At 43.3% G+C, this 142,254-nt stretch overlaps 8 protein-coding genes and 1 non-coding gene across 24 annotated transcripts; 4 read left to right on the top strand and 5 right to left on the bottom strand.

The window, feature by feature from the left end:
* Positions 1-21,975: 21,975 nt before the first annotated feature.
* Positions 21,976-29,268, top strand: LOC103700102 (putative 2-oxoglutarate-dependent dioxygenase AOP1). The gene is made up of 3 exons (XM_039119055.2): positions 21,976-22,434; positions 22,552-22,876; positions 28,805-29,268. Exons 1-3 carry the CDS (start codon positions 21,977-21,979, stop codon positions 29,075-29,077), a joined length of 1,056 nt encoding a protein of 351 aa, XP_038974983.2. The 5' UTR covers position 21,976; the 3' UTR covers positions 29,078-29,268.
* A 228-nt stretch (positions 29,269-29,496) lies between these two features.
* On the bottom strand, positions 29,497-29,568 carry TRNAD-GUC (transfer RNA aspartic acid (anticodon GUC)). Its single transcript has one exon. It is a non-coding gene; the product is annotated as a tRNA-Asp (tRNA).
* A 664-nt stretch (positions 29,569-30,232) lies between these two features.
* LOC103722720 (pentatricopeptide repeat-containing protein At2g13420, mitochondrial-like) lies at positions 30,233-34,832 on the top strand. Its single transcript, XM_008813382.5, has 2 exons — positions 30,233-31,096; positions 32,035-34,832. Exons 1-2 carry the CDS (start codon positions 30,479-30,481, stop codon positions 32,998-33,000), a joined length of 1,584 nt encoding a protein of 527 aa, XP_008811604.3. The 5' UTR covers positions 30,233-30,478; the 3' UTR covers positions 33,001-34,832.
* Positions 34,833-44,966: 10,134 nt separating this feature from the next.
* On the bottom strand, positions 44,967-46,427 carry LOC103722719 (gibberellin 3-beta-dioxygenase 1). Its single transcript, XM_008813381.5, has 2 exons — positions 45,782-46,427; positions 44,967-45,696 (listed from the first exon to the last, which is right to left on the bottom strand). Exons 1-2 carry the CDS (start codon positions 46,225-46,227, stop codon positions 45,093-45,095), a joined length of 1,050 nt encoding a protein of 349 aa, XP_008811603.4. The 5' UTR covers positions 46,228-46,427; the 3' UTR covers positions 44,967-45,092.
* A 7,890-nt stretch (positions 46,428-54,317) lies between these two features.
* On the bottom strand, positions 54,318-84,511 carry TIFY8 (TIFY domain protein 8). Of its 3 annotated transcripts, none has more exons than XR_005508379.3 (7): positions 83,893-84,511; positions 81,111-81,322; positions 80,568-81,013; positions 80,344-80,431; positions 57,674-57,899; positions 57,435-57,589; positions 54,318-54,820 (listed from the first exon to the last, which is right to left on the bottom strand). XR_005508379.3 is itself a non-coding variant. In XM_039119052.3 (7 exons), exons 1-6 carry the CDS (start codon positions 84,098-84,100, stop codon positions 57,501-57,503), a joined length of 1,269 nt encoding a protein of 422 aa, XP_038974980.2. In that variant the 5' UTR covers positions 84,101-84,511; the 3' UTR covers positions 54,318-54,820; positions 57,496-57,500. The 3 variants fall into 3 exon arrangements, 2 of the variants coding, with proteins under 2 accessions (XP_038974980.2, XP_038974979.2); XM_039119052.3 differs by having other exon boundaries at positions 57,496-57,589; XM_039119051.3 differs by lacking the exon at positions 54,318-54,820 and having other exon boundaries at positions 56,884-57,589.
* Positions 84,512-87,315: 2,804 nt separating this feature from the next.
* On the bottom strand, positions 87,316-98,015 carry LOC103722717 (Pentatricopeptide repeat (PPR) superfamily protein). Of its 3 annotated transcripts, XR_016398312.1 has the most exons (4): positions 95,838-98,015; positions 88,315-88,427; positions 87,961-88,223; positions 87,317-87,804 (listed from the first exon to the last, which is right to left on the bottom strand). XR_016398312.1 is itself a non-coding variant. In XM_008813376.6 (1 exon), exon 1 carries the CDS (start codon positions 97,832-97,834, stop codon positions 96,056-96,058), a length of 1,779 nt encoding a protein of 592 aa, XP_008811598.3. In that variant the 5' UTR covers positions 97,835-98,015; the 3' UTR covers positions 95,554-96,055. The 3 variants fall into 3 exon arrangements, 1 of the variants encoding a protein (XP_008811598.3); XR_015973708.2 differs by having other exon boundaries at positions 87,316-87,804; positions 87,961-88,427; XM_008813376.6 differs by lacking the exons at positions 87,317-87,804; positions 87,961-88,223; positions 88,315-88,427 and having other exon boundaries at positions 95,554-98,015.
* A 136-nt stretch (positions 98,016-98,151) lies between these two features.
* Positions 98,152-103,387, bottom strand: LOC103722716 (katanin p60 ATPase-containing subunit A1). Of its 3 annotated transcripts, XM_008813375.6 has the most exons (8): positions 103,044-103,343; positions 102,053-102,180; positions 101,369-101,837; positions 100,249-100,446; positions 99,663-99,907; positions 99,044-99,199; positions 98,789-98,876; positions 98,152-98,637 (listed from the first exon to the last, which is right to left on the bottom strand). In XM_008813375.6, exons 3-8 carry the CDS (start codon positions 101,792-101,794, stop codon positions 98,356-98,358), a joined length of 1,395 nt encoding a protein of 464 aa, XP_008811597.1. In that variant the 5' UTR covers positions 101,795-101,837; positions 102,053-102,180; positions 103,044-103,343; the 3' UTR covers positions 98,152-98,355. The 3 variants fall into 3 exon arrangements, with proteins under 3 accessions (XP_008811597.1, XP_008811595.2, XP_088567966.1); XM_008813373.6 differs by lacking the exon at positions 102,053-102,180 and having other exon boundaries at positions 103,044-103,387; XM_088711840.2 differs by lacking the exon at positions 103,044-103,343 and having other exon boundaries at positions 102,053-102,596.
* Positions 103,388-105,258: 1,871 nt separating this feature from the next.
* On the top strand, positions 105,259-123,231 carry LOC103722715 (2Fe-2S ferredoxin-like superfamily protein). Of its 10 annotated transcripts, none has more exons than XR_015973720.2 (8): positions 105,261-105,557; positions 105,659-105,772; positions 119,512-119,565; positions 120,436-120,498; positions 120,642-120,704; positions 122,049-122,111; positions 122,345-122,454; positions 122,770-123,231. XR_015973720.2 is itself a non-coding variant. In XM_008813369.6 (7 exons), the coding sequence occupies exons 1-6, from the start codon at positions 105,297-105,299 to the stop codon at positions 122,082-122,084; spliced, it is 591 nt and encodes a 196-aa protein (XP_008811591.3). In that variant the 5' UTR covers positions 105,261-105,296; the 3' UTR covers positions 122,085-122,111; positions 122,770-123,231. The 10 variants fall into 10 exon arrangements, 6 of the variants coding, with proteins under 6 accessions (XP_008811593.3, XP_089783309.1, XP_008811594.3 ...); XR_003388641.4 differs by having other exon boundaries at positions 122,342-122,454; XR_003388642.4 differs by lacking the exon at positions 122,345-122,454 and having other exon boundaries at positions 105,260-105,557; positions 120,436-120,485.
* Positions 123,232-137,928: 14,697 nt separating this feature from the next.
* On the top strand, positions 137,929-142,224 carry LOC120106158 (P-loop containing nucleoside triphosphate hydrolases superfamily protein). The gene is made up of 12 exons (XM_039119048.3): positions 137,929-138,242; positions 138,938-139,311; positions 139,592-139,671; positions 139,903-139,954; positions 140,037-140,078; positions 140,233-140,311; positions 140,507-140,538; positions 140,619-140,687; positions 140,866-140,940; positions 141,033-141,149; positions 141,281-141,331; positions 141,839-142,224. Exons 1-12 carry the CDS (start codon positions 138,071-138,073, stop codon positions 141,980-141,982), a joined length of 1,287 nt encoding a protein of 428 aa, XP_038974976.2. The 5' UTR covers positions 137,929-138,070; the 3' UTR covers positions 141,983-142,224.
* Positions 142,225-142,254: the final 30 nt, after the last annotated feature.

The following is a 142,254-nucleotide window of genomic DNA, read 5'->3' as shown; positions in this document are numbered from 1 at the left end:
ATGCTCTTCCAAAAATTATCATGTGATGATGTAATCCATCGAGATCATATAAGCAGAGATCTATAGCACGATTATATTAGATTATTATATAAATCTAAACAACTTAATTGAAAATTTTTAAACAAGAGAAGATCAAAAGTTAATTATCAAAAGATATTTTTTAAATAAAGTAGGTTAGGCGAATTCCATATGGGTTCTTGTGCGAAAGAATGATTGTTCTTCTTTCACGACGTCGCCCGCTAGATTGCGGTCCACACAGGTCTCAAAGCACTCCGAATCTTTTCGCTCATCCATCTGCATAGATCTCGAAGCAACCATTGTGCGATCTAACGGTGGATTCATATGAAGGAAGGGGAATCCTTTGTTTGTTATCTTGTTTTCTATGTTCGTTCTAGGTATTGTTGTCCAGAAAATTCTTTGTTAAGGGGATCTGCACACTGTGGACATCCTGTGGAAGGGTTGGACTGTGTTGACATCCTTCAGTAGGGTTAGGACGTGTGGGCGTACCATCAACATCGAACAGCTAGAAGAAAGATAAAGTGAAGAGTTAGTAGTACAGATCTGTTGGAAACCCGTCCATGCCGCAGAAATTTTTAAAAAATTCAGATTGCAGCGGAAGTTGCATGCGCGGGATCGACGTTCATCTTATGAACGTTATTCAAAAATCGTTCGTAGATAGATTAGGATTAAAAACCTTTTAAAATATTAGGAAGATCATATCTTCACCTTATGCGGGTAGATGATCACCGCAAACTGAAGTTCGTGGTTTAAGATGAAGGTTCGCTTGAAGCCGCACACGTGTCCGACCTCTACGGGTATCCACATGAAGCAGAGGACCAATCCAAACGCTCCAATCTCCCCGGGGTGCTAGCTCCCTTGCAGAGATTTGTTTTGATGGCTGATTACCTCCCTTTCAATCAACTCTTGAATGCCCGAGGGAGGAGGAAGAGAAAGAAGGGATCAAGAGAGAAGATCCAAAGGCTAGATGCAGCCTTTTCTTTCCCTTGCGTTGGAAGAATGAAGGGAGGAAGGGAGGACCGCCAAGAACTCTTTCTTTTTTCCCTTGCTTGTGGCTGAAGACCAAGAGGAGGAAGGGGGCCACGGCTTGGAGAGGGAGAGGGCTTGAATGCCCTAGATGCCGCCCACACCTCCTCTTAAATAGCATGCGGAGCTCCTACAAAGTAGGGGCTCCTTGATAAATTTCCAAGAGGGGCGCCGGCCCCTCTTGTTTGCCGCACCAAGGAAGATGAGGGGAGGGCCCCTCCCTCTTGGTTAGCCCTAGTCCTCCTCTAAGGAGGATTAGAAAGCCTTCTTGTGGAAGCCCCTCCCTCTTGGTTAGCCCTAGTCCTCCTCTAAGGAGGATTAGAAAGCCTTCTTGTGGCTAAGTCCTAATCTAATTAGGCTTAGTCTAAGGGTGAATCAATTTTGGATTTAATTAATGCTAGTCCTATTCCAATTAGAACTCGAATGAACCATGACTCAATTGAACTCTTGATGTAGCACCAGTGCGGGGGAAGAGGAGAAGAAGGAAGAACAAGAGAAGGAGAAGGAAGAAGAGGTTGTAGAGACGCAGGAAGAATAGAGAAGGAGAGGAGAAGAAGAGAAGAAAAAACGTAGGGAAAAGAAATTCTTAATCATTCATTAAACCCTAATCATGAAAATAGTTTCCTATATATAGGGCCCAAATACACAACTTGCATAAACCCCCCTTACACAGAAATAAATCCTAATGAACCCACAAATAACACAAATAAGCCCTAAAATGCAAATAAGCCCAGAAATAAAATAAACCACAAATAAACCCTAGAATGCAAATAAGCCCAAAAATAAAATAATAAAATAAATATGCAAATAAACGAGTCTGGCTCAATCCGGGGGCTCAGGATCATCTGGATGAAGGGCTCTGATGTCCCCATCAACTCCTCCCGGGTGAGAAAAACTCGACCCCGTCGAGTATAGGTCTGGCCGGCTGTCGTACTGCTCCAGAAGATCGGGGTCAATGCGCTGCAACTGTGCTTTGGAAATCCACGTCACATCAGACTTTGGTCGACCTTTCCACCGAACAAGGTAACGTTGGTAACCACCGTTCCTGCTTGAAATAACCTGCTCATCCAATATATGTTCTATTTGTTCTCTGCGTGCATGAAATTTGGGAGGTGGTAGCTCAACAGCAGGTAATAGGGCAGGGTGTCCAACATGGGCAGGTATAGCAATAAAGGGGTCAGAAGGCAGGAATATTATCTTTTTGTATGGGACTAAATCTTCAATATTAAATGTCGCACTAATCCCATAGTCATCAGGAAGATCCACAACATATGCATTCGAACTGGTTTTCTTTAAGATTTTGAACTGTTCTGCACTACAAATTTGCAATTTCTTAAACGTTTCCGAAGAAAGTCGTTCAAACCTAATTCTTATCATGATGTAATCTCTTTCACTTAACTCATTATAACGTCTGTGTAAATCAGCAAAGGATTTATATTTTAAGTTATTAAAGTGACTACAATTGCTGATTTCTCGATGCAATGAATGTGGATGTGATACAATTGATTGTGCAGACTCAAAGACTCTATACTGATGAGACATGAAAAACAGGTCTATGGGTTGCCTAGGTTTGTAATCATGCACTACTTCGAATGGACTCATACCTATGGACTTGTTAACCGAACTATTACATGCAAACTCAACTGTCGGTAACATTAAATTCCAGGTCCTAGCATATGCATTCGGTCTGAGCCTATGATGTAGAAGGTTGGGCAGAGATGCTCCGGGAACTAGATCGATTGCGCGTTGGATATCATGCATTGGAGAAAGTGCATCCGGAAGATCATCAGGGAGTGCATCATGAAACTCCTCTAGAAGGGAAACTACTACCGGGGAATGTTCAAGGTTGGACTCCGCATGGGTAACTTTAGCTACAAGTGCCAATTCAGATGATTTGCTCTCAATATCTGTCACTACCTCTTCCACAGTTGTGATGTGAAGTGGCTTGGTTGTACTTAGATCACTAGTCTCCCTTTGGGAATCATTTTGGACAAAGTCTAATTCTGTAAGTTCGTCTTCAAAGTCTTCTTCATAGTCTTCTATATTTGGTTCATAGACTTCTTCGACATATTCGGCCTCTTGGTTCCTAACTTCTGGTTCAGTAATCGAGTAGGTTTTAGTGGAACATTGGGGCGCTATGTGGCCGAATTGTTGACACCTAGAGTATTGGGTTTGGTGCCTAGGAGAGTGGGGAAGGACTACAGGTGGTGCGACCAAACTGATTTTAGGTTGGGCTGTAACAGGGGTTGGCGATTTAGGGGTCCTAGAATTTTGCACGAGCTCACGGATCTCTTGTCTGAATTCCTTGTATCCAGCCCGTATGGCAACGATCTGTTCCTTGATAGACCTCAAAATGTCGGAATTCATGGTAGCTACAGGGGTTTTAGGTTGACTGAGATAGTACTCCATATCACTACAGGTTGGCATGCAATGATGACACTGGGTGATGATGTGAAATGCAGTGTCACTAATGAAACCTTAATAACTATAATGTAGGACCAAAGTTGATGCTGGACAACCTACTAATGCAATCTGTTATGACTTCAGAAATCAGCAAGTCTTCACAATAATAACTTAAAATTTAAATGTTGCTGATTTTTACTTCGGTTATTCAGAATTAAGGATTAAGATTATTCAATTTAAGAAATTAGATTGCAATCAAGTAGTACAGTTGTTCTGATCCTAAATCAATCTGATCGAAGAATGTTGAGAAGCATCCAGTTGTTAGGGTGTGCTAATTTAATATTTAGATTTTAAAAGGGCAATAGGATAGGTTTGAAAGTAGGGGTTCTATGTTCTGAATTTTGACAGCAAAAGTAAGTTTTCAAAATGTGGCTATCATGCAAGAGAACTAGAACATAATTAAATGAACAAGTCAGAAAAAGTAGAAACCTATCACCTGTGGCAGATGCAGTCAACCGGAAGCGTCCGTTGTGAAGTCTCGAACACGAAGTTGGCGCCGGGCAGAGCTAGCTGGAGTTGTAGACCTGGATCTACAGCACAAAGATTCCTGGGCTGTCGAAATGGGCTGAAGAACACTCTGGATCGGGCCTGAAACAGGGCCTGCAGCCAAGGGCCTTGGGCCGCGCTTCAGCAAACGGCACACGGGCCTGGACCAAGCCCGTTCTGAAACTGCCTGAACCTGGGCCGCGCTCAAGGAAGGTTGGCGCGCGGGCCAGGTGGGGGAGCTGGGCTTGCGGCCTGCTGACCTCGGGCTAGGGTCAGGCTGGTGGAGCTCGGGTGGGGCGTGATGGCACCGCTAGGATGTCTCCTAGTCTCGGGTGAGAAGAGAAGGCCGGATGGAGCTCGGCGAAGGGACGCTGCAGGTGACCCGCTCGGAGGAGACGGCGCTTGGAGGAGGCTCGGACGAGGGCTCGGGCGGCGGGAGGCACTCAGGCGGTGTTCCAGATCCTAAGATCAGGATTTAGGATGTTGGGATGAAGAAGAAGGGCTCGGGCGGCGAGAGGCGAGGGCTTGACGGCGGGGAGGCACTCAGGCGGTGGAACTCGGACGGCGGAGACGACGACAGCTTGGTCACCGGAGGTCGAGCGGCGACGGCTCGGGGTGCTCGGACGAGGTGGCGGAGCCGGAGGGGCGATCGGCGGCGGCGCTCGGCGACGGGGCGGCGACGGGCAACGGCGGTTGGACTCAGACGGTGGGGAGGCACCGTGGACGAACGGCGGCTCGGCGAAGACGGCGTCGGTGGCGATGGCGGCGGAAACCCCTAGGGTTTCCCCTTCGTCAGGAATAGAGGTAAGCAGGTTTTTTTTTTTTTTTTTTTTTACGCACATGCGGTCACGTGCGGGCCTTTTTGGACCCGGGTTTCGGGTTATCGGGTTTGACCCGACCCGATACTCGTTACGGAGTTTTCACGTGTAAATCACGTGCTGAACCTTTTTTTTATTTTTTTTGTGGAACCGGGCTAATAGGTTGCGGGTTAACGGGTTTGGATCTTACCCGCTACGCTGGCCGTCTTCAATCTCCGATGGATTCGTTGGGGATGCGCCGGATTTCGTGGCGGTGGCTGCGAAGCGGGGCGGAGATCGTGGCAGCGGCTGCGGGCTTGCGGCGACCGACGGCGACCAACCGCGGGACTCCACGGCGGCGGTCCCCTCTGCGGACACGACGCAGGCGGCCGGTCTCAGGCTTCCGCGGGCGGCAACAGGGTGCCCGATGGTGGTGGAGTGCTCGGGGCGCGCGGCGACACTTCGGAGGGGGCGGCGCTCGGCCTGGCGGTGGCGTGATGCTACGGTGGTGGAGCGTGGGAGTGGTGGCCGCGGGCTTGGCGGCCGGCGGGACGGGGCCGACGAACAGGGGTCTTCCCCTCTTTTTTTCTTTTTTCTTTTTTTTTTTCTCTGATGAGAACCGAGAGGGAGGGAGGGACCTTCTCTCTTTTCCTTTTTTTTTTTTTTTTTTTTTAAGTGTGTGTGTGTTCTTCTGGTGAGCACCGAGGGGAAGAGACAGATGAAGTCTCGGGTGGGATTTTGGTGGAGTGGATGACTAGGGCGGTGGGCGGTGGAGAGGGGTTTCCTGTTTCCTCTGGTTTGAACCGAGAGAGAGAGAGAATTTTTTTTTTTTTTTTTCGGTTTGGAAGATGTAGCCGGGAGATGGATCGGGGCTTTGGCAGCAGGGGCAAAACCAGCCTTGCTCTGATACCAAGTTGATGTAGCACCAGTGCGGGGGAAGAGGAGAAGAAGGAAGAACAAGAGAAGGAGAAGGAAGAAGAGGTTGTAGAGACGCAGGAAGAATAGAGAAGGAGAGGAGAAGAAGAGAAGAAAGAACGTAGGGAAAAGAAATTCTTAATCATTCATTAAACCCTAATCATGAAAATAGTTCCCTATATATAGGGCCCAAATACACAACTTGCATAAACCCCCCTTACACAGAAATAAATCCTAATGAACCCACAAATAACACAAATAAGCCCTAAAATGCAAATAAGCCCAGAAATAAAATAAACCACAAATAAACCCTAGAATGCAAATAAGCCCAAAAATAAAATAATAAAATAAATATGCAAATGTTGCTGGTGGTCCAAACCGAGAACGATTGACACGACGGTGTGGACGGGGTTCCGCCTGAGTTGTCTTGGTTGGTGCTGGTTGCGCTCCACCTTCCGCCAAGGAACCTGCAAACAAGCCTTGCACCACCACCAGGGTGGTGATGGCCCTCCGACGGTCAAGTCAGAGGAGATTGGAGGAGGAGAGATGATAATCCCAAGTGGGAGAGAGTGCTCTGGGAGGTATTACTTACCCCCCCCCCCTTCTCCCCCCAGCCGCATATATACCTGGCTGGGAGGTCTCTCAGGGGGGTTTGTCGTCGTGGGGCACGATAGAATGGCCACTGACATGGCCGTTACGGGGCGTCGTGGAGCAGCGCTGGGTACGGTCATGGCAGGGCGTAGTGGAGCTCCGCTTTGTACGGTTGATACAGGAGATCGTGGGCAGCATCGGGTACAGCCGTTGCAGGGAGTAGTGGAGCAGGAGGCCGCGGCGTGCCTCTGGAGAATAGCCTGTCGTTATCAAAAGATCTCCGACTCGGGGTCGGAATGCTGGATCATAGGGCAGCCGACCCGGGGTCGGGCTGCGAAGCCGAGGAGGTCCGACTCGGGGTCGGAGTGCTGGATCATAGGGCAGCCGACCCGGGGTCGGGCTGCGGAGCCGAGGAGGTCCGACTCGGAGTCGGAGTGCTGGATCATAGGGCAGCCGACCCGGGGTCGGGCTGCGGAGCCGAGGAGGTCCGACTCGGGGTCGGAGTGCTGGATCATAGGGCAGCTGTAGCTTTCCTGGATACGCGTGCCGATCACGTGGGGCATGGCGGCTCAATTCCCCCATAACAGTAGCCCCCCACTTCCGAGCCTGGAACCAGAAGGGGAACAGGTGAAGGGAGTGATGTTTCGAGATTGCCGCCATCCTTCGGAGAGGCGCGCGCGCTTCAAGCTTCCCGCCTTCTTTATGGCGTATGGCGGTTGCTGCTGACCTGGCAACCTGAGGATTTCGGCGGACATCCTTCCTTAATGGTGTCGATTCGCCTTTGGGGTGCGAGCGACCCTTCGGCGGCCAGGCGTCTTCTGGCGTCATCGAGGTGTCACTTGCCCTCTCGCCTATTTAATCGGGGGCCCTCCCCCGTCCGTCTTCTTCTTTACGGACATTTTCGAGTTTCTCCTTTGCGCTACCATTGTTGCCGCCGAAACGTTCGCTTGCTTTTCCTTTGACGCTCTCGGAGCCGTTCTTCCTCCTCTTCAAGTGAGTTTCCCACTCTTCCACTTTGAGCTCTTCATACTTTTTCTTTTTGTACTAGTGCACCCCAGTCGTTCCGGCCTTTCCCTCCTTCTTGACCCCGTCCTGACCGTAGATTGGCCATTAGGGATGGGCGAAGTGGGAGCAGATAGCATCAAGTCAAAACTGGTCGCCGAGGACTTAGACGGATTTGTGGCTCGGTACCACCTTCCCGAGGCCTGCAATGTCACGCTCCCAGAGCCTGAGGAGAGGATGTCTCATCCTCCTCGAGGGAAGATCGCCATCAATGAGGGCATCCTCCAGGCCGGGTTCCGCTTTCCCCCTTCAGACCTAGTCTTACAGGTGCTCCGGGGTTTAGGAATGGCACCGACGCAACTGGTGCCGAACTCGTGGCGTGCTCTGACGGTCTTCCAGGTTCTCTGTCGCTTGCATGCGATTCCCGCCACCTTGAACGTTTTCTGGGAGCTCTACGGCCTGAGCGGCCACCCCCAGGACAAAGGGTGGTGGTGCTTCGCAGCGCGGCGAGGGTGCGGCCTTGTCAAGGAGGGTCCTACCTCCATTCACCACTGGAAGGAGCGCTTCTTTTTCGTTGATGCAGACCCCTCCTGGGAAATCAGGGCAATCTGGGGGACGCCGGTGAAGTCCCCAATTGGCCTGTCGAAGTTGTCGAGGGAGGAATCCGAGGGCGTCGCCGCCTTGAAGGGGTTGGTCGCCGAGGGCCAGCTTCCCCCGGTGGGCCGCCTTATTTCTGAGGATACCTTGGTGAACGTCGGTTTGAGCTCGGTCCCCACCGACCGTGAGTCCGCCATCGTTTCTTTAGCTCTTTTCTTCTCTTTCGTTCCTTCTTCCTTTCGGTTTCTCAGTCCCTGACCATCCCGTCCTTCTTGCAGAGGTCGACGACGTCATGCGGTCGGTGAAGTCGAAGGCTGTTGGTAGGGCGTCCCTGCTGGAAGCAGTCCGGAGGAGGAAACGAGCTCTTCCGAGCGGGGCCCCACCGGCGAAGAAGTCCCGTAAGGAGATACCTCCGATGCCGACCGACGAGTCCGGGCCCACCGGTCAGGGAGATGTTGTGGGCACCGACCGGCAGCTGACGCTGTATCAGCCCTCCGGTGGTAAGGTTGCCGCTACTCCGGAGGTGCCACCTGAGCCTGCTCAAGACGGACGGGTCGGACGTGATCGGTCCCCGACCCGGCCTTCGACTCGGTCGGCTCCTGATGACTCGAGGAGGGACGCGCCGAGGCCCCGGCCGAGCGGGACCCTATCAATTCCTGGGGCGACCCCCGCCCCGAGCGCGATCAGCCGGACTCTTCCCCAGGCGATGGATAAGGGTAAGGCTGCAGAACCACCATCCGGCTCCGGGGAGAAATCGGGGTCTGCCTTCACTACCGATGGCGCCCGAAATCTCATCGAAACAGTGTTGCTGGAGAAGGACCGTCGGCGGGTCCGGGAGTTGGATGTCTCTGACGTTGGGGCCGCCAGCTGCGTCTGTCTCATGTCGGTGAGTGTTCTTCTGGCCGTCTTTCACCATTTATTGGCTCTGTTGTTCTCCGCCTGACTCCCTTATTTTTCCTATTTCTTAGCTCGCCCAGTACATGATCCGTCTGGAGGAGTGCTACAAGGAACAGGCGGGGCTTTTGGCGAAGGCCGAGGACCGGCTGAAAGCAATGGAAGAGGGAGGCCGGGCTGCGGCAGGCAGGACGACCGGGGACCTCGAGGCGAGGCTCCGGGAGGCCGAAGAGCGGGCACTCGGCTTCGCCGCCCTGGAGGAGCAACTGTCAGAGGCTCGGGAGCAACTCAAAGCCGCCTCGGGCCTCGAAAGCAGGGTCAAGAAGGCGGAGGAACGGGCTGAAAAGCAGTCCCGGAAGATCGCGGACTATCGAGAGCGGTGGGAGAAGGCCCAGCGGTCTGCCGACAACGCCTGCGACCGAATCCGCTCTTTTGAAGCCAAACTAGGCGAACTGGAGTCGGCCCTGGAGAAGTCATGCACGGACGTCCAAGAGCTTCGTTCGCGCCTGAAGGAAGCCGAGGCCGCTCGGGTTGCTACCGAGGCGAAGCATAAAGAGGCTCAGGCTGATCTGCTGAGGGTCTCCTCTGAGGCCGAAGGCCGAATTGTGGCGAAGGTCTTGGAGGCCAAGGCTCAGATTATGGAGCGAGCTGAGGCGGAGCTGGCCGAGAAGAGGGCGGAAATCGGGCGTCAGGCGGTAGAGGCTTATCGCCAGTCCGCCGAGTTCGCCCATGATATGTCGGAGGCAGTGCGGACCTATCGCCAGTCTGACGAGTTTGTCCATGACGCGTCGGACGCGGGGGCCGAAGCCTTCACCTTGGGCTTCGAGGAGGGCCTGGCAAGGGTGTCGGCTAAGTATCCCGAAGTTGACCTGAGCGAGATCTCCCTCCTGGACTCCTCTCCGGCGCCATCGCCTGCTGGTTCTCCTGCTGCTTCCCTACCTCCCGCGGACGAGCCCGGCGTTCCCGACCCGGGAGTTCCTCCAAGCTGACCTCTTGTACCTTTCATTGTCTTTTTTATTTTTGTATGTCGGCGTTTTGCCCAATTGTATGGGCCTCGGCCCTGAAAATTAATGCACGTTGAATATTTCTTCATCTCGCCCTCGTCCTCTTTTTTTTTTTTTTTTTTAGCTCTTGGTTGCTTCTTGCTGACTTTTGATTCCCGAAGTTCTTCCGGCGCTAGGCCAGGCATCCGAGGGTTAGGCCTCAGGAAACTCTTCCGGCGCTAAGCCAGGCATCCGAGGGTTAGGCCTCAGGAAACTCTTCCGGCGCTGAGCCAGGCATCCGAGGGTTAGGCCTCAGGAAACTCTTCCGGCGCTAGGCCAGGCATCCGAGGGTTAGGCCTCAGGAAACTCTTCCGGCGCTAAGCCAGGCATCCGAGGGTTAGGCCTCAGGAAATTCTTCCGGCGCTAAGCCAGGCATCCGAGGGTTAGGCCTCAGGAAACTCTTCCGGCGCTGAGCCAGGCATCCGAGGGTTAGGCCTCAGGCAACTCTTCCGGCGCTAGGCCAGGCATCCGAGGGTTAGTCCTCAGGAAATTCTTCCGGCGCTAAGCCAGGCATCCGAGGGTTAGGCCTCAGGAAATTCTTCCGCTCGCTGGTCGGCCAAGGCTGGCGCAAGCCGAAGCGACCGGTCGGGGCTTCCGGCTAGTCTGCTCCCGGGATGATCATCGGGTTAGCCAGGCATCTGAGGGTTGTCAAGCCTCAAGGAAATTCCGCTCGTTGGTCGGCCAAGGCTGGCGCAAGCCGAGGCGACCGGTCGGGGCTTCCGGCTAGTCTGCTCCCGGGATGATCATCGGGTTAGCCAGGCATCCGAGGGCCGAGCCTCGGGAGATTCCACTCGTTGGTCGGCCTAGGCTGGCGCAAGCCGAGGCGACCGGTCGGGGCTTCCGGCTAGTCTGCTCCCGGGATGATCATCGGGTTAGCCAGGCATCCGAGGGCCGAGCCTCGGGAGATTCCACTCGTTGGTCGGCCTAGGCTGGCGCAAGCCGAGGCGACCGGTCGGGGCTTCCGGCTAGTCTGCTCCCGGGATGATCATCGGGTTAGCCAGGCATCCGAGGGCCGAGCCTCGGGAGATTCCACTCGTTGGTCGGCCTAGGCTGGCGCAAGCCGAGGCGACCGGTCGGGGCTTCCGGCTAGTCTGCTCCCGGGATGATCATCGGGTTAGCCAGGCATCCGAGGGCCGAGCCTCGGGAGATTCCACTCGTTGGTCGGCCTAGGCTGGCGCAAGCCGAGGCGACCGGTCGGGGCTTCCGGCTAGTCTGCTCCCGGGATGATCATCGGGTTAGCCAGGCATCTGAGGGTTGTCAAGCCTCAGGGAAATTCCGCTCGTTGGTCGGCCAAGGCTGGCGCAAGCCGAGGCGACCGGTCGGGGCTTCCGGCTAGTCTGCTCCCGGGATGATCATCGGGTTAGCCAGGCATCTGAGGGTTGTCAAGCCTCAGGGAAATTCCGCTCGTTGGTCGGCCAAGGCTGGCGCAAGCCGAGGCGACCGGTCGGGGCTTCCGGCTAGTCTGCTCCCGGGATGATCATCGGGTTAGCCAGGCATCTGAGGGTTGTCAAGCCTCAGGGAAATTCCGCTCGTTGGTCGGCCAAGGCTGGCGCAAGCCGAGGCGACCGGTCGGGGCTTCCGGCTAGTCTGCTCCCGGGATGATCATCGGGTTAGCCAGGCATCCGAGGGCCGAGCCTCGGGAGATTCCACTCGTTGGTCGGCCTAGGCTGGCGCAAGCCGAGGCGACCGGTCGGGGCTTCCGGCTAGTCTGCTCCCGGGATGATCATCGGGTTAGCCAGGCATCCGAGGGCCGAGCCTCGGGACATTCCACTCGTTGGTCGGCCACTTGTCGCTCGCCGCCCATCGGGGTTTCTCTGTGCCCAGCCGCGACCGTGTTTCTCCTCTCCTCCAAGCGTTGCCTGGGGGGAACACGAGAAGGGTATTAAACGCTAATTAATGCGTTACCTGGGAAATCGGATCGCCAGTTGCTGCTGGTGAGGAGTGTTAGCTGAGCGGCCGCGATACGCGGGTTCTTCGAGGAGGATGCGGCCTGGGCGCGAGCGGAGACACGTGGACCTAGGGGTATACGTCACCCGGATCGTCCTGCACAAAGAATGCGATTTAAGGAGAATGACGCTTAGGAAATCGCGGGGAGATACGCCTCGGGAGCCGGAACGGCTCCGGATTCAGTGCGCCTGCATTTATTGGATCCACCCGTATCGGAACTACCAGGGGGCCGCAGCTTGGCTATAAATACAGGTGCAGGTACGATGGAATTTGCCAAGCCGGAGCTGCAGGTTGCCATGGATCGCGGACCTCCTCCTTGGCATATGACTGAGAGACTCCTGTCGAAGGAAAGGGGAGGCGCTCCCCTTACAACTTCAGCCAACTAGCCGTTTCATCTGGGATCAACAAGGAGGGTCTCCCCGGCGGAACTCCGCTCTAGGCGTTTCATCCGGGATCACATCTCCCCTCCTTGAAGTTCAGCCTCCCGGTTGAGCTCTGCGCCGGACGCTCAATCCGGGACCGCGCCTCCATATACTCTTCCCCCTCGAATCCCTTCTCTTCCCTACCACTGGGGAAGATGGGAATATCCTTTGGAGGCGGCGTTCCCCTGGGGGCAGCGGGAGCTTCTTCTGCGGCGGCTCCTCCTCTTTTTGGTGAGGTGCTGGATGGCGCCTCCGGTTAGAAGCACCCACTTCTGGTGGGACTGCAGCCGCCCTGGGTTGAGGGTTTGGGTCCCCACCTCTTCTTTACTTTCTTTACTCCCTAATTCCCCTCTGGGAATTCCTTGTAATCACACGAGCACGCCACTGTAACCAGAAATTATTGAAATGAAAAGTATTGCACCTTTTTAAATTGTCTTTCTGGCCTTGTTGTTCTACTGGTAATACATCCGCAGGTTAGCGGAATTCCAGCCCCTTGGAATTTCTCGGCCATCTAGGGCTTCCAACTGGTAGGAGCCAGGTCGGTTTACCCAACGAACTTTATACGGGCCTTCCCAATTTGGCGCTAGCTTCCCACCTTCCGTAGGTTGAGATGCCTTAGCTCGCCTCAGCACCAGATCTCCAATTCTGAAAAGCTTCGGTCGGACTTTGGAGTTGTAATATCGGGCCACCCTCTGCTGATACATTGCCATCCGTACCTGAGCCATTTCCCTTGCCTCTTCCAAGAGATCCAAGTTCCCTCGGAGTTGCTCTGAATTGGCCTCGGGTCGGTGCGCGGCCACCCGAGGCGAGGGGAGTCCGAGCTCCACGGGGGCAACGGCTTCCGTGCCATAGGTTAGGCTGAAAGGCGTCTCTCCAGTAGGAGTCCGTTGTCTGGTCCGATACGCCCAAAGGACATTCTCGAGTTCCTCGACCCAAGCTTGCCCCGTCCGGCCGATCCGCGCTTTGATACCTTGGAGGATTGTCCGATTTGTGACCTCGGCCTCGTCGTTGGTTTGGGGATGCGACACGGATGTGAACCGATGCTCGATCCCGAATTCCTCGCAGAAGTCCCGGAAGTGCTTGTTATCAAACTGTCGACCGTTATCCGAGATGAGGACCCGAGGTACTCCAAATCGGACAATGATGTTCTTCTTCACGAACTTCCGGACTTGTGCCTCCGTGATGGTGGCCAGTGGCTCTGCCTCCACCCACTTGGTGAAGTAGTCGATGGCGACAATCAAAAATTTCCGCTGGGCCGAAGCGACGGGGAATGGTCCGAGGATATCCATTCCCCACTGTGCGAAGGGCCAGGGCGCGGTGATTGGCGCCAAGGGGACAGAGGGGACTCTCTGGACGTTGGCGTGGCGCTGGCAGGCGTCGCATTTCCGCACGTGGTCCTTCGAGTCCTCCAACAAGGTCGGCCAATAGTAGCCTTGCCTCATGATCTTATGCGCCAAGGACCTAGCCCCCAAGTGCGATCCGCAGATGCCTTCGTGGACTTCGCCGAGGGCGTAGGCCGCTTCCGCGGGGCGGAGGCACCTTAAGAGGGGGGCGGTAAACGAGGTCCGATACAGCCTCCCTTCATAAAGTACGTAGTGGGCGGACTTCTTTACAAGCCGCCGGGCCTGATCTTCGTCTTCAGGGAGGATTCCTTCGGCGAGGTAGGCGACGAGCGGGTCCATCCAAGACGGCTCCGGATCAATTGCCATCACCGCTCCAGCCCCGTCAATGCTCGGGGCATCCAGGGTCTCCAGGTAGATTGCCCTCGACAAGTTGTGCGCGTCTGCGTCCACTAGGCGGGACAACCTGTCGGCCCTGGCATTTTCGCTCCTCGGGACCTGCTGAATGTCAACACTGCCGAGGTCGGGAATGAGTGTTTGCACCTTCCGGACGTAGCTCTGCATGGTCGGGCTCCGCGCCTCGAACTCCCCTCGAACCTGCCCGACCACCAGCTGGGAGTCGGTGAAGACTTTCAGACGCCGGATGCCGAGCTCCCTGGCGAGTTTGAGTCCCGCGACTAGGGCCTCGTACTCCGCCTCATTGTTGGTCACTGGAAATCCGAACCTCAAGGCATACTCGGCTATCACTCCATCGGGATTGGTGAGGACCAGCCCAGCCCCTCCACCTTCAGGGTTCGACGACCTGTCAATGTGGAGCGTCCAGATCGGGAGATCGAGGCTGGGTGTCTCCGGCGGCTTAGGTTCCGCCTCCTGCACAGTGCACTCAGCGAGAAAGTCCGCGAGCACCTGGGCCTTGATGGCTGGTCGGGGCTGGTAGCGGATGTCGAACTCACCAAGTTCTACTGCCCACTTCACCAGCCGTCCCGCATTCTCTGGATTGCTGAGAATCTGCCGCAGTGGTTGATCGGTCAAAAGGGTGACAGAATGAGCCTGGAAATAGGGGCGAAGCCTCCTGGTCGCAGTCAGCAGCGCGAAGGCGATCTTCTCAGCCTTCGTGTACCGCGTCTCGGCATCCCGGAGGACTCGGCTGATGTAGTATACAGGCTTCTGAAGTCTTGCCTCTTTCCGAACCAGTACTGCGCTGACTGCGGTTGGGGAGACCGCCAGGTAAAGGTAGAGCATCTCCCCCTCTTGCGGCTTGGACAGCAGGGGAGGAGACGCCATGTACTCCTTGAGCTGGTCGAACGCCGCATGACATTCGGCCGTCCAGAGGAAGTCTTTTGGGCGCTTCAACACCTTGAAGAATGGTTGGCAGCGTTCGGCCGACTTTGCCACAAATCGTCCGAGCGCGGCGACCCTTCCAGCGAGCTCCTGAACCTCCTTCACTTTGGTCGGAGGGGACATATCTTGGATGGCTTTGATCTTGTCCGGGTTGGCCTCGATCCCGCGCTGGTTGACAATGAAACCGAGGAACCTCCCGGCCGAAGCACCAAAAGCGCACTTCGCTGGGTTTAGCTTCATGCGAAACTTTCGCAAGGTGGTGAAAGTCTCCTCCAGATCTGCAATGTGCTGGTCTGCATGGCGGCTTTTTACCAGCATATCGTCCACGTACACCTCCATATTCCGGCCGATCTGCTCCTTGAAGATTTTATTGACGAGGCGCTGGTAAGTGGCGCCAGCGTTCTTCAGACCGAAGGGCATTACCTTGTAACAGTACAGACCCCGGTCTGTTATGAAGGCAGTTTTCTCCTCGTCCTGTGGAGCCATCATTATTTGGTTGTAGCCGGAGAAGGCGTCCATAAAAGACAGTAGCTGATATCCGGAAGTCGCGTCGACCAGTTGGTCTATCCGTGGAAGCGGAAAGCTATCCTTGGGGCACGCCTTGTTCAGGTCGGTGTAGTCGACGCACATCCTCCACTTCCCGCTCGCCTTCCGGACAAGTACGACGTTTGCCAGCCACTCGGGGTAGCTCACCTCTCTTATGAAACCTGCCTCCAAGAGTTTGTCTACCTCCTGGTCGACCACCCGGATCCGATCCGGGGCACAGTGTCTCTTCTTTTGCTTTACTGGTCGGTGGGTCGGGTCGACGTTGAGGGCGTGAGAAACGACCTCCGGGTCGATCCCAGGTACATCGGCCGCCGACCAGGCAAACACATCTGCATTGGCTCGGAGGAATTCCACTAACCGGAGCCGAGCTTCCAAGTCGAGGTTGGCACCGACCCGGACCGTGCGGTCCGGGCGGCCTTCTTCGAGGGGAACTTCGATTACGCCCTCGGCCGGCTCCCCGTGCCGCAAGGCCACTTCGTCTCTGGCGTCAAGTGACTCGACGCTTAGGGCCTCCATGGGCTTCTTCCCTTTGAGAGTTGCTAGGAAACACTGCCGTGCGGTCGGCTGGTCACCTCGGACCTCTCCAATCCCGGCCGCTGTGGGGAACCGCATGAGCAAATGGTAGGTAGAAACCACCGCGCGAAGGGCGTTCAGTCCGGGTCGTCCGAGGATAGCGTTGTAGGCCGAGGGGACACGGACGACCAAGAACCCGAGCCGCACCGTGGCTTCTGCGGGTGCAATGCCCGCAGTCACAGGCAGCTCGATGACACCTTCGGCCGAGATAGCGTCTCCAGTGAATCCTATGAGGGGGGTGGATGTTTTGTGCAACAATTGTCGGGAAAAGCCCATCTTTTGGAAGGCCTCGTAATACAAAATATCAGCTGAGCTTCCACTATCCACAAGAACACGCCTTACATCATAGTCCGCCATAGTGAGAGAGATCACCATGGCGTCATCGTGGGGAGTCTGAACCCCCTTTACATCTTCATCACAAAAAGTGATTACATTTCCGACCCGCTGCCTCTTCGCGACGGCCACTCCTGATACTTCCGCCGAGCCCCCTGCGTTCCTCACGGGCCGAGAGCAGCCCCCAGTGATGGTGTGGATCACTCCCGCAACGGGTCGATTCTGCTCCCGAGGCTCCTGAGGGGCCGGGTCGGCTGGACGCGGGTCTGCGGGGGGACGTCGGTCGTTTACATATCGACCGAGACGCCCTCGGCGAATGAGAGCCTCGATCTCGTCCCGAAGCTGGAAGCAGTCTTCGGTATCGTGGCCGTGGTCTCGGTGGTACTCACAGTACGCCCGAGAAGGCTTCCTCCCAGGGATCTTCTTCATCTGCCTCGGGACCGGGAGGTCCTCCCGCCCCTTGACCTCCATGAGGATCTGGGCCCGGGGGGCCAGGAGTGGGGTGTACCGGTTGAAGCGTCGGTGCGGAGAACGAGGGCGTATGGCGCCGTGGTTCCTTGCTGGTGACGGGCTTCTGCGCCGGCGTTGAGGCGTCGGGCTCCTCCTCTGGGGTGCCTCTTTTCGCCTTTTCTTCCCGGGCTCTAGAGGGGCCTCGGCGGCCTCCTTGTTCCGGTGGGAGGCTGCCTCCTCGGCGTCTGCATACTGGTTTGCCCGAGACAACAGCTCCGGGAAGCTCCGCGGCAGGCGTTTGTCCAGGGAGAAGGTGAGTCTGCCCTTCCGGAAGCCTCGCTTCAGGGCTGAGAGAGCCACCTCCTGGCTCAAATTCCGGACCTCCAGTGTTGCCTTGTTGAAGCGGGTGAGATAATCCCGCAGGCTCTCTCCCTCGTTCTGCCGGACATCGAAGAGGGAGTCGGAGACCAGTCTTCGCCGGCTACTGACGGCGAAATGGCTGATGAAGAGACGGGTGAACTGGTGGAAGGACTGGATGGAATTAGCCTCCAGGCCGGCGAACCACGCCCTTGCCGGGCCGCGGAGGGTCGCCGGGAAGGCCTTGCAGAGGAGAGGATCCGATGCTCCATGGAGGAGCATAAGAGTCCTGAAACTCTCCACGTGGTCCCGTGGGTCCGCCGCCCCGTCGTAGGGTTCGATCGCCGGCATTTTGAACCCCGGCGGGTTTAGGGTTCGCAGGATCCTTGAGGCAAGCGCCGGCTGGGAGGAGATTTCCAAGTCGGCGAAGGGATCTTTGGAGTGGCCCTTCAGGACCTGGAGCTGTCTGTGGAGATCGTCCACCCGCCGGTCCAGGGAGCGCGACCGGTGGGTGGGAGACAAGGAGCGGCGCGAGGGGGACCGACTGGAGTGCGGGCCCCTCGAGGACTGGGGTGTCTGAGAACGCGCCCGGGTCCGCCTCTCGTACCCCGCGCAGCTCCGATGAGAAGGTCCTGGCAGAATGGACCGCACTCGAGAATCCTCCCCGCGCCGGCGCTCCTCTCCATGGGAGAGGAAGGAGCGCGGGTTGTGAGGAAGAGGCGAGTGCTCGGGGAGCAGCGCCTCCTGAGCCCGCTGCGGCACCCGAGAGATCATACCCTGCAGATTCTGCACTGCCTCCGCGAGGGTGCGAACCTGCTGGGCTAGCTGGTCGAACTGAGCAGGTTCGACCGTCTGAATGGGAGGAGAAGCGGTGGAATGCTGCTGAGAGTGTGTTGGGGACGCAGCAGCCTCCCGGCCAGAGGCGCGAGAGGCTCCGCGACCGGAAGCATTGGAAGCTCCGCGACCACCTCGCCGTGCCATTACGATCGTTCTGAGATTCGGCCCTTCCTCTAGCGCCAACTGTTGCTGGTGGTCCAAACCGAGAACGATTGACACGACGGTGTGGACGGGGTTCCGCCTGAGTTGTCTTGGTTGGTGCTGGTTGCGCTCCACCTTCTGCCAAGGAACCTGCAAACAAGCCTTGCACCACCACCAGGGTGGTGATGGCCCTCCGACGGTCAAGTCAGAGGAGATTGGAGGAGGAGAGATGATAATCCCAAGTGGGAGAGAGTGCTCTGGGAGGTATTGCTTACCCCCCCCCCCTTCTCCCCCCAGCCGCATATATACCTGGCTGGGAGGTCTCTCAGGGGGGTTTGTCGTCGTGGGGCACGATAGAATGGCCACTGACATGGCCGTTACGGGGCGTCGTGGAGCAGCGCTGGGTACGGTCATGGCAGGGCGTAGTGGAGCTCCGCTTTGTACGGTTGATACAGGAGATCGTGGGCAGCATCGGGTACAGCCGTTGCAGGGAGTAGTGGAGCAGGAGGCCGCGGCGTGCCTCTGGAGAATAGCCTGTCGTTATCAAAAGATCTCCGACTCGGGGTCGGAATGCTGGATCATAGGGCAGCCGACCCGGGGTCGGGCTGCGAAGCCGAGGAGGTCCGACTCGGGGTCGGAGTGCTGGATCATAGGGCAGCCGACCCGGGGTCGGGCTGCGGAGCCGAGGAGGTCCGACTCGGAGTCGGAGTGCTGGATCATAGGGCAGCCGACCCGGGGTCGGGCTGCGGAGCCGAGGAGGTCCGACTCGGGGTCGGAGTGCTGGATCATAGGGCAGCTGTAGCTTTCCTGGATACGCGTGCCGATCACGTGGGGCATGGCGGCTCAATTCCCCCATAACAGCAAATAAACGAGTCTGGCTCAATCCGGGGGCTCAGGATCATCTGGATGGATGAAGGGCTCTGATGTCCCCATCAACTCTTCAATCCTAACCCAATTAGGAGTCATCTTGATTCATTAGATTAATAATTAATTAGGACTTAAGAAATCCTAATCCAATTAGGACTTATTTAAATTTTAGTCCTAATCCAATTAGGACTCTAATTTGAATCCGAAGTCCTAATCCAATTAGGACTTTGGAAATCCCACTCTAAGTAGGACTCTAATTCAAATTCGAAATCCTAATCCAATTAGGATTGTAGGAATCCTACTCAGAGTAGGACTCCCAGTCCTAATCCAATTAGGACTCCATGAATTCTACTCCAAGTAGGATTCATATTTAAGTCCAATTAATCAATTCCCATTGTTCCTTCTTCAACTGATTATCAATCGAATTGATTACTCGTGATTCATAATCACATTTCAACCGTCGGATCGGTTCCAATACCTCTAGTGTGTGTGACCCCATAGGTTCTATTCTGTCTGGTAGTGAGATATATTGCGATCTCTATCACAATATCATTGAAAACTCATTTCAATGGGTTGGAACAGTTCCAACTCAATTCATCAAGGTTTATCGATCATCAAGATATTCCCTGTGAGTCTCACCATCCACCAGTGACACCTAACAGCATGTAGTGGCTACCCAACAGAATGAAATGATGAACCTCTAGGTGCTGTTATTGTATGATACAGTCCTACTATCGTGGATCCCTACAGGATGGAGGTCATGGACAACTCGTCAAACCCCATCGTCTGTCATATGTCAAAATTTATTCGACTTAAATTCGAGAGTGAAAAACTCTTTCTCTACTATGTATACTGCCCCGGCCGAGGTCTTACGAACTCAGTCTTATAAATCACATAGGATCTCTTGTTATCTATCAAGGTCGATAGATTCCATATAGGTGCATACCCTACTCCTACAGTGAACCTACTGCAGCCAATCTACACTGCATGGACCCATATGTCTAGAGACCATGTATACGTGCAGTCAAACTACAATAACCTCACTGTGAGTGGCCGAAGCACTGCAGGTCAAAGGACCAGTCACACTACTGCAACATCAAGCAAGTCACTGATGAGTGGATAGACATCCAAGTGACTTCTTGTCTTGATCACGCTCAGTACCCTTGTTCTCTAACAAGCACCTGCACTATTACTTCAGTGTCGCCACACCGTGGACTCGAGTCTCGTTCATCCACAAGGAAAGCAATATGTGCACTGATCTCATCGAATCGATCCCCGTCCTCGTGATGATCCATCGATCAGGAGCATTTATAAATTAATCACTAATGATATATGGCTCAAAATTCTCAACTCTTGAGAATATGCATTATCATCTTATTAATTCCTTGGACGATTCATAGACACATAAACAATATGAATGAAAAAGATGCCTTTTATTATTTAATAATAATCAAGTCAAGTACAAAATTATATCCCAGAATTAATAATGTGTCAGTCAGATTGGCTTCTAGAACATACATCTAACAAGATCCTAGTGCCATGATCTTTAAGAATTGTTGCTGCTGTAATATTGCATGCCTGGAAGAGGAGATAGAGTATTACTAGGTAACTAAAAGCAGAGAATTTTAAGATAAATGCAATGATAAATTTGAGGTAATGATAAAGATGACAATGGATTGTTTGATAGATGGATATGCTACTTTCTTGATATTACAATTTGATATTTGTTTGTAGTTCCCATTACCTACTAGAATACGTGTCACTACATAACTTTTACATTTGCTCTTTCTAGTTTGGGAGACATGGACTATTATTGCCATGCATGATAGTTATCTTCTCTCTATTATTTTTATATTTTGAATAATGCTCATATATTTTGAGTAATGGTAAGATAGTAGTAAAATAGTTATAACTGACTTTGGACATTTGTTTTTGTTGGTTTACATCACGTGGACGTCACCTTCCTTCCACTGCTCATATATTTTGTATCACATTATCATTTCTCTATGTACTAAGCAGTGGTAATTATTGGCTAGCCATCCCTCAGCTTTCGCTCTATAAAAAGTCTTGCTCTAGGTTGATATATCTCGCCTCCCTCAATCTGTGCCACAATTGTTCGGCCTGCATCGTTGCTACATCGGTCTATACATCCCTTGGTGTATTGGCATTAATTTGGATTGTAGTCGTCAGTTGGGATATGATGTAAATAGGTATATCATCAAATTTACAATATCCAAATTACTAGGTTAAGGATCTTTTATAAAGTGCTTTTGCTATGGTTTATCTTTGTTTATAAGTAATTTATTCCCGAATATTCCAAACCCCACTTCAGTACAGATAAGCCAACCCGCATGCTGCCGCCATCTCTCCTCCCCTCTATGTATTGCATGAGACCGGCTCAGAGCTTGCTGACCCTAGTGTTCATTTTAGCCGAGTTAACGGGTCGGCACTGTGGTTGTATATTTGGCGCCAAAGAAAATTTCACCTTCCGTTGCACAATCCACCGTTGGATCACCCACTGCACGGCTCTCAAAGCTTCGCAAGCTCCATCATTCATCTGTTTGCACGTAATTTGAAGTGATCAGTGGATGATCCATGGTGGATTCGTACAAAGGAAGGTGAATCGTTCTTTCGCGCTAATGAATTAATGATGGAATCCGGACCCAGGTGGCCATGGTGATAAGCTTCAATGGAATCAGAGCCACTCGGCATCATTCAATTCAGATGGAATATTACATGGTTTTCAGGACGACAAAGGCTGTTTTCGTGGGACGGGGGTTGTATCTTCCGCGCGAAAGAAGGATCCAACTTCGTTCCTTCACTTGGCCTAAAACGGGCTATTACTTGCTACGCTGGCAAACAGTCGACCTGAGAAACTGACAAGATGACATGACGTGGCATCGCAATTTTCCATCCTACTGATGTTGATTGACAGCTGGCGGTGACGATCCACTAGTGGCTCGGCTCGGCCGTCTCCTCTACTTGGAATAATGCGTCAAGTTGCGGTCTCCTCCGTTTTTTTTGGTCTCGCAGGTCCTGAGAAAGAGGAGAGAGAGAGAGAGAGGATGGGGTCGGAGACCGCGCGAGAGCTCCCCAAGATCGACTTCTCCGGCGTGGAGCCGGCCAGCCCAGGCACCGAGAGCTGGAACTCGGTCCGAGCACAGGTGATGCAGGCCATGGAGTCCCACGGTTGCTTCGAGGCCATCTACCCCCAGGTCGCCCCGGAGCTCCGGGAGTCCCTCTTCCGGACTGCCGTGAAAGAGCTCTTCGCCCTCCCCCTCGAGACCAAGCAACGCAACATCCATCACAAGCCCTTCCACGGCTACCTCGGCGATATTCCGGCGCTCGACTACTACGAGAGCCTCGCCATCGTAGACGCGCCACTCCCCCATGCCACCCAAAGCTTCGCCAATCTCATGTGGCCTGAGACCGGAAACCCCACCTTCTGGTACTCCACTTGATGATCTCTCTCTCACACCCTTTTAATCTGCTAAAATTTCTCTGGCTAGCTAGCTAGATAGCTTTCGTATGTATTGAGATTCTGTTCTTGGTTTGGTGCCGGCAGCGAGACGGTGCTCTCCTTCTCGAAGAAGGTGGCGGAGTTGGAGGGTATGGCGCGGAGGATGCTGATGGAGGGGTTGGGGGTGGACAAGTACTACGAGGATCTAATAAATTCCACCTGGTATTTGCTCCGGTTTGCCGAGTACCAGGCTCCGGCTCAGGGGGAGGAGAAGAAGCTCGGTTATGTGCCTCACCGTGACACGAATATGATGAGCGTTGTGTGCCAGCTCCAGAAGGATGGCCTGGAGGTTCAGGGCAACGATGGGGAATGGCTTCTGGCCTCGCCCTCGCCCATCTCCTTCATCGTCCTCGCCGGCAACGGTTTCCGGGTAAGCTTCACTCCCCCACCCCACCCCACCCAGCGCCTTAATTTCTTCCTCTAAGTAAACATGCTATGAGACGCCGGTTATGGCAACTCAACTCGCAGCCATCTCCCGTTTACCCCAACGATCTCTTTGTGACCATTTTATATTCACAGATCCGGCGGTACAGAACATTATTCTATCTCCGAACATAAATTTATTCGGTGCTCGATCGCCTCGGAAAGCTTTTAGATCACATGACCGCCTTAATGATGCGGTGCTTGCATATTACCTTTGAAATCTACCATCTTTGACTATTCCAACCAACGATGTCGATAGCGGAGGGACCACGCTGATGTTGCACAAAATGACAACATCTACGTCTCACAGCAGGCCGACTGTTAAGAGAAAGAAGACGGAAGACTGATAGAATATGCAATGGTGGTGGAAACACAAGAACATGGAAAGAAAATACTTTATATAAGATAATGGAGTAGTACAACTTTTCTTCAAAGAGGAATACAATTTTTCTCTCTCAAGCCCTCTCTATCTACCACTCCTTTTTTTTTTCCCATGCATTCTTCTTCATGATAGCCACATATTTATAGGCACTAGAAGTGACCTTTTAACTCCCCTAATAAGTACATCATAATGAGACCTTTTAGATTATCCATATGACCCTTTGGATACTTCATATGACCCTTTGAATTCCTCAGCATAATTAAGTTTATCAACTTCCAACACCCCCCCCCTTAAACTTAATTGTTCTTTCTTTATCATACCAAGAGAACTTTTAAACTTGATGAAGAGGTCTACTTTCAAGGGTTTAGTGAATATATCAGCCACTTGATCTTGAGTCTTCACATATTGTAGCACTACCTCTTTATTCTTCACATGTTTCCGGATTGAATGAAAACGAATATCAATATGTTTGCTTCTTTGATGATACACCGGATTCTTTCCTAGTGCAATGGCTGATTTGCTATCAATGTTTATCTTAGTGGGCTTCTTTTGCTCAGAACCAACTTCCTTTAGCAAGTTTCTTAGCCATATTGCATGTGATACACATGCAGATGCAGCAACATATTCAGCTTCACATGTAGAAAGAGTAACAATAGATTGCTTCTTTGACATCCATGAAAATACTGCATTTCCCATAAAAAATATGAATCCAGAAGTACTCTTACGGTCATCCATATCTCCAGCCCAATCACTATCTGAGTAGCCAACAAGTTCAAAATTATCAAGATGAGAATAAAATAGTCCATCAGTAATAGTACCTCGGATGTACCGAAGAATCCTCTTTGCTGCCTTCCAATGCATTGATTTGGGCTCTTCCATAAATCTGCTGACTAAGCCGACTGTATATAATATGTCCGGCCTTGTACAGGTCATATACCTCAAACTTCCCACTAAGCTTCTGTAGAGAGTAGGGTCAACAACCTTTCCTTCATCTTCTTTTGATATTTTTGCTCCACAATCAACGGGGGTGTTTATAGGATTACAATCTTTCATTTTGAATCTCTTCAAGATTTCTTTAGCATAACCTTCTTGGGATATGAAAATTCCTTCTTCATGTTGTTGGACTTCCAAACCAAGAAAGTATGTCATGAGTCCCATGTCTGTCATCTCAAATTCCTTCATCATAGCATGCTTGAATTCTTCAATCATTTGTGGATCGTTACCTGTAAAGATGAGATCATCCACATACAAACAAACAAGTAATATGTTAGAATTTTTTTCTTTTTCATACACAGCATACTCAGAGGGACATTGCTTGAAGCCGTTTGCTTTGAAGTAGCTGTCAATCCTTGAGTTCCAAGCTCTTGGAGCTTGTTTTAAGCCATAAAGTGCCTTCTTTAGCTTTAAAACCTTCTCTTTGCATTCATTCTTCACATACCCTTTAGGTTGCTCAACATATACTTCTTCTTCTAATAAGCCATTCAAAAAGGCCGACTTTACATCTAGTTGGTAGATTCTCCAATTGTTTTGTGCTGCCAAGGAAATTACCAGGCGAATTGTCTCCATACGAGCTACGGGAGCAAATACCTCCTCGTAGTCAATCCCGGCTTGCTGTTTGTAGCCTTTAGCTACTAAGCGAGCCTTGTATTTTTCTATCTTTCCTTCTGCGTTCTTCTTTACCTTGTAAACCCATTTCACTCCGATGGGTTCATGGCCTTCTGGAAGAGTGGTAAGCTCCCATGTGTCATTCTTTTGGATTGCTTTCATTTCTTCATCCATGGCCGTCTTCCAGTTTTCATTTTTCACTGCTTCTTCAAAAGAGATTACATCCTCATCAGCATATAAACAAATGAGATTAAGAGGTCTTGTTACCTCATAGAGATCTTGAATGCTTCTTGTCTTTCTGAAATCCTCACTTAAAGATGGAGATCTCGTGCTAGGTGAAGAGAGAGGTGAGGAATCTTCAGCTTGAGACTTTTCATCTTCTTCTTCTTCTTGTACTTCCACCAAGTTGGTGCTCCAATTCCAACTTCCTTCTTCGTTGAACTTCACATCTCGGCTTACAATAGTCTTCTTTGTCTTTGGATCATAGAGTCTATATGCCTTGGACCTCTGGTCATATCCTATAAAGATGTAAGGATAACTCTTATCATCAAGCTTGCTTCTTCTTTGATCTGGGATGTGTGCATAGGCAATACAACCAAATACTCTTAGATGAGATACATTTGGCTTATAGCCATTCCATGCTTCTTGAGGGGTTCTTCCATCAAGATTCTTTCTTGGGCAGCGGTTGAGGATGTACACCGCACAATTTACGGCTTCTGCCCAAAACTCTTTTGGCATTTTCTTTGTGTTCAGCGTGCTTCTCACCATGTCAAGAATGGTTCGATTCTTCCTTTCTGCTACGCCGTTCTGCTAGGGTGAGTATGCGGCAGTTAAGGTCCTCCAAATGCCTTGAGCTTTGCAGAATTCTTCGAACTCCTTCGAGGTATACTCTCCTCCTCGATCTGATCTCAAAGCTTTGATTTTGCACCCAGTTTGGTTATCCACAAGAGCTTTGAATTTTTTGAATATCTCTAGGTTCTCTCGTTTCTCCTTCAAGAGATACACCCAAGTTTTCCTGCTAAAGTCATCAATAAATGTTAGAAAATAACGACGACCTCCAAATGAGGCCGGTGTGATGGGACCACAAATATCCGTATGGATGAGTTGCAAAGATTTTTTGGTTCGATGAAGTGACTCCTTTGGAAAACTTGTTCTTGACTGTTTTCCAATAATACATGCTTCACATATTTCTTCACAAGTATTCTCCATGAGAGGTAACCCCTTCACCATCGCCTTTGAGGAGAGGAGCTTCAAAGAGCTAAAGTTCAAATGCCTGAACCTCAAGTGCCAGAGCCACATGTTATTCTTCATGCATGCACTTAAGCACTTTGTATTGATATACTTAATGTTCAACATGAACATTCGGTTCTTGGTCATAGGTACTTTTGCAATCAACTGATCATGTTTATTCAAGTACAAGCATCCTCCTTTCATGCAAACATTAAAGCCTTTTTCTAATAATTGACCAAGACTTAAGATATTTGTTTTCATATTAGACACATAGTAAACATTAGAAATGAACTGTGGAGAACCATCCTTGAGTTGGATTAGGATCTTACCTATCCCCTTCACTTGAATTTTTGAGGCATCTCCAAAAGAAACGTTGCCTTCCACTGTCTCATCTAACTCTTTAAAGATATGTTTGTGCCCACACATATAATTGCTTGCACCAGTATCCAAGTACCATTTATTCTCATTGGAGGCTTCTTCTCCCTTCTCTGCTAGTAGTAGCACACCATTTTCTCCTTCCTCCTTCCTTGCATAGTTGGTCTTCTCATACACTTGATTATTCTTATTATAGTAACATTCTGAGAAAAAATGACCATATTTGCCACAAATAAAACATTTAACATTTCTTTTATCATACCTTCGTCCTCCTTTTGAGAAACCTCCTTGCCTTTTTCCATCTTGAGTGCTTTCTTCATTTGATGGAAATCCTAGGCCTCCTCTTCCTCTGCCACGTCCAAAGGAACCTTGTCCTTGCCCACGGCCTCGTCCATGATGATATCTACGGCTGTAACCATGACCATGGTTTTTATGTTTGTCCTCGTCAGTTGGGCCTTCCTTCTTCTCACTGATGGTGAGCTTGCTTTTCAGGGCTTGCTCCAAAGGTTCTTCTTTTCGCAACAAGATCCTCTGCTCATGGACTTGTAGAGAACCCATGAGCTCATCAATTGTCATAGTATCCACATCTTTGGACTCTTCAATTGCTGTCACAACATAGTCAAACTTTTGATCCAAGGATCTTAGGATCTTCTCCACCACACGCTTGTCCTCTATATTCTCACCATTTCTCCTCATTTGGTTTACAATAGATAGAGCCTTTGTGAAGTAATCCGAGATGGATTCTCCTTCCTTCATCTTCAAAGTCTCGAACTCGCCTCTCAATATTTGGAGGCGCACCTTCTTCACTTTCTCAACACCCTTATGGGCTTTCTCGAGGATCTCCCATGCTTGCTTTGAGTTGGTAGCACCAGCAATCTTCTCAAAAGCGGCTTCATCTAAGCCTTGATAAATGAAGTAGAGAGCCTTCTTATCTTTCTTCAAAGTCTCTCGTTGTTGCGCTCTATCTCCGTCTTCTTCATAGCCCTTTTCGACTATATCCCAAATATCTTGAGATCCAAGTAATGCCTTCATTTGGATACTCCAATTCTCATAGTTGGTATTGGTGAGACGAGGAATAGGAAGTATCCCGATAGCCATGACCAAGCTCTGATACCACTTTGATAGAATATGCAATGGTGGTAGAAACACAAGAACATGGAAAGAAAATACTTTATATAAGATAATGGAGTAGTACAACTTTTCTTCAAAGAGAAATACAATTTTTCTCTCTCAAGCCCTCTCTATCTACCACTCCTTTTTTTTTTCTTCCATGCATTCTTCTTCATGATAGCCACATATTTATAGGCACTAGAAGTGACCTTTTAACTCCCCTAATAAGTACATCATAATGAGACCTTTTAGATTATCCATATGACCCTTTGGATACTTCATATGACCCTTTGAATTCCTCAGCATAATTAAGTTTATCAACTTCCAACAAAGACTGCCCCATTGTTTGCTCCGATATTGAATCGTCTTAACAGGGCCTGTTTGGGCATTGAAAGATCTTGTTGGTCCGACAAGATCTTTCAACAAGGATCTTCTTAGAAAAAAAAAGACGATGGAGATAATATATATCTAGTTTTTTGAGAAGAAAAATTAGTGATTGGTCAAACAACCCGACTCTCTTTCCTGCTTTGCTACGATTTCCAAAGAGATACCCGGTGAGAAGATCTTATTGGGCTGCTGAGATCTTCCAGCGTCTAAACAGGGCCTTAGGGTTTTGTCTGGATGCCTGGGTAATGAATATCCCTGGAATTAATCACTTTGCAGATGTTTAAGTAGATTTATGAAACTTCAATCTTATTAAAAGGATATGACTTCCATGAACATGTTTCAAGCGGAATGCATATTTTTTTGGGGATTTGAGATTTTGAAGCTCTTGCATTTTGTCGAACTATTATTTTTCACAATCATACTTTCTCTCTAGTTTCTGCCGTGCACTGGAAGGTCAAACTTGAAGCTAGCAATGACATGGTAACTCGGAAACATCATGAGACTATTATGAGAATACACTAGGAGCAATTTTTTTTTTTTTTTTTAATAAAAAAACTCACTAGGAGCAATAATACTTTTGTAGAAATTCAGCTAGTAGCAGACCATATCTTTTGTCTTTCATGATCGTTAAAGGCATGTGGTTTTGATCCAGAGACATAAATCCAAATAACGAGGTGAATGGCTAAGAAATTGCATGATCACTTGTGCACAACTAATGTTGTCAGTCCTAGCCTCCCAGGATGATATATATATATATACTTGCTGAGAAGTGCTTGTTTGAGTTAGGCATGGACCAACGGTCGAGTGGGTGCGGCCTTGCATCGCATACTGGTGGGAGGCGATGTGACGAGATACTCCGTCGTTCTTTTCTCGGTTCCAAAGAAGGATTTCTTGGTCGAGGCCCCGCCGGAGCTGGTGGATGAGGACCACCCTCGTCTCTTTGAGCCCTACTACGACGATGAATTCGTGCGCTTCTGTGTCTCAGAGGAGGGTACCAAAACGATGGATACACTGGGTGCTTACAACGAGCTTATCAAGGCAAGAAAGGCCGAGGCCTAAGAGTTCTTCTCTGATGTAATGAAGCACTGGGTAGAGATGCTCCTGCTGCTGTCACCTTGGACAACCAATATTAATATGGTTTATATGTGCTGCTGCTCTATTATTATAACGCCCTGCTGGTGTATTATGATGCATTTGTGTGATATCGGGAATGGCTTAGCCCCTATTATATAAGATTGGGTGAACTGGAACTGACTGTGGAATCTCCTGGTGATTACATATGTGAAATATACCCCTGTTCCTTTGCTTTATAAAAAAAAAAAAGGAAAAGAAAAGAAGAAAAGGTGTTTTTATTGTTTTTTCTAAAGGGGTGGAAAACAAGAATATACACAAAAAAAGGAAGGTGAAAAGTCTTTTTTCTGTTTTACAGAAGGGGGAAAAGAAAAAAAAAAGTTTCTTCTGAACTGGAAAAAAATTAACGCCGTTGCCGGGGATCGAACCCGGGTCACCCGCGTGACAGGCGGGAATACTCACCACTATACTACAACGACTTTGGTAATCCCGTGGTTACGGAATAATATTTGTGCCCTACTACTTTTATCTGTAATTGCGCATACATACACTCACATTGCTCATTTCATATATGCTCTATCCAACCTTGGCACTCTAAACTATATAGACAAGTGCTGTAGCGGTACCTTTTCGTGTTGTTACGACTATCATTGCTTATAATTTACCATAGAATCCATCAAATTTGATGCATGCTTATTTTATTAGTATAAAATCAGTAAATACTACGGGCATTGCGGAGATTAAGATGTACTTTTATATTAAAATATATTAAATTAAAAAAATAAATGCTATGTAAAGGACTCGAACCTCGACATTGTTTTTAAAAGCTATTTATAGTTTTTAGGTGATGCGAGAAACATGAGGCAGAAAATACGGTAGAGGTAAAAACATGTGAGGAAACTTGGATGGCTACATTTACCTCATGGATGAACGCATTATGGATTTGCGTAATTTAACGTTATATGATAAAATAGATAAAGTAGTAGTTGACATCAATATATGTAACTATTTTGGAACCATGTTTGTATTATTATTTTTTCCCAGTTGATACAACTACATGTGATTTGGAGTAGTTTTCTAGGACTTTGGCCCACCCTCATGCTAAGTTTGTTCTCTCATGAAGATGAGAATGGTGGAATATGAGAAGTTACTTAAGTGGTTGCATCAAGATGCAAATTGGTGCCACAATAGCATCCATGGATCCAAATAGATTGAAACATCAAATGGACCAGATCTCCTGATAGACCCCCAACTGCAAGGGGAAGAGAAGCCTACTTACCGATAAGAGAGAGAGGAGAAGCGTCGTGTGTACATTGAGATGCGCACCGTATCAGCGAGCGCAATCGTCCGGTTTTGGAAATCCATTCCCGGCCGAGACGCGCGTCGGCAATGTCCCGGGCGGCTCTCGCGTCGGCCGGCCGCCGCTATCTCCTTTCACCTCCCAAACCTCTCCTCCTCTCCCACTCCCCGGAGCCCGAATTAGGACTAGGGCTTTCAGGAAGCAGCCCGAAGCCGAGCGCTCCCCCGCTCCGGCCCTCCGCCGATGCCGACGCCCTCGCCCGCCTCCTCATCCACCACCACAACCCCTTCCACCCTCTGGAGTCCCCCCTCCAGCTCGCCGGCATCCGCCTCTCTGGAGACCTCGTCCTCCAGACCCTCCTCCGCCTCCGCCACGCCTCCAAGGTCGCCCTCAGCTTCTTCGTCTGGGCCCGCGACCACGCCCACCACGCCCATGGTCCCGACGCCTACGACCTCATGATCGATATCCTGGGGAAGGTTCGCCAGTTCGACGTCGCGTGGCAGCTCATCATCGAGATGGACCAGCGCGGCGGCGCGGGGTCCAGCCCCCGGACCTTCGCCATCCTCGTCCGCCGCTACATCGCTGCTGGCATGACGCGCCAGGCTGTCCGGGCCTTCGACGACATGGAGGCCTTCATCGGCCGGGAGCCCGACGGCAACGACTTCAAGATGCTCCTCGACACCCTCTGCAAGTACGGCTATCCCAAGGTCTCGCTTTCTTTCTGAACTTTTCCCCCTTCTCTTTTGATTTTTTGCTATCAAATATCGATTGAGAGATAAATGGGTGCTTGGTCCATTTTGGTGCTGCTTCTTCTTTACATTGGAGAATTATGATTTGTATTTAGGCCTAAGATGAAGCTGTGGTATTTGAAATTTTCTGATTTAGACATGGGGTGTCCTGGATTTTTTATTTTTTATTTTTTGAATCTTTTTACTTTCTTTTACGAATTTTCTCATACACCAATTGTTATATTGGTTTCGGTTGGAAAAAAATCTTTTAAGCATTGATGTTTCGTTAAATTATCATGATTTTGTTAATGCGTTTGATTCCTGCCTAGAGATTACGAGATCCCTGGCAAGATTTGATTAACTGACAAACCTTACACGGATTATGAGGAGTTGGCCTCACAAATCCTTCCGTCTGCGTTATCTATTATCTTTTCTTTTTCCTTCTTTATATAAATTTGCTTACTTTTTACCATATTTTTTCCTGTCGAGTCAACTTTGTTAAGATATACCACATTGAGTGCAGTGCTAAGCCATTTGGGTAGCACGATCCAGCCTCAACAAGTACTGAAATGTTTTGCCATTGCTGTTTCTAATGCTTTCATTGTCATAAATGTATTTAACAATTTAAATAGCTATTCACTACATCTCTTAATGCTCACCAATTTATCTCCTGTAGTACTTTATCATATGCTTTCACCAAGCCAATGCCACCCAAGCGAACAGTCTTTCATATAGTGAATTCTTTCACTTCTATCTTGACATCTTTATTTTAAATTGTTGGAGCCATAAGATAACCTTTATCATTGGTCGTCATAACAACAGATGGTAGTATCAATGCCATCTCCTGGATTTGGAAATATGTACAACTATCTTTACCCAATGAACTCCAGTTACTGACGTCGTGTCAATGGTTGCAGGTTGCAACAGAGATATTTAATAAAAGAAAATTCAAATATGAACCAGACGAGAAGACATACACAATTTTGATTTACGGATGGTGTAAGGTAAACCGACATGAAATGGCACAGAAGTTCTTAAAGGAGATGGTGCATCGTGGGTTAGAACCCAATGTGGTTACATATAATGTTCTGTTGAATGGGATCTGTAGGAGGGCAAGCTTGCATCCAGACAATCGGTTTGATAGAACAGTCCATGCAGCTGATGACCTTTTAGATGAGATGCAAAGCAAAGGCATTGAACCTGATGTCACGAGCTACTCGATCATCCTTCATGTTTACAGTCGAGCCCATAAACCAGAATTATCACTTTGTATGTTGCGGTCGATGAAAGAGAAAGGCATTTGTCCCACAGCGGCAACATACACTTCGGTAATCAAGTGTCTGGCTTCCTGTGGGAGACTGGAGGATGCCGAAGATTTGCTTAATGAAATGGCAAGCGATGGCATTTGCCCATGCCCAGCTACATATAATTGCTTCTTCAAGGAGTATCGTGGGAGGAAAGATGTGGATGGTGCGATAAAGTTGTACAAGAAGATGAAGGAAATGGGTTCCCTGAGCACACCTGATATTCACACGTTCAACATCTTAATTGGAATGTTTTCAAAGCTAAACCGGATGGAGATAGTCAGGGAATTATGGAATGATATGGTTGAGGGCAGTGTCGGGCCGGATTTGGATTCGTATACTTTGTTGATTCATGGGTTATGTGAGAAGCAAAAGTGGAGGGAGGCATGCCAGTTCTTCATGGAGATGATAGAGAAAGGGTTCCTTCCACAGAAGGCGACATTCGAGACATTGTACCGGGGATTGATACAATCAGATATGCTGAGAACTTGGAGAAGACTGAAGAACAAGGTGGAGGAGGAGTCACTGAAATTTGGTTCTGAATTCCAACTTTATCATTTTAAACCTTATAAGAGGTGATACTCTTTTTTGAGTTCAATCAAGTGCTTAGGAGCTGGTGGGGGTTGCCTTTGAAGAATACCAAGCCTGCCCGTAGCCTGTGCAGAATCTACTTGAAGAATCAACTGATGATTAAGTGTTGTCGAACATGTAGAGAATTTTTCCTGGAATGCAGGTCATATGTGCATATTATCCAAGAGTAGCCTTAGTCTCAATGCAGGTGAAACCTAGCAAAGAAATGGAGAAATTTTACAATAATAGTTGTGGTCATGATATCTGATGCCACAAAACTAACTACTCCAGAATTATTTGCTGGAGCAGAGGACAGGTGAGGCTTGCATTGGTACGAGTTGGTACAGCAAAAGGATACCTATCTGCGATCCTGCTTAATTAAGTGTCGCAACAATAAACTTAACTTTGTTGTTGTATTCTTGTCACTCTTGGTGTCATCCACACAATTTTGACAACTTCCTTATGGAGATCTCTGATTAGTTGCACATGACCATACCATTTTAATTGGTTCGCCATCTCTTTGACCTTCATGCATACAACTCTTCTGCCTCCTGCAATATACATGAGTCTCACCTAAGTTTTCCTATTTTCACGGTACATGCATGCAAAATTCTCATCTCTGCCATATTCAACTTGTTTGCTTGGACCCACTTATATCCTAAAAATTTGAGCCAGAAAAAAATACAGGGATAAAATTATTGCACAAGCCTATTACATAGTTCCTGATAGCACCTTTCCAAGTAATCTCCAGTATCCGATTCTAGTAGAAACCTGTTCTTGGTTATTAGTGGTGTGCCTGTGTGCTTTAGGCTAAAAATTGGTGTAGACTCGATGCAAACAAAAACTTGTTGATGATAAATTTAACACTTCAATGGATCTTCTATGCTAGTTTTTTCATTATATTCTTCAGTTTGTATTCTTTCTTAACTATTTAATGAATTATCATTCGTTATACTCAGCATAAACTACTTAATTTTTCATTTAATAAAGTACATACTACTACTTTCTCTCAAGTGACAATTCAATATAAATTCAAATATACTAGTTGCATAAATGAATGCATTTTCTTACGTTTGATCTCGAGTTTGATGTTACAAGCTGACACCAGAACTCTAGATATTGATTTGATTATGAGGAAGCCAAGAAAGAATATCTAAAATTTTAGACAATGTCAGTGAGTTCTTGAAGCTCAACAAATTCAAGTAAAAGTGGATATAGAAAAATTAGTTGTGTATAAAGAAGATATGGTTTTTTGTATCATATGCAATTGCCTTTTGCAGCCTTGTTACAGCTAGATACATAAGTATAATCCATGGGTTTATACAATGCAACTTTTCTTTGTGGTAAAGAATCTACTTCATGCTTTTGGATTGTGAAAGCATGAATGATCCAGCTAATCTAAAATTGCATCTCTCTTTAGGTTTGGGATGTATTCCTGGTGCAGAAAGTGCTGTGTTTGTGGTCTGTCATTCTAAATTTGCTGTTTTTTTTCTTATTATTGTGATGCACTGGTGCATACACAACCATTAGAATTTAGCACATGAAATGCACACGAAACTATGATTTGCTGCTTCTAGAGATGGTTCTTGTTAACAAGTTTGCTCTGAAATAAAAGTTCGATTTCATATTCACCACATTTTTGCTTTACAGAATTGCTTGATTTGATTTGGAAGAGAAGAATTGTCTTATGATATGCCTTGAATTGGATTCTTGCCAAAAAGTCATCAAACCTCGTGGCCTTAGTTTGACTCTGTGGCTCAGGTTGCACTTTGGGTCATTTGCTTGGGTCAAGGCTCTTGTGTGGACTTGGTTGTGAAACATGGATTCAATTTGGCTGTTTGGGTTTAAGTTGGATTTGATTTTAATCTGTGCTGGATTTGTTTAGTTTTGTATTCAGTCCGAACTGGTTTTGATTTGGCTTGATTTTAGCATAATAGTTCATTCATGTAATGATATTTTCTGATTCTTCCCCTTGCCTTTTCTATTTTTTGGCCACCATAAATAGCACAACTGGTTTTACACTGGAGTTAATTGAGGCTATTCCAAAGGGAGTCCACTGCTAACCATTTCTTTTCTCATGTAATCCTTCTTTTTCTGGCAGCATAAACAATTAAACTACTTAAGAAAGAAAAAGGAATGCCAAACAGTGGACAGCAGCCAATATCAGGCCTACTAAGCAGGGGGAGATCCTTTGTATGAGGGACATACCTCAAACTAGCTTTGCTTTGCAGTTCTAGCTTGATTACTGGGATGCAACTGAAATGAAAAGGGCAAGGTAGCTGATACAACCATGTAGGAAAAGATCTTCACTCAATCTTGATCATGATCTCTCGATAGCATGTATCTTACTTTCTTCTGCAATTGCCGAAACAAATTCTCTTGACAGACATGGGTTTGTCAGTGCAAGTAAAAGTTTGACATTGTTTTCTCATGAAAGTACAACAAGAGGCTGCAATCTGGGTGGATACAAACATAATTTGAAAACAAGAAATGACACAAAAACACCCTGGGCTACAAAGTTGCCTAAAACAAATTATAGGGAGGGAAGCCGCTCTTTGACAATCAATTTGATGGTGCAGCAGATGATGCAAGCAGAGTTGTGAAGCTGATTCGAAATGAAACATTCATACCATGATGTTTGTGGTTGTGGTATGGTGTGTCCGCACAACTAAAATGAAGATTGTTGATGGTTCTTTCTCTCAAATGCTTTCTACTTTATAGTAAGAAATAGGCAAATAGAAATATCTCGTGGTCTATATATTACTTTAACCAGAGTAAAGCTGCTTACATGTTGAGCACAATACTGAGCATATATCAATAATAGTACTGTTCTCCTTTCTAAATGTACTGAAATTTCTTGTTATAAAAACTGAGACACTCACAAGTCATGAAAGATGGTCTTTTGCTGTTCAATTGTCTCAGTTTTAGAGATCAAAACTTGTTGCTTTTTGTGTTTGCACAAATTGATGTTTTGTTTCATTCTGGCATGTTTAATTATTATTTAAACTTTTAGTTTCAAAAGTTTTTGAATGTGCACTCACATGTGACACCTACTCGTTTTCATTGAGCTGTAGGTTCATGTTTGTCTCTATTACATATCATGCTTTGCACATCTTGCGACATCCATATGGCGGGTCATAGTCATCATTACCTATTATTTCACTCTCGTACACCCGTGCGTCCTGACTGAAGTTATTAATGGGACCGAGGCAGAAACTGTTGGCACAATGTCATTGACTTATCCCTGTTCACTTTTTTCTTTGTTTTCATATACATATTCTGGTGATCTATTTCTACATAGCCATGCTAAATTTATCTTTTCTGTTAAATGACTGGTCATCTTCCAGGATGTTTAAACACAGGTATGTTCATGGGTGCTTCATTAGATAGTGCCACTGGACCTACACAATCAGCATGTTTGCATTGTGGTTTTCAAAGACAGCATTTTGGTGGCAGTGTGCTGGAGCCCCTCAGTTTTGGCCTTCCTCTCTGACTCTTAAGTTACCAATGTTGCAGAATAGCTATTGATAGGGGATCTAACATTCTTAAATGCAATGGGTTTCTGAAAAAATATATTGCACTTGAAGTATAGTGAATTACATCTATGTTTGCTGTTTTCTTTTGCTTTTTTTGATAAAATTTTGATTATTTCAGTCTTTAGGTGTTTAGTCTTTATGCTGTCCTGCTTGTTAAAATTCTTACGTTATCAAAGGCATTTGAATATTTGATTCTTCACAGTGTCTTTCGAGAAATTACTCGCTGCTATTTTCATGTGATGGAAGATTGAGGAGCACAGAGCACCACTTTAGTCTCTTTGTTGAGTAGCAGTGAGTTTGTAATCTCAAGGAATTATGCGGCAGCAGTGGCATGCATGCCTTTTCTCTTAGCTAATATCTTTCCAGGTCAATAGTCAGCTTCTTATCCCAGCTCTGAAAATCAGAAGAGGGTATAATTTTATCCAAAATCAGAAGTGAGGTGTCCAAATTAAAAAGTCACACCATTGATTGTGATTTATACAACTAAAATATTTAGAAAATAAAAATTATATTTTTTAATAGCTCAAATGAATGCATCATGTGGACATAAAAATGGACCATTTTTATTGTATGACCAAGCAAAAATACATAATAATTTAAATTAAGAATCTATTTTATAGATCATGATCTACACGTGATAAAATATATATAAATTAAAAATTAATAGATTTTAATACTTAGATTTCTAAGCACTTTTAATGATATAGATCTTGGTTAATGGCATAGATATTTAATTTGATTGGCTCATTGTTGATTTTGAACTCGAGAGTAGATATCTCTCCTCTTAAGAGGAGCAAAAACAATCTCATAAATCTGATAAATACTTTCGACACTTCAAGTTGGTCTTCTATAATATCCATTAAATGTTGTACACTCTCTTTTGGAGTGCCCAATTTATCCATTCCACAACGCCATTCTACTTTGGTGTGGCTTAAGTAGTAGGGTGACAGAAATGTGCCCAATTCATCCATTCCATGACCCTACAATGCTTTGGTGTGGCCAGAGTACTGCAGTGACGGAAATATGTGCGTGCATGCGCGCACACATATAACATATAGAGAGAAATTTTAGTGGCACTTTCTCCTCTTTCCGCCGTTGTTTAATATTAATATGATTGTTTGCAATATTGTTATATAATGATATATCAATACTGGGACATTTTTTCTGATCTCAAACATCTACTTAAAACAGTGTCCATCCTTTTCAGCTTGTGATATAGAGCTACTGGCTATATTTGGTTTCAGTTCATCTTATCACTAAAGCATCATCCTTGTTAGTTTTTAATGTCGTTTATAACTGAAATACATCAGATTATTGGGATGATGCTACTTGATTGTTGGTTCTCTTTTAGTAACCAGATATATCATTTTTCTGCCTGGATCTTTGTCATTCTTTACAACCAGAGTACATCATATTATTAAGACATCACTGCTGGCATATTACTATTTTTCTTTAACTTACAAATAACATTAAATGCTTTATGTGAATACTTGCACTTTAAAAGATTAAGAATGCTCCCCATTGCTGTTTGGATCACTTCCATGTTGTTTCAGTCATATTTTCTTTACGGTAGCTGATTATTTTCATTCAATCAGTTAAAACTCTGCTTCATTCCTCTTACCTCAGATGGTATAGATCTATTCTTGTATTAGCTTCATCATTTCCTGGATTGCTGAAAGGACAGTCCATATGGGTTTGGGCCGTATCTTTCGTGCAAAGGAACGATGGGTCTTTTTTTACAATATTAATTATTGGTTCATATCTTACACATATCTCAAAGCATTGAAGACTTTCTCATTCATTCGTTTGCATAGATCTCGAAGCGACTATTGCATAATCTAATTGTGGATTTATGAAAAGGAGGAAGATTTTTTTTCTTTACACGAAAGATATAACCTCTGCCATGCACAAGCTGCTTCTTTTTTTTTTTTCTTTTTTTTTTTCTTTTTGTGTGATTCTGCTGGTTGGTAATCAGCACATCTGCACTTTTTTGGTGTAAAAAAAAAATGCATTTGCATTCCACCAAGCTCTAGCCACTTATATATATATATATATATATATATATATATATATATGGACAAACCTATTATATTGGCTTATACAGGATTTGATGCAACATTTTGGCTGCCGCCTGTATGACCACAGAGGCTTCCTAATGTTCTAAATGTTGTTAACCGTTTAAACTTCTCAGCCTTGTTGATTGATCTAATTCATGAAGTTTTTAAACTCAGACTCATCAAGCAAATACATTGGATTATTTGATCAGCGCACCAGCTTTCAGCGTCGGCATTCCCAAGCCTTGAAGGAAATGTTACCGTTAGGAAGTTGGCCCCTCGGTCGTTGGTGGATCACGTTATGTTTGAAAAAAAAGAAAAGAAAAGGTAGCAAAAGCAGGGACAACACATCAGGTGTATCCATTATGGATCACGAACATCTAAGTAATAACAATAAGACTAGACCATGTTTTTTCTTTATTTTTATTTTCCTGAGAAAAAGGGGGCGAGATGCGCCGCCAAGTTCGACGCTTAAGTGTGTGACGTAGATTCCGCGTGATTTTTTTTTTTTTTTTGATGCAACGGAATATATTATATTATATTATCTTTGAGTAAATACATCCACGAAAATCCGTACGTAAAACGTTCTGAGGCTGAGTAAATTGCTAGATTACAAAACTTTAAGAGCCCGGTTTGGCTTCTTTTTTAACCATGCTTGTATGCATCTTTTGCATGCTTCTACTTATACAAAGATTCATACATACATGTATTTAGTCTCACATCGGCTATACATTAGATACATCTCAGATATTTATACAGGACTGACGAACCGAAATAATATCTTCCAGCTAATCTTTTTGGGTGATATTCTGTGTTGTTATAAATGATATCAAAGCGGATCTGGCCCATAGTTTATATAGACTAGGAGATAATGCAACACAAATTTTTTTATGAGAGTTGATCACATGCTAATCGTGGTGTTTGTAATTAGATTTGAATAGATTTGAACTTCTAACATGACAAGGATGTCAGGATATAAACGGGATGAGTATGTGAGGATCCTTGCGGCCATATATTTAGTCCCACATCGAATATGTATTGGATAAATCTTGGGTACTTATACATGACTGAGTAACTCAAATAATATCTTTTGGTTAGTTTTTTTTTTTAAATGAGATCCTGAATTGCGACAATTTATATATATAAGGATATAATCATCTAAATATTAGTGCATTCTATATCATTATGAATCCTAACATGGTGACTCCTGCTGCCGACAACAGTGGTGCAACTATAAACTTCTAACGCTACAGTAGGTAGTTAATTTGACATTCCATCTAAATGATGATGATACTTAGATCTAGAATCCCGACACACTTTACGAGTTTGACAATCCCAGGCAATATATATCTCGGACATGATAGATCTTGATCACATCACCTTTCACCTTTGTTATTGCTTCATAATTCAACCTGTCCTCCACGTAAAGACATCTGTGTCGGCAATCACTGATTAGTTAATGGTGAATCCCCACAATTTGAATCAAAGGCTTCACACGAAAGATAGCTGATGATTCGTTCTGATGGACTCGTAATCTTTGCCGACTGCACTTTTTTAAAAGGGCAAGAATTTCATACCCAAAAAACGGGGGGCAGGAAGTGAAAGTTTGTGACAGGTGAAGGAACATGATGATTAAGAGGTGGGTATGCAAGTGGGCTCCTAAATCAACTTGGACCTGATCTGTATCCGAAGTTAGAGACTTGTATACTGGGAATGATGATGACCTAATCCTCAATTGGGTCAGGCTTGGACATTGCAGAATTGGTTTGAGTTGATCAAGATCCAATTCAATTTGGCAAGAATATGTAAATAAATTTGAGACCGACTTCGAAGCTTTGGATCCAACCTAACCGCGAGCAATCCGGTGCCTGCAAGACACGAAGTGTGCTGGATTAGATTTGAGTTTTCGATACAAGAACTCATAAACTCAATTCTGATTGAGTCCAAGGATTTTAAAACTAGAGATCTCAGCTATCTTGATGGGCAACTGAAAACTAGATACAAGGAGATATTGGTTTATCTTGCTTGGGGTCAAAATTTTTGAATTAAAATCATCGAGATGATGACAAGATCTCGTCTTGATAGATCAAGAGCTGAGATATCGAAATCTTGACAAATATAACAATTTCAAGATTACTTACTATTTTTATATTTAGTAGCTACAATATTGAATTAAAATGATTAGGTGCTATTAGACATTCTATTTCTTTTTTTCATTTTTTTAAATATAAATATATTAGGTATAATTAATTATTATTTTTAAAAATCAACATGATGATGGATGAAAATAATGATAGTTGTAGTGAAGATGTAGAGACAATAGTAGTTTGATGGTATGTTTGCCTGCGGTATAGCAAAAGTGACAACGATGGTAATGATGACATGGTGGAGGTGATGATGATATTGATGGTAGTGGCATCAACAATGTGATGGACACAATGACGATAATAGCAATGTGTAATGGAGGAAGTACAACAATAATAGTGCATGTGATAATAGATGTAATGGAGATGCTGGCAATATGGTGGAAACGATGATGATTGTGGCGATGGTGGCATTAAGGGTGGTAGAGGTGGTGACAATGGTGGAGGCAGCACCGGTGATGGCGAAGATGATGATGGTGCTGGTGGAGACGATGTTTGTAGTGGTGTTAAAAATATATATATTTTTAAAAATTAAAAGTAAATTTTTTTATTTTTTTAGAAATAATGAAAGTAATTTTTAAAAATTATAAAACAAAAATAATAGCACCAAATATGCTTTTTGTCTTAATTTTTATAATTTTATTTTTAAAAATAAAAAATAAGAAATAAATGCAATGCCAAACATGCTCTTAATATTTGTTTAAATATTGATTTTTTTTGTCAAAAATGGGAGGGGAGGGGGAGAGGCGAACCTCACCCGCGTAGCAGCCTCCACTGGCCCCCCTTCTACCAGAAAATGTTCGGTGCAGGCCGTAAGTTTTCGCGTACCCTCTCTCACCCATGGGCTCCCCCTACTAGCCTTATTATCCATATGTGAGTATATCACCTCAACGCCACCTCGGTAGTCGGTACTAGCGGATCAGTAGCGCTTTCACCGGCAACGTCCAAGCGTGGGGCATCCAGTTCCTAAATTTAATCGACACCCGTGCGTTTCGAATCTGAACCATCCCAGTGGCAGCTAACGCCCCGTTCTACCTATGCTACCATCTTGATTGCTGTGTAAATATTGATTGGTATTTTGGTCTTGCAGCTGCTGATATCTTAAAATAAATTGGTTTATATCGGCCAAGATAGTGTCAGCTGATATGGTATAATGGTTATATCGTATCCTTGAGCGATCATCAGTTCAATGTAAAAGGCTTGATTGGATCTAAACCGGGACGGATTTGGATCCGGATCCAAACCTGACCCACTTGCAGCCAAATCGATGCAAGATTGAGACAAATTCTCACCAATCTGTGCCGCCCACTGTCGACGCCAAGTGAGCGGCAGCCTCCGGCGGCATCCTTTTCGGTCGCTGCCACCATCCGCAGCAAGGGAACATAAAAAACCCCTCCCGTATACGATCCCGTCGCATCATATCTAAAGCGCAGCGCACGAAGGCTACCCTTACGACAAGACCCTCACCTTTGGACCAACACCTGGTCCCACTCCTTTTTTTTTTTTTTTTAATAACTTCCACTGTTTTTTTTTTCAAAATAAGAAAGATCGTACACGTTAGGATCAATACACCCAACTTCCACTGTATTGAGCTTGACAAATTCTCTCTGTCTTATATAAACCCAAGAACCTCAAAGCTCTGAATACAGGCAAACCTACAAAAAAGTTAGATACTACTAAAAATCACCTATCACCTCTGCTTTATTGCTTAGGACTTATTTGGTTTGCTAAAGAAGAAAGAGAAATAAGAAAATAGCTTTTCTATGAAAATATTTTTTTTTTTCATAAAAAAGAATTTTTTTTTCTAAAAATACCTCTAAGCTGTCATAATCTTTGTTATAGCTATTTTTATTATTTAATCTAAAACTATTAGCAATATGCTATTAAAAATTAACATAATATGAAGAATTATGATAATTTTAGTATAAAAATATATTAATAACTATTAAAGATTATCACAATATAAAAAATTGTCTAACTATTAAAAATGGTTAGAAGCCTAAAAACTCAATCCAATAAAGATTTTTAATGCCTATTTTAAAATATTTTTTATATTTTAAAATATTTGAAAAATAAATATTAAAAATTATGCATGTGATACTTTATGGGTATTTTATAAAACTGTTTTTTGGAAAGTCGATGATCAACTAAGTGTAGGTTAATTTGCAAAAGTCGTGATCAACTGAATATGCAAAAACCATTTAGCTCGGCAGGTGGCCATTAGGGGGACTTACACTGCTTATCAGATCTAGCTAGCCAGAAATGCCAGAACCTTTGGCGAAAGCAGCCCTTTTTCAAGATTCGTTTGTGGAGCGTGTCAGGGCACAGGCGGCTGAGATTATTCATGCGGACCTGTCGGATAGACCTTTAATAATTTAGGGCATCTAAGGCTCTTCCTTTGCTCGTATAGTGCTTCGAATGGTGTTTTTCACCTGGAAGCCTCCATCATCGAGTTTTTTTAAGGTCAACTTCGATGGATGCGTGCTCGATGGTGGCAGAGGTGACGTGCTGGCTTCGTCATCAGAAGCTCGGACTCTAAGATGGTAGTTGCTGGAGGCTGTTAGATTTTCGACACCTCACTTTCCGGAGCAAAGTTGAGGGCGGATGGGCAGGTCTAGGCCATGCTTAGTGAGTGTTGCGGGCTAGCTTAATCATACTTGAGGGTAATTCGGCTAATATGATTGAATTGATTCAAAGTGGCATCAGTGGCGGTGAGAGAGACACTCCTTGCTTCGAGACATTCGGACTATGATGAGTGGTGATGTGGTCTTCCAAACCAAACATGTTTGGAGGACAAATGGGGCCGCAAACTGAGGGGCTTCGTATGTGGCCAATCACTTCGAAGTCATCCTGTGGGTTGGAGGAAGGGGAGTTGTCTAGAGCGCTCCGAGACTTATTGTTTTCTGATCTTATTGGATGTATCCAAACTAAAACTATATGAATCAGCTGTTTCAGCAAAACCATATTGCTCGATATCATGTATCCATGCATCAAATTTTTTTTAAAATATTTTAGTGAGATTGTTGTGGGATGGGGTTCCCAGTTTAGTCCCACATCGGCTAATCAACGGAAAGGTCTGTGCCTTAAATGGGGGGCTCAATAACCTCTCCTTACCGAGGGCCCTTTTGTAGGACAAAACCGTGAGGGTAGGGGTAGTACCTCCGCGGACCCCCGCGCCGTTAGGGCTCGGGACTGTCATTGGGCAAAGACCCTGGGCGACCTCCCGGAGACCCGAAGCGGCAATCCCAGAGCGGACAATACCTCGGGAGGGACGCAGATGCTTTCCCTGCTCGGCTGGTGTGTGGGCTGCTGCCGGGGTGAAACCCCGCAACAGTTGGCGCTAGAGGAAGGGCCCCGGCCACGCACAGACCTTCCCGCTGGGGGGGCTGTGTTGTGGGATGGGGTTCCCAGTTTAGTCCCACATCGGCTAATCAGCGGAAAGGTCTGTGCCTTAAATGGGGGGCTCAATAACCTCTCCTTACCGAGGGCCCTTTTGTAGGACAAAACCGTGAGGGTAGGGGTAGTACCTCCGCGGACCCCCGCGCCGTTAGGGCTCGGGACTGTCATTGGGCAAAGACTCTGGGCGACCTCCCGGAGACCCGAAGCGGCAATCCCAGAGCGGACAATACCTCGGGAGGGACGCAGATGCTTTCCCTGCTCGGCTGGTGTGTGGGCTGCTGCCGGGGTGAAACCCCGCAACAGAGATATTTTTTCCATGAACTAAATAAATTTTTATTATTATCTAATTATGCTATCTATTTATGAGGATTTTTTAATATATATATATATATATATATATATATATATATATATATATATATATATATATATATATATATGTTGCTTCCATTTTACTTACATGCTTGCCTCCGGTTCTGTATTTAAAAAAAAGAAGGGGGCGCATGTTAATTTTCTACTATTGTCTTTATATCGTAAGAAGAGAAGAGAATCGTTGCACGAGAGGGACCACAATGAGATGTCGCATCCCTCGTCTCTTGGCCCATCGACGAAGTTGCGAAAATCGACAACGAAAGAACAAGGCTCTTCTGGGCTTTTTCTTTTTTCTTTTGCTCCACCCCCACCCCCACCCCCTTCGTTTTTTCCCCCGCCCCCGCGCGCGCGCGTTGCACGCATTGACTGCACTCATTCAATTTTATGAAAATCATTTTTGAGTTCCGCTACTGGCGTTCATCTCGGATCCCGGAGTGACGGCAAACAAAGATCCAGGAGATTTTCCAAAAAAAATATAAAAAAAAGTCATTACGGTAAGAGAGCTTTTATTTATTCTTCATAGTCAATCACACATACGGTTGTTCCTTAAAAGAGCCACAACCATTGCAGAATAAAACTTTATTGCTACGACCCTCCTATGATTCCTGTGGCACTTCTATGGTCGCCAGCGCCTTGTCGAAGAGCTCCCTCTTGAGGCCCAAGTACTCGGCCCACGTAACAGCCCGGTAGGCAGGGGCCCGCCCAGGGCCCACCAGCTTTTCAATCGGTGACACCGTGACACCGGCCGGTGGGCCGCAGAAGTACGCCGCAGAGACACGTTGCTGGCTCCGGTTCACGACGACCCGGTGGACGACACTCTTAAACCGCCCATTGGATAGTATGTGAAATAAATCTCCGACGATCACGACCAGAGCCCCCGGCAGTGGCGGCACCGTCACCCACCGGGCCGGGCTGTTCTGGTCCTCGGCCCGCAGCACCTGGAGCCCGCTCGTGCTGCTCTGGTACAGAATCGTAACCAGGCTCGAGTCGGCGTGGGCAGCCATGCCCATGGCTCGGTCGGGGTCCGGGCACGCCGGATACGAGTTCAACCGGAGGACGCCGGCCAAGTCCGGCGGCAGTTCCCCACCTTGGCCGGCCCACTCGACCTCCTCATCGCTGAGGCCCAGCGACAGAAGCATCAGCCTTATCAACCTCCCGGCGAGAGCCTTCATCTCCCGATCGTATCGTTCTATCGCATCACTGCACGTACGGCAATAAAAGCGCAGCACAAGTTAGCAGGCAGGGTTGCCACGACACGGCACGAGGGGGGCATGCAGGCACGTACCAGAATTGGTCCGGGTCATGGGGCCAGAGCTTGCGAGCGTGGTCCAGCGGGGAGCCCGCGATGGTGAAGCCCTCCGACCACATGAGCTTGGCGAAGAAGGAGGAGATGGGGACGAGGCCATAGCCGGAGACGCCGTCGGCGGGGCGGGCTGCCTTGAGCTTCTGCTGGGTCGGGAGCGCGAAGAGGCGGCGCATCTCGGAATCGATAGACTCCAGAAGGCGCGGGGCGACGCCATGGCCTGTGACCTGGAACGCGCCCCACGACACGCATGCGCGGGCCATGAATTCGGCAGCCTTGGGGTCGGCCATGTCGATGACCGGCACGGGCTCGGACACGCAAGGGTGGTCATGGAGGGTGGGCCACGCGTGCGACTCGGGGAGCTCGTGGACGGACTCGAACTCCAAGTGGTGAGCCTGGTCGAGGAGTACGTCGGAAAGCGAAGGCATGCTTCGAGTCGTTGGAGAGCTGGGGGAGAGGGGAGGGAACGCAAGAGATCTTGGAGGAGTTTCTGCGAGGGCCGACCGTGTGCTGGCTGTGGGAGATTCAACGAGCAAATACAATACCGGCGTACTAGTTATATAGGAGGAGGAGAGATGGCTTCTGGAAGGCGTCAAGGATATTGGCTGTATATGGGTGGTATCATCCACCGCGATCCATTTTGATTCGGACAGGATTTGCTGGATTACATGGATTTGAGGTCCACGCCAGACATGACTCAGGGACTGCATGTTAATTTTCCTTTTATTTCCTCCTTTTCTTTTGAGGTAATTAATCACCGGTACATTTATTGACCGGTCTCTAAATAATATTTATTCCATGTTGACCGATTGTTTGACAATCAGTCATATTTCAATACTTTATTATGAGACGAAAACGCCCCCTAAGGATATTTTAATTCCTATTGCTTTATCTTCCATCCCAACGGACAAGAGAAAGAAAAAAAGGTCGGGCCCGCCATGGCCGGTGCCGGCCACGGCTCGACCCCTCCCGAGCCTCCTACCGCGGCCGCGCTGTTGGAAATTTCTCTTCCGGCGTGACCCCTCCTGCGTCCGCCACGGCCCAACCCCCTTCCGACACTGGCGACATTGCAGAAGGAGAAGAAAGAAGAAGAAGAGAAGAAAAAAAAAGAAAAAATAAATAAATAAATACATATATACATACATACATACATATATATGAATGAACAAAAAGAAGAAAAAAAAGAAAAAAAAAGGAAAGAAAAAGAAGAAAAAGGAAAAAAAAAGGAAGAAAAGGAAAGAAAAAGAAGAAAAAGGAAAGAAAACGAAAAAAAAGAAAAGAAAGAAAAGAAGAAAAAGGAAAGAAAAAAAGAGAAAAAAAGAAAAAGAAAAAAAAGTAAAAGAAAAGAAAAAAGAAGAGAAGGAAAGAAAAAGAAGAAAAAGAAAAAAAGAAGAAAAAGGAAAGAAAAAGAAGAAAAAGGAAAGAAAAAGGCAGAAAAAAGGAAAGAAAAAAAAGGAAAGAAACAGAAAAAAAGGAAAGAAAAAGAAAAAAATGGAAGAAAAAGGAAAGAAAAAGGAAGAAAAGGAAAGAAAAAGAAGAAAAAGGAAAGAAAAAGAAAAAAGGAGAAGAAAAAGGAAAGAAAAGAATAAAAAGAAAAGAAAAGGAAGAAAAAGGAAAGAAAATGGAAGAAAATGAAAAAAAAGGAAAGAAAAAGAAGAGAAGGAAAGAAAAAGAGAAAAAAAGAAAAAGGAAAGAAAAAGAAGAGAAGGAAAGAAAAAGAAGAAAAAGAAAAAAAAAGAAGAAAAAAGAAAGAAAAAGAAGAAAAAGGAAAGAAAAAGGAAGAAAAGGAAAGAAAAAGAAGAAAACGGAAGAAAATGAAAGAAAAAGAAAAAAAAGGAAAGAAAAAGAAAAGAAAAAAAGGAGAAGAAAAAGGAAAGAAAAAGAAGAGAAGGAAAAAAAAGAAGAAAAAAGGAAAGAAAAAGAAAAAAAAAAGAAAAAAAAAAGAAGAAAAAGGAAGAAAAGGAAAGAAAAAGAAGAAAAAGGAAAGAAAAAGAAAAAAAGAAAAGAAAAAAAAGGAGAAGAAAAAGGAAAGAAAAAGAAGAGAAGGAAAGGAAAAAGAAGAAAAAGAAAAAAAGGAAAGAAAAAAGAAAAAAAAAAGAAAAAAAAGAAAAACAATGAGTGAGTGGCAGTTAGGTTAATAAGCTTGGTACACATGTAATATAGTATGGCACACATTTAAATAAGCTTGGTACACAATTAATCAATATTTTAACACTTAATCAGCCTAGCACAGTTTTCTGTTCTGTGCATACAGTTTACCGTTCCCTGCACATAGATATAGTTTTTGTGTATGCAGTTAAATTAAGCTATCTGATTTTAGTAGAATGTTTCGAATCAGTTACAATGGCATGGTAGACACTTAATATAGGTTGTTCTTGAGCCAATACTTATCCTAGCATGGCGCATAGTCGATTAAGCTTGAAACACATTAAATTAACCAATGCACACACTTAATTAACCCCGAAATACAGTTTTCTGTTCTGTGCATACAGTTTACCGTTTTATGCATACATGTATGGTTTCTCTGCACGCAGTTAAGTTAAGAAATCTGATTTTTGTAGAATATTTCGAATCAATTACAATGACGTGGTAGACACTTAATATAGGTTGTTCTTGTGAGCCAAGTCTTACCTTAGCATGGCACATAGTCGATTAAACTTGAAACATACTTAACTAACGATGACACATACTTAATTAACCCCAAAACACAGTTTTCTGTTCTGTGCACATAGTTTACTATTTCCTGCACACAAGTATGGTTTCTCTGCACACAGTTAAGCTAACCATGCTATATTACCTGTATACCAAGCTTACTAACCTAACTGCCACTCACTCATTATTTTTCTTTTTTTCTTTTCTTTCTTTTTCTTTTTTTCTCTTCTTTTTCTTTCCTTCTCTTCCTTTTCTTTTCTTTTTATTCTTTTTCTTTCCTTTTCTTCTTTTTTCTTTTCTTTTCTTAATATTGATAGATACAGTGGAAGAAAAGACAAAAAAAAAAAAGAAGAAAAAGAAAAGAAAAGAAGAAAAGAAAAAAAAAAGAAGAAAAAGGAAAGAAAAATAAGAGAAGGAAAGAAAAGGAAGAGAAGGAAGAAAAGAAAAAAAAAAGAAGAAAAAGGAAAGAAAAAGAAGAAAAAGGAAATAAAAAAAAAAGAAAAAGGAAGAAAAAGAAAAAAAAAAGAAGAGAAGGAAAAAAAAAAGAAAATAAGAAGAAGAAAAAGAAGACAGTTAAGTATTCTCTGCACACAATTAAGTCTTCCCTGCATACAGACTTAATTGTGTCCAGAGAATACTTAACTGCGCACAGATAGCACTTAACTGTGTGCATCACACAGTTAAGTATTCTGTACACAATTAAATTTTCTCTGCACACAGTTGAGTGTTTTCTGTATCATACAGTTAAGTGCGTGCATGGAAGACTTAATTATGTACAGAGAATATTTAACTGTATGCATCACATAGTTAGGTGTTCTATATACACAATTAAATCTTATCTGCACACACTTAAATTTTCTTTGCACACAGTTAAGTGTTCTCTGCATCACACAATTAAGTGTGTGCAGAGAAAATTTAATTATATACAGAGAACATTTAACTGTGTGCATCACACAGTTAGGTGTTCAAGGTGTTCTCTATATACAATTAAATCTTCTCTACACATACTTAAATTTTCTTTGCACACAGTTAAGTGTTCTATACATCACACAATTAAGTTAAATATTCTCTGTACACAATTAAGTTTTCTCTACATACACACTTAAATTTTCTCTGTACACAATTAACTATTCTATGCATCACACAGTTAAGTATTCTTTTTCTTTTCTTTTTCTTCTTCTTTTTTTCTTTTCTTTTCTTCTTTTTTTTCCTTTTCTTCTTTTTCTTTCCTTCTCTTCTTTTCCTTTCTTTTTCTTTTTCTTTCCTTTTTCTTCTTTTTTTTCTTTTTTTTCCTTTTCTTCTTTTTCGTTCCTTTTTTTTTTCTTTTCCTTTCCTTCTCTTCTTTTTCTTTTCCTTTCCTTCTCTGCACACAGTTAAGTATTCTCTGCATCACACAGTTAAATGTGTGCAGAGAAGACTTAATTGTATATAGGGAATACTTAACTATGTGCATTATACAGTTAAGTATTTTCTGCACATAATTAAATCTTCTCTACACATACTTAAATTTTTTTTCTTTCTTTTTCTTTTATTTTTTCCTCTCTTTTTTCTATTTTCTTCTCTCGTGAGGCCGGCGACGCCAAAAGGGGGCCGTGCCATAGTGGCAGGGGGAGGAAGCCCAGCCGCGGCCACTTTATTTATTTATTTATTATTTTATTACAATATATTATATATATATATATTTATTTATTTATTTATTTATTCGTTCAGTCACATATATATATGTATTTATTTATTATGGATTTATTTATTTATTTATTTATTTTTCTTTTATTTTCTTTTTTTTATTTTCTTCTTTTTCTTTCCTTTTCTTTCTTTTTTTTTCTTTTTTTTCTTTTTTTTCTACTTTCTGCTCCCGTGAGGCCGGTGGTGCTAGAAGGGGGCCAGGCCGTGGCGGCCGCGGAAGGGGGTCCAGCCCCAGCAGCTTTATTTATTTATAATTATTTTATTTCATTAAAATATATTATTTATTTATTTATTTATTCGTTCATTCATATATATATATATATATATTGATGCATTAATTTATTTCTTTATTTTTCTTTTCTTTTTTTTCTTTTTTTCTTTTTTTCTTTTTTCTTTTCTTTTCTTCTTTTTTCTTTCCTTTTCTTCCTTTTTTTTTCTTTTCTTTTTCTTTTTTTCTTCTCTTCTTCCTTTCTTCTTCTTTCTTCTCCTCACGCGAGCTGGCGGCGCCGGAAGGGGGCCGGGTTGTGGCGGCCGCAAGAGGGGGCCGCGGGAGGGGGCGGGGCCGCCGGCGGCTGGCCAGCGAAGAACACCTCTCATCCGGCGAGGCCGGCGGCTCCAAAAAGGGGCTGGGCCGTGACGGACACGAGAGGAGTGCAAGCTGCGGCCAGCAACGGCCGCAGGAAAGGGCTCGTGAGGGGGCAGGGGCGGGGGCAATCCTAGCGGTGCGGCCGCGGGAGAGGGCTCAGGAGGGGGCGGGGCCGCAGGAGGAGGCTCGAGAGGAGGCGAACCGGGGCCGGTGGCGGCCGCAGGAGGGAGCTCGGGCGGGGGCGGGCCGTGGTCGGTGGCGACGCCTTTTTTTTCTCTTTCTAGGAATGGGAGATGAGGAGGATATGGGCATTTTTGGCCTTTTTAAAAGAAATAAAAGAGGCTCAAGGACCGGAAATTAAACTTGGTAAAGATATTGGATAGAAGATTTTAAGACCGGTCAAAGGAAACTTTTTGTTATAGCACGGTCTTTTGGAAAGTGGGGAATTAATTATCCTTCTTCTTTTCCCCCTATCTTTTTCTTTCCCTCCCTCTTTAATAACGTTTTCGGCTTTTTGTTTTGCTGGCATTTTTTATTTCTCCCTCGCATGAATCCAATCATTTCCTGCCCCATTGGCACACGTCCGTAACAAAAGGAATTGGGGAGTGAGTTGGCGTCCGGAAGCCCAAAATACCTCATGGGGATGGACGTTGGTTTGTCCGCGAATGGATGCATCCCTTGCCTTTTGAGCAAACCATGGACTGCTTCTCATGGCTATCATAACCACCGTCGCCCGAACAGGCTTAAATTCTGGCCGCCTGAATCGCATCCTTAGCCATCTGTTACTCGATCGAGTTCCCATGCTCATGACCAGAGCCAGCCACGTAATTAATATTGGGAAAGCTAATTGGAAGCACGACCATGTTTTAGAATGGACGTACGTGAATGCATGGGTTTCATATATTTTAGACAGCTAATATGCTCTTGAGAGGCTAGCTGAGAGATGGCCCTCTCTTCTTTAGAATCAACGATATATACCATTGCATCCAGACGCTCTTGAGAGGTGAAAGCATGCATTTCGAACCAAATTATTATCCTGCATGCCTTTTGTCTCATGCAGCTAGCTAGCATATATTTCACCTACCAACTATAGGTGTTACGAAAATCGCCTACTTCTAGGGTGGCTCGGTCTGACCTCAAATCACAAATGAGGCCCATAAAGCAGTAGGATGACTGAAATCTATTGCACGCGTATCTGACTTTCCATCACCGCAATTATTAGACTCTGTCATATATCGAAGAACAAATAGCCTTACTGTCTTTACATGCTTCATTTGAGCTCGTGTGGCAAACATTATAAACGCAGCATTTGCATGGTGCTAATTACTTAGTAATGGTTTCTCTTTGAACCTCTTTGTCCCCATCTAAGAGTAGTTATATGGAACTTTAATGTTGCTAGTAGCAATAGAACTTGTTCTTGTAACAAATAATGACATAGAAAATGGATTAGGAAACTTCTGTGATGATTTTTCAAAAAAAAAAAAATACTTCTGAAAACTGCTTAAAACCACGTCCAACATATCATTGTGGTCGTACCCCTCTAAATTAATAACAATAGGTTCTGCCTTTGATTGGTGGATAGGATAATTATGGTGTGCATGCATGGATCTCCCCATCACCTTTACTCCCCAAAAGTGAACTTTTACATCGTTAGTACTCCCAAGAACCAATCGCCATTCATATACCGATTGCTTATCTTTTCTAAACTACTTCCATGGAAAGCAAATTTTTGATAGAAACGTCAGCTAATACACCATGCACACTTTCACAATCGAATTAAAATACTTGGCCCCACCACAGGTGGTCGCCATGCATCCGTTAGAGGATGATAAAATCCCTTACGTTCGTAGCTGCAGAAACTTCTTAATTAGTCGGCGGATGTAACAATTTTTACTGTCAATTTTGCATATAACAGCAGAAGCAAGCAGGTTATTATCTGTGGCATGCCGGCATTTGAGTTTTTGATGGCCACAAAAACCTTTTACTTTTCCTCGAGATGAATGCTCACCGATATGTTTAAGATTCATGCTGCTTGCGTCAAAATTACAACAAGCCAGCATCCTGGGATTGAAAGAAACATGAAACCTCATATTCTTTGATCCTGGACATGCAGCACAACTGATCCGAATTTGACAAAATTCCTTTCACTTTGTTGTTGATGTATTTGCTCACCAAAAATTCATCAAAAAGTTCTCATTACATCTATGCAGATGAACTTCTATTCTATACAGTAAATTTTGACTTAAATATTGAAAGAAATGCGAGCTCTGCAAGAGACACTAGAAATAACTCAAAATGTGATTTAAATATCAAAGAATAAATAATAATGCTCGTAATGAATTTGCAGTTGAAGGAAAATGAATGGCAGAGAGAGAGAGAGAGAGAGATGGTGCCAAAAGGGCTCGGGGCAGGTGCTGGAGGAAGTGATGTCCTTGAGTGGCTGGGAGTGGTGGGGATAGTGGACAAGGAAATTAAGAAGTGGGAGAGAAGGAAAAGCGGAGGGACGAAGGAGGGGTGAAAAATGAAAGAACCTCCTTGTCCTCAACTATCTCCAATGGGGAGAGAGGGCGAGATACAACCCCCCCAACCATGTGCTTTTGTTTTGTCCTCAAGCAGAAAAACATCCATGTCATATTGTCATGAGACTTTTTGGATAAGTGGCTCTCTCATCCCCCCTCCTCCTCAGTCCTCACTCCTCACCACCTTCCAAGATACCAACCCACTTAAACTCTTTCCACTATGGTCAAATGACCAACCTGGCCTCTTTGGAAATGGTGAAACTTCTCTAGGATCCTTGGTGCTCGGGCTCCAAAGCAAGAAGGCGGCCTTGATTGGAGCCCATGCAAAAAAGATGCGAAATTTTGTCACCTACCCTGATTGGAAGAGGACACGTCCTTCTCGTCCTTTTTGCTTCTCTCTCTCTCTCTCTCTCTCTCTCGTTAACCCTGTGAAAGGTGGCGAGCTCGATCATTCCGTTTCGAATCCACTCCGTCTCCACCAAGTTATCCTCATGCTCCCTCCCATCGGATAATCGGAAATCTAGCATCATGTCACTGGAAACAAAGTGGGGAACAGATAGATGAAATCGTCAGCGTGCGGAAAGAAAGAAGCGGCGACATTAGCTACTAGTCTTGCGCATATAATAAGCTCGCGCATGCACAAGGTTTGTGCTCCTCCATTTGGCAACTAGGTCATTGTGACTGCATAATTCTTCAATGGGCACCACGGATGGATTGGTTTTCGAGATATGATCGGCGCTCGTCAGGCTCGTTCAAGTCGCGGAGAGGATAAAATGATAAAAGGTAGTGCTGACCTCAGACCTTAGTCCTCACCGAACTAGAACAGAAAAAAAGACTGCGTTCTCACAAAAAATATTGTCCGCTTTGGGGAAGTGCGTATGTTTCGCGCAACGCGTGTCATGGGCAGCTTACTCCTCTCATAGTTTTGTCCTTTAAAAGGCACCTCTTGAGGGAAGGGTAATCGAGCCCTCCATTTAAGGCACAGACCTTTTTGTTATTCAATCGATATGGGACTAAGTTCGAAACCCTTGATTCCTACAAAAGGTAGAAATCAACCATGATTCGCAAGATGGGATTTGCTGATAGTATAGTTATTAAATTTTCTGCAAAATATCATGACACAGAATGCCATCCTTGTGGTCGTCTACGCCGTACATATCAAATCCGTTCAGATCTCAGCACACTTGCCATTGGATTCCTCATGCCATCCTTACAGTAAATAATTTTCACCATGCTTAACCAAGCCTTTTGAGATCTCGTCATACTTGCCTTTGGATTCCTTTTCTGAACAATTTCTGCGCAAATACGCTCCACGATCAGCAGCACGTCCGTCAGAAAACTGATTGGGCTCCATCTAATGATCCCGTCCATCATTTACTCAGGCGTCGGTAGGTAGATCTTCTACATCGTTTCTTAGGCTTCTTCCCCTGTTCATCACTACACTCCGTTTGTTTTAGAGCTTGTCCTTGCAAGTTTATCCATCTGTTAGCGTCTTTCCAAGTGGACCGAAAGATGGAAAAGCGGATCGACATGTCCCCCGGGTGAGCCCAACTACAAGCATTCCCATTCCAAGACGCCCTGCAAGAAAGAGAGATCCTCTGAAGTTACAAATGATGTTAGATAAATCTTAAGAATTCTACAGCATCAAAACGATGCAGAACATCGATCGACAACTTCCAAAAAAGACCATGCCCAATAATTTGCGAAAGGTCAACACCAGGTGCCAGCAGGCCACATGACTTGTTAGGTTCGGGCAGCACGAGAGAGCATGCTCTGCATGCATTGTCTTCATCTACAATGAGCACATAGATGAAGCATCTTGCGACAGACTCTGTGTATTCTGAGCAACTTTAAAAGGACTGATTGCAAGCTGAGGATAAGGAGGTGTGACATAGTCTACTTCATCTGCTTCCATGCAGGCCTGGATGCAGGCAAGAATTGCTTGGCCGCACGGAAGCAGGTGTCGACAGCACGGGTGGATCGTGCAGTGCTGGGTTATCATGCTGCCTTGCTTGCCTTTGGACCCTTGCGCCGGGCGCCGGGGGGGGGGGGGGGGGGGGGGGGGGGGGGGGGGGGGGATGCAATCTCAAATCAAACTCTCTGAGAATCCTGATTAAATGTTCGAGTGGATGTTCAGAAAAAGCTCATATCGATAAGGTTCTCAGATGTCTGACACTATGCATGCATGTTCAATGGTACATGCAAGGACTTTAATCTACCTACGCATCACCAGTTTCCACGTCAAGCAATTGATTCAAGAAATCTTCACCCTGATGGTGACTGCGAAATTAAATCATCATTGGGTACCATGGTTTCACCTCACTCATAACAAATAAAAAATCATTTCCCTGCGAAATCTTACCAGTGTGGTCCTAAATTTTGAGGCGTTGTACCATAATGCTCTGAATCAGTGTTCTTAACATAGCTCCACCCACATCAAGATGGTTACAAGTATTTTATTTTAACCACTTGCATGCGGTATATTGATTCGAACTGATATTTAAGGAATCCGTAGAGGCCATCCTGACATTGATTTTATTCGACAAATAATAAGTGATTACAAAGAAAAGCAATAGTTGAAAAGTTCTCAACCCTCTATATCTCATTAATTTTTCCAAAAATGCTATTGGAAATAGAGATTCTTGTATATATGTATATATATATGCACGCATGCATGTAAGGTCTATTGCACATGTATCATTTGAAAATCACTATTTGCATATACCCCCCACTTACCCTGCTTTCGCAGCAATACCCCTAAAACTAGATACATCGAAGAGGCAGATTTTTTATGCATGTTAAAACGATACCTGTGTGGCACCGGAAAACAAGGCATCAGAAAGGGAGCAATTTTTAACTCAAAATTTGGAAGGAAAATCCAGAGCATAAAGATTCTGAATGATATATAAAATATATATATATATTGGGTGCAACTTTTTTGAAAAATAATTTGTGAAGCTGACAATGCTGCTAAAATATTGGCCAATAAGACCAGGCATAAGGATAGGATATGTGTGGCAGAGTTCAAGAATGCAAAGTGGATGGAGAAAATTTAGGAAGCACAGCATTTAGATGGGAACACAGTAGGACAGGCAGTGCATAGAATGGGGCAAAGTGTTTTGAGAATGTTTGGCTGCTTGCAGTTCAGCCACATGTTGGAAAATCAGAGCAGAGAACCAAGTGGATTTGGATGGAAAGTGTGAAGAATTACCATGCCAGACGACCGCCCGTCAACATAAATAATGGCATGATTGGGTCAATTAAGTGGATTCCATGTTGATGGAACAAAGGCCGGTTGTCTTTTCACAACACTACAACCTCAGCTTGCTCCGCAGGTGAGCAAAACCACAATTCATTATAGTCTGTTGGGAAAATACAAGATACCAGGATGGGTAGCATAGGACACTGAAAGTAGGTTAATCACCATGGCAACAATGCACATCTTAAAAGCTTCTAGTACACTGTTCTAACTTATTTAGTGGAAAAAGATTTAGTCAGAAACTTGCTAAGCAATCTGTAAAAATGGCCGATGGTATAGGACTCTTTGAACTTTTTTTATCTAACTCCATATAAGCACTATCACTTTTGAAACTATGAATTGCACGACCACCTGTTCAGACAATTTAAGCAACAGGCGGAACTAGGAGCACTGAAATTTCTCATTAAGTCTATTTCCAGATGGAAGCACAAATTCAAACCTCTCTCTGCATATCGAGGGGTACTTCTTCAAGAATGATGTGCTGTGATCTAACTAAAATTAATATGACTAATCATAGCAATTAACAGAATGAAAAGAAAATAAGTATTAACTTTAAGGTACTGAACTAGGCATGGAGGCATAGGTATACGTCCAAGGAGATGTAGCATGGAGAGAATGCAGCAAACAGTAATGTGCTTATGAAGTTTACATGGTTGGCTAATTGAGTTAACAAATTATTTGCTAACAAGCAAGTCACTTGTTAACTTAATTAGCCAGCATTGTGACTTCGTCCTGCTGCCTTCCTCTTCGTGGAGCATCATCTCTGACACAAATCTATGCCTGCATGCTTAATTTAGTGCCTTATGTTTATGCTGACTTTCTTTTCATTTCATTGATTGCTATTGTTAGACAAATTAATTCTAATTAGCCTCTTGTCAAGTCAATTAGTCAAAACTCAATTAACAAGTGCCTTTAACCTCAGAAGATGAGAACCTGAGGACAAAAATAAGATTTCCCAAAAGCCACCAGGGCTGGATCTAAGGGGGATCATAACCTCTATCATGCATCTCTCCTGTCTTCCACATTATGTTCTGATGCTGGAGGCGTCAGTCTTGCATCTCTGACAGACATGCTACCTTGATTACTCCCTAGAAAGCCATAAGTGAGCATGCCATTGCAATTATAAAAGTATATTATAACCTGAAGTGATTCAAAAAGGTGCAAACATGTACCAGGCATAAGGCTTGAAAGAACATTAAGAACAGGGATCTGCGCAACCTGGCTAAGCCCATGATCAGAATCTCCATGTATAGATAATGGTAAGTTGTTCATTCGCATTTTATTCTCTCCGCTAGGTGTTTTAGCTTCACTAGTTGGTGGCCGGATACTAGACTTAGGGGAGTAAGTGGTTGACCATGATCCTCCATTTGATCCAGCCAAAGCCATTATCACATCCGCCTGTTACTCAAAATAACATACTCATCATGACACATCTTGTTCATAGAACCACAAAGTGGTTGACCAATGATAGCAGAAGGGATTCAATGTTAATTGGAGCAACGCTTATATGAGAGGAAACTATATAAGTAGAATTATATGTCATATAAATATAGCATTCTACACAAATTAGTCAAACCCCAATTATCGGAGCTTATAAGGGGGGAGAATATCTCATAAGGTTAAGTAATCATTGTCACAGTAAGTATTCAACCATACTGGAATTATTTTAAGAAACAAATCAATCATCCATGGAGATAAGCTTTTCTTATTATTCAAGGAAAAATACCATTTGACCCCCTCAAATTTTAATGTTTTTCACATGGACACCATCTTGTTTAAAAATTTGCAACCGAGTCCCTCAACTTATTCTTCGGATGCAATGTATAGCTGTGGCGCAAAGAGTGACCAATAATAAGGTTGCTCTATTATGACCTCAAACTTATGAGTTCAAAATATAGAACAGCCTCTGCATGTTGGGGTCCGGCTGCGTATAGACCTTATAATAGTGGAAGCCACATGCACTGGGATGCCTTTTTTCTCATATACAGCTATGGCATAACCCCTTAATGCCATTAACAGTGGGTGTTAAAAGACCAAAATGCACTCATTTCTTGTCTGAATATTGCAAGAACACGGTCAAAAGTTTTTACTGTAAATAGTGCAGGAATGGATGAAGATTTGATCACAGTTGAAGTACACCATTGTGGATCACTACAGTTCACTCCAACCATGCACTACAGTGGGGGGTTCATATCTCACTATGACACTTGTGATCTGAAGAAGATTTCCTGGATGAAATTGAAGATATGACAAAAGTCCGGGTTATATGAATTGTTCCAATTTCTACTAATCTGGTGCCAGACACGAGCCTAGAAAATGGTTTGAAACCAATGAATGATGATAAATGAGCTGGACACGTTGCAAGCTATCCAAGAAAGAGCACCATGTACAAGAACCAGTGGATTGCCAATATATTCCACTACCTCTTCCTTCCTCACAGCCATCAACATAGGATGATGATGGTCATTTTACCAAGTTAAGGCAAAGGATATGAACGGTTAGTGTAGCAGGGGATCTCAATGATCATGGGGTTGGACAAGTGGATGTCAATGATGGGGGACAAGCTAAAAGAGCAAAAGCTGCAAAGTATGGAGGAAAGGGTGAAAGACCATAAGCAAGGATTGCCGAACCGGTACCGGGCGCCGTCCGGTACGGCACCCGGTCTGGTTCGGTACTGGTTCGAACCGGAGGAAACCGTCTGGTTTCGTCCGGTTCTATCTAGTACCGGCCGGTTCTAGCCGGTGTTACTGTGGTTCCGGCCTGGTTTCCATAAGTAAACCAACCCGGTCAGAGACCGGGTCGGCTCGGTTTGGCCCAAACTAGGCGGTACGGCCTGGTTCGGCAATCATTGACCATAGGTTATAGATGTGGGTGTTAAAATGACTGGTGCACAGGAAGGGTCTATGGCAAAGGATGGTTGCTAGATTCCCAGTCATGGTTTTGTCAATGTAAATGTTCAGGTATCTGCATATGGAGGGGTTGGTGGACAAGGTGATGCATAGGGTACAACCATGGCGGTTCAAGTTATTGGTGGGTAGCTGTGGGAAGAGACTTGTTAAAGAAGATGGTGAAGACAGTAATGAGGGTAGCGACAATGAAAGTGATGCTAGCATGGCACTAAATGATCTTCAGGAGACCGATGAGGATGATGATGATTCGTTCAGGGAGCATACTAATAAAACAGTTATTGAGGAGAATCTGAAAGTGATTGCTGGAAAGTGGATGCAAGAGCAACTATTCACAAGAGGCTGAAGATTCTGGACTAGCAGCCAAGGAACCAAAATTAGAGGATGGTAGTGATATTAGAAGCCTTAGTAGCTCCTCAGGTTCTGATGGGGAACATCCTAGTGTCTAAGAGTATCCAGAACTCAATTCAACATCAGATTTGAAGAAGCCTACAAAGCTTCAAGTTAGAATGCACTTCGACCCTCATGTTGTGTTCAAGGAGGCACTCAGGAAGCCAAGTATTCAAGAAGGTTTTGACTACACCTATAAGCACAACAATAAGTTCAAAGTCACAACAATATGCAAGAGAGTTGTGAATGGAGGATACATGCTTCTCCAATGCTAAGAGAGGCAACATTTCAAATCAAGACCAATGAGGCAACATACAAGTGTTGCAAATAATCTAGAAATCAAAATGTCAGTTCCAAATGGCTTGCTCAGACCTACTTAGATTAGACAACAAACTTAAAGTTCAAGCTTTCATTGATAGAGTGAGGAGAGACTATAAGGTTTTCATATAAAGACATAGGCTTATAAGAAAAAATCAAGATCATACATGGGCACATAGGGAACAGTATGCTAAGCTATAGGAGTTCTATCACATCATCAGCTCAACAAACCCTTGCTCCACCATAAAGATGGTTAACATACAAAGACTTGGTGTAAAACCCATTTTTAAGAGACTTTAAGTGGGTTAGGATGCTCGCAAGAAGGGCTTGATAAAAGGATGCAAACCCATTATTGGAAGGTTGCCACCTAAAAGATTCTATGGGAGGACAATTGCTAGTAGTTGTTGCGAACATGGTTAGCCATACCGGCCCGAACCAGGCAGTACGGGGCGTATTATACCATATTGGTTCAGTACCAGTATCCGATACAGGTGGCGTATCGACACTCGATACATCAAAAGGATTCCATACCGACATAGTGCTAGTGTGACACCAGTACGGGGTTCGGTACCAAGATGACAAACTTTGGTCGGAAAGGATAAAAATGAAAATAGTTTTCCAACTGCATGTTTTGTGCCAGAAGCTGGGACAAAGGATAGGTAGATGCAGTTTGTCACTGATCTATTGACAAACATTAGATCTATAAAGAGAACGAATGGACCTTTATGTCTTATATATATATGTGTGTGTGATTTATGTATGTATGCATGCATGCATGCATGTATGTATAAGTTAATTGATTCCCTCAAAATCTTATTTGTTTGCCTCATTATTAGCTCCATTATTGACACTAAGGTCTTCTTATTTCATGACTGGTTGGTCAACTACTTTATACAAATTTCGTGTTGGGCACATGCATACCAGCTTCAAGACAATTTACAAGGGCGGTAACTTCAGAATTGCTCTCTTTGCTGCTGCAAAAGCACATATTTCTCAGGAGTTTGCTGTAGAGATGAAAGAAGAGAGAAAATTGGATGAGAATGCAGCTGCACGGTTGATGGACAACAAGCTGGAATTGTGAGACAGACATACCTTCGAGGTCCAAGTCAAACAAGATATTGAACAACATATGTGCAAGTTTTAACGGTTACATCTTTGCCAATAATTTCTATGCTTGAAACAATTAGGAGGCTACTAATACAAAGATTTCAAGCAAGGAGAGAAGGGGTGATGAAATATGAAGGACCCACATGTCCTTAGATTCAAAAGAAGCTTGAGGAGGAGATGATGGATGCAATGGAATAGTAGTGTTCATGGGGAGGGGGTACCAGATATGAGATAGATCATCCAAATGGCAGATTTTTGTTGAACTTAAAATAATGAATCTGTGGATGCATGAAGTGGGATTTGATAGGAATCTCCTGCCGCCATGCAGTGCCAGCTATAACATTCATGAGATAGGACAATGAGGACTTTGTGAGTGCATATTACTCCAAGTGTCTGGAATTAAGTTTTGACAACCAAACACTTTTTGAGCCACCTCAAACAGCACCACTTAGAAGACATCTAGAAAGACCCAAGAATAAAGGTGAAGGGTGGAAGATGAAGAAAAGTATCCTCAAAAGGTTAAGACAAGGGGTAATTTGCTCAGGTGTGGGAATTGCTTGGAGTGGGGGCATAATTCCAAGACCTGTAAAGAAGGACAAGCATCCAAATAAGATTATTCCAAGGAAAACGGGACAAAGGAGTTCAAGTCAGCCAGAGAAATTCAAGAGAAAACCTGGAAGATCAAGGAAAATGAGTCATCAAGCACCTCAGGTGATTTTATTTGGATTATTAAATGCTTTGATTTTTTCCTTCAAATATAACTCTCAAACCCAATTGCCATAATAACTTAATATAACAAAGAATGCACAGGGACAAAGAAATGAGGCTGCCGAAGCAAGTTCAAATGTCAATCCAGAAGTAGGGGAACTTTTAAACCAAGTGGTGAGTCAGGGTAGCTTTTAGATCAGGTGGTGGAGCAAGTCCATCAAAGAATTCTACTTCTTTTACAAGTGCATCTCAGATAATTTATTCAATTCCTAATTACTGCTTAGATATATGTCAGCTGAATGTGATTGGTGCTTTTTGTTATGTTAGATGATCCACAACCATTTCTCCTATTAGAGTTGGTGCTTTTTGTGATACACATGCAATTGGTCTTATCAGTTTGATACACATGTAATTGGTCTTATCAATTTGATACACATCTAATTAGTGTCAATTTTCTTCCAATGCCCAAGAAACTATTATGGACTTGGAAGCATTCTGCCTGTGCCTTCCCCATTCCAACTGTTCAGGGAGTACAGTAAATGAGGGGGGAACAGGTCACAACTTTGAGCCCCTTGTAGCAGGGGGCATCAGGTGCAGTCCTCAGGGGTAGCTCACAAGCCCTCAGCTCTCACCAGCCACCTAGCGGACCAAGACCAAGTGCATAGACGATGGAATTTATAGACATGCATTTTGAACAAATATTTAATGCTTATAGACTTATAGTTTTAAAATTTGTCCCATGTATATTGGTGATTGGCCTTGTGTTTGTGCTGAGACTTAATGGGGAATCAAATATTGACATAAGTACATCTTAAGTTTGATCCTTGTGATTGGTCTTGTGTCAGGGCAAGTACTTTCTTTGATTTTGATGGTAAATGTAAGTATTGATGTAAGTTTGCATGTCAGTTTATATTCTGTGATGACAAGTATTGTGACTTGTTACGCAAGTGCAGATGTGTCATCTTTGGAAGTGTTGATGTCTGGTTCAAGTCAATGCATGATTACAAATATTGAATAGTTCAATTTACAAAAGTTTATTGACCTTGTGATCTTGTTTTGTTATTTTAGATTCAAATTTGTTGGATCTCAGGTTCAAATGGAGTGTTGATAGTTGTTTTACATGGTTTACTGCTGTGATTGAATGGACTGGAGCTCCAGGGCACCAAACATATGTAGATACAGTTGTTTGTTAATAAGTTACAAGATACCAAACAGTGGATTTTGAACGGATTGAAATGCCAGCTAGACTGATTTAGCTCAACTCAACTAAGCCTTAATCCCAGAGAGAGAGAGGGGGGGGGGGGTTGGGTGCTGATTTAGCTCAACTTAAGTTTGTTTTCAATGGGTTGGATCTAATGTGAGCGGAAAGGATTGACTGTGGAAGGATGTAGCTTTGCTTAAGAATCACTTTGTTGTCATAGAAATGGAATGTATTTAATGAAGTTTTTGTTAGTGCATTAAGTAACAGTGTGGATTCAGTTTTAATGGGTTTAAGTTACAAATAGACACTTTCTATGAAGAAATGACAGTTTCTACGAATTAAGTAATTGTGGAAGGATTCAAAGTTCTGTTATTGAATTAAGTTGCAGTGTGCTTTGCTCTATTATAATGCAGTTGCAACAATTAGCAGTTACTTAAGCAGGAGCTTAAGTCTTTAGCTACTTAAGCTGTCATTCAATTAAATTACATTAAGGACTCTCAGAGTTTTAGCCTAGACTAATTTGACTATTTTACGTGGTCTCAAATCTCTGATCAATTGTTGCATTTATTTATACTAACTTGTGAATTAAACTCAAACAATCATATTCAATATCAGTTTGTTTATGGTTTATATTTACTTAGGTACTAGCTTGACATTGGTTGTACCTAGAATGGAAATTTCAGTTCAGACTGACAGCCGCATTCTCTCATTGCACTCAACAGTTGCATCAACAAGATTCAAGTGATATTTCAGCAAAGGACCTCACCTTTGATCAAAGACAACCACATTTGTATTAAATCAGTAGGTCAGTAGAACATTAGCAAAAGCCTACCACATAGCCCCAGTCCCACACTATTTTCAGGTCCCTCAACTAAGAAATTTGCGATATCATAACCAGCCATAGCAAATGATGGTTGTAAACAATACAATAGCCTGCCATTAACACCTATATTTTTATTAAAAAACTAAATTTAGATTAAGAGGCAGATGTTCTATTTATGAGGGAAACTTTGGTGCAACGGTAAGGTTACTCCATTATGACCTGGGTATTATGGGTTTGAAACATAAAAACAGCCTCTCCATATGTAAGAGGTAAAGTTGTGTATATCTGACCCACCCCAGACCCCGCAATAGTGAAAGCCTTATGTACTAGGTTGTCCTTTTACATTCTATGTTTATAATGGTCCCTATAGTTCCTCCAAATATACATTCAAAGCCACTAAGAATATAACATATGCAATTAAAAATAATTACTATAAAAAATTTAATAAATTACAAATCAATAAAAATTTCATAATGCCTGTTATGATGAATAGATAAGAACTAGCATAACAATCATTGCATTAGGAAACCCCACAACCATCACATAGTGATTGTTTTTGTGAAACTGGCGATCTGACTTTGTGGTCAAACTAAGAGTGATGTTAGAATAGGAAAATATAGAAGCTCCCCCTGGTAGTCACTGATTTTTTTCTTTGTCTGCTCTATGACCCATATCAAAGTTGGTTAGGATAGAAGTGGTTATTATCCAAACCAAGGACCGCCGAACTGGTATCAGGACCCATACCAATGATCGGTATGGTTCGGTACGAAACCGGAAACGGTATGGCTAGAGTGTGCAAGTTCTATACCGGCACACCCATTCTTTTTTACTTTTCAAGAATATTTAATTAGTAATCACTCTTTTTGAAGTTTTTTAATGATTTTAAGTGTAATTTGATTTTTTTTTTTTGACATTTTCTGATGTTTTTATGATTCCGGTTTAACCTAATGATGCATTTTATTATTTTAGAATTATACAAATCATAAAATGATTAGTGAGATGTTGCATGCTACAAGAAACAATATAAAATATCCTCAATTCAAGTAGTGACATGAAAAATATAAAATAATACAATCACTTATATATATTTAAAGTACAGCATACATACCGATATCTAAAATTGGATCGAGTGGCGATGGCTCTCATAGATATCCGGATCATAAGCATAGTCAGGAGGCATATCAACCTACCTCTCTAACCAAGCAGCATTGGAGTCTTGTACGTTCATCCTATAAGGAACATGCATCGGACTATAAACACTCTGGGATCTCTCGTTGAAACTCTAATTCTAAGATGTGTCCTCTGGTTGATAATACAGTTATGGAGGAGCCCATCTGAATATGCGGACAGCAGAATCCGACCCGTGAAATGCTCCGAGCTGCATAGGATAGTAGCCACCAGAAGATACCTCAGACGCCCCAGATCCATATTCGTATCCGTATAGGTCATAGGTTGTCTGTGGCTGCGGATAATAGGATCTAGTATACGACTCGGAATCTAATATGTCTATGAATCCTATTCCACATGCGAGGTCATCTGCAGCTACATCGTGTCCTGAATGACCTCAAGGAGCCCGTCTTCTATATGTAATCATATTCTCGCGGGCTCTATCAGATCGTGCTCCGTGGTCCTTATTTTGTATGGCACGCATAAACTGAAACTTACCGGTGTATTGAAAACCGCCCTGCAATTGTGTCTTATAAATAGCGGTCTTCTGTTCTCCACTCCCTCTATAGCCAGCATATCTATGACCACCAGAACTGTCATCGCTGCTGCTCCAAGTCTCCTCGACACTCTTTATCGGGGTTGCAGGTACCTTTTGTTTTTCTTTTTGGATATGTTGGGCAGCTGCCTTCTTACCTTTCGTGCCCCTCTTGCCTGGCTATGTCGCTCTCCTGACCGAATCGACCGGATAGTATAGTGGCCTCATTTAAGCATCTCTCGATCATCTATGAAAGAATGTCTTAAACAAGAAATTATGTTGCGACTGGCTCCCCTGTGGTTGTGACTGATCAGCTGCAGGAATGCGTGCAATATCACGCTCAGCCCGTTGTCCTGCATCGACCCTAGCCTCGCTGGCTACGAAGCTGACCAGTCGTGAAGACCCTAGCTCGTCAAGCCTAAATCGAAAATTTTAGCATGATCTCTTATTTTGCAATTTTTGAGCTATTTTTTCAAATCCCCCAAAAAAGGAGAAAATAGGAAAGAGAAAGCACACCTTATTTAGCATTGGCCTTTCTTCTAATAGCCTAATTGGTGTTGTTTGTCGATTTTTTGAAAATAAGAGGCGGTGGAGCCTGTATCAAACTCTGTTGGGAGAGACTTCTCGGGCCTTCTCAACGCCTTCAGTGCCTTTTAAAGGCATCAGGTGGACTGTGGCATTATTGCCACAGTGCCGCACTGGGACAATAATGCCACAGTGGCGGCAATAATACCACAGTGCCCACGGTCAATCCGATTCGAAACCGAGTTGACTCGGTGCGAACAGACCAATTCGCACCAAGTCGGCATCAAACCAGTCGGTTCTAGCACGAAAAGGACCGGTTTCGGCTAGTCCCTTTGCGCTATGAGCCGGAACCAAATTGAAATGGCGAACCGACCCAATTTCGCACCATGTTGGCTCAGTATTGCCTGAACCGGGTGGTTCGGCAGACCTTGATCCAAACCAAAGCATTTCCTCAACGCACATTTGAACTACTTGTTTCCTGATATGAGAAAATTTTTGACGTCATAGATGAAATTATCTTACCGACTAGTGTCTTGACAACCCTCTGGGTGAATAAAAGAGATAACTCAGGTCAACAAGGATGTATAGGTTTCCAAATGGCTGTTCAGGAATTTTGGTACTGACTTTTATCCTCCCTTTCTGACAATGATGATACAATCTGGGGCTCAAATCTTCTATCTGAGTAAAAGGATGCAGAGCAGACCTCTCTAGGTGCATATTGAGATGATTGCAGAGGAATGGTCATCATGCAACATTGCTGGTTGCGTTGGTATACAGTTTCTAAGGAAATTCAGTCATTTAGAACTAAATATAGAAGAGGACACAAGTCTGAGTTAAGGGATATACGCATAACAAGGAAAACTCTAAGGGAGTAAGCAGGCCAATGAGATTGATGAGGAAGGAACGCACACACGCATAAAATACCCAAGGAGATCTTTTGAAGATAGGAGTTATATGCTTAAGAAGGGAGATAATGATCCAAAATTCATCCACAAGACAGCAAATAACAGAGTGTGGCAAAATTAACAAAGAAAAAGATGCAATACTATAAGAAGCTTACATCTGCATGAAAAGGCAGAGAATGACTATAAGAGAGATGCATCACTCGTACTAGAGAATGACTTCAAGAAGATAATAGGCAATTAACTAGATGGAAAGAGAAGAATCCAAGTGGAATTTGGAAAGGATTTTGAGAAGAAATAACAAGAAGATTTCTTTCTCTTTTTTTTTAGTAGAAGATTGTGTCGAACCCAACCAATTCACTAAAAGATAACAAGAAGATCTCTAAGAATCAATTAGATGTTTCAATTGATGGTCAGTTTACACAATCTCTTTATAACATTTTGCATATCAACATGCAACTGGCAGTCAAAGCATGGGAGAGCACGGCTGCAATAGCAAATGCCAACACTTTGAAACAAGGTCTGCTGAAGCAAGCCGAACCGCACAGTTCAAGCAATACCGAGCCGACTGTTAGATGTATGCCCTAGAAGCCAATTTGGCTGACACATTGTTGATTCTAGGGACATAATTTTGTACTTGACTGTTTATTATTGAATAAATAAAAGGCATCTTTTCATTCATATTATTTATGTGTCTATGAATCGTCCAAGGAATTAATAAGATAATGATACATATTCTCAAGAGTTGAGAATTTGAGCCATGTATCATTGGTGATTAATTTCTAAATGCTCCTGATCAATGGATCATCACGAGGACGGTGATCGATCCGATCAGTGCACAGATCACTTTCCTTCTGGATGGACGAGACTTGAGTCCACAGTGTAGGGACACTGAAGTGATAGTGCAGGTGCTTGTTAGAGAACAAGGGTACTGAGCGTGACCAAGACAAGAAGTCACTTGGATGTCTATCCACTCGTCAGTGACTTGCTTGATGTTGCAGTAGTGTGACTGGTCCTTTGACCTGCGGTGCTTCGGCTACTCACAGTGAGGTTATTGTAGTTTGACTGCACACATACATGGTCTCTAGCCATATGAGTCCATGCAGTGTAGATTGGCTGCAGTAGGTTTACTGTAGGAGTAGGGTATGCACCTATAAAGAATCTATCAACCTTGATAGAAAAGGAGTGATCCTATGTGATTTGTTAGACTGAGTTCTAAGACCTTGGCCAGGGCAGTAATATAAAGTGAAAAAGAGTTTTCCACTATCGAACTCAAGTCGAATAAATCTTGACATATGACAGACGATGGGGTTTGACGAATTGTCCATGACCTCCGTCCTGTAGGGATCCACGATAGTAGGACTGTATCACATGTTAACTGCACCTAGAGGTTCATCATTCCATTCTGCTGGGTAGCCACTACATGCTGCTAGGTGTCACTGGTGGATGGTGGGACTCATAGGGATTATCTTGATGATCGATAAACCCTAATGAGTTGAGTTGGAATCGTTCCAACCCATTGAAAGGAGTTTTCAATGATATAGTGATAGAGATCGCAATATATCTCACTACCAGTCAGAATAGAACCTATGGGGTCACACACACTAGAAGTATTGACCGATCCGATGGTTGAAATCGTGATTAGGAATCACAAGAAATCAATTTGATTGATAAGAAGTTGAAGAAGGAACAAAGGGAATTAATTAATTGGACTTAAACACAAATCCTACTTCGGGTAGGATTCCTAGAGTCCTAATTGGATTAGGACTAGGAATCCTAGTTGGAGTAGGACTGGGATTCCTATTTGGAATAGGATTCCTACAATCCTAATGAGATTAGGAATTTTGAATTGGATTCCTACTTGGAGTAGGATTCCTAGAAATCCTAATTGGATTAGGACTTCGGATTCAAATGGAGTCCTAATTGGATTAGGACTAAAATTAAACAAATCCTAATTGGATTAGGATTCCTTAAGTCTAAATTAATCTAATGAATCAACATGACTCCTAATTGGATTAGGATTGAAGAGTTCAATTGAGTCATGGTTCATTCAAGTCCTAATTGGATTAGGACTAGCGTAGATTGAACCCAATATGGTCAATCCTAATTAGATTAGGACTTAACCATAAGAGAGGCACCCAATCCTCTTTGGAAGAGGATTAGGGCAACACAAGAAGGAGGGATCACGCCCCTCCTCCTCTCCTTGTGTGCGGCATGAAGAGAGGGGCCGGCGCCCCCCTTCCCTCTTTGGAAGATTGTCTTGGAGCTCCTAATTGTTAGGAGCTCCACTCCTTATAAAAGGAGGACTAGGGCCGGCCCCAAGGTAGAAGAGCCCTCTTCCTCCAAGCCGTGGCCACCCTCTCCCTCTCCACCCTTGGTTCAGCCGCCATCAGCAAAGGAAAAGAAGAGGAGGCGTCTCCCTCCTCTTGGTCTTCTTCCTTGGCTTCAGCGCGTGTGAAGAGAAAAAGGCTGCGAAGGGATTTGATCTTCTTCTTCTTCTTCAAGATCCTTCTTCTTCCTCCTCTCTAGTGCAATCAAGAGTTGATTGAAAGAGAGGACATCAGCCATCAAAGCTATCTTTGCAAGGGAGCTAGCACCCCGGTGAGATAGAGAGCTTGGATCGGATCCTGCTTCGTGTGGATACCCGTAGAGGCCGGACGTTTGAACGGCTTCAAGCGAACCCTCTTCCAAAACCACGAATTCAGATTTGCGGTGATCATCTACCCGCGCAAGGTGAGGATTTGATCTTCCTAATAGTTTTAAAAGTTTTAATTCTTACCTAATTACGAAAGGTCTCGAAACAACGTTCATGCGATGAACGTCGAACCCGTGCATGCCGATTCCGCTGCCATCTGAAAAATTTTTGAAATATCAGCGGCATGGGCGGGTTCCCAACAGTGGTATCAGAGCCAGGCTTCGTAGATTAAGGTAAGAATTAAATATCTAAAGGCATATTAGATCTGAAAATTGAATGATCATGCATGCTGAAAAATTCTGCATGCAGATTTTTCAGGGGTGCTGATTTTTTGCATACTGATTTTTATGTGATAAAAAGATGATTCTAAATGCATTGTTAATGGGATTACAAAGTTTAGAATCATGATTAGCATGATCAGCGACCTATGTCATAATACAATCAGTTAGTTTTCAGATCTGAAAATTATAATTGTTGCATACGGTGATGATCATAGGATTCAAACCCTTTTGGTATCAAATGTAATGACCTGCGATGTGATCTGCGATGTCATGTAATTTTTCAGATGCTTGCATGCATCTTATTTGATGTTTTGAGAGGCCTGCGTGCCTCCTAAAAGGAGATGTAATTTATTTTTATTTTTATTTTATATCTGGTTGTATTTCTGTGATGTGATGTACATCAACGATCAAGTTGAAGCAAAGGCATGAGATGAAAGGTGATCTAAGCGGTTGATGGCGATGGGATCAAGAGTTGATCAAGGATCGAATCAAGGAGGCTTAGAACCAATTCAAGAGTTGAAGACCACTTGATCGATTGATGTGCATGTGCTTGTAATACGACCTAATTAGAATCCATGATCATCACCTATTTAAATTTTAACTTTATTTGATGCTGCGATTATAACTGCCTGTGATGTACCGTTTGCATGAGATGTGAATGCGAGTCGGGTAGATAGGTTTACATGTGATGTAGCAAACCCAATTGAGACCTAAATCAAAACCTCCTCAATCAAGTCGAGAGTGAACCGACATGAGCAAGTCATATTAGATTAATTGATCTAATTGGTGTCTAGGAAAGCATGAAAGGTGGTTACTTAATTAGGACCTTACTCTCTGAGTAAGGGGAGCCTCCCACCTGCTTACCTGGCCAATTGTTCGATTACCTCTTATGAAGGGCTCAAGTTGCAAACACTAAGACCTGATTAACCAATATTAAGTCAATAGGTCTTCCACTGTAGTAGAGCTGCTAAGGCCTTTCTGATGTTGATTTGTCTCGGCTGGACACAGTGGTCAAGTTGCATCGGAGGGCTGGACCTCTCTATAGACATGAGATGTTGTAGGGTAAAGGTGGGGTTGGGCACCAATAACTGTTAGGTGAGGACCCAATGACGACTTTATTCCTACGGTTATACGGTGGGTCTGACTTAACTAAGAAATGGGACCAATAACTGTTAGGTGAGGTCTTCATGGCTTAGAGACCAAGTTACACTGCAACATGCTTGAGAAGCATTGTACAAGAGTTGTACACTCATCCATCTATGTGTCACCAATAACTGTTAGGTGAGGTGGCATGTAAATTGGTGGGACCGCAGTACCCACTAGAAACCCTAGTCGTGTGGGATTTCCGTTTCCCTACCAGGGGAGTGTGAGGGATTCGAGAAAATAGTGGGAGTTACATTTGTTCTAAAAGACCTTAGAACATATTAGGATCAAGTACAAAAGTCTAACTAGAATCTTTACTCTCTGCAGATACAATGTCGGCTTCAAACCCTTTGACCCGTATTCTTGAGACCAACCGACTGACCGGAACCAATTACAAAGACTGGCTTAGAAATCTCAAAATAGTTTTGGACTGTGAGAAGATAGGCTACATACTCGATTCAGATATCCCCACACTACCAGCACGTCCTACTGATGTTCAGCGTGAAATGCATAAAAAGTGGTTGGATGATGACATTAGAGTAAAATGCTATATGATGGCATCCATGTCTAATGAACTCCAATGCCAGCATGAAAATATAAAGACTGCTAGGGACATACTGGCACACCTGCAAGAGTTGTATGGTGAGCAGAGTCGCACAGCTCGTTTTGAAGTGTCCAAGAGGCTCTTCAAAGCGAAGATGCGCGAGGGGCAGTCTGTCCATGATCACGGTCTGACCATGATCAAGGACCTAGAGGAGCTTGAGAAGCTCGGTATGGACATGCACAAGGAATTACAAGTGGATTTGATCCTACAGTCACTTCCTGATTCATTTGGTCAGTTTATAGTAAACTACCACATGAATAAGATTGAATGCACTAAGACTGAACTAATCAACATGTTGGTAACTGCTGAGGGAGCCTTGAAAGGTTCAAGGGGCAATGTCCTTGCTGCTGAGTTGACTTCTGGTTCCAAGAGAAAGTCTACTTGGAAGAAAAAGAAGCCTGCAAAGAAGCAGAAGAAAGACAAGAAGCCAAAGAAGGAAGTTCAAAAGAAAAAGGCTAACGACAAAGGAAAATGTTTCCACTGCAATGTCGAAGGCCACTGGAAGAGAAACTGTCCTTCATACCTCGAGAGCCTGAAGAACAAGAAAGGTGACACACCTTCAGAAGGTATAGACTTGCTCATAATTGAAACTAATCTAACGGTTTCTTCTACTTCTAGTTGGGTTATAGATTCTGTTTCTAGTGCTCATTTGTGCACTACCATGCAGGGTCTAAAGGAAAGTAGAAGGCTGACGGAAGGTGCGGTAACCCTTCGGGTTAGCAACGGGGCAAAAGTTGCTGCTGTGGCTGTGGGCACCTACCATCTGCGACTACCGTCTGGATTTAGTTTAATACTTAGAGACTGCTATTATGTACCTGTTGCTAGCAGAAATTTGATTTCTGTTTCATGTCTAGCACAGGAAGGTCATGTTTTTACTTTTGACAAAGACTGCTGTTCTATTTATTTAAGAAATAAAATAGTCGCACGTGGTTTCATGATCGACAGTCTCTATCATTTACATATGGATGTATCTGTGAATATTACCGAGCAAGAAGTGAGTGCCAAAGGATCCAAAAGATCCAGAGATGAGATAAACCAAAGATATTTGTGGCACCTCAAACTTGGCCATATTGGAGAGGATAGGATGAACAAAATGGATAAAGATGGGCTTCTCGGCTCATTGACTTCCGAGTCATATCCAGTTTGCGAGTCCTGTCTTCAAGAAAAAATGGCTAGACTGCCCTTTGTAGGACATGGGGAGAGGACCACTGAAATACTTACCCTAATACATACAGATGTATGTGGCCCATTCGATGTGCTAGCCAGGGGACGTTATTCTTACTTCATTACCTTTACCGATGATTATTCACGGTATGGATATGTGTATCTTATGAGACACAAGTCTGACTCTTTTGAAAAGTTCAAAGAGTTCAAGAATGAAGTAGAAAAACAAACTGGAAAACCTCTTAAAGCTCTTCGATCAGATCGAGGAGGAGAATACCTTAGTGGGGAATTCCGGGACTATCTCAAAGAAAACGGCATAGCCTCACAATGGACACCTCCGGGTACACCTCAACTCAACGGGGTGTCAGAGAGGAGGAATCGGACCCTATTGGATATGGTCAGGTCCATGATGAGCTTCACTGATTTACCTATGTTCCTTTGGGGAGATGCCTTACTCACAGCGATTTATTTATTGAATAGAGTTTCCTCTAAATCCATTCCTACCACACCGTATGAGATATGGCATGGTAAGAAACCAAGTCTGGGTCATCTCAAGATTTGGGAATGTCCGGCCCATGTCAAGAGACTACAGGCGGACAAGTTAGAGGCTAGGACCATAAGTGCTCGTTTTATAGGATACCTAAAGAGTCATTAGGATACAATTTTTACGTCTCAGAGGATCACAATGTGTTTGTGAGCCGACATGCCATCTTCTTGGAAAATCAGTTTATCCTTGATAGAGGCAGTGGGAGGAAAATTGAGCTTGAAGAGAAAGTCTCTGAAAAGCAACGAGTCATGGATCCTATTGAACCCATTCATACAGAGCCAGTACACGATGTCCCTCGACCACCTCGTAGATCTAGTAGGGTCTCCCATCCTCCCGATAGATACTTAGGTATACTAGAAGAGGATACCGAGGAAATGTTCCTAGTGGGAGATAGGGATCACATACAGGATCCCAAAACCTACAACGAGGCGATATCTGATATCGATTCCGAGAAATGGCTGGAAGCTATGAAGTCAGAGTTAGACTCCATGCATTCCAACCAAGTCTGGACCTTAGTAGATCCACCAGAAGGTATTGTACCTATTGGATGCAAATGGATCTACAAAAGGAAGATAGGTTCGGATGGAGAGGTAGAGACCTATAAGGCAAGGCTTGTGGCAAAAGGGTATAGTCAACGCGAAGGCATTGACTATCAGGAGACCTTTTCACCTGTAGCCATGCTAAAATCCATCCGAACATTGCTTGCCATTGCAGCATTTCATGATTATGAAATCTGGCAGATGGATGTGAAAACTGCTTTCCTGAATGGATATCTTGATGAAGATATCTATATGGAACAGCCTTTGGGTTTCACTTCCAGTGATGGAGATCACAAGGTCTGCAAGCTGCAAAGGTCCATCTATGGACTAAAGCAAGCATCTCGGAGTTGGAACACTCGTTTCGATGACGCAATCAAAACGTTTGATTTCATCAAAAACGAAGAGGAACCGTGTGTTTTCAAAAAGGTTAGTGGGAGTACTGTCGTTTTTCTCGTACTGTACGTAGATGACATTCTCCTGATTGGGAATGATATTCTCATGCTAACCTCGGTCAAGGTCTGGTTGTCAAAAAGAATTCTCCATGAAAGACCTTGGGGAAGCATCCTATATTTTGGGAATAAAGGTCTATAGAGATAGATCTAAAAGGATACTTGGCCTTTCACAGAAGATGTACATAGAGGAGGTGCTGAAGAGGTTTAGCATGGAAAACTCCAAGAGGGGTCTCTTACCCCTAAGACATGGAATTCATCTCTCCAAGAAGATGTGCCCCAACACATCTGAAGAGATTCAACACATGAGCAAGATTCCCTATGCATCGGCAATAGGAAGCCTCATGTATGCCATGCTGTGTGCACAACCTGATATAGCTCTTGCTGTGAGTGTCACAAGCAGATATCAGTCGGATCCAGGCAAGAAGCACTGGATAGCTGTGAAGAACAGTCTTAAGTACTTGAGAAGAACTAAGGACATGTTCTTGGTCTTTGGGAGAAGATCAGAGTTGAAGGTAGAAGGATGCACACATATTGATGATAGAAAGTCTACATCAGAATATGTGCAATTGTGGTTCAGTAAATTGGAAGAGTTCCAAACAACCGATCATTATAGATTCTACCTTAGAAGCTGAATGTTAAGCCGTATCTAAGGGTGCAGTAGAAACCTTCTGATTAAAAGTTAATTTGCAGAGTTAGGTGTAATGTCATTAGATGCCATAACACTTTACTGCGATAACATTGGCACCATAGCACTAGCTATGGAGCCATGGTCTCATCAGAAGTCCAAGCACATAGAGCGGCGCTTCCATTTCATACGCGACTATGATGTAGAGGTGCAGAGAGTAGACTCCGCGGATAACGTGGCAGACCCGTTCACTAAGCAGCTGAGTCAGCAAAAGACTGAAGCCCACCTTGAGAAGATGGGCCTAAGATATATGACCAATTGGCTTTAGTGCAAGTGGGAGATTGTTAGATGTATGCCCTAGAAGCCAATTTGGCTGACACATTGTTGATTCTAGGGACATAATTTTGTACTTGACTGTTTATTATTGAATAAATAAAAGGCATCTTTTCATTCATATTATTTATGTGTCTATGAATCGTCCAAGGAATTAATAAGATGATGATACATATTCTCAAGAGTTAAGAATTTGAGCCATGTATCATTGGTGATTAATTTCTAAATGCTCCTGATCAGTGGATCATCACGAGGACGGTGATCGATCCGATCAGTGCACAGATCACTTTCCTTCTGGATGGACGAGACTTGAGTCCACAGTGTAGGGACACTGAAGTGATAGTGCAGGTGCTTGTTAGAGAACAAGGGTACTGAGCGTGACCAAGACAAGAAGTCACTTGGATGTCTATCCACTCGTCAGTGACTTGCTTGATGTTGCAGTAGTGTGACTGGTCCTTTGACCTGCGGTGCTTCGGCTACTCACAGTGAGGTTATTGTAGTTTGACTGCACACATACATGGTCTCTAGCCATATGGGTCCATGCAGTGTAGATTGGCTGCAGTAGGTTCACTGTAGGAGTAGGGTATGCACCTATAAGGAATCTATCGACCTTGATAGAAAAGGAGTGATCCTATGTGATTTGTTAGACTGAGTTCTAAGACCTTGGCCAGGGCAGTAATATAAAGTGAAAAAGAGTTTTCCACTATCGAACTCAAGTCGAATAAATCTTGACATATGACAGACGATGGGGTTTGACGAGTTGTCCATGACCTCCGTCCTGCAGGGATCCACGATAGTAGGACTGTATCACATGTTAACTGCACCTAGAGGTTCATCATTTCATTCTGCTGGGTAGCCACTACATGCTGCTAGGTGTCACTGGTGGATGGTGGGACTCATAGGGATTATCTTGATGATCGATAAACCCTAATGAGTTGAGTTGGAATCGTTCCAACCCATTGAAAGGAGTTTTCAATGATATAGTGATAGAGATCGCAATATATCTCACTACCAGTCAGAATAGAACCTATGGGGTCACACACACTAGAAGTATTGACCGATCCGATGGTTGAAATCGTGATTAGGAATCACAAGAAATCAATTTAATTGATAAGAAGTTGAAGAAGGAACAAAGGGAATTAATTAATTGGACTTAAACACAAATCCTACTTCGGGTAGGATTCCTAGAGTCCTAATTGGATTAGGACTAGGAATCCTAGTTGGAGTAGGACTTGGATTCCTATTTGGAATAGGATTCCTACAATCCTAATGAGATTAGGAATTTTGAATTGGATTCCTACTTGGAGTAGGATTCCTAGAAATCCTAATTGGATTAGGACTTCGGATTCAAATGGAGTCCTAATTGAATTAGGACTAAAATTAAACAAATCCTAATTGGATTAGGATTCCTTAAGTCTAAATTAATCTAATGAATCAATATGACTCCTAATTGGATTAGGATTGAAGAGTTCAATTGAGTCATGGTTCATTCAAGTCCTAATTGGATTAGGACTAGCGTAGATTGAACCCAATATGGTCAATCCTAATTAGATTAGGACTTAACCATAAGAGAGGCACCCAATCCTCTTTGGAAGAGGATTAGGGCAACACAAGAAGGAGGGATCACGCCCCTCCTCCTCTCCTTGTGTGCGGCATGAAGAGAGGGGCCGGCGCCCCCCTTCCCTCTTTGGAAGATTGTCTTGGAGCTCCTAATTGTTAGGAGCTCCACTCCTTATAAAAGGAGGACTAGGGCCGGCCCCAAGGTAGAAGAGCCCTCTTTCTCCAAGCCGTGGCCACCCTCTCCCTCTCCACCCTTGGTTCAGCCGCCATCAGCAAAGGAAAAGAAGAGGAGGCGTCTCCCTCCTCTTGGTCTTCTTCCTTGGCTTCAGCGTGTGTGAAGAGAAGAAGGCTGCGAAGGGATTTGATCTTCTTCTTCTTCTTCAAGATCCTTCTTCTTCCTCCTCTCTAGTGCAATCAAGAGTTGATTGAAAGAGAGGACATCAGCCATCAAAGCTATCTTTGCAAGGGAGCTAGCACCCCGGTGAGATAGAGAGCTTGGATCGGATCCTGCTTCGTGTGGATACCCGTAGAGGCCGGACGTTTGAACGGCTTCAAGCGAACCCTCTTCCAAAACCACGAATTCAGATTTGCGGTGATCATCTACCCGCGCAAGGTGAAGATTTGATCTTCCTAATAGTTTTAAAAGTTTTAATTCTTACCTAATTACGAAAGGTCTCGAAACAACGTTCATGCGATGAACGTCGAACCCGTGCATGCCGATTCCGCTGCCATCTGAAAAATTTTTGAAATATCAGCGGCATGGGCGGGTTCCCAACACCGACCCAATGCAAAACTAGGTTGGTTCGCTATTTCAACTCGATTCCAGCCCCTACGGACCGAAGCTGCAAAGGGACCAGCCGGAACCGGTCAATTCGATGCCGACTCGTTTCGCACCGAGTCAATCCGATTTTGAACCAGGTTGACTGTGGGCACTGTGGCAATAATGCCACAGTCCATCTGATGCCTTTAAAAGGCACCGAAAGTGTTAGAAAGGCCCAAGAAGGCCTTTCCAACGAAATTTGACACAGGCTCTGCCACTTTCTCTTTTCAAAAATTTACAAACAACACTGATTGAGACTATCAAAAGGAAGAGCCAAGGCTAAATAAGGTGTGCTTCCTCTTTCCATCTCCTTTCTTCCTTTTTTTTTGGGGAGGCTTAAAAAAATAGCTCAAAAATTGCAAAATAAGAGGAGATCATGACAAAATTTTTGATTTGGGCTTGACGAGCCAGGATCGCCTCCACGACCGGCCAACTTCGTAGCCAGCGAGGCTAGAGTCGATGCAAGACAATGGACTGAGCACAATATTCCACGCATTCCTACATCTAATCAGCCATAGCCATCGGATAGCCAGTCACTACATGACTTCTTATCCGAGACATCCTCTCAGAGATATGATCGAGAGATGCTTAGACGAAGCCACTACGCTATTCGGTCGACTCGGTCAGGAGGACGATATAGCCAGGCAGAGAGGGGCACAAAGGGTAAGAAGGCAACTGCTTAGTACACAAAAAAGAAAAACAAAAGACACTTGCAGCTCCAATGGAGAGTGTCGAGGAGTCTTAGAGTAGCAACAATGACAGTTCTGGTGGTCACAAATCTACTGGCCATGGAGGAGTGAAGGATAGAAGACCACTGTTTATGAGACACAACCGCAGGATGGTCTTCGATACACCTGTGAGTCCTAATTTATGCATGCTACACAGAATAGGGACCACGATGCACGATCTGGTAGAGCTTGTGAGGATACGATTGCATATAGAAGACGGACTCTTTGTGATCATTCAGGAGGACACAATGCAGTTGCAGATGACCTCGCACGTGGAGTAGGATCCATAAACATATCAGATTCCGAGCCGTATACTAGATTCTATTATCCGCAGCCACAAGCAACCTATGACCCATACGAATATGGATATGGATCTAGTGCGTCCGAGGCATCTTCTAGTAGCTACTACCTTACGCAATTCAGAGCATCTCACAGATCGAATTTTGCTACCAGCATATTTGGATGGGGGTCTCCACAATCGTATTATCAGCCAGAGGACACTTCTCAAAGCTAGAGCTTTAACGAAAGATTCCAGAGTGCTTATAACCCAGTGCACGTTCTTTATGGGATGAACGTACAAGGCTACAACACCGTTTGGTTAGAGGGGTGAGTTGATGTGCCTCCTGACTATGCTTATGATCCGGATATCTACGTGAGCCATCACCAATCGATCCAATTTTAGATATCGGTACGTAAGTGATACTTAAAATGTATATAAATAATTGTATTATTTTATATTTTTTATGTCACTACTTGAATTGAGAATATTTTATGTTGTCCCTTATAGCATGCAATATCTCACTAACTATTTTATAATTTGTATAATTTTAAAATAATAAAATGCATCATTAAGTTAAACTGAGATAATAGAAACATCAAAAAATATCAAGAAAATATCCAAAAAAATCAAATTATCTAGTTGTACCGGTTCTGGTTCGGTACCGAACCGTACTGACCGCTAACTAGTACGGGTCCCGCTACTGGTTCGGCAGTCCTTGCTCTGAAAGCTGTCTAAGCATATATAAATTCTTCGATAAATGGTCAACTTATGTAATCACTCTACAACATCAATTTGCAAATCCATGTACCTTAAAGGTCAAACCTTGGGAGTGGGTCGCTGACGTGAATGGATCTTATAATGATTATTTCTGTTAAAGAAATTGGATCTTTCCATTATATTTCTTTTATGTATGAAGAGAACAAAGAGAATAACAATTATCACTTCATCGTCTCTGGATTCTCAATTCTGTTGATGTATACATAACTACATCCAGGATTAGAGCAGAGTTACAGGAGCACTGCTCGGTGCTACTGAAAGTTGGTTATGGTATGTGTAGAAACAGTCCGTATATAAGTTTGAAAGTTGATCCTTGTGAGATCTTTGGAAGGAGTGGGGCTATGGGATTTAGATAATCTAGGACAAAGGAGCAATTTTACAATGCTAGATTTCGCACGCATGATGATGGATAAAAAGTGATATGTGAAAATTATCAATTTAAGATAAAAAAAGGCAGCTCAGTGCACGTGGCTCTTGCTATAGGGTCTAGGGTGGGTATAGGCAACCTTAACCCCGCATGCGAAGAGGCCGTTTCCATGCCCATGATGACCAGGTTATGATGGAGCAACCTTAGTATTGTGTTGATACTCACCCTCCAATTCAAGATGTAAGACCACGATTATTTACCGCATGTTTTGCTAAAGTTTAACCAAATCCAAAATTTCTCATACTGCAAAATATTAAAAATGAACAGAAAGACTATTGAGCTCACCTTAATCGGATGGACATCGTCAAAGACGTGTGCTTGGCCAGCATAGAATATGGTCATTTGCCGACTAGCAGATACGGTGCTTTGACATCTGCAAAACACATAAAAGTTTGGATGGCATTGATATCTTCACAGTCAAATCTGGCAGATGAAAACATTGGATGACATTGATTTCTTCAAAGTATCTTAGATATGCAATGTTAAATACCAAGCAAATGATGATTTACCTGGGTATGGTACAAGATTCTGGTTCTATGGCTTGGGGAACCTTGGGTCTATTGCCACCAGGCAGTGCCCCAGTTGAGTTTCTCTCACCAGCTCCACTACCGGGATTAATGATATTCACAATTCCAGAATCTTTAATGCCTGTTCTAGAACCTTCATCTGCCACAGTCTGAGATATGATTGTGGCACCAGCACTAGCATCCTTATATGCAGACGATGATGAAACCTTGTCTATGTTTGTTCCACCCTGGGCAAAGCGTAAAGGGAAATGCACCATCTGCCCAGGATTTGGAGGCATAGATCGTTCCCACTTGGGAATTAGTGAATCAGGTCTACTTCTAAGTGGAGGATGTAATATAAGAGAAGTTGGCCTTGGTGGTTGCATTGAAATCATCATTTCATCATGTGATCTTCCAAGCCCTTCACTTCCCACCTCTTTTCCGGACATCTAAATTTCAAGTGAATAATTTTATGAGGGGGAAAAAAGCAAGCATTAAACAGGAAGAAGAGATTAAAATGAAAATCAAATTTTAAGACAACAGTACAGGAGTATGGGCTTGTGGTGCCTTCATCAGACGTGAGCTTTCAAGGGAAACTGAGCCCACAGGAAGCATCCTATTTCTTACAAAACCCATGTAGGCTGAATCTGAATTGCTCCTCTTTCTTCCTGATGATGTGTTACATATCTCAAGCCCTGACATAGCATTCTTCCTACCATGAAAGTGAAAATCCTCAGAATTGTTCCCTCCCTTCCTCTCTGCCAAAAATTAAAAAAAAGAAAAGAAATGAACTCCTGTCCACGAAATTACATGGACTCTATCAAATGCTTATATATCAAGATATAATCGGAGACAATAAGAAATTGAATTACCAAAATCATTCTGCATAACTATGTGATTGAATTGTAAATCCAAGGGATCACCCTAAAGAAGTGAAGGGCTACAGACATAATCAGCTATGAGAAGGAAGGCAATCATAACCATAAACAACACCCTCTATCCAAACCATATGGTGTCAACATGGTAACAGCTCAGATAAACAAAACATTCATTTAAATGCAGTAGAATCACTCAAAAAAAAATGTAAGCAGATAAGCAAATGGATACTCCAAAAGGAAAGCAAGAAATGGAAAATCAGGGAAAGGGGTGGTGCGGTTTGTTTTGGTTACAGAGAACTAAAAGTCAGAGTTGTTATGCCCATGAGAAAACAATTTTCTTAACATAAAACTACTTGCTGCTAGCAGTTTAGGAATACAATTGACTGTTTGGAGAATAGGACAGAAAATACCATTCCATAAATACCAAGCTCATCTTCATCTTCGGTTTCCAAGCAATGCTGGAGTTGGTTGAAGCAGAGAGAATGGTGAAGAGAGTTTCAAGAAGAAAAAACATGTACGAGTAAAAAATAATCAATTTATAATAATTTGAAAAAAGGCCATATATGATTGGTGGTGGCAGCAATTATTGCTAGTAGAGAATCAACAGAGAGTGAAAACAGTTGGCAGAACCAAAAAGGTATGAAAAAAATAAAAGGAGCAAAGAAAAGAATACCTGATTAGAAAGGTTAATAACCCACCAAGCTCCACAAATAACTTTTCAATTTAATTAAGAAAAATCTACAAACAGAAAACCTTAGAAGTGCAAGATATTAAGGAACCTCAGTGAGAAACAAGCAAGAGATGGATAAAACTCAAAACTATGCAAAACATAACCTGCATTTACATACATCCATGACAGGTTTGAAAAAAAAAATAAAACTATACAAGCAAAGAGACAAAAGAAACCTTACCAGATTCTTTTTAAACATCCTTTCAGTAAACAAACCTAGAGGTGTGTCAGATATATGTATAAAATACGTGGACAAACAAGAAAAGAGCAGGACACAGATAAAGAGAGCTTTATGAAAAATGGGCAGCCAATTATGTTATGCATATGCTAGGAACAAAGGAAAATGTCTAGGGAAAAGGAATTCTAAGTGCACAAGGCCTGAACTTTTGTCAATGAGGAGTTCCAACAAGACCTTTTCATATTCTAATTCAATAATCAAAATCGCATCCCCAAAACCGCTAACTTTAAACAAAGAATGGCCATAGCTACGGCCTGAATGTTGAAACAAAGCAGAACTGACCTTGCATCTAAATAACAAGGCACCATTTTTCCTGTATTTAAGGTTCATCATTTCCTTTCCTTACCCACCAACGTAAAATGGTAAAATTGGGGTCAAAGGGTTTTAATAAAATTAATCACGCATCTCTTCAAGATTGACTCACCAGTTATCATTCTAACTATATCTAACTTACCGAAGGAAATACCTCATATTTGTTGAGAAATTTGCTCAAACAAGCCACATTGAGCAAAGTTCTAGACTCTTGCCACAATGCAGCACTTCCAAATTGCCAGGGTCAAAGGATTTAAGTTACCACAAGCTTAGAACTCTGAATCAGCACCATTTGTGAATACATCAATACTAAAATGTACGATATCAACAAACATTTTGATTAAGAAAGTATAACACTACAGAAGAGAAACACACGAAAGCTCAAAAACCTTAGACAAGTAAGAGACTATAACCATATATTGGTTTTCAATAACGAAAAAAGAAAAACTTTAAGTTATTGCAGTGGGTGTAATTCAGCAGTTAAAAAATATCTAGAGCTGTGCTCTAAGTTTCATTACCAAATATTTGCCAACATAAGTCACATATAATTAACTGGAAACCTACCCGAAAAAGGGAAAAAACCAATACCACCATACACAAAAGTTAAATATTGCAAATTGGAGTAACAAAATTCAAATGATTGAATCAATGGGAAGAAATAAAAATATAGTTAGAAATAAAACAGATATTGCATAAAACTCAGTAAAAAGGCGTCGCCAAAAATCAATTGGGGGAGAAAAAATCAGAATAGCACACCAAAAATTAATGAAAACAGCAAAGATGATTCTCTTTCTGCAACACCCCCCCCCCCCCCCCAAAAAAAAAAAAAAAAAAACACACACACACACACACACCCCCAAAAAAAAAAAAACTTGATTTAAAAGAAAAAAAGATTTTTAAAAAAAAACGAACGAGTTTTGATAGAAGAAGTGAATCCTCACAAAAGCACAAGAAACCACAGGATGAACAAAACTCAAAACAGAAGCCAAAATCCCAAGAATCCAAAGGATATTCAAGAAACAATACAAATCCACCCAAAAGGAACGAATCTTGATAGGAGAAACCAGCACCAACAAAAGCAACAATAAACCACAAGCAGCCTAAAGCCCAAAATCCAAAGAAAAAGAAAACCAGCACCAAGAATACAGATAAGATCCAAGACAAACTTACCGGAACCGAGATCGGAACTCCCCGAGACAAGTCCATGCCCGACCGACGAGACTTCCACCGACGCCTCCGGCGCCGCCTCCGCGGCTGGCATCTTTTCCCCAGACCGCGCCCACGCAGCAGCAGACGGGGCGGATTCCCCGCAGTTCATGCCCAAGAAGTCGTGAAAGGTGCGCTTCTTCTCATCCCCTCCCATCATCGCAACCACCATTATCCTTCCTCTTTTCCCCTCCTTTAAAGCCCCCCCACTTCCTCAGGAGGAAAAGCACCGCCTCCTCCTCCTCATGCCATTGTCACCGAGCCCGAAGCAGAGCACGAATTCCCACAAAGATAAAGCAAGCGACGGAGCGAGAGAGAGAGAGAGAAAGAGAGCGAGGGGGGAGGGGTTTGTTTCAGAGAGTCGAAGGCATTAAAGAGAGTAAAAGGTGGGATCTTTGGTTCTCCTTTTCCTTCTTTTCTTTTTCTTTTGGAAAATGCTTTGTGTACCGTGAGCGTTCCCTTAAGCGTTTCTCTTTGTTGTTCTACGGGTTGCTCTGGCTTGCAGTTGTTTTCGAAGCAGAGCAAAAGGAAAAAGAAAACCGAGCACGAGGGTGAATGGGGGCGTTCAAGCGGTAAAGGTGCAGGTTTTATATGTGGGCTCCGGGTTGGTGTTGCGGCTCAGCTACGAGCCTACGATGTGAATCTTATATACTGCTTATTTTATATTGGCTCTCCTTCCCATTCGGGAAGCGGTGTGTAATTAATGAGTTTTATGGGGCGACAGCGACCGTTAGATGGGTGTAATAATACACCATGTGTGTTACGATTTGTCAGAACATCCATCAAGGTCAATATTCCCTTCCATCCTCAAGAGTCATCAGCTCCAAGTTGAAACAACTCCTGATTTGGCCAAGGCGAACATTTTTAGAGCCAATAGTTATCAAAGACTACTTTTTCTCTTTTTCTCCTCCACATGCAGAGTACAAGGAGAAAGAATGAACACGTTGTTCTTCCGAGGAGTTCCTACGGCATTTGGAGGCTTCAATTCGAAAGTCTGGATGGAAGAAGAGGGGGGCTCGTGATACCTACCTGGCCCATCATTGCTAGCTGAAAAGGAATACACGAGTTTTCAACGGCGATAGCCTCCATCCGAGGATGGCAGCAGACCGAGCTTTACGGCATGCGGTGGAGATCACCGGCACCATTGAGGTTTCACCTACTAAGTTGGACAGGGACATCTGGGGCACCCATTCTGCTCTTGCAGCGTCCAGAACAATATTGGTATCTTGGGTGCCTCCACCCCTGGCTATCTCAAGGTGAAATTCGATGGAAGCGTAGCAGAGGATGGGAGCTGCGGAGGTGTGTGATTTGTCATCAAGAATCATGACATCAGACTTGTGGCGGCAGGTAGGTAGAAGATTTTTGACTCGTCGGTAGTAACCGCTGAGCTTCGGATGGCCTGGGAGGGTGTGTCCTATGCGAGGCGGGTACTAGTTGGAGGTCGCATCCTCCTCGAGGGAGACTCGACCATGATAATTGAGTGGATCCGGGGATGGAGGTGCTCAGTCGAGGACCAGCCGCTGCTCCACGATATTCGCAGAGTACTGGAGGAGACTGACTCCTACCAGGCCACGCACGTATATCGGGAGGCGAACGGTGCTGCAGACTGGGTTGCTTTCTTCGCGGCTCATCACTCTGGAGATTTTTTTCTGGCTAGACCATGGGGCTGTCTATGCCTTTGCGCAGTATTTTGTTTTTTTGATTTTGTTGGCTATTTTCACACTTGCCAGATGTGAACCGCCGATTTACCAAAATAAAAAATACGTAGTTCTACAAAATAAAATATTTAAAATGATGAGCCGTATAAGATGTCGCGTTCGCAATAGTGTTCGCCTCTCCATAGGCAAGTGTAGTCTGGTGTGTTTTTTTTTTTTTTTTTTTTGGGTGAAAAGGAGATGAGGCAAGTAAAAAAAAGAAAGAAAAAAATGAAAAAAAAAGAGAGGATGCGGGAGTGTGTAAATGAAACCTGTACGGATCTTGATGATGATCGAGCGTTCGAATAATATTGGTTTCATCTCAATCGAACCACCAACTGGGCCTCAATTACTTCACGATCCCAACTTTTCCATCCGAGAGTAGTGCTCGGAAACTCATGGCGCACATCCGTGGTAGGCCCGCTTCGGATGGCTTTGCGTCCGGAGCCACGAGAGACGGCGAATGGTGGGGACGAGCCATGCAATGCATTTGCGATCGATGGGAGACACATCACCTCGGACGCTAGAAAATGGAACGCGGTCCCTTTCAGGCGTGTTCGATTTTAAAATGGCAAACAGATCGAGCACTCGCTCTTTCGGATGACAAACTTTCTTACCTCTCGTCATGTCTTCTTGTGACCTGAATCTTCTGTTAACCGATGCAAATGATTTGGGCCTGGTGTAAAACTATCATTCATGGTTACCAAGAATTCCTTCCCCTTACAGTGGTTGCTGTCAAGCTCCAATACTCATCACCAGCTATGCTTTCCTTTTAGGTTTAAATCATCTACTCATGGAGGCTTTGAAAAAACAAACCCTGCAATTTTTTGGCCCACCTGAGAACCTGAAATCAAACCTGCACTCGAGGGCCTCGCCATGGAGTTGTTGCTAGCCCAGCAAAATCATTACCATCCATCAGCTCTGTCCCTTCGACAAGACAATAAGATGGGCATGATTAGAGCATCTCGTGTGATCGCCCTGTGCTGCATCCGGATTCATTCAGCACCTTCCTTGGTCCTGCAACTCGCAGTAATTAACAATAATTGTACATGAAGTCGAGGCTTAACCCAACTCGCGGACGCTGCTGAGAATTTGTTGAAGTAATTCCATTAGTGGAATTGTAGGAGATGCTTTTAATGCCATAGATCCCATTAGGTGTTAGTGACGACCCGTGCGGACGGGTGTTTAGCCCCACATCGGTTATTCATTTCGTAGATCTTGGATAATTATACAGAATCAAGAAACCTAAATAATAGCTAGCCATTTTGAGTGAGATCCTGAGTTGTTACAAATAGTATCATAGCAAACCCGACCCATAATCTATATGGACTAGAGGACACTGCAGTACGGATCCTTTGGGGTCGACTACGGGCCGATCGTGGTAGTTATGATTAAATTTGAAAGAGTTTGAATCCTTAACCTAACGAGAATGTCAGGGCTTAAACGGAAGAGTATGTGAGGACCTATACAGGCATGTTTAGTCCCATATCGGTTATTGAGTACTTATATAAGATCAAGAAATCTAAATAATACCTTCGGACTAGCCATTTTGAATGAGATCCTAGATTGTTACATGGGCTTCAAAAACTCCTTTAGTATTCGACATAGCCTTGTTAGAGGAGATTATGATGCATTGAAAGCTTAAAGAGGGAAAAAAGATTAAAATGTATGTCGAGCGAGAATTATTATAAAAAAAAAAAAAGCTTTCACCACAGCCTCGAGGATTAGATTTCGAAAATATACGAAGAAGATGGATTTGTGCTGATGCACTTGAAAGATCATGCAAGAGGTTTGCATGTTTTCTATAGCATGCATAATTATGATGGGATAAGCAGTGTGATATCATAAGCTATCAGCCTATCATCTAACCAATGCCAATTCCCACTACTGAGAAAACAGAGATTCCACAGAGTATAGCAGACGCCAGCAAGAGAACAGATGCCACAGCCAAAGTGATCTCAAAACGACATACGGTCAGCGACCCTTTCTATATCAGTGCAAACTTGAAATGAATCAACTTCCCCCAAATTTCCAAGGGGGCATGATTCTCACCCAAGAACACTACAAAGAAGACAGCTCTTCAACATGGAGAATATTCTCAATGATGGCTCTTGAGAGAAGCGACAAGGTTACGAAAGCGGAGGCCCCCCAATGAAAGAAGGCGATGGCTGATATGACGTCCCTAGAACACATTTAACAATAATTACAACAATGCAGTGACAAAAAGCAGAAGATACCTCAGTAAAAGATGGAGAAGAGCATGCCACAAATTATTGATGAAATCAAATAGCAATTAAACATTGAGGCTTATGTAGGATTGTCCCTTGCCATCAGCTACCTGGTTAGAGTAATGCATGAGCAAACGATTCGACTTCACTCCCACTTGGTAATATTCTTAATGTCTTCGATGATCCTTGCAAACTATCTCGCTTTTGCACATTGTCGACATGATTTCACAGCAGGACCTTTGTGCTTTTAGAGACGCTTTTGTGCGACTGGCTTGGCAAAAATATGCCTGCAGAACGGGCAAAACCGGCCGAATAGGTGCACAAAGCTGACAAAAATTGGTGGGCCTCATCATCAAGGTAGTGGCTTGCAATGCTGTTCATCTAGGTGGGAGAAAATTGACAGAAACACCAAAAGAATCTGAACAAGTTGTGCAAGAAAAAATTGACGAGGAATCATGGCATACCCGACCGCATGCGTAGTCTGGAAACTGAAGACTAGGAGAAGCAGTAATATCAACCTGAGAAGCAGTATATCAACCTTCTAATGATCTGCTGCATTTCTACCGCAGCCAAATTCCTGCATCCAAATGGAGTTTAATGCGGTCCAGCGACCATTTCAAGGTTGTGCCAGAAACCACTTGTAACTCTGAATCAACAGAATCTACCGTATGATTTAGTTCCATCATATGTTGAATTTCTTATCACTGGCTTTTGCATACTAGGATAGCAGCTCCAGGAAACAAATATTAGAGTTAGATGATTATAGTCCACATAGAGAATGTCCAGCTAAGAGAGAATTAGAGCACTACAAAATATGGAAGAGAAACCAGTTGTTCAGGAAGGATTTAAATCACACTTTTTTTTTCTGATCGAGAAAATTTGCACGTAATGTGGTTTCATTCTTAATTGCCTCGTCATATGGGAACACCAGAATTTAACAGCAGAGAATTTGAGAAGAAGGAAGATTCAAGGCCCACAATGCTGTCCTCTTTTGCTGTTCGGAAAACGAAACCACAGATCATCTGTTCATATCATGCACATACACCGCAACAATTTGGCAAAGGATAACACAGAAGCTTCACATCCCCCAACCCCCCAGTCTCCATAAAAAACATGTGGAATGATTGGCAAAGCAAGCTTCCCATCAAGGTTAACAAGCAAACTTGGGATAGCTTAGCCTCAACCGTCTGCTGGACCCTATGGAAAGAGAGAAACAGGAGACTGTTTCGCTTCAAAGCTCTCCCTGGGAATATTATCTACCAACATGCAGTCTTCCTCCTGGACAACTGGAATTCATGCTACAAGGGGAAAGCCAAACAAGGATTGGTAGAAATAATCTCACAGCTAAAAACAGAAGGCTAACAAAGTGGGTAACAGTTTCTTAAACAGAAGAAGGCTTTGTTTCAGAAAGAGAAGTTTTACAGCTCTTCTGACTAAGTATTCCATCTTAAAAGTCGTCAGCCATCGGGTTGGTTCGGGGCTACTGAAAGCCCCAGCCAAGCCAAACCATCTTGTAAATAATCCATGTAATATACTGTACATTACTTAATAATTTTCAGGTGGTCAAGCCTCCAGTTTTTCAGGTGGCCAAACCTCCCATTTCTATTATTAAAAGAAAAACTTTTTTTTGGAGGGAGGAAACATGAAATCTTCATTCATTGAAAACTAATTTGAAGAGCAAGGGTCAGATTTAAGGCCCTCTCCCATGCTTCCTCCAAAAAAAAAGAAAAGAAAAAAAAACTGAGTCCAAGAGACCGAGAGAGCATGACCAAAGTAACTCCTGCAGCTCGCCAGTTCCATCAGTGGTACCTTTGAGGAAGCAGGGAGGAGTTACCTTCTAGGAATTATCCTGACAAATATTTCTGAGTTGGATTGGAACTTGGCTGCATAATACTTGCAGACAAACAAACTGACAGAAAGAAAATTGCTAAACAAATGGTAAAGATTATTGATTAAAACAGAAGAAGGATTAGAAAGGAGAGTACTAAATCCGGGAACTCTAAAAAGAGAACAGAGGCAATCCCTAGCAAGAGAACACCTGGTAAAAGCAGATTTAATATGGTTATCATAGTAAAATTTTCATTGATCATGTCAAGCAGGCGTTGTGGCTCAATGACTTTGCTAGAGCAGGATATGGCGCTAACAAGAGCCTCCACCTAGCAGCAATGAAAATAAAGATAACCTTTAAGACTGTGACAGCAGCAGTGATTCCCTAATCTCTAACACTGCAACAGTATATATCAGTATCGCCATGATCTTTTTGCAGCAATGTAGAGTTGAAAACGTTAAACGAATACAGACTTCACTAATGCTGATTAATTATAAACTTCTCATTTATCTTTCATATGGCATTTCACCATGCCTGTAAAACCGCCCTTCACCTTGCCAAGTCCACCACATTATTCTTCATGTCCATGCCTCCTAGTCAGCTTGTCAAGAATGGTCATGCCTAGTATGGCAGAACATTGTGCATGACTCTTAGCATATCGTTTCAAGTTAGCTTTGTTTTATACCAGAACTGGCATTTGACATTTAAGCAAACACCTCTGAAAAAATTGTGACCCTTCTTTCAAACCAAGTTGTATCCAGGGATGATCATCATTCCAAATCATGAATCATATAGCAACTAGCAATAGGAATTGACCCCAAAATTACTTTTTACCATTACCACAAAGAGGATTATAAGACCAGGATGCATGGCATCAACAGCTGATGCATTTCTGATGCCTTTGAACAGGCGAACACAGTTTATTTGATGAAATATAAAGTACATACCGCCATCATTATTGAACACTCAGAATCCGGTCCTGTTACGGGGGGTTCCCTGAATTTAGTCCCACATCGGCTAATCAGCGGAAAGGTCTGTGCCTTAAATGGGGGGCTCAATAACCTCTTCTCACCGAGGCGCCTTTTGAAGGGCAAACCCGTGAGGGGTGGAATGGGTGGTTCCACCCGGGGCGCCGTCAAAGCGCGGACCCCCGGGAGCGGTCACGATCCCCGATCCCCAAAGCGGACAATACCTCGGTGAGGACGCGGTCGCTTTCCCTGCTCGGCTGGTGTGTGGATTGTGCTGGTGACGGGGTGCAAATCCCGCATCAGATGGCGCTAGAAGGAGGGCCCGAGTTGCGGCCATGAAACTAAGGAGCAGAGGAGTCTTTAACGCCTCTCAGCATCATGCTCCAAGCCCCGGGCGCTCAGTCCAGAATCCACCACCAAGACCTCCGGCAGATCAAGCTCCACAAGTCCAACCCGAGCACTTCGACGCGCTAGTGCAGCAAGTCCAAGCGCTAGCCATTGCAGCCCAAAGCCTGCAACAAGTGGAGGCTCCTCCTGTGCCGCCTCCACGGGTTCATGTTAAGCAGAGGAAGAAACTTTCTCCCGAGCCATCTCGAATCAGGCATGGCTCCCGCTACAACGACGTACGTGGGGGCAACTAGTGAGAAGTAGTAGCCCAAGTCTCACATCAACGAGTTGGAGGGAAAGAGAAATAAAAGCTGAGGTCTGGAGAAGGAGAGTTATGTACTCCCTCCTCATGGGTGTAAGTCCTTACGACGGCGCTCGTGACGTTGCTCTCCTTCAGAGCGTCGCCATCACCGAAGCCCCGGCCGTGCACAGAGGGCTGCCGAGCTCATGCAGGCCGAGCCGAGCTCAGAAGGCAGAGCTCGTCATCCACATGCTGCAGCCACGACCTGCAGCAGTCTCATCCAGGCCGAGCTCATGCAGGCCGAGCCGAGCTCAGAAGGCCGAGCTCGTCATCCACATGCTGCAGCCACGACCTGCAGCAGTCTCATCCAGGCCGAGCTCATGCAGGCCGAGCTCATAAGCCCGAGCTCAGAAGCCCGAGCGCAGAACACCCCTCCCAGAAAATCGAGCCAAAGAAGGCCGGTGCTGAGCCAAGTCCTGAGGGACTTCGAAGCTCGAGAGCCATCAAAATATCTCCAAAAGGTACAGGATGCCACTTTGGCTTCAAATAATTTCAATATTTCATCTATTTTCAGGTCGGAGAATCCAAAAAACGACCTACGGGTATCCCTATCTCCAACGTCGCCCCGCTCCGAATAAGGGCGCACGATCGCCAACGGAATCCATCTCCTGTATGTATCTCCAATGATGCCCCGACTAAGTTCGGGATGCCCCGAGTGTCGACAGTGCGTGCCCAGACCCCTCGACACTTCGGGAAGACGGGGTAGTACCTTCGCGGCCCTCCGTGGCGCTCAACACCAACAACGGGGTAGTACCTTCGCGGCCCCCCGTAGCGCCTCCTCGACTCAGGTCGAGATGCCTCGAGTGTCGACAGTGCGTGCTCAGACCCCTCGACACTTCGGAAAGATGGGGTAGTACCTTCGCGGCCCTCCGTGGCGCTCAACACCAACAACGGGGTAGTACCTTCGCGGCCCCCCGTAGCGCCTCCTCGACTAAGGTCGAGATGCCCCGAGTGTCGACAGTGCGTGCCCAGACCCCTCGACACTTCGGGAAGACGGGGTAGTACCTTCGCGGCCCTCCGTGGCGCTCAACACCAACAACGGGGTAGTACCTTCGCGGCCCCCCGTAGCGCCTCCTCGACTAAGGTCGAGATGCCCCGAGTGTCGACAGTGCGTGCCCAGACCCCTCGACACTTCGGAAAGACGGGGTAGTACCTTCGCGGCCCTCCGTGGCGCTCAACACCAACAACGGGGTAGTACCTTCGCGGCCCCCCGTAGCGCCTCCTCGACTAAGGTCGAGATGCCCCGACGAGTCGACAGTGAGCCCGAGCTCCCTCGACCTCGGGATGACGGGGTAGTACCTTCGCGGCCCCCCAAAACGTTCGTGATTGACAACAAAGCACCCCCAAAATGTTCGTGGATAACAACAAAACAACGCCCACACAGATCTCCAATGGCAACTATTTCTCCTATTGTGCCGGCGTCCCTAGAAAGCGGACCCCGAACAAAAGAGCATCCACAAAAGTTAGTCGAGGAGCAAAGCTGCCGACCTCGGCGTGAGACGCTCGACTCCGACAGTAAAAAAAGGGGCTCATGGCCTGAATTTTTACCTTGTCAGCTGGGAGAAGTGCGACGCGGAAGATCTGTCGCGTCGTCTCGACGTTCTCGAGAGCTGAGTCGACCACAAGCCAAAGAAGGCTGCTGAGTCGACCTGAAGCACTTGACTCCAACTGCATGAGAGGTACACCCTACTTGGCACGCACATCTCCATATACATTTGGCTATATTACAGGATGATCGACGACTGGACTACTTCCTTCGTCCGAGCCAAAAAGCAGCTCGAACTCGGAAGTCGGGGGGTAGTGTTGGGGGAAAAAATAGACCACCCCACACGTACAATTAAAGCACCCAAATCTGACAACAAGCCTGAGCTCATCATGCAGGCCGAGCTCATCATGCAGGCCGAGCTCAGAAAGCCGAGCCGAGCTCATGCAAGCCGAGCTCAGAAGGCTGCCGAGCTCATCCATGCTGCCGAGCTCCGCAGGCCGAAACTAGAAAGCTGCCGAGCTCAGAAGGCCGAGCACAGAAGGCCGAGCACAGAAGGCTGCCGAGCTCAGAAGGCCGAGCACAGAAGGCCGAGCTGACCTCAGAAGGCCGACCTCGTCGTCTATATGCTGCGGCCATGCCCTGCAGCAGCCTTACCGCACCATGCTTTACTTGCCGGCCACGCCACGACATATCAATCAGGGACCATACCCTGCTACGACTGCGAACACCTCACCATTCCCAAGAATATACTACACTGCACGCCACAAGCAAGCTCTTGCTGCACGCAACCTCCTCCCATGATGGGAACGGGCCATCCACGGCAACTCATTACTTCACACGCCCACGTCCAATCGTGACGGTAACCCATTAATTCGCCCAGTCACATCACAGGTAACCCTGCCACTCTCCGTATAAAAGGGGAGCTTCTCCCTCTAAGGGAAGGGGCTTCTTCCTCCCAAGGGAATTTTTCGGACTTCACATACAGTCCCTCTCTCTTCTCCAAAATTAAGCCCCCCTCTGACTTAGGCATCGGAGGGCCGGCGCCGGAAGAGCCCGGCCACCGGCTTTTTGCAGGCCCCCCACGGAGGACGCCGCTCGCCAACGGATCGCCGTCCGCCAGTGTTCGCCGGAGCTCCTCCTCCTCCTTTTGAAGGGCAAACCCGTGAGGAGTGGAATGGGTGGTTCCACCCGGGGCGCCGTCAAAGCGCGGACCCCCGGGAGCGGTCACGATCCCCGATCCCCAAAGCGGACAATACCTCGGTGAGGACGCGGTCGCTTTCCCTGCTCGGCTGGTGTGTGGGCTGTGCTGGTGACGGGGTGCAAATCCCGCATCAGATGGCGCTAGAAGGAGGGCCTGGCCCTCCGCCTATCCAGCAAGGAGCCGACCCGGGCACAGGACCTTCCCGCTGGGGGGGCTGTGTTACGGGGGGTTCCCTGAATTTAGTCCCACATCGGCTAATCAGCGGAAAGGTCTATGCCTTAAATGGGGGGCTCAATAACCTCTTCTCACCGAGGCGCCTTTTGAAGGGCAAACCCGTGAGGGGTGGAATGGGTGGTTCCACCCGGGGCGCCGTCAAAGCGCGGACCCCCGGGAGCGGTCACGATCCTCGATCCCCAAAGCGGACAATACCTCGGTGAGGACGCGGTCGCTTTCCCTGCTCGGCTGGTGTGTGGGTTGTGCTGGTGACGGGGTGCAAATCCCGCATCAGATGGCGCTAGAAGGAGGGCCTGGCCCTCCGCCTATCCAGCAAGGAGCCGACCCGGGCACAGGACCTTCCCGCTGGGGGGGCTGTGTTACGGGGGGTTCCCTGAATTTAGTCCCACATCGGCTAATCAGCGGAAAGGTCTGTGCCTTAAATGGGGGGCTCAATAACCTCTTCTCACCGAAGCGCCTTTTGAAGGGCAAACCCGTGAGGGGTGGAATGGGTGGTTCCACCCGGGGCGCCGTCAAAGCGCGGACCCCCGGGAGCGGTCACGATCTCCGATCCCCAAAGCGGACAATACCTCGGTAAGGACGCGGTCGCTTTCCCTGCTCGGCTGGTGTGTGGGCTGTGCTGGTGACGGGGTACAAATCCCGCATCAGGTCCGATACAACATTTCCTATTTAAGGTTGATAGAAGTATGTCTTCTAACATTTTTATATTTTCCATTACGATGTAGGATATTAGCTATCAATTATGCTGCATAATTAGTTTAAGAACGTTCTTAAGCATCAGCACTTATAGTAACGAAGAATTATCTTTCAGATTGTTGTCCTCTGAAGAGAAGTTTACATTCTTTCTGCCAAATGGAATCAAGATTCACCAACAATCTTCATTCTCTGAACATGTGGGCTGGATATAGATATATACTGACAATTTTTTAAGGTAATAAATTCACAGTTTACACCCTCAATTTTTTATTTTCAGGCTTTGCCGTATCCACCACTTCACACTAGTATGAGAATTTGAGCTCCCTATGTCTACCTGTGCGTTAATTGCTAATAAAAGTGGAAAATGTTAAGTGAAATACTATTTTCTGAACAGTTGTTTGCAGGCATGCATATTCTACCGATCCACTTTTTTTGCATGCCAATCATGTCATCCACAAGATGTCACCATCCAGTGTACAGTAGACAGAAGAGGAACAGGAGCACCATACATGACTAGAAAGATATGAGAATCAAGAGATCTCACAAGGAGGTGCAATCATGAGAAAATAGTAGAAAATGATTGGTGGAATTGAAAGCTGCTGTTTAAAAGAATCAAAACACACCGCAACATCGCTATATTATTTGAAAAGTTCTTGTTTCAAATTCAAATCCCAAAGGCTGATGAAACGAATCAATGCTATGACACCAAGGTTAATTTCTTGGAGCAGAAATGCTATCCTGTTAGACGTATGCAATTTTACAGCATAATGAACATTGATGATAACATCATACATTAAGAAATATACTTCATAATATAACAAGTATTGATAAGGAATTACTGATGGTCAGGACTTTGAGCTTGAACGATATAAGCACTTGCACTCACCTCACTTGATTCCTCAAAAGTGGGAGTACTGAACTGGCTGACTATCCAGGAATAGCGGAAAGAACTCAAGAAGAACACTAGCATGATTTGTTTGTTGCACCTTGAAACTAATAAAACTACTATGAAGATAATATGGTTCCAGTCTCAGCTAGCCTCGGAGCTTCAGACTTTCAGCCCAATCTTATTACAAAAATTCCTCAATCAACCCATCAAATATACTACCCACTCTTTACTGCATATACTCTTCTTCTAATATCTCTTATCAGCCTATTTGCACTTTCCACGGCACTCTCCGTCGAACTCCTCAGCTTACTTAATTCCTTGGAATCTTTACATGTCTTCAATGTATCAGACATCAGCTGGGCCTTTTTCATTATAGACTTCCTCAAGTCCAAAGTCTCACCCCGCTCCTTTTCCCTGTAAGTTCCTGGAAGCTTAGTAGAATGCCGGAGAGAATCCATCAGCCTTGATATTTTTCTCTCCATTTCAAGCATCCCCAACCTCTTCAGTTCTTTGGCAAGAATCTGATATGTTATGTATTGCGGCACAACCCCCCTCTTAATCATGCTCTCAAATTCATCACAAGCTTCCTCATATTTGCGCATCCGACAGAGCATATGCACCAGCATAGTGCTGGTCGCCAAGTCTGAATCAAAACCATTCCTGTTCATCTCTCCGATCAGCTGAACAGCTAAATCTAACTTCTCCTTCTCACACAGCATTTTAATCAAAAGCTGGTATGTGAGACGATCTAGGACATACCCGGATTGAATCATCTTATTGTAAAGATTCATACCCTCCTCAATCTTTCCAACTTTGGCGAAAAAACTGAAGAAATAATTGTATGTGGTCGGGGTTGGAAGAACTCCCCTGCCGATCATCGTCTTGAGAATCTTGCTAGCACCAACAAGATCGCCATTCTTGCAGAAACCCTTCACCAGTGAATTATAAGTGGATATGTTGGGAGAAACACCATAAAGGGGAAATCTTTCGAGCATAGCGAGGGCGTCCTTGAACCTACCGGCCTCGGAGAGGGCGTCTACAATCGGATTGCAGGTGAGGGTATTCGGATCGATCTGGGCAGCCCTCATTTCTTCCAGCAAGGCGTTAGCTTGATCTGGCCGACGCATCCGACAAAGCCCCTCGATGAGGGTCCCATAGGTGACGACGGTGGGGCGTACGCCCTCCCGCCGCATCTCGTCCCACACCTTCTCGGCCTTCCGGAGCCGCCGAGTCCGGAACCACCCATGGAGCAGAATGTTGTAGACCCGGACGGAGGGAGCCCACCCGGGCGGCTCCGCCTCCCTCCTCCGCCCGAGGAGCTCCGACGCTGCCCTCGTGTGGCCCTCCTTGCAGAGGGCGTCGATGAGGAGCTCAAAGGCGTCGCTTTTATCCCCCTCCGAGGCCGACACCGCTTCCGGTTGGCGGCGAAGGTAGTCGAATGTGCGGATGGCGGCGGTAGGCATGCCGGCACGGGCGTAGCGGCGGAAGAGAGCGGTGAAGGCGGGGAGGGGAGCGGGGGCGGCGTCGAGGAGGAGGGACCAGGCGGAGTCGAAGGCGCGAGAGCGGGCGAGGAGGTCGACGAGAGCGACAAGGTGGGGGCGGGCCCAGCGGGAGAGGGCGAGGAGGGAGGTGGGAGAGAGGTCGGAGAGAGGGAGGGACTGGAGCAGGGGAGGGCTGGGGACGACGCTAGAGCGGAGGAGGGCCGAGTCAAGGGCGTCGGGGGCGGTGGCGAGGAGGATGTGGGAGATGGTGGCGGAGTCTTCGGAGGCGGCGCTGGAGTCGGTAGCCGGCGCTGGGGATGGCTGTGGTGCCTCACCGGAGTCGGTTAGGACGGGTGGGCTGGGCGGCGGCGGCGAGGGCCACCGCATGAGGGGGTTTCCGGGGACGGAGAGCCATGAGTCGGCGGAGGAGTGCAGGAGATTGGAGGAGATTCTTCCAATCGTGGCGACGGAGGTGATGAAGGCTCGGTTTGGTAACATCTCGGCCTCAGTCATGATTCGAGACTTCCGAGTTATACAGGGAGTTGAATATAATATTTACATTCCAAATAGGGTGGGCGTAACATAGTTCCGGCAAGTGGCCTGCAGGTACTAGTTCAAACTTCAAATTACCACACGAGAGAGGTTAGAGCTCCATGAACACTTTAATGTAAGATTTACATCTCATAGAATTCTATAAGAACTTGACAGCATGCGAAGGGCAGTTGTGTTGAAATTCCATTTCCTCAGCAAAGAAAGCTGCTAGCAGTTCTTTAGTAGACAAGTTGTTTCCATCAATTATAGTTTCATACAGATAATAACTAATATAACAATTTTATCTAGAATAGTTTCAATAAGCACCTTCAGTCGCTTTGACATTACAGTTTCATATGTTGATAACTTACATTAGCACAAACATAGCTCAAATGATGCAGAGCCCAGAAAATGGCATCTTAAAAAAAAACAGAGAGAGAGAGAGAGATGACCATGGATTTTGATAACTGCGAATCAACCTGCTCCAGAAATTCACTTGAGTATCATGCTGATCCAAACTCGGCAAACCACTTCTCATGGCGCTCGATATCAGCAGCAGAAACACTTCTCTGGACCTTGCTCAGAGCTTCTTCAAAGTCACACATGGCTACAGGATCATTTGAGATCTCATCCTTAGACATGTTCTTGATCTCATCCCTTGTCTTGCCTGCAATTTTTCTCCTCATGCCGTTCAATGAAGCATCTCGGCAGACATTTGTGAGATCATCTCCACTATAACCCTCAGTTCGGCGAGCTACTTCATCGATGTCTACATCCGGAGCTACCTGTTCATAGTATACATGAGAACCACAGATATACAAGCAAGAAGAAACAAAAATTTAACACAATTTCTATAATTTTCATGTCAAAATTTTAAATGATATCGTAAGAGAAACATTTAAGAGCTTGAATGTATTATCCTACTGCAAATCATACCTCAACAGTTCTTAGATTAATCTTGATAAGCTCCTTTCGACTCTCAAAATTGGGAAGAGGTATGTATATCCGTTTTTCCAGCCGTCTCCTGTATCACAAGAATGCATAAACAGCTAAACATCAGAACAAAGGAAAGGTTGGGGATCTAAAAGATGGCCATCTCAAACAGCTTGCTGTAAAAAGATCTTGCTTAATAATCAAATGCTGAACACTGCAGCAGCAAATTCATATTACTAGAGTTGCTCCGCTTCCAACCTAAGTGCCTCATCTATGTCCCATGGAAAATTAGTAGCTGCCAAGACCATCACTATTTTCCGTTGACCATCTTCACTAGAGCTGTTGTTGACACCATCCACTTGCACTAAAAGTTCAGATTTCACCCTTCTGGATGATTCATGCTCACCTGAAGCTCTGAACAAAATCACGCATTTGACAATCAGCAAATCCTCAATCATATATTGCTAAAAATGAAAGCAAACTGATGAAATTCATGAATGTACATCACCACCTGGTCAAACTTGAGAACCGCCATAATGGAGAATTATAAACAAGAAAAGGAAGCAAGGAAGCCAATGAATGTGATCACTATTCACATCTTCTATCATAAGCCTAATCATTAACCAATTCAAAGATAGCTATTGTCATCAAATAAGACTGGAATAAATGTCCTTGCCTCATAAATCCAGTGATCTATGATATACTATACATTTGTTTGATAAAAATACATCCACCAGTAAGCTTACCTATCACAAGCATTTGAACTAAAACACTCCAGATAAACCATTATGGATTAAAAGGAATGACCTGGCAAAAGAAAATTATTCAAGCACAAGGCAATAAAATTGATAGGATATGAGATTCCTGGTATGCATACCCTCGAGAAGTGCAAAGAGAATCGATTTCATCAATGAAAATTGTACTAGGAGCATAAGCTCTTGCAAGATCAAACAGGCAGCGAACCATGCGCTCACTCTCTCCACGCCATTTGGAAGCCAATGTAGCAGAAGAAACATTGAAAAATGTTGTACCACATTCTGTAGCTACAGCCTTAGCCAAAAGTGTCTTTCCAGTACCAGGTGGACCAAACATAAGAACACCTTTCCATGGCCGACGAATGCCCTGGAAAACAGATACATTACACAGAGCCTTGAACACCATACCCTTCTTAAGACTTTATTTTAATTGCCCGCTAACCAGCATCCAAGTATAGCTAATACAAAGAAGCTGATTGTTAGTGAAACTATCTTATCTAAAAACTTGTTTTGTATTGTTTAGAATTGGATTTCGAAATAATGAGCTTAAACTTTGGAAGCAGAAAAGGTCCCCATCATGCCAACTGACCTCCTAGATTATTCTGCTTGTGATAAATAAGACTTTTAAGATATAGGACCAGCAGAAACCTTTAACTAGACAAGGGAATGCAGTTAGCCATTTTATGTCATAAGTTCGTCGAGAAGTACCTGAAAATACTCGGGCATCCATAGCGGAAGAACAACAGCTTCCTCTAAAAGTCTTTTGGCTTCAGTGAGCCCTGCAACATCATCCCACCTTACACCAGGGCTAGTCTCCAAGACATCCCTTTCTAGCATCGCAGCCAAGTCTGTATCCGGTCCTTCGTACTGCCCCCTTTTTGGCTTTCCTTCCTCTGCATCACCACTCTAGAATGCCACAAGCATATCAGTAATCATGAAAGCCTAAACATATTATCAATACTAAATTCATGAGAGAAATATCATTGACAAAAATCATAATGGTGAAAGGGAAATCTGAATAAAAATTAATAGTGGCTACAAAAATGAGATAATTACTCACAGATGAATTGAATCATGAGGAGTGACAATGTCACATTACCAAAAGAACAGTTTGTACATCACCTTGAAAGTTCAAATAAGATGATTCTCTAAACAAGGGCAGTGAGCTTTAATCTGTCTTATTCCTTCTGCCTAAAACAGTTTTGTAAATTTCAACAGCCCTAGATTTTTCCAAAGGCATTTTTCTTCTGTTGAACAAGATTAATGTAATGGATGGAAACAACAAGCTTTTATATCTTATTCTCATTTGTGCAAACGGATGAACAATAACAGGGCCTTGTATGCAGTTCACCAATAACGGTAGATTTTCAGTTACTTCTAAATACCTTATGACAGTTGCTTACTTATAAGTCTAGGCTTACAGTTGATGACAGGAAATTCAATGGATTAAATTGGTTGCAGATACCTTCATTTCTCGTTTTTGATGATGGGCTTTTCATTTACTGCTTAAAATGGAATTTCAAAGTCCGAACAAAGTTATTTATAAAAATTCACATAGGAAAGGCAAAACAAGCTATCAACGTTACTCCTTGTGTTTGTTAGAAAATGGCAGCTGCCTCATCGTATACAATTTTACATGAACAAAAGAAAATGACAAGCAAAAGTGAAAAGCAATTGGTAAGAGTACTACGTATGTGAAGTTATGGATTTGCAATTGGTAATTTGCCGTTCAGAATAGTTGAAAAAGGGCTGCTTCATCTTTAACCAGCAAACAATGACAGCAACACAAAGAAAAGTCGCATTTACCAATTAAATGTACAAAATTTACCTGTGAATCTGCCTTGCTAGAGCTTGATTTGCCTTTCTTCCCTGACAGTCCAGATGATGTTGATGATCTGACACCCGAACTACTTTTACCTGCACTTGACTTTGTCCCACGTCCAATTGTTCCAGCCCTAGATGAACTACGTGCCCATGTTGCATCTTGGGAAGATTTTCTCGTACCTGCTTGCCCAGCCCTCGAGGATCTTCTGCTCTGTGGATCTCGGCTAGGTGGTCTCCAAACATCAGGATCATCCAAGGGGGCACCTGAGGAGGTTGGGTATTCATCTAATGGTTGGAAAACAAAGGATTTTGTAGGTATTGGGGGTGAAGAGGACCGCCTGGACACGGGAATTTCCTTGAAAGCCTTTAACTCAGCATCTAACTGTTTGACAATGTCTAATTCCTCAGAAATAGCCTTCTTGCAGTTCATCCATTTTGAACGAATGATGGCATCATCCAGAGTGCTCAGATGCCTGTAAGCAGAGATAGAATTCTATTTAAATGCCAACCATTGGAAAGTACCATTAAAATAAGGCTTCTTATTTTTTTAGGCAGTAATCTTTTACTTAGAGAAATGATGAAAAAGATAGTAGAGCATTCCCCGACTAGACTGCTCTGTTGATACTGACAATGCACTCAACCGAAAAAAAAAGGCACACTAGATTTTCTATAATGGTCGATCTACAACCTATACAAAAACCTTCCCTTGCAACATGAAGATCTTGGCCTGCATCATCCTCTCAGACAACCCATTTTCATAATACAGCTGTTTGGTTAGTATGTTGCCCATCATCGTAGTACAGAACTTGACAATCCCTGCCAAATTTGTCAAGGAAAGAGACAACTGAGGAGCAAATGAGATATTGCTTCATCATCCACGTGGCAAATAATAGAGATTTGTCAGTTTAAACACACTCATTGAGACAGTAGCGACTTATATCAAATCCCATCTGGTTAACTAAGTAAAGAAAAAGAGATGAAAGAAAACAGAAAGAGATGAGACATATCTCAACAGTGAACTTGTCAAAATTGGTGGAAACTATCATCTCGTGGTTTAATACTCTCAATCTCAAATATCTAGAAATGCACATAGGACATAGCAACCACGTTAAGCAATAAATCTAATTTAATCATGTTCTACTGAAAAAATAGCAGCAACTAATATCAACATTGTTAGCAATGATTCTCTTCTCCCCTTGTTTGCATTGCACATCGAGTCCCAACCCCAAAGACTTGCTATTTCGATTTTCAAAACCAATCAGTTCAAGTGAACGGTGCCCGAATGAGGAAATCAAGCTGGATATCATTCTCCACAAAGTAGTTTTGAACCAGCAACCAACGATGGCATGCATTAACTTCTCCAAGAGGTCTTATAACCACACCCCTCTCGGGTGCCACAGGAAACAGCAAAGACCATGGAAGAAGTCCTACACATACTAAGGCCCTGACCTTCATAAAAAAAAAACATAAGAAATTGATGATGGAATTTGTAATAAAAAAGCTACCTTTACTCAGTCAACTAAATTTGGCAAGAAACTAGATCCAGCCTATTTGAAAGAAAATTAAAGATTTTTCGAAATCTTGATTGCAATTATTGACAGGCAGGGAAAGAAGAACGGAGGATTTTGTTCTTAAATCGAATACGAGGAGATGGGAGGGAGCGGGATCCAAGGAATTACTTGTTGATCTGAGCGATGGCGCCGTCGAAGAAGATTATGGAGGTATCATAGAGGCCTTCAAGCGCGTACTCCCTGGCTAGCTTCAGGTGATCTTGGAGGCCCGCTAGGGTTCCGACCATCGTCGTCGAGCTCTTAGGTTTCGGAGAGGAAGCTAGGGTTTCCAAGAATCCTACGTTCTCGCTTGAAGGAATCCTCGCTCTCTCTCTCTCTCTCTCCCCCCCTCTCTTTCCTTTCCGCAAATACACCTCTAAATGGTTTAATTTTCTGTAGCACATCTCCGCCGCGGCGGTGACGTTTAAACGTCCGGTGGAAAGAAGCAACTGCGTTATTTTTCTATTTTCTTTTTCTCAGACCAACATTAAAATTTAAAATATAGTTTTATTTAAAAAATTAATTCAATTTTTCCTTGAATTTTTTTTCTGAATATCTCTTATTAATTATTTTATTTTTTTAATATAAATTTTTCTTATTTTTATTTTATCCTCAAATTCTTTGATCCAAAGGTTTTCTCATCATCTTTCCTACCATCTAATTTACTTCCAAATCCTCCCTCTTACCAGAAGGAAAAAGAAGGGCTCTATAAATGCATCCAACTCTTACATGTATTTGTATACTGTTATATCTTAAATAGTTTGGAGAGAGAAATAAAAAAGAGTGCATATAAGATGATATTGAAATAGGTCATATTCAAAAAGCTGTATGGATTTGTCTGCTTTCGATATGGTAAGCGATATTCAAAAATCTTCTATTTTAGAAATTTGGTTACTAAACTGAACAAAAGGGTTAGATATTTAAAAAAAATCTCATTATGTTGCATCGTCTTTTTTATCTTTTCACATCCAAAATGCTTCTTTTTCTCCTATAAAAAGCTAAAACTATTATTTTTTTAATAAAAAATTAATTATTGCAATGTATAAGAAAACATTTATATAACCTTACGGGTTTCAAAATAAAGTTAGGTCTCTTGGTTCGCTCTAAAATATAAAATAAAATATTAGATAGAAATATTGTACTATAACCCATCATCAATATCTCTTATCTCTTTTCTTTAGAGGAAAGGATTAAAAATCTATTATCTTAGGAGTTATATTTTTTATAAATTTCATGATTTCAAGTCACATACAAGCCTCCCAATTATAAAATTTAAGTTAGGTATTCTACTTAAAAACCATTGTTGTTCTCCAATGTTATAATAAACTATTATTAGTTAATACTACAAATTGTTGATAATTACATTTGAAAATAAAGCAATATCACCCATTGTCTTTGCACCCTATGTGCATGTCTAAAACTAAACAAGAAAATTATTAATATATAGATAATTGAATAAGGATGATTACCTAGAATTAGAAGTGTTCATCTGGTTAGTTGTTTGACAGCCAAAGATGACCAAAAGGAGGGGCAAGATTACGGAAAAGATTGTTTGACGAATAAAATCATTCAAATCTTTCTTAAACACATTTTTTTTTTGCGATTATAAAATATTATTTTTTGCTAAAACAGATGATTCATACAATTCTTATACGAACACATATGAAGAAATCAAGAAACAATATATCTTAGAGCACTCTAGGCAGCTCCCTTTCCTCTACCTACAGAGCATATCCGGAGTGAAGGAGTAATTGATCACATACGAAGCCATCCAGTTCGCGGCCTTATTGCCCTTTCTATATACATACTTGGCGTGGAACGCCATGCCACCACTAACCATTGTCCGGATGTCTCGAAGTAGGGGATGACACCTATACTCACCGCGAGTGACTTTCTAGATCCAACTAATAATCGTGGCCGAGTCATCTTCAAGCATAACTGCTCTGACCTGCTGTACCTGTAGAGTGCGGCCCAACCCAACCCATGTCGAAATAGATATTTATTCAAAAGCCAGCATTTTTGGTGTCCCGCTTCTGCAAATTTCGTTTGGAATAAGACTTATCCAAGACCCTATTCTCGAACCAGAAGCAGCTGGAATAGTGCACGTGTCAACATATCAGCCACGGAGATCTCGACGGACATCAAGCCACGGTCTAGCTGCACACGGTACAAGCCTCCGTTATCCGCTGCTGATGGTCGACGGACGAGAAGAACCTCTCGGAACTCTCCACCGGATCCCATAATCGTGTGGCCCAGAGCGCGACGCATTATATCCCATACTTCCTCGCGGATTAACTTATCTAGCAACGGCGACAATAAAAACGGCAGGAAAGTTTAAACAAAACTTTTTATTTTTTTTTTAAAAAAGAAAGACGCAAAGGAATGGCCACCGCGATCGCTTCTGTCTCTCTGGCTCTCCACCCAAAGCCCGAAGCCTTCCCCTTCTCTTCACTTCCTCCTACTCCTACTCCTTCTCCTTCTCCTTCTTCCAGGGGTAGCGGTAGCAGCAACTATAGATACAGGAGAAATCTCTTCTTTTCTCCTTCTAAATCGAAGCATTCCATCTCCATCTCTCGCTTAGCTTCGAATCCACCTCCGTCGACACCGGAGAAGCCGCCTCAGATCGAGCTCGAATTCGTCGGGGTAACGCCCCGTATCTTGTTTGTTTTTACTCCTCATCCAAAGGCCTCTCGAATTCCTTCTTTTACATTGGTATCAATTACAATTTTTTTTGGTGCTGGCAGCCGAAAGTGGGAGTGGATGGGTCATATCCGGTGGACAGGGCGTCGGCGATCAGTGGAGAGAAGCTTCTTCGCGACATTATGCTCGACAACCAGATCGAGCTCTACGCCGCATACGTAACGCCCACTAGTCCAACCTTTTCTCTTCCTGATAACTCTAATCTTATTTTATGGCGGTGTTCGGCCATGGATGGCTGGTTTTGATGTCTTTTATTTAGGCTTTTTTGGGTACATTTTTATTATTATAGGCTTTTTTGATAAACATTATTATAGGTTTTTCTTTTTTGGGTAGAAACGGATTTATTATATCAATCTAGTGATTACTGACTATCAAAAAAAAAAAAGTTCAGGAGCAAAGCAAGAATAGGGCCTGGAATAAACTTTATTCGGAAGGAATAAGTATTCCTGTTAAACCTGCTTAGTCCTGGAATAACCATCCAGAGGGATGGCTGGAATAATTTTATTGCTTGATTATGTTTTTCTTTTTATACGGATAAAGATAGCCTCAGCAGCCATAGCTATTCCATCTCGAAATAAAACCCATAAAAGAATAATCTGTAAAAACTGTAAATAGGATCATAAACAAATCATGAAAGGGTAGCGTAACTGGATCCATGGATGATTGAACGATCAAAGCTTGTTTCTCCCTCTTGACCCCTGCGTTGATGACACCCTGTGATGGAGACTGGTTATATGTCTTTCAAATAGGCAGAGGGAGAGACTCGTTCGTATATCCTTCCATCAAGGATATGGGAGCTATATCTTTTCTGAAAGTGGTTACTATAACCAACTAGTAACCACCTACGATTAGTTATATGGGTCAAAATTCAACATTCTCCCGCTTGGCCCATATGACTATAATTTGGTTAGAATAATTTAAACATTAGGCGCGCATCATTCCAATCCACAATCAGTTTGGTCATCATAATACCATAATTAAACAACTTACTAATACGAGTCATGGCGGTTCCATATCACCAAAATGACAGTTTCTTCCAAGTACCACAACACCAGTAAATTATTTAATCACAGTCCATAAATAAGAAGTATCTATAATGGTCAAACATTATATCTTTGTCAGAGATAATTCCTATGATCATACATTCAAACTCATACATGTACATATATTTGAAGAACAGGAAAATCAGAAACATAATTAATTATATCTAAGTGTCAAAGAAATATACATAATACAATCCTCAATTAATATCATGGGTTACAACAAAGACTCATTCTTTCAACATGCTCTTTAAAGGTCTTCGGTTGTAAACCTTTTGTCAAAGGATCTGCAATCATGAGCTCTGTCCTCATATTTTCTATAGACACATTTTGTTTATGAACTTCCTCCTTGACAACAAAATATTTAAGCTCAATGTGCTTGGCACCATTAGAATATTTGTCGTTTCTGGCGAAATGGAAGGCTGCAGTATTGTCACAAAAGATTCTCAGCGGCCTGGCAATAGAGTTGACAATCCCAAGTTCCGAGATGAAGTTACGCAGCCACAAACTATGAACCGTGGCCTCAAAGCATGCCACAAATTCTGCTTCCATGGTGGATGAAGCAGTCCTTGTCTGTTTGGCACTTTTTCATGAGATTGCTCCTCCAACTAATAGGAACAAATAGCCAAATGTTGACTTTCTACTATCCATACATTCAACAAAGTTTGAATCCGAATAGCCAATCATCTCAAGACTATCCGACTTTCTATATGTAAGCATGTAATTCTTTGTTCCTTGCAAGTATCATATCACCTTCTTTGCAACTTTCCAGTGATCCATCTCTGGATTACTTTGGTATCTGCCTAGCATTCCAACTGTAAAACTGATGTCCGGTCTGGTATAGGTCTGAGCGTATATCAAGCTACCAACTGCAGAAGCATAAGGAATATAAGGAATATTTTCCATCTGCTTACGTTCTAATTCATTCTGTGGGCATTGCATGAGACTAAATTTATCCCCTTTCTGAATTGAAACAATACTGGCTGAACAGTTCTCCATGCCAAATCTTTCTAGAATTCCGTCTATATATGCCTTTTGAGACAACTCTAACAATCCATGAAATATTTCAATGCCTATCACGTAGGCGGCTTCATTCATATCTTTCATTTCAAAGTTTTTTGAGAGAAAAACCTTAGTTTCATGCAATAAGCCAAGATCACTACTGGCAAGCAATATGTCATCAACATATAAAACCAGAAAGATAAACTTGCTCCCACTAACCTTCAGGTGTATACACCGATCAACGATGTTTTCTTTAAAACCGAAGAAAGTGATGGTATCATTGAACTTACGATACCAGTGTCAGGAAGCTTGTTTAAGACCATATATTGACTTTCTGAATTTGCAAACCATATGTTCTTTTTTCTTTAATGAAAAACCTTCGGGCTGGTCCATATAGACTTCTTCATCTAAACTCCCATTCAGAAAAGCAGTTTTCACGTCCATTTGGTGCAACTCTAAATCATAATGTGTAACCAAAGTCATAATGATTCTAAATGAGTCATTTTTAGATACAGGATAAAAGGTCTCTTTATAATCAATGCCTCCTTTCTGAGTGAAATTTTTGGCTACCAGTCTGGCTGTATATCGTTCAACATTGCCTTTTAAGTCGAGCTTGGTCTTAAAGACCCACTTACACCCAACTGTCTTACAACCTTCGGGCAAATCAACGACATTCCAGACTTCATTCTGATTTATTGATTTCAACTCATCTTTCATGGCATCAATCCATTTAGTAGAATCAACACTTTCCATGGCTTGTTTGAAAGAAACCGAATCTTTTCTTGTCCCTATATCAATATCAAATTCTTGTAGATAAACCATATAATCATTTGGAATGGCAGATCTTCTTCTCTTTGAGATCTCCGTAATGTCATCCCTTGTGATTCTTCTACAACTTGTTTAGTGGTGATAACTTCATCATGGAGTATTTGATCATTAATTTGTTGTTCATTATTATCAAACCGTGTGACAACTGTAGGAACAACAATTTTCTTAGAAGTCATGGGTAAAGAGACTTGCATCCTAACTTCTTGAATTTCCACATTTTGTGGTTTATCACTCCCACTGATTTCACCATTCTCAATGAATTTGACATTACCGGTCTCTATAATTCTCGTACTATGGTTAGAATAGTAAATCCTATACCCTTTGGATTTTTCGAGATAACCTATAAAGTATCCACTAATCGTTCTAAAATCCAATTTCTTTTCATATGGATTATAAATTCTGGCCTCCGCTGGACAACCCCAAACATGCAGGTGTCCTAAACTCGATTTTCTTCCTATCCATAACTCAAAAGGAGTTTTTGGAACTGCCTTACTAGGAACCATGTTTAATATGTATACGGCGGTCTTAAGGGTTTCTATCCACAACGATATGGGTAACAGAGAATTACTCAACATACTCCTAACCATATCCATAAGTGTACGATTATACCTTTCAGCTACTCCATTCTGCTGTGGCGTTTCCGGCATAGTGTACTAAGCTCGTATGCCATACTTTTCTAAGAGTTTAGCAAATGGGCCAGGATGTTATCCTGTTTCATCATACCTATCATAATATTCACCACCTCTATCAGACCTGACAATTTTCACCTTTCTATCTAATTGTCTTTCAACCTCAGTAATATATACCTCTAGGACATCCACTGCTTGAGATTTTTCATGCAATAAATAGACATAACCATAATGTAAAAAATCATCAATAAAGATGTTAAAATACTTCTCTCCACGAAATGATGGAGAGTCAAAAGGCCCACAAATGTCTGTATGGATAATTTCAAGAAGTTCTTCACTTCTTATGGCAATTTTTTGTGTGTTTGGTTTGCTTTCCCTTAATGCAATCCACATACATACCGAGATTAGTAAAGTCTAAATTTGACAAAATCTCATCCTTCACTAATCTCTCTAACCTTTCTTTGGATATATGATCCAATCTTTTATGCCACAGGTTAGAAGATCTTTCATTTATCAGGTTTCGTTTAATTCCAATATTACGATGCAAGGTCGAAAGAGTTTCAGCAAAATAGTTATCAAGATTTATTTTATATAAGCCATCACATAAGACACTAGAACCAAGAAAAACATTGTCTTTGAAAAGACGCAAACTACCATTCCCAATTTTAAAAAAATATCCTTCAACATCAAGTTTAGAAACAGAAATTAAATTTTTAGAAATAGAAGGAACATAAAGAGTTTGAAGCAAATCTAAATGACAATCAATGTTTAAAAACAAATGATAGGTTCCAACAGCTGTTATAGAAACTCTGACCCCATTCCCCAAAACTATAAAACTCTCATTTGGATCATGTATCTGGGTTGTAAGGAATCCCTGCATCGTATTTGAAACATGAATATTAGAACCTGAGTCAAACCACCAAGTATTAGAAGGAACTTCAGCAAGGTTTGATTCAAAATATACATAAGCCAAAGGCTCACCTTTCTTTTCAAACCATGCCTTACGTTTATGGCAATCCTTCTGATAGTGTCCCAATTTCTTGCAAAAATGATATTTATCTTTATTTCGTTTCTTCTTATGAACCTCGGTATCATGATGAGGCTTTTTACCCTTGGATGGTCCCCTCTTTATGCCCTTTCTTGGCTTCTTCCATTTCTTCTTGGCTCCATAACTTATAAGGTTAACAGAATGATGTCCTTGTTGCTTAAGTCTTGTCTCCTCTTGAACAAGCATACTGGTCAATTCATTCACATTCCACTTATCCTTAATAGTGTTATAGTGAATTTGAAATGATCCAAATTGAGGAGGCAAGGAGTTCAAAATAAATTGAACTAAAAAGGATTCATTCACATCCATCCCAAGAGCCTTCAGCTTAGCAGCTATATTTATCATTTATTTATCATTTCAAGGATATGCTCATGTATCCCACGAGTACCATCAAATTTCATGGTGGTAAGCTTAGCCATTAATGTCCCAGCCAGAAACTTATCAGCAGATCGAAAACGTTCTTCCACAGTTTTCAATAATGCTTGAGCACTATCACATTCATGAAGCATTGACTTGATGTTGTTCGCTAAACTCATCCACATAAACATAATACTCAGTCTGTTCGATCTTTTCCAAGTCTTATAAAAAGATCTTTCTTCCATGCTGCTCATATCAGTAATGTCAGCCGGTTTCTCAGATCGGAGTGCTAAATCAAGATCCAGAACACCTAGGTGAAACTGGACTTGTTCATTCCACTCGGAGAAATTGGTTCTATTAAATATCGAAACATATAAAGCTTGCGAATGAAGCGAAATAGGAATAAATACTGCAATAAGAAAACCAACAATAAGAAAATACTTACAACATTAATACTTTGAGTTAGCAATAATAATGAATAATATAAACAGTGTTACTAAAATACACCTTTGGGTAGTAATTATGAAACACTAAATTACTATTATGGTGATTCCCAATTCACCTGGGAATAATTAATGATATAGGTCCAAAATTCAAATAGGTCTGTTGCCTTTGAGCATCTAGTACCTATTAAATCAAAGATACTCATTAATTATCCTAACTTAGCAAGTCAATCATTTGAAAGTGGTGCACCTTTGGACCAATCCCTAATGTCTCATGATTGAAAAACTGTAAGTCATAATTTGCAAAGTCACTATCTTAATACCTGGGATTAGAGTATTTGATGACTTGATGTCTTTTAAACATTCTAGTTGGGTTACTTTGGCAACTACCAAACTATTTCATAATATAGACATCAAATTGAAATAATGACATTGCACATAATTGACAATTCATAATATGACAAATTAAAATAAAACTTGTATTTAATATTTTACTAATCTACACAATCAGTACATGTGTCATATTATGCTATCAAGTATACTAAAATGTAAAATAAATGACAGAAAATTTTATCACATCACTCTACAAGGACCTATGCATAAATAATATGTTTTATAGGGACTAAATTAAAATATTTTTGATTCTTATAGCCCTAGAAGTATGCCAGCATAAATAAAATGTTTCTTAGGGGCTTAACAAAAACATTTTCTTCTTTTAACAGCCCTGGAAGGATTGTATGCATAAGTTTAACATTTAACAAGGACTGAATGAAAATAATTTCTTCTTCTAACGCCCTGGAAGGAGTATCTGCATAAATAAAATGTTTCAAAGGGGCTTAACTAAAAATTTTTCTCTTATTGGCCAACCGAATTCGGGTTTCGGATCGAAACCCAAAAATCCGAACCTGTTATGTCTTTTTTTTTTAATGCATACGGGTTACTGATTCCAGGTTCGGGTCTAAACCCAAAACCCGAAACCCGTTATGCCTTTTTTTTTTAAATGCAGACGGGTTACCGATTCTGGGTTCGGGTCGAAACCCAAAACCCGGACTCGTTATGCCATAAATTATATATATATATATATATTAAATGGGAAGAGAAGACGGGTCGGCCCAACCCGTCTTCTTCCTCTTTTAGCGGCGGGCTAGGGTTTCGCCGAACCCAGCCCGCCTGCCCACAACCGCTGGGCAGCGAGCGCGCCGCCTGCCTTCGGTCCACTTGCCGCCCGATGGCGAGCCCACCGGCGGTCGCACGCCACCAGGGGCAACGCCAGTGGGCTGGGGTTCCGCCTAACCCAGCCCGTCGGCCCTTAGGAGCGGCGGGTGCGATCATGTTGCCTGTCGCCAGATGCAACGCCGCCCGACGGTGACTATCCGGGTGGTCGTGCCACCTGCAAGAATCCGCCGCCCGACGGCGATCATCCTGTAAGTTTTTTTTTTTAATCTACATTTTTTAATCTATAAATGTGTGGGATGGAGGCCACGGCGGAGAGTCGACGCCGGATCCCGTGTCGGCTCTCGGCGCCATATGCCGGCTAGATCCGACATTGGGACGGTCCGACCGCCCCTGCGTCGGTCCGTTTCTAGTGATGGCCGGCCAAGGCGACAGTCAGATCGCCTCCGTCCAATCCCATTGACAGGTGGCCAAGATGGTAGCCGGCCAAAGCGACCATTGCCTTGTCCCTACGACTATAGAGTACTGTCCATGGCTTTGAACTGTCAACCGAGAACAAAAATCATATGGGGCACGTACCATACTAGATCGTATGGTACGCGCTCCTATTTCGGCCATGTCAATATTTTGCACGAATCTCAAAAAAAATGGAAGAGTCCCAATAAGAGTAGAATTTTATTCCTAACGGGATTCGTTAGGAGTCCATCAATATCTAATATTTAGAGAAATAAGATAAGAGAACGTGAAGGTATCCATCGCCGTATCAAGTAGAGAGACTCTCCATATTCTCTTTCTTCTTCATCAAGCTTCCCCTTCTATCCAATTCTTCATCAAGCCATCTCTCCGAGGAAAGAATAAAGACTGCATCGGTCGCCGTATCTTCTTTCTTCCTCGTGAAGTTTTTTTCGTCCCTGACTTCTTTTCTTCTTTTATGAATGTGAAGGCATCCATCCCTCTTCGGTAAAACTTTCTTCTTTCTTCCTAAACCCACCATCTAGATTCATTATTTCAATAGTGTATGAATCATTATCTTTGTATTTGTTTTATTGATCGAATTTTTTCTTCTACTCTAAATTTCCAATGATTGGGAAGATTTTATATAAAATTGTTATACCGCATGGAAGTTGAGAAAAAAAGGATTTGAATAGTATAACACTATAAATATCTCTCTCGGATGAGTTTGGTAGTAGGAAGTATATTATTATTTTTTTATGTTGATGAGTAGCAAATGCTTGGACCCTAAAATCTAAAATACTAATAATAATAAAAAAGTAATAGCCTGGAAATTTTAACACCGGCAAACCTATTTAGATACATGGCACGTTTGACATTAGCACCATGTTCATCCCGTTGGCCTTCCGATGACCACAGCTTTTCTTTTGTTTTTGGTACAAGATAGCTACAGTTTTTTTTTTTTGGTACGAGAAAAAGAAACAATGGCCTTCTGATAAAAGAATTTTTGTTCTCAAATATATAGAACGAATATTGGATAGAGCATCACTCTCAATTGAAAAGGTTTCTTATCCTCTTCTTAAATTTATTTATATTTATATTATATTATTCTAATACTTAGATGTATTTTTTTTCCAGTAGGAGATCGAACAAAGCCGTGCAAAATTTGTGGTTCAGATATTGCAACATCCAAATTCATTGACTACAAAGAAAAAGTTGGTTGATTGATACATAAGAATTATCATTATAGTTGTGATTGTGCGGCATCGTCTATTTTACAAGATGTAAAGTTTTGACAGTTTAGATATGAACATTGATTTATATATATAATGGTTAACACTCTTTTTAGGTTTTTACTAAATTTGTTATCTATTTCAAGGAATGTAAAAGTTTTGCATCTCTTTTGAAGTAATACATTATATGGCCAGTTTGAAAAATACGGTATTCACTATACGGCCAGTTGATACACATTTGGTAATATATTCATCCAACATCCCGATATCTATCTTTTAGTAAATTGATACATAGTACATGGCAAAGTGATACACATTCATCAGCTTCCTGATACATACTTTAAGCTTTACTAATACATACTAAGCATCGATCCAACACATATCTTTAGATATATCGATACATACTTTCCAGATCATAATGTTCAGCAGTGCACACTGCATGACCAAATGATACACACTAGGAAAATAGCTATCCAAGTTTCAATACATATCTTTAAGTATATCGATACACAGTTTCGACAACTTGGTGTTTACCAGTACACACCACATGCCTAAGCGATACACACTCATCGACTTCTTGACACACACTTTAAGCTTTACTAATACATACTAAGTATCGATCCAATACATACCTTTAGGTATATCGATACATATTTTTCAGATCATGGTGTTCAGCAGTGTACACTGCATGGCCAAATGATACACACTAGAAAAATGACCATCCAAGTTTTAACACACAACTTTAAGTATATCGATACACAGTTTCGACAACTTGGTGTTCACCAGTACACATCACATGGCTAAGTGATACACACTCATCGACTTCTTTGACACATTTTAAGCTTTACTAATACGTACTAAGCGTCGATTAAATACATACTTTTAGGTATATCGTTTCATACTTTCCAGATCATAGTGTTCAGCAGTGCATACTGCATGGCCAAATGATACATACTAGAAAAATGGCCATCCAAGTTTCAATACATACCTTTAAGTATATCGATACACAGTTTCGACAACTTGGCGTTCACCAGTACACACCATATGGCTGAGTGATACACACTTATCGGCTTCTTGATACACACTTTAAGCTTTACTAATACATACTAAGCATCTATCCAATACATACCTTTAGGTATATCGATAAATACTTTTCAGATCATTGAGTTCAACAGTGCACACTACATGGCCAAATGATACACACTAGGAAAATAGCCATCCAAGTTTCAATACATACCTTTAAGTATATCGATACACAGTTTCGACAACTTGGTGCTCACCAGTACACACCACATGGCTAAGTGATACACACTCATCGGCTTCTTGATACATACTTTAAGATTTACTAATACATACTAAGCATCAATCCAATACATACCTTTAAGTATATCGATACATGCTTTTCAGATTATTGTGCTCAGCAGTGCACACTGCATGGCCAAATGATACACACTACGAAAATGGCCATCCAAGTTTCAATATATACCTTTAATTATATCGATACACAGTTTCGACAACTTGGTGTTCACCAGTACACACCACATGGCTAAGTGATACACACTCATCGGCTTCTTGATACACACTTTAAGCTTTACTAATATATAATAAGCATTGATCTAATACATACCTTTAGGTATATCGATGCATATTTTTCAGATCATTGTGTTCAGCAGTACACACTGCATCGCCAAATGATACACACCTAGCAGAATGGCTATCCAAGTTTCAATACATACCTTTGAGTATATCGATATATAGTTTCAACAACTTGGTGTTACCAGTACACACCACATGGCTAAGTGATACACACTCATCGGCTTCTTGCTACACATTTTAAGCTTATTAATACATGCTAAGCATCGATCCAATACATACCTTTAGGTATATCGATACATACTTTCCAGATCATGGTGTTCAGCAGTATACACTGCATCGCCAAATGATACACACCTAGCAGAATGGCCATCCAAGTTTCAATACATACCTTCAAGTATATCGATACATAGTTTGGACAATTTAGTGTTCACCAGTACACACCACATGGCTAAGTGATACACACTCATCGGCTTCTTGATACATACTTTAAACTATTGAAATACACATTAGCAGCTAAACATTGATTCAATACATACCTTTAGGTATATCGATACATATTTTTCAGATCATGGTGTTCAGCAATACACACTGCATGCCCAAATGATACACACCTAGCAGAATGGCTATCCAAGTTTCAATACATACCTTTATGTATATCAATATATCGTTCCGACAACTTGGTGTTCACCAGTACACACCACACGACTAAGTAATACACACTCATCGGCTTCTTGATACACACTTTAAGCTATTGCAATACACATTAGCTATTGCGATTGGAGAGATGGGTTGGTTACAAATTGTAGCCATCTCTCCAACCCATCTCTCCCATCCTTTTCTCCTCGAGTTTTTTTCTCCTCGAAATTTCTCTATTTTTTAAGATCTTTGTATCTAAGAGTTCATGAAATCTGAGGAATAGTATGTATATAATTTTTTATGTTAAAAAAATTAATTTTTTTTTATCATTTTGTTTTTCTTCTTCTTCTCTTCTTTTTATAAATTATGCTAGAAAAAAGTTGGAAGAGTACTCAAGAGATGAGATTTCAAGTTCTAGTACAAGTTCCATTCGGGATGCCGAGCTCTCCTCACCAAAAGTTAATGTGTATTGCAATAGCTTAAAGTGTGTATCAAGAAGCCGATGAGTGTGTATCACTTAGTCATGTGGTGTGTACTCGTAAACACTAAATTGTCGGAACTATGTATCGGTATATTTAAAGGTATATATTTAAACTTGGACGGTCATTCTGCTAGGTGTGTATCATTTGGCCATGCAGTGTGGAATGCTGAACACCATGATCTGAAAAGTATGTATCGACAAACCTAAAGGTATGTATTGGATCGATGCTTAGCTGCTAATGTGTATTGCAATAGCTTAAAGTGCATATTAAGAAGCCGATGTGTGTGTATCACTTAGTCATGTGGTATGTACTGGTGAACACCAAGTTGTCGAAACTGTTTATCGATACACTTAAAGATATATATTGAAACTTGGATGGCCATTTTTCTAGTGTGTTTAATTTGGCCATGCAGTGTGCACTGCTGAACACCATGATCTGAAAAATATGTATCGATATATCTAAAGGTATGTATTGGATCGATGCTTAGTATGTATTAGTAAAGCTTAAAGTGTGTGTCAAAGAAACCGATGAGTGTGTATCACTTAGACATGTGGTGTGTACTGGTGAACACCAAGTTGTCGAAACTGTGTATCGATATACTTAAAGATATATATTGAAACTTGGATAGTTATTTTTCTACTGTGTATCATTTGGCCATGCGGTGTGCACTGCTGAACACAATGATCTGAAAAATATGTATCGATATACCTAAATGTATGTATTTGATCGATGCTTAGTATGTATTAGTAAAGCTTAAAGTGTGTGAAGAAGCCGATGAGTGTTTATCACTTGACCATTTGGTGTGTACTGGTGAATACCAAGTTGTCGAAACTATGTATCGATATACTTAAAGGTATGTATTGAAACTTGGATGGCCATTTTTCTAGTGTGTATTATTTGGCAATGCAGTGTACACTGCTCAACACCATGATCTGGAAAGTATGTATCGATATATGTAAAGATATGTATTGGATCGATGCTTAGTATGTATTAGTAAAGTTTAAAGTATGTATCAGAAAGCTGATGAGTATGTATCACTTAGCCATGTACTATGTATCAATTTGCTAAAAGATAGATATTTGGATGTTGGATGAATATATTACCAAATGTGTATTAACTGGCTGTATAGCGAATACCATATTTTTCAAACTGGCCATATAGTGTATTACTTCAAATGAGATGCAAAACTTTTACATTCCTTGAAATAGATAACAAATTCAGTTAAAACCTAAGAAGAGTGATAACCATTATATATATAGATCAATGTTCACATCTAAACTGTCAAAACTTTACATCTTGTAAAATAGACAATGCTGCACAATCACAACTATAATGATAATTCTTGTGCATCAATCAACCAACTTTTTCTTTGTAGTCCATGAATTTGGATGTTGCAATATCTGAACCACAAATTTTGCACGACTTTGTTCGATCTCTCACTAGAAAAAAAATACATCTAAGTATTAAAACAATATAATATAAAGATAAATAAATTTAAAAAGAGGGTAGAAACCTTTTCAATTGAGAGTGATGCTCTATCCAATATTTGTTCTATATATTTGAGAACAAAAATTCTTTTATCAGAAGGCCATTGCTTCTTTTTCTCATACCAAAAAAAAAATGTAGCTATCTTGTACCAAAAACAAAAGAAAAGCTATGGTCATTGGAAGGCCAACGGGATGAACATGGTGCTAATGTCAAACGTGCCGGGTATCTAAATAAGTTTGCCGACGTTAAAATTCCCAGGCTGTTACTTTTTTATTATTAGTAGTATTTTAGATTTTAGGGTCCAAGCATTTGCTACTCATCAACGTAATAAAAAAAAAATAATATACTTCCTACTACCAAACTCATCCGAGAGAGATATTTATAGTGTTATACTATTCAAATCCTTTTTTTCTCAACTTCCCTGCGGTATAACAAGTTTATATAAAATCTTCCCAATCATTTGAAATTTAGAGTAGAAGAAATAACTCGATCAATATAACGAGTACAAAGATAATGATTCATACACTATTGAGATAATGAATCTAGATGGTGGGTTTAGGAAGAAAGAAGAAAGTTTTACCGAAGAGGGATAATTGCCTTCACATTCGTAAAAGAAGAAAAGAAGTCAGGGACGAAGAAAACTTCATAAGGAAGAAAGAAGATACGGCGACAGATGTGGTCTTTATTCTTTCCTCGGAGAGATGGCTTGATGAAGAATTGGATAGAAGGGGAAGCTTGACGAAGAAGAAAGAGGATATGGAGAGTCTCTCTACTTGATACGGCGATGGATACCTTCACGTTCTCCTATCTTATTTCTCTGAATATTAGATATTGACGGACTCCCGTTAGGAATAAAATTCTACTCTTATTGGGACTCTTCCGTTTTTTTTTTGAGATTCGTGTAAAATATTGACGTGGCCGAAATAGGAGCGCGTACCATATGATCTAGTATGGTACGCACCCCATATGATTTTTGTTCGTCAACCGAGAGGCCTTCAACCAAAATGATCTACCCTTTTTACCGTGATCTAGTTCTAGAATGAAACAGGCTCTGATACCACATGTAAAAACTGTAAATAGAATCATAAACAAATCATGAAAGGATAGCGTACCTGGATCCATGGATGACTGAACGATCAAAGCTTGTTTCTCCCTCTTGACCCCTGCATTAATGACACCCTATGATGGAGACTGGTTCTATGTCTTTCAAATAGGCAGAGGGAGAGACCCATTCGTATATCCTTCCATCAGGAATATGGGAGCTATATCTTCTCTGAAAGTGGTTACTATAACCAACTAGTAACCACCCACGATCAGTCATGTGGGTCAAAATCCAACATAATCCTGTCTAACAACTCCTGTTTCACTTTTTACTATACATGAACCAGACACAGCATATCATTCCGAAGAACATGATTGCCATAAAATGCACATGCCCCAAAAGACTCTCTTATTGAAGTTATAATGAAGGGTTGCATGAAATGAAACAGGGGAAGGTAATGAACTGTGGAGGAGGCGGAAGCTGTGGAACATGCATTGTGGAGGTACATTTGCTTACTTTGGTCCTTTCATTCTGTTGTGAAGTTATCTTAAGGTCCTAATGCCTTACATGGAACAGAACGCTTGAGCAAATGTTATTGTTATGAGAATTAAAATCAAAACTAGAACAGATAGGGAAGTTGTAGATTTTGCTTAAATGTGTCTAATTCTGACCTGAGTAGGAATAAGGGAGGAACAACTATTCCATTTGAACCTTCTTATTTGTAAAATTACTATTTCAAAGGAAGGTTGGCATAACTATACATCTAGAATAAGGCTGCCTTTCTTTCCTATACCTCTTCCTTCTTGACAAAAATATCCTCAGCCTGGATTTATACCTATCAAAGCAAAAAACAGGAATAACTTGTGGAAAAACTACTCCAGGAGGGATAACTATTGCTGTTTCACTTTTCTTATCCCTAAACCAAACACCGCCTAAGTTCCCTACCCAGGACAGAAGATATCTTTTGGTTGCTGGAGCACATGATAGTAACTATAGATGAGGTCATTGTTCATTGAAATTTGTACGAGAAGAGAAACTCTTTATGGTTGAATGCAAAAATAAGTTTAAGCCTATTCCTATTTGCTTAGATTGGAGTTGAGAATTGTTTTCCCCCACAAGATACTTTACAGGGCAATATCATATGCCTGCCAAAGTTAGAGTTTAAATTAGATCTTCTTTGGTCTGATGACCCTGGCCCACACTGCCTTAGAACATTTGACCTTCGTCTAAGGCCAAGTTTCTACCTTACAGGTCTGTATTTAGCTTTTGATGGTCTGAAAACACTTGCTGTGTATTTCATCTTTCCCTGGAGTTGACTGTTAAACAGAAGTTGCATGATGCTTTTTTGAACCTATCGATGTCAATCTTGCAGATTATTGATGGCATGGAACTTCTGAATGAGAAAACGAACACTGAAAAACGGTACTTGAAGAAGGCATGCTACTGCGCCGTGCTTGAGTTTCAAACTGCTTATTCCATTCAAGATTTGAACCATTAGAAGTTTCTTACTAGTTTCTGCTGTTTAGTCATTTTAACATACAATTATGTTTTTGAACTTTTTTTTTTTAACAATTACAGAAACCCGAATCTTGGAGGCTCGCTTGTCAAACTATTGTAGGAAATAAGGAAAATGCTGGGAAGGTATCCTGTGGTCACCTATTATCTTTCACTTTTTAGTGTTTAGAGTGGCCCTTTGCTATTAGCTGCAATTTCTATTACTGACTCATGATTTGGCATTTTTTTAGCTCTATTCAATCATATTCCGTCTTTAGTAGCAGCCCAGCAGGAAGTACACCTTTGCTAGAAATAATTTTTATTAATTAAGCATAGCATATATTGTTTTTGTCAGCTCAAAAATAAAAAACTAAGGAAAACATGAATATAGGCAACAGGTTTTACTTAATCCATCTAGACATTGGAATTGCACTAGTAAGAAAAAACTAGATGCCCCTTTTTCATCTGCTCTTGTTTCATTAGTGTGAGAAAAGAAAATAAACATCTGGTTGTCCTTTTCCATGAGTTTCATACTTAACGTTGATGTATGGCATTTACCTCTACTACAACTTGCAGTGAAATCTGTTCATTTTGTTTGCAACAAAATAGATTCCAAATAGTGATTCCTATCTAGCTATTTAAAAAAGCTTCAGAATATTTCCTTACTTTTATCTACTTGAGTGAGCCGAATATACATTCGCTCACCTCGCCTGTTCAGTGATATCTCCATATCTAGTGGCTGCCAAATATACAGATTTCTATCTCTACCCTGATATTTTTTTATGGCAAATCACACACTAAAGCAGGCAATCCCTTTTCAAGTGTTCTTTCCTTGATTTACTATGATCTGGTTGCAAATTTAGGATAGGAGCTCGATGCATTTGGTTTTCTCATTAGAATCTATCCACATTAGTTCTTTTCCAGCTAAAACATAGGCACATCCCTAGAGTACTGTCTGCATTTTGGAATCACAGAAATGTTGCTTTATTTTTGATTCAAGAAACTGACTATACATGAAAACTCTATTTTATGGTTTTAAGGATTTAGCTGAAAAGCTATGTCATTCTGCAAACTGTACAGTTTTTAGCACTACGCATATAAGCAACTGTCAACAAGAAACTTTTCTTTTCTTTTCTTGATGCATTCTGAATCAGAAGTTAAAGCTAAGATGCTGATGGCATTCATTGTCTCACAAAGGAAAATGAAACTAGACATGGAATAATCATCCAAGTTTTAGTCAGTCTATACAAAGATCTTGATGTCAAAATATAACTATGTAACTATATATATCTATATATGTGAAAACTAATGTGCAGTTTCCTGCTCCACTTATCTGAGCTCATGTAAAAAAAAGAAAAGAACAAGAACAAGAAAGAAAGAAAACTAACGTGTGTCCTGTACTGCAAGTAAATCTATTTTTGTAGTTGCGAAGTCTGTAATTCCTTTCACCATCTCAAATGTTAACAAGTAATCCCATCCATCCTCCCTCAGGTTACCGTTCAGCGGATGCCCCAGTGGAAGAAGTGATCTGCAATTCGTTTCAAATTTCGTAAGGTGATTATTCCACAACTTTTGAGTCTGTAATATCCTCCTGGAGTTTGTAACATCAAATTTTGTGGAGAAATATAAATTGATATCCCATTGAGCATCTGGTCTTAAATAGAAGATTGTATTTAAGAAAAAGAATTCGTCATTGATAGAATGAGAATCACACAGCAAACTTGCTGAACAATATCAGTGGATTCTCTACTAACCAAATTCAAAATGATGCATCTTATATTCAGTAGGGGAAGACCAATCGACTCTCTTAACCTCTCATACATATCTTGAGGGTGGGATCTATCTTCAGCATTAAATGGATGCACTTGGTTCTTGTTCTTGATCCAACTCCAACCAGGTACCTTGGTCAGCCCTCTATTACTCATCACCCTCTGAATAGTTTGCTCTGCCATCCTACATCCCAAAACCAGAAAGCATGTCCCAAAGAACATAAATTGAACGCTCTCTAGGATCTAATACCATCAAGTGCTAAGCTGCATAGATTGCCAGTTCCATATCACCATGAATTCTGCATGCACCCAATAGGGTCATCCACACCATTGCATCTGGTATTAGATCACACGCTCAAGCCATTCCATAATACTGCATTTGGCTTTGGCATAAGCTCGAAAACTAAATAAGCTTATCCTGTTCTTCCACATTTCGCATAAAGATCGAGGGAGTGCAATTGGCGGCCTAATTAGAGTTGGCCAGTGGAGGCAGCTGACTGAGGTTGCTCCCGAGGGTGTACTAATTGAAGGCGATGAGACGTTGGCGGCGATCAGCGCGTTCCAGGAGACTATGTCTCGTTTCGGATTTTGTCGAACAGCTTGCGGGCGTCTGAGAGGCTGCTGCATCAGAAGCGAGGACGTTTGTTCCAAGATTACATGTCTGCGGTGGCTCCGAATTTTATCAAGCGTGTGTTTTCGCTACCGAGCATAGAGCTAGAGTTTAGAATGGTCTGGTCCAAAGTATTGTAGACCCCCATTCTAAGAGAGGTTACTCTTGATGGTCTGTAAACCCATGATAACCGGATCGACGCCTTTTGCCTTTGCTAATAGAGTGGTATGTTACCACCGTAGAAGATGAATCCATGTGATTTATTCATAAAATGAAATACATTAAGATTGCCAGATCTTATTAATTAAGATAATTTGAGAAAAATATTTAATTTCTAATTAATCTCGTACAGTTGCCTTCTTTTCTTTTTTAATCATTTTATAAAAAATATTTATATAAAAAATATTTTTTAAATACGAGGATGAAAGGAAGTTTGGCTGTAGGTGACAACAAATTTAGATTGTTAGCATTTAACACCCACTAATTGAACCTGTTGTGGTTCAAATTCAGCCCGAGGGTGACCACGCCGGAGGAGTCGGAGAACCGGTCGGGATGAAGAAAGGACGTCGCATCCTGCGCGTCGGTGGACCTGTACAAAGCCTCCCCGGCGTTTCCGATAAGAGCCCTCCGATGGCTAAGTTAGCGTGGAGTACTTGTTGGCTAGTCCAACCAGAGAAAAAAAGGTCCTAAGGCGTTACCTGATAGGGCTATTTATAATCTCCGCGGAGGTGCCTAGGTGGCGGAGGTATGACCCGTCCTCATCATGAGAGAATATGGCGTTTGGCCAGGTGGCATGCTGCCAGGGCTTGCTTGAGGCACACGGTGTAGGCCGTTCTTGTGAACGACATGACGTTGACAGAGGTGGCAGGGTATGACGCTTAGCAGCAAGATATGGCGCCTGGTCAACATGTCGTGGAGTGGCCAGCAAGTAAAGCATGGCGCGGTAAGGTTGTAATGTACGACCATGTATGCCAGTGTAGGGGCACGCGTAGGTACGCACGTGGATGCGGCCGTGGGCGAGGTCGGGCTCGCTTGGAGGCCGCAACATTTACTTGAAGTCAGCTTGATGAGCACTGAGGTCGGGCCGACTTGGGGCCCGCGACATATGTTCGTGAGGTCGGCTCGGCGGACTCTGAGGTTGGCCCAGTCTCCTTAGTTCTTAGTTGACTCTGCAGGACGCTCTCACTCAGATCGGGGCGACGTTACCTGCGGTCAAATAGTATGTTTAGCAAGGTCGGCTCGGCGGACTCTAAGGTCGGCCCAGCCTTTCCGACTCTGAGGTTTGTTCGATAGTGCCTCGAGCTAGGGCCGGGGCGGGTCGTCAAAGATGCTTGGCGCCCCGAGCTCAGGTCAGAGCGCGTCGTTGGATGCTTGGCACCCTGAGCTCAGGTCGGGGCGCGTCATTGGAGAAGGTTCCTGCAGGTCGTAGTAGTGGAGAGATCTGGGCGAGGTCGGCCGGTCCGTTGGTGAAATCCGAGCTTGGATTGGCTCTTAGCGGGATCGAGGTCCGGCCTGATCGGTGCTGAGGTCTGCTCGGTTAGACTGGGATGATCCCCTGTCCTGAGTAGGACGATCTATTTTATCCCCTATCATTTGCCCCCCGACTTCCGAGGTCGAGTCATTCTTTGGCTCGGGCGAAAAAAGTAGCTGAGTTGTTAGTCATCCTGCATCGTAGCTAAGTGTATGTTAAGATGTACACACCGAGCTGGGTACACTGTGTTATTAGGAGCCGACGTCTTCAGGCTGAGCTTCGTAGTTTTCTGTAAACTTTAACTTGGGCGCTCGAACCGAGGTCGGATCACCTTCATATATTTTTCCTAAGGTCAAGGGAGTCTTATTGACTCACGATCGATGGGCCTTTTCAGCTCTTAATGCCTACGATCGCGGGAGCTCTTTGGCTCGCGATCGACACAACATAGAGCGCCCCGAACTTAGGTCGGGGCGCGTTGTCAAAGAATACTTGGTTCTCCGAGCTTGAGTTGGGGTGCATCGTCGAAGAATACTTGGCACCTTGAGCTCGGGTCAGGGCACGTCGTCGAAGAGGGCGCCCCGAACTTGGTCGGGGTGCATCATCGTAGATGGGCCTCTTCGGCTCTTAATACCTACGGTCGCGGAAGCTCTTTGGCTCGCGATCGATACAACGCAGGGTGCCCCAAACTTGGCTGGCGCGCATCGTCGCCGATATTGTCGAATGGCATTGAATGTCGTCAAAATGACGTCGAATGTCGTCGAAATGGCTCGAATACTCCTGCGGTCGTAAGAGCTCTTTGGCTCATGATCGATACAACGCAGGGCGTTCCGAGCTCGGGTCGGGGTGTGTTATCGATAATATTTGGTGTCGTTATGTCATAGTTGTGGGCTCGTACCGTGGAAACAACCAAATAGTGTCGAATCCATTAAGGCATTTTAGAGATATTTAAAAAAGGCTAAAAGATAATTTCTAATGATAATATATTTTTGAGATCAGAGTTCCAACCTGGAGGAGCTAAAGTCCCGTCCAGGGGTGGCAGCTTGTGAGCCTCAGGCCGCTAGATCTGGGCTGGTGGGGATGAGGCCTTTGCCACTGCCCTCCGAGGTCGAGGAGCCGCCAACATGTAGAATATATGGCTATGGCGTTGATGGTGCCTGCAATGGGGCAGTTGTCGTTCTGCCCCTCGTGCGGCTCTGTTCCTCGGGCTTCCCCCCGGTCAACTTAAGCATAAACAAACTGGCTTGCGGATAAGTGCCTCGATCTCATCACGAAGTTGGTAGCAATCCTCTGTATCATGGTCGTGATCTTTGTGGAAGCGGCAATATTTGCCCGAGCGCTTCCACAACTCAGACAGTCGCATCCTCGGTGGTGGTCGAATGTAAGCTTGACCCTCGATTTCCATAAGAATCTCGGCTCGGGTAGAGGTGAGGGGAGTGTATTTCCGAACTTCTGAAGAGATCTCGGATGAGTCGAGCTCTTGGGCCAAGGAAAATTTCTCTTAAGCCGGGGAGATCTACTCCTTGGTCGATCGTATTCCCTTTTGTCGACTGTCATATGCCGCATGGTAGGGGAGTAATGTTGCGAGCACTGTCCTGAGGGCTCATGCCCACGAAGAGAAAGTGTAGACTAGGCTACCGTTTGTTGTAGGCCTTGAATGGCCGCAACAAACATTTGGACTTGTTAGATGAGCAAATTAAACTGTTAGACCTGAGAAGTTTGGTCTGCCGGTGCAGGTGCTGCAGGGGGTGGACTTTGAAGCGAGTTACCGAGAGTTGGTGTCTGGCTCCTCGATGTATTTGAAGCTCCGTGGCTCCTCAATCTCATGATCATGACTCAGGCCCTCCTTCTAGTGCCAGATGTTGTGGTTCAAATTTAGCCCGAGGGTGACCACGCTGGAGGAGTCGAGAGAGCTACCGATCGGGATGGAGAAAGGACGTTGTTTCCTGCGCGCCGGCGGACCTGCATAAAGCCTCACCGACGTTTCTGTTGAGGACCTCTAATGGCTAAGTTAGCGTGGAGTATTTGTTGGCTGGTCCAGCCAGAGAAAAAAAAGGTCCTTAGGCGTTACCTAATGTGGCTATTTATAGTCCCCGTGGAGGTGCCCAGATGGCGGAGGTATGGCCCGCCCTCATCATGAGAGGAGATGGCATTTGGCCAGGTGGCATGCAGCCAGAGCTTGCTTGAGGCACATGGTGTAGGCCGTTCTTGTGAACGACATGGCGTTGATAGAGGTGGCAGCGTATGATTCTTGGCAGCAAGGTATGGCCCTAGTCGACATGTGGAGTGGCCAACAAGTAAAGCATGGCACGGTGAGGTTGTAATGTACGACCACGTATGCGGACGTAGGGGCGCGCGTAGGTGCGCATGTGGATGTGGCCGTGGGCGAGGTTGGGCTCGCTTGGAGGCCGTAACATTTATGTGATGAAGTCAGCTTGATGAGCACTAAGGTCGGGCCGACTTGGGGGCCGCGACATATGTTCGGTGAGGTCGGCTCGGTGGACTCTGTTCTTAGTTGACTCTAGAGGATGCTTTCACTTAGATCGAGGCGCTGTTACCTGCGGTCGATTAGTATGTTTAGCGAGGTCGGCCCAACCTTTCCAACTCTTGAGGTTTGTTTGATAGCGCCCCGAGCTAGGGCCAGGAAGCATCGTCGAAGATGCTTGGTGCTCGGAGCTCAGGTCGGGGCGCGTCGTCGGAGATGCTTGGCACCCCGAGCTCAGGTCGGGGCACGTCATCGGAGATGCTTGGTGCCCCAAGCTTAGGTCGGGGCGCGTTGTTGGAGAAGGTTGCTGCAGGTCATAGTAGTGGAGAGAGCTGGACGAGGTCGGCCGGTCCTTTGGTGAAATTCTAGCTCGGACTGGCTCTTAGCGGGACCGAGGTCTGGCCTAGTCGGTGCTGAGGTCTGCTCGGTCGGAATGGGATGATCCCCTGTCCTGAGCAGGACGATCCATTTTATCCTCTATTAGAACCATTTGAACTCTTTCATTGACTACAATATTGTCTCTGTGTTTGTCGTCATCTATTAGTTCTCAAAACACCTTATCCGAGAAAGCTGCACAAGTTGGAACTTATACAAGAAGTTCTTAATGAGATATCTATCTTTTATAAGGGTTTTATATACCGTATTTTTTCTCTAATGTAGGGTTCGAATTAGTACCGGCACTCAAATGTTGGGTTGGATGCAAACTTACCATGAAGAATTTTCTTGTAAATCCGAACTCTACATTCATGGCGCTAGGTCTTAACGTATGACAGGCTAGCAGCAAGTAAGGATTAGCTATTTTCCTTATTTAGCTCTTTTTTCTTTTACTCTTTTCTTTCTTTAGTCCTTAATTGCAACCATTGATTATTTCTTAATGTATGACAGGCTAGCAGCAAACAAGGACTAGTTGTTTTCCCTATTTAGCTCTTTCTTTCTTTTGCTCCTTTTTTTTGCTAGTCCTTAATTGTAGCCATTGATTATTTCAAATTCTTGTATATATAGACAAAGCATACAACAATACAATAACAAGGCACGGAGCATCTTTCCTCCAATCTTGGTTTTCTTCATATTTTGTCATGGTATCAGAGCAATTTTATTTTTTTTTTTCATGGCATCATCTTTGAGTTCTATCTCGAGTGCCTCTTCTTCCATGCTCCATACAGCTGCTGATCATTCCAGCCCATATTTTCTCCATGATGGTGATAGCCCAGGCACCATATTGGTCTTGCAACCCCTTGATGGTGATAACTACCCCACCTAGAGCTGTTCCATTTATATGGCATTAAGTGCCAAGCACAAAATAGAGTTCATTGATGGGTCTCTTCCCAAGCCAAGCCCGACTGATCCCTGTATATGTCATGGGTTCGTTGCAACCACATGGTCCTCTCTTGGATCATCAATTCTATCTCCAAAGACCTGAGTGCTAGCGTGATCTACATCGACAATGCTCGTGACATGTGGCTTGATCTCAAAGACCGGTTCTCCCATAGCAATGGTCCTCGCATTTTTCAACTAAAGAAAGCAATTTCCTCTCTTACTCAAAATCAAAATTCTGTAAGTACCTATTTCACCAAACTCAAAAGCTATTGGGATGAGTTGCTCAACTTTTGACCTCTACCCGATTGTTCATGTGGCGCTTTCAAGCAATTGGTCGATTACCAACAATAGGAGTATGTTCTCCATTTTTTAATGGGTCTCAATGACTCTTTCTCTAATATAAGGTCAGATTCTTCTTATGGACCCCTTGCCGCCCATTAATGAAGTCTTTGCCCTCATTATTCAAGAAGAAAAACAACGAGATATCACTGTTACACCGTCCCTCGACCTTAAATCCACTGCCTTGGTCAGCAAGACACATACTGCTCAACAACCTCCTCGGTCAAACGTCAAGAAAAATAGCTCCAACTTTTTTCGTCGTGAGCATCCAACATGCTCTCATTGCAACATCGTTAAACACACTATTGATAAATGCTACAAACTTCATGGGTACCCTCCAGGCTATCACACCAAGATTAATTCTCAACGCTCGGCCAACTAGGTAGCCACCAGGGCCTATCCTTCTGATGCTTCACAACTGCCGATTATCCAAGAACAGTGTTAGCAACTTCTTGCTCCTATCAAGAGCCCTTCTCTCTCTCAAGCCTCGGCCAATCATGCAAGTAACATATTATCCTCACAATCTCAGCCTACATCTAATCTTGCAGGTACATTCCTTTGTTTTGCATCATTCTCTACACATAAAATTTTTTGGATTATTGACACAAGCGCGACCGACCACATGGTCGGATCCGTCACTTGCCTCACTTCCATCACTTCGGCTCTTCAAGCTACTATCAAATTGCCCAATGGTGATGTTGCTTCTGTCACCCACATGAAACTGTACACCTCATAAATTCTCTTATTTTACATGATGTTCTTGTCGTACCTTTCTTCTCATTTAATCTTATTTATGCAAGTAAGCTTGTTCATTCTTTTCATGTTGCCTTATATTCTTGCTTGACTATTATTTTATATAGGACCCTTCCACATGGAGGACAATTGGGATGGGTAAGAAATACGCTGGGCTATATCACCTGCTACATGTTGGCGGAGGCCGATGTGGGCCAAGTCAGTAAGGCTCGTCCGCGGCGGAGGCCGGTGTGGGCCAAGTCGCAATCGAACGCCGGAGAGGCATTTGGGATGGTCGGTTTAAAGACCATGGTTAAGCCTTCACCATCACCTGCGGGTTTTAGTGAGATGGCAGCGCCTACGGTCCTAACAATGGTATCAGAGCCAGCGACACAAGTTCGATTCCCAGGATAAGCGATTAAAAAAAAAACTCCCTTGCTGGAGAGGAAAAAATATTGGCGAAGGCCAGTGTGGGCCAAGTCAGCAGGGCTCGCTTGCTGGGAGGAATTGTTGGCAGAGGACGGTGTGGGCCAAGTCAGCAAGGCTTGCCCGCGGCAGAGGCCGATGTGGGCCAAGTCGCAATCGAACGCCGGAGGGGCATTTGGGATGGTCGGTTTAAAGACCATGGTTAAGCCTTCACCATCATCTGCGGGTTTTAGTGAGATGGCAGCACCTACGGTCCTAACACTACATGATCCGGTTGGCTCGCCTGCTGTTGCAGCTTCTGTGGTTGTCACTTCTCCAGATCTATGGCACTATTATCTTGGACACCCTTCTTTTTCTTGCTTAGAATTAGTAGCATGTTCTGTTTCTAGTATTTCCCTCTCTTCAAATAATCATTGTACCGTTTGCCCTCTTGCAAAATAACATTGTTTGTCTTTTTCACTTAGTTATATCAAATCGAAACATGCATTTGACTTCATTCATATTGATATTTGGGGACCATTTTCTATGGTTTCTCGTGATGGTTCTCAATATTTTTTTTAAAGTTTTATAGATGATTTTACACGTTGCACATGGGTCTATCTCATGCGCACCAAGTATGAAACCTGCTCTCTCATTCGACCTTTTTTTTCACTTATCTCTACTTAAGTCAATGCAAATATTAAACAAGTGCACAGTGATAATGGCTTTGAATTTGACATGCAAGATTTCTTTGCTGAAAAGGGAGTTATTCATCAATGGAGTTGCGTCAACACATCCCAACAAAATGGAGTTGTTGAACTCAAATACCCACACATACTCAATGTTGCTCGTGCACTCCGTTTCCAAGCTAGCCTCCCTCTTCAATTTTGAGGAGATTGCGTACTTACAGCCACCTACCTTATGAATCGCCTCCCAACTCCACTTCTCTTAGGCAAGTCTCCTTATAAATTTCTTTTTTCTTCCAAGCCATCATATTCCCATTTGCTCATTTTTGGATGCTTGTGTTATGCTTCCACTAATGCTACCAATCGTTCTAAGTTTGATGCCCATGCTAGGCGTGGTCTTTTCTTAGGTTACCCATATGGTGTCAAAGATTACAAAATCCTTGACCTTGACACTCATGCAATATTCATTTCTTGGGACGTTATTTTCCATGAAACAATATTTTCCTACCACAATCATTCTCCTGAAACTTCAATTGTGCTTCCTCGCTCCATTTCTGAACACGTGCCAACTTCCTCCTCGCCTCCACCCAGGCCACCACTGCTCCTTCAACCCTGCCACCGCACCTTTCCAACCTAAAGCGATCTTCAAGGCCACGGCAACCAGGATACTTGCAGGACTATCATTGCCATCTGGCGTCATCTCCTAAATGTTCCCAATCATCCACTATGTAGTTGGGTCTCTAACAGTCAGGTACTCCTCATAATCTTTCTTTATCACTCTCTTATGATCGTTTGTCTCCCACTCACTGTGCTTTTGCTTTAGCTATATCTTCCCATATCGAACATCGCACCTTTCAGCAGGCTATTAAATATGCTCACTGGCGTGATGCCATGGCTACTGAGATTCGAGCACTTGAGGAGAATAATACTTGGACAATCACTACTCTTCCTCCTAACAATCATCCAGTCGGATGCTAGTAGATTATAAAATCAAGTACAAATCTGATGGCACTATCGAGTGTTACAAAGCTTGCTTAGTGGCCAAAAATTATACTCAACAAGAAGGTTTTGAATACCACAACACATTTTCTCTGTAGCTAAATTAACTACTGTTCAATGTCTTCTGACCGTAGCAGCGATCAAGAATTGGGAGTTGCACCAACTTGATGTCAACAACGCCTTCCTTCTTGATGACCTCCATGACGAAGTATACATGTCCCTTCCACCGGGTTTCTTTATTCAGAGGGAGCATCAGGTGTGTCGGCTCAACAAATCCCTTTATGGCTTGAAACAAGCCTCTCGGTAATGGTTCTTTAAGTTCTCCAGCACTCTTCAAGAGCATGGCTTTATACAAGCTGATGCGTCGCAAAACTGCTCTCCCAAGTACAGGAGAATCGCACAAGTAGTATAACTCGAAAGTCCGAGACCGATTCCTCAGGAAACGATCTATGGATTATTAGCATAATTTTTAGATGTAATTTTCAGTTGATTTTCCGAAATTAAAAGCAGAGAATAATAGATAAATAAACAAAGTTCAATAAAATAGAGATGGTAGGGACCTGGAATCCTTCTTAATGATATTGCATCCAAGAAATAAACTCTATGGTTCTTGATTAAAGACTAATGGTAAGATAGATCTAATCAAAAATATGTTTCATGAACATATAAACTCAACTTTTAAGCATTCATCGTGCTTACTACATCTACGACGAATCAAATACTAAAGTAATCCATATATCAATAGACATAAGCCATTAAAGAACTATCTACGAAATAACTATGCATGGATCAAGAACATATCAATAGATATAAATCATTGAAAGCAAAAGTTCAGAGTTTACTTCAAAGAGCAATACATCAAAGGTTCCTCCATCACCCTTCCTAAGATATCAGCCACTCATTCCAAACATCAGCCTCTTTTTTTTTTCTTTTTTCTTTTCGGAAACAGGGCATCCCCTGTTTCTCTTTTTCTTCCCTCCTCTATTTTTTTTTTAGAATGAGAACTCCCCCTTTCCCAGCCGAGAGAGCCCCTCATATAGTTCGTGAGAGCGCTAATGCTCGCAGGGGAATGGGCGTGGATGGCTAGGATGAGATCGCGAATGCTGAGCCTGTTGTGATGCTAGGATGTGCCATGAACGGATGGATGGATCGATGCAGACGCTGGGAAGATCGTGAACTCCGAATGTTGCGGACGCGGAAGAAGCGGACTGATGGATTGCTAATCCGGAAGCTGATTTGGAGGGAACGGACGGAATGGATGCATCGCTGGAGGAGGCAGATCACGGAATGATGCGGATTTGGAAGCTAGCCGCAGGATGAAATTTGGATGCGCTGGATGCGGACGCTGGGAAGCTTCACAGGAGGCTCGCAGGATGCATTATGAATGCGGACGGGATCTGAGGAGGCTGGGATTTTGTTGGAAGGAGGTTGAGGTGCGGAAATGGAAGATTGCAAGGAATTGGACGCAGGAGAATCGCCACGGACGGCCGGATGTTGGGCTCGGGATGCTGAGATTCGGATGATGCCGGGGTGACGGTGGGGATGAATGAATCATGAACTCTAGAAGCCTTTGAAATGGGGAAAGAGGAGGATGCGGGATGCTGGGTGGATGCTTCGCGGATGGCTGGGAGGCGCGTGAGACGGGCGGATGAAATCTGGATGAGCGGAAGCAAGGGACGCAAGAGATCAGATCACGGATCCGCTACTATGAACCCCACGGGCTTTTGGATCCTCTCGGATGATGAAACTAGACCCTTGGCAGATCCATTATGCGTTGCCTCCGGATGGCTGCCAAGTGTCGCTCAAGTGCAAGTGTACTTGACCAAATTCAATTATGCTCCAGCATGATCAGGTTCAGGATCATGCATCATCCAATCTATACCAAATACGCATCTTAACTCTAATTTATGATCACCTGCATCCAACAAAAATATAATATTAACTCAGCGATTTTATTGTGATATGTTAGTAGTAATACTAATTTAAGCAGCATGTAAATCGCACTTTTGTACTCTCGTCACAAGCATCATGTGATCATTCTCTTTTTGCATGGGTACATGGTACTTCTTTTACAGCTCTCTTTATTTATGTCGACGATATTATCATCGCCAGCAATGATAACGCTTTTATTGCTGACCTCAAAGCCTTTATGTTAGATGTATGCCCTATAAGCCAATCTGGCTGACACATTATTAATTCTGGAACATAATTTTGTACTTGATTTTATTATTATTGAATAATAAATAGGCATCGTTTTTATTCATATTGTTTATGTGTCTATGAATCGTCCAAGGAATTAATAAGATGATGATTCATATTCTCAAGAGTTGAGAATTTGAGCCATGTATCATTGGTGATTAATTTCTAAATGCTCCTGATCGATGGATCATCACGAGGATGGTGATCGATCCAATGAGATCAGTGCATACATCGCTTTCCTTATGGATGGACGAGATTCGAGTCCACAGTGTGGGGACACTGAAGTGATAATACATGTGCTTGTTAGAGAACAAGGGTACTAAGCGTGACCAATACAAGAAGTCACTTGGATGTCTATCTACTCATCAGTGACTAGCTTGATGTTGCAGTAGTGTGACTGGTCCTTTGACCTGCGGTACTTCGGCTACTCACAGTGAGGTTATTGTAGTTTGATTGCACATATACATGGCCTCTAGACATATGGGACCTTGTAGTGTAGATTGGCTGCAGTAGGTTCACTGTAGGAGTAGGGTATGCACCTACATGGAATCTATCGACCTTGATAGATAAGGAGTGATTTTATGTGATTTATAAGACTAAGTTCGTAAGACCTCGGTTGGGGCAGTATGCACAGTGGAGAAAGAGTTCTCAACTCTCGAACTTAAGTCGAATAAATCTTGACATATGACAGACGATGGGGTTTGACGAGTTGTCCATGACCTCCGTCCTGTAGGGATCCACGAGGTGCGGCTTCAAACAGAATCTCTAAAGCCTCCCGTTCCGCCGACTGACTATTTGTCAGTCTCTTAGAGTCCTTTCCTTAGTAGCAGGAGCGACTTTCTCTTGGCATTGGCATAGACTTGTCGACTCCTTTTCTGGTACCGAACGATGATAGGTGGTACAAAGGACTGTATCATATGATAACTGCACCTAGAGGTTCATCATTCCATTCTGCTGGGAAGCCGCTACATGCTGCTAGGTGTCACTAGTGGATAGTGAGACTCACGGGGACTATCTCGATGATCGATGATCCCTGATGAGTTGAGTTGGAATCGTTCCAACCCATTGAAAGGAATTTTCAATGATATTGTGATGGAGATCGCAATATATCTCACTACCAGACAGAATAGAACCTATGGGGTCACACACATTAAAGGTATTGACTGATCCGATGGTTGAATTGTGATTATGAATCACGAGTAATCAATTTGATTGATAATTAGTTGAAGAATGAACAATGGGATTTAATTAATTGGACTTAAACGCGAATCCTACTTGGAGTAGGATTCCTAGAGTCCTAATTAGATTAGGACTGTGAGTCCTACTTGGAGTAGGATTCCTAGAGTCCTAACTGAATTAGGATTTCGAATTCAAATTAGAGTCCTACTTAGAGTAGGATTCCCAGAGTCCTAATTAGATTAGGACTTCGGGTTCAAATCAGAATCCTAATTGAATTAGGACTAAAATTGTACAAGTTCTAATTGGATTAGAATTTCTTAAGTCCTAATTAATTATTAATCTAATGAATTAACATGACTCCTAATTGGATTAGGATATTGAAGAGTTCAATTGAGTCATGATTCATTTAAGTTCTAATTGGATTAGGACTTGCATAGAATTAAAACCAAATTGGTTCACACTTAGATCAAAGCCTAATTAGATTAGGACTTGACCATGTGAGGGCATCCTAGTCCTCCTTAGAGGAGGACTAGGTTAATCAAGAGGGAGGGGCGTACACCCCTCCTCTTGTTTTTCCTTGGTGCGGCAAACAAGAGGGGCTGGCGCCCCTCTTGGAAAAACATCAAGGAGCTCCTAATTTGTAGGAGCTCTGCATGCTTTATAAGGGGAAGTGTGGGCGGCACCTAGGGCATTGAAGCCCTCTTCCTTTCCAACCGTGAGCCCCTCTCCCTTTCCTTGGTTCAGCCGCAAGCGAGGAGAAAGAAAAAGAGGTGTTGGCGGCCTTCTCCCTCCTCCCTTCCTTCTTCCAATGCAGGGGAAAGAAAAGGCTGCATCTAGCCTTTGGTTCTTTTTCCCTAGATCCTTCTTCCTCTTCCTCCTTCCTAAGGCAATCAAGAGTTGATTCAAAGTGAGAACTTCAGCCATCAAAATAAATCTCTGCAAGGGAGCTAGCACCCTGGGGAGATTCGAGTGTTAGGATTGGTCCTCTGCCTCGTGTGGATACCCATAGAGGCCGGACGCGTGTGCGGCTTCAGGCGAGCCTTCATCCAAAACAATGATCATCAGTTTGCGGTGATCATCTACCCGCACAAGGTGAAGATCTGATCTTCCTAATGGTTTTAAAAAAATTTAATCCTAATCTATCTACGAACATCGTTTTGAAATACGTTCATGCGATGAACGCTGATCCCGCGCATGCCCCTTCCGCTACATTCTTCTTATCTGATTTTTCTGCGGCATGGGCGGGTTCCCAACACTTTATTCATCGTCATTTTAAGATTAAAAATCTGGGTCCTCTCAAATATTTTTTGGACTTAGAAGTAGCTTGTACTTCCAAAGGAATTTCTTTATGCCAGCACAAGAATGCTCTAGAAATTGTTGTAGATAGTGGTCTTCTTGGCTCCAAACCCATCACTTTTCCTATGGTTCAAAATCTGAAGCTCACCAAGACAGATGGCCCTTCTCTGGATGATCCCACAAGTTATCGCTGACTAATTGGACGTTTACTGTATCTCACGGTTACTTGCCCGGACCTATCCTATGCTATTCAAATTCTCAGTCAATTTATGGATAGCCCTCGTCAACCTCACATGGATGCAGCTACATAGGTTATTCGTTATATCAAAGGGACCCCGAGTCAAGGAATATTTTTTCCTTCATATTCTCCTCTACATTTGAAGGCTTTTTGTGACTCAAATTGGGCTGGTTGTCCTAATACTCACCTATCTGTCACCAGATACTACATCTTCCTTGGTGATTCTCCTATTTCTTAGAAATCAAAGAAACAAAGTATTGTCCTTCGTTCTTCGACAGAAGCTAAGTATCGTGCAATGGCTTCCACTTGTTGCGAACATACTTAGTTGTTAACTGTTCTACAAACTTTACAGATACAACATCCCCAACCTGCTCTCTTATTTTGGGACAACCAAGCTGTTTTGCACATTGGTGCAAATCCCGTCTTCCACGAACGAACCAAACATATAGAAATTGACTGTCATCTCATTCACGAAAAATTGCAAGCTGGTTTCATTTGCACTCTTCATGTTTCTTCTCAGCATCAGATTGGTGATCTTTTCACAAAACCATTAGGTTCCGATCAGTTTAATTTTCTCATCTGCAAGCTGGGTGTGCATAACATACACACTCCACCTTGAGGGGGAGTCTTAACGTATGACAGGCTAGCAGCAAGCAAGGATTAGCTATTTTTCTTACTTAGCTTTTTCTTTCTTTTGCTCTTTTCTTTCTTTAGTCCTTAATTACAACCATTGATTATTTCTTAATGTATGACAGGCTGACTGGCTAGCAGCAAGCAAGGACTTTTTGTTTTCCTTATTTAACTCTTTCTTTCTTTTGCTCCTTCCTTTTGTTAGTCCTTAATTGTAGTCATTGATTATTTCAAACTCTTATATATATAGATAAAGCATACATCAATACAACAACAAGGCACAGAGCATGTTTCCTCCAATCTTGGTTTTCTTCATATTTTGTCACTAGGATCAAAATAGTCAAACTTAACATGAGAGACTTTTATGTAATAATATGCATCTTCAAAAAGGGTTCGGGTTGGCGTTGGCTTCATCATCGGAGGCCCGGACTTCAGAGTGGTTTGTTACTGGTGGTTGTCAGATCTTTGACACCTCGGTATTGGAAGCTGAGCTAAAGGTGGCATGGGCCGGGTTAGGCCATGCTCGGCGTGTGCTGCAAGCCAAAGCAGTTATGCTTGAGGGTGACTCGGCAACAGTTATCGATTGAATCTAGGAAGGCACTGGCGGTGTGTGCGTGTCACCCCCTGCTTTGAGATATCCGGACAATGGTTAGTGGTGGCGTAGTGTTTCAGGCCAAGCATGTATACAGAAAGGTCAGGTCAATGGAGCCGCAGATTGGGTGGCTTCGTATGTGCCATGTGGCCAATCATTCTGAAGGTGCTCTGCGGGTCGGAAAAAGTAAGATGCCTAGAGCACTCCAAGATGTATTATTTTTCGATTTTGTTTAGATGTGTTTGTATTAGAATTGTATGAATTATCCGTCTTGGAAATAAAAAAATAAAAAAATAAATAATAAAAAAAAAAAAAGGGAAGGAGTAATGTGGTTTTTTTTTTTGCGCGCGTCAAGGGCGAACCAGTCCCGGCATCCGACTGCCGGGCCCAGTTCAAATTTGTATAAAGGGATAATTTCATTGGTGACGGGCGGAAAAGAATGGAAGAAAGGGGGCAATCGGGTAATTGGATAGAGCTGGAGCCTGGAGAGCATCACCCACAACTAGTGATGCGCCTCTGCTCGGATAGGGGAGCTCTTGCACGCGTCTTCCCTCACCGCCAGCGTCGGGATGAGGGTTCTGAGCGCGCTGTCCCAGCCTTCGCCATGGCCGGCTGCCGCCCTCTCTCCTTCCCACGGGTTCCGTTCCTCCTCCCATTTTTCGTCGTCGTCTCCCTCTCATCTTATCTCATCTCTGCACAAGAATTCGCCTTTCTGCCTTCGAGGCCTCGATCCTAAACCAGGTCAGAAACGAACCCCACTTCCAATACAAGAGGAGATGTGCTCAAAAGAGACTTCCCCCCCTTCCTTTCCCAAGAAACTGCTATGAATCTTTTAGCGAGGATTACTATTTAGGCTTCTAGTTTTATCTTTCTTCGTTCTTATCAAATCTGCTGTTTTTATCTTTTGTTTTGCTGCCTCATGGCCGGTGCTTGCACGTAAATTTCTGGAGATCTAACGATCAATAGGGCTTCTGTCTTGCTGTTAATCCTGCTTGCTTTTCTTTTCTTTTCCTCTCTGGTCATTGCATCATTTTATTTTGAGAAGATTTTTTTGTTCTTCTTGGGAAGGTTTCGGGTATCGAAATTGCAATATATATAAATGATAGGCTTAAACTAATGTTCATAAAATGCTTTCCGATAATATATTATTGGGTTTCGAGATATATATATATATATATATATATATATATATATATATATATATATATATATATATATATATATATATATATATATATATATATATATATATATATATATATATATATATATTGTTAATTAGATTTCTGTGCTTTTAATCACAATGGTTGTCTCAATAGATTGCTAGGTGGCTGTTCTGCTTGGTTTGGTTGGGTACATATTGGATTATAGTGCTAATGAATTGAAACTTTATTTAGAATTCTGAGCTAAAACATTTTCCTTCTTCTGTATGGTAGTTTTTCCCTCTACCACCCACAGGGACTTCGTCACCAGTGCAAGCAATGGGCAAGGACCTGCGAAGTTTTATTCGGCATTTCCTACATCTCCTACTCTTGTTGCCTCTGTTGATGACCTCTTTGAGTTCATATGCTCGGGTCCTCTGATCGAAAAATTGGGTTTTACTGCTGAGACTGTAGCTGAGTCCATCGACAGGTGGTTACAGATTGGTTTTGGCTTGTGTCAGTTGTTCCGGTTGAACGACCTTAATTTGTCAGCTCCTGAGAAGGCACGAATATATCATTTCTACGTTCCGGTGTTCCTCTGGTGTGAAGATCAGATTTCGCGCCATAGGTCCAAATTTAATGATGGAGATGAGATCCCACCTCTAGTGGTACGTGTATGCTCTCCGACTGTGATTACAGCTTGGTAGTAGCTTCTATTGTCCCTCTTTATTGAGTAAAATCTATGTTGAATGAGTTTTCTTCAACTTCATTTCCTGGTTTGAGATTTGAACCTTGAGCGGGACATTATACTTTTGTGAACAAGATATTGATTTTGTGACATCGAATATAACTTATTGGAAGTTTTTGGAGTAGTTGTATTTATGAATATAAAGGAAGAAGAAGAATCTAGGACCCTATGAAATAACATTGACTTTCTATGCTTTGCAGATTGGTGTAAGTGCTCCTCAAGGTAGTGGAAAAACAACTCTTGTTTTTGCTCTTGATCATCTTTTCCGGCGATCTGGTAGGTATGGTTGCTGATAATGAGGAGCCAGAAATATAATCTGCTTGCTGATGATACTTTCTGTATATAATAACTATCATAACCTTTAGAGTAAATACCTGATTCGGATTCAGCAGGTCTTTTTGTCTTATTCAACCAATTATGACATCCCTTCTTCCCCGCTTGACGAATGTTAGTATTCTTTATGGATTCACAAATATGATATGATGGTGTGTTTATGTTAAATATCTCTCAGGAATGCAGCAACATTATCAATAGACGATTTTTATTTGACAGCGGAGGATCAGGTAGGGATATAGAGATTTAGAACAGTGGTTGCCCTCTTGTTTATTTTTCTCTGTATTCTGATGAGTGAATATTTTGTTTCAGGCTAAACTAAGGAGTCAAAATCCTGGAAATGCTCTCTTGGAGGTGCTGAAAATATTCACCGAGTGTATATTACAGTAATTGAACAATCTATGATTCAGCTGTGATGTCATAAATCTCCCAAATTTGGAGTATCTTCGTTTATGGAAGTTTGATTGCAATGAACATTTTGTGAATATCGTCTGTTCACACATTTCAGTTTCGTGGGAATGCGGGAAGCCATGACCTGCAGTTCTCAATTGATACACTTACATCTTTAAGCAAGCTGACAAAAAAAGGTATGATTTTTCAAGGAATCACCAGACATTTCTCTATATGTCTAATTTGTGTTTTCAGCCGATCAACATCAGCAATTTGGATTGTATGCTTTGTTATAAATTGGAAGAATGGAATAATTTTTCTTTATATATAATCAAAAGACACTTTTCAAGTGGAATGAAAATGATGATCCATAATATGTTAAAACCATTCAGGTATGAAGATGAAGCTTCCACGGTATGATAAGGTGTGCTTAAAAGATAAGCCTTCAAATATTTCACTCGAAAAATATTGGGTGCTCATGTTAGACTTCTTCTTTGTATTTAGTCTGCTAATGGAGGGAGGGGTGATAGAGCTGACCCTTCAACATGGCCAGAGGTTGAAGGGCCTATGGAGGTAAAGCGACCTTCAACTGTAGATTAATAGTATCAAGTCAATAATCTTAAACCCTCCCCACCCCCACCCCCCCAACCCGAAAAAAAAAAAGAATGGAAACAATTATTATTGTTGAAGAGTTTCCACCAAGTTGAAATGTCATATTCTTATTGGTATTTTTTGTGCTCTGGTCATTTAGGTTGTTTTGTTGGAAGGTTGGATGCTTGGGTTCAAACCTCTTCCAAATGAAGTTGTGAAAGCAGTTGATCCACAGGCAAGTTCTTATTGAAAAATAAATAAAAAAAATAAAATTTCCCGGTGGATTTTTTAATAATTTTTAACTGTAATAACCTCGCTATTCTCCAGCTTGAAGTGGTAAATAAAAATCTTGAAGCCTACTTTGATGCATGGGACAAGTTTGTTGGGGCATGGATTATTATCAAGATTAAGGATCCCAACTGTGTATACCAATGGCGCTTGCAGGTTAACGTCATAATGTGATGATATATAAGCAGTTTATATTATTATATGAACATCATATATGACCTTTCTATCTCAAACATTCAATTGTAGCAATTCTTAGCATAATATGTATCTCTCTTATGGAATTTCAGGCAGAGGTGGCCATGAGGGAGGATGGGAAACCTGGCATGTCTGATGAAGAGGTGTTGCAGTCATTCATCTCTATCATCCTCTGCTCTTCTTTATAACCCCATAATATATGTTTGATTTTCCATAGCCCAAACATAATGTTGCTTAAGAATTTTGGTTAAAATTTAGTTTTAATTGATCGAGATATTACTTGTCTGTGAGTTGGCTGTGATGCCATCCTCGAGTTTATTATATGAACCTATACAGCATATATACGTTATATGCTGCATTCGCCGATCATTTACGGTCATGAATTTGACAAGTAGTTGCTAATATAATTATGCCACATGTTGAGAGTGTTGCTATTAATTCAAAATATGTCTGTCCATACCTCCAGAAGTATGACTGTTTTCAAACTGCATTTTTTGAGAGTTTTCCAAGGAATGTGCAAGCATTTTTAGATGAACTTCATATCAGTCCTTGTCCTCATTAGGTCTGCCTCTATCATATGCACACCACCCGGTTCCTTATGTTTCATAGAATAAACTTTTGTCATTTTTATGAAAGCTAAATTCCTGCAGGTTTTGGATTTTGTATCACGGTATCTGCCGGCATACAAGGCCTATCTTCCACCACTCTACTCTGAAGGACCAAAGGGCCTGGATCCAAATTGCCTTTTAGTTGTCGATATTGATGAAGAGAGGAATCCAATTGCCGAGAAGTAATCTATGATCGGAAGACTCTGTATGACATTAGTTTCATCTTTCAGTGGGTATTTAAAGATTAAATTCTTATTTTGATATTTTTGTGCATGTTCTTCCGCCTATGCCGAGAAGTAATCTATGATTGGAAGACTCTGTACAACATTAGTTTCATCTTTCAGTGGGTATTTAAAGAATAAATTCTTGTTTTGATATTTTTGTACATGTTCATCAAAAGAGGGAATATGTCATGTTTATTCATTCAATATCATCTTTGATTTTATTTTTTTTTGGTA

This window comes from Phoenix dactylifera, chromosome 1 (genome assembly GCF_051530095.1).
Source record: "Phoenix dactylifera cultivar Ajwa chromosome 1, Ajwa_hap1_PhDact_Kaust_v1.1, whole genome shotgun sequence".
NCBI classification, from domain to species: Eukaryota; Viridiplantae; Streptophyta; class Magnoliopsida; order Arecales; family Arecaceae; genus Phoenix; species Phoenix dactylifera.
This window is presented reverse-complemented; position numbering and strand designations above follow the sequence as displayed.

Bases quoted from the DNA above. Each gene is read 5' to 3' on its own strand.
- LOC103722720 (XM_008813382.5), top strand. From the start codon at position 30,479: ATGTCCCGGGCGGCTCTCGCGTCGGCCGGCCGCCGCTATCTCCTTTCA. The intron at 31,097-32,034 runs GTCTCGCTTTCT...CAATGGTTGCAG, and splicing joins GCAAGTACGGCTATCCCAAG to GTTGCAACAGAGATATTTAA.
- LOC103722717 (XM_008813376.6), bottom strand. From the start codon at position 97,834: ATGACTGAGGCCGAGATGTTACCAAACCGAGCCTTCATCACCTCCGTC.
- LOC120106158 (XM_039119048.3), top strand. From the start codon at position 138,071: ATGAGGGTTCTGAGCGCGCTGTCCCAGCCTTCGCCATGGCCGGCTGCC. The intron at 140,079-140,232 runs GTGCTGAAAATA...CACACATTTCAG, and splicing joins CTGGAAATGCTCTCTTGGAG to TTTCGTGGGAATGCGGGAAG. The intron at 141,150-141,280 runs GTTAACGTCATA...ATGGAATTTCAG, and splicing joins TATACCAATGGCGCTTGCAG to GCAGAGGTGGCCATGAGGGA.
- LOC103722716 (XM_008813373.6), bottom strand. From the start codon at position 103,318: ATGTGCTACAGAAAATTAAACCATTTAGAGGTGTATTTGCGGAAAGGA. The intron at 99,908-100,248 runs GTACTTCTCGAC...TCTGTTTTCCAG, and splicing joins GGATGCCCGAGTATTTTCAG to GGCATTCGTCGGCCATGGAA. The intron at 98,877-99,043 runs GTTGGAAGCGGA...CTTGTGATACAG, and splicing joins GACATAGATGAGGCACTTAG to GAGACGGCTGGAAAAACGGA.
- LOC103722715 (XM_008813369.6), top strand. From the start codon at position 105,297: ATGGCCACCGCGATCGCTTCTGTCTCTCTGGCTCTCCACCCAAAGCCC. The intron at 105,773-119,511 runs GTAACGCCCACT...GAAATGAAACAG, and splicing joins TCGAGCTCTACGCCGCATAC to GGGAAGGTAATGAACTGTGG. The intron at 119,566-120,435 runs GTACATTTGCTT...TCAATCTTGCAG, and splicing joins GTGGAACATGCATTGTGGAG to ATTATTGATGGCATGGAACT.
- LOC103700102 (XM_039119055.2), top strand. From the start codon at position 21,977: ATGCGTCAAGTTGCGGTCTCCTCCGTTTTTTTTGGTCTCGCAGGTCCT. The intron at 22,435-22,551 runs GTACTCCACTTG...TGGTGCCGGCAG, and splicing joins ACCGGAAACCCCACCTTCTG to CGAGACGGTGCTCTCCTTCT. The intron at 22,877-28,804 runs GTAAGCTTCACT...TGTTTGAGTTAG, and splicing joins TCGCCGGCAACGGTTTCCGG to GCATGGACCAACGGTCGAGT.
- TIFY8 (XM_039119052.3), bottom strand. From the start codon at position 84,100: ATGGTGGTTGCGATGATGGGAGGGGATGAGAAGAAGCGCACCTTTCAC. The intron at 80,432-80,567 runs GTAAATCATCAT...TGTGTTTTGCAG, and splicing joins GAATCTTGTACCATACCCAG to ATGTCAAAGCACCGTATCTG. The intron at 57,590-57,673 runs GTACATGTTTGC...ATGGCTTTCTAG, and splicing joins TCTTTCAAGCCTTATGCCTG to GGAGTAATCAAGGTAGCATG.
- LOC103722719 (XM_008813381.5), bottom strand. From the start codon at position 46,227: ATGCCTTCGCTTTCCGACGTACTCCTCGACCAGGCTCACCACTTGGAG. The intron at 45,697-45,781 runs GTACGTGCCTGC...CCGTACGTGCAG, and splicing joins CATGACCCGGACCAATTCTG to TGATGCGATAGAACGATACG.